General features: G+C 24.9%; 4 protein-coding genes and 1 long non-coding RNA gene across 10 annotated transcripts in view; 2 read left to right on the forward strand and 3 right to left on the reverse strand.

The window, feature by feature from the left end:
• The first annotated feature begins 415 nt into the window (after window positions 1-415).
• On the forward strand, window positions 416-4,308 carry LOC122498158. Of its 3 annotated transcripts, none has more exons than XR_006301201.1 (4): window positions 416-1,006; window positions 1,554-1,782; window positions 3,785-4,035; window positions 4,170-4,308. It is a non-coding gene; the product is annotated as an uncharacterized LOC122498158 (long non-coding RNA). The 3 variants fall into 3 exon arrangements; XR_006301203.1 differs by lacking the exon at window positions 416-1,006 and adding an exon at window positions 1,197-1,323; XR_006301202.1 differs by lacking the exons at window positions 416-1,006; window positions 1,554-1,782 and adding an exon at window positions 3,426-3,565.
• An 11-nt stretch (window positions 4,309-4,319) lies between these two features.
• Window positions 4,320-10,344, reverse strand: LOC122498157 (E3 ubiquitin-protein ligase TM129). The gene is made up of 6 exons (XM_043605768.1): window positions 9,963-10,344; window positions 8,706-8,955; window positions 8,153-8,342; window positions 7,694-7,888; window positions 4,937-5,082; window positions 4,320-4,820 (listed from the first exon to the last, which is right to left on the reverse strand). The coding sequence occupies exons 1-6, from the start codon at window positions 10,159-10,161 to the stop codon at window positions 4,697-4,699; spliced, it is 1,104 nt and encodes a 367-aa protein (XP_043461703.1). The 5' UTR covers window positions 10,162-10,344; the 3' UTR covers window positions 4,320-4,696.
• Window positions 10,345-11,795: 1,451 nt separating this feature from the next.
• LOC122498159 (mucin-4) lies at window positions 11,796-105,800 on the reverse strand. Of its 4 annotated transcripts, none has more exons than XM_043605771.1 (18): window positions 105,371-105,800; window positions 42,174-42,231; window positions 28,829-29,011; window positions 28,003-28,262; window positions 27,523-27,777; window positions 27,222-27,407; window positions 26,889-27,151; window positions 26,287-26,723; window positions 26,061-26,183; window positions 25,228-25,984; window positions 24,854-25,030; window positions 24,693-24,788; window positions 24,572-24,616; window positions 24,389-24,499; window positions 23,721-24,270; window positions 17,344-17,539; window positions 13,828-13,962; window positions 11,796-13,216 (listed from the first exon to the last, which is right to left on the reverse strand). In XM_043605771.1, the coding sequence occupies exons 1-18, from the start codon at window positions 105,377-105,379 to the stop codon at window positions 12,780-12,782; spliced, it is 4,278 nt and encodes a 1,425-aa protein (XP_043461706.1). In that variant the 5' UTR covers window positions 105,380-105,800; the 3' UTR covers window positions 11,796-12,779. The 4 variants fall into 4 exon arrangements, with proteins under 4 accessions (XP_043461706.1, XP_043461705.1, XP_043461704.1 ...); XM_043605770.1 differs by having other exon boundaries at window positions 42,174-42,234; XM_043605769.1 differs by lacking the exon at window positions 105,371-105,800 and adding an exon at window positions 51,134-51,540 and having other exon boundaries at window positions 42,174-42,234.
• Window positions 105,801-113,776: 7,976 nt separating this feature from the next.
• On the forward strand, window positions 113,777-118,644 carry LOC122498160. Its single transcript, XM_043605773.1, has 5 exons — window positions 113,777-113,964; window positions 114,200-114,291; window positions 114,368-114,403; window positions 117,453-117,669; window positions 117,791-118,644. The coding sequence occupies exons 2-5, from the start codon at window positions 114,244-114,246 to the stop codon at window positions 118,459-118,461; spliced, it is 972 nt and encodes a 323-aa protein (XP_043461708.1). The 5' UTR covers window positions 113,777-113,964; window positions 114,200-114,243; the 3' UTR covers window positions 118,462-118,644.
• A 5,571-nt stretch (window positions 118,645-124,215) lies between these two features.
• The window catches only part of LOC122498162 (uncharacterized protein DDB_G0288805-like), a 10,161-nt gene continuing 4,605 nt past the window's right edge, over window positions 124,216-129,771 (reverse strand). The window contains exons 2-3 of the mRNA XM_043605774.1: window positions 128,786-129,771; window positions 124,216-125,193 (exon numbers count right to left, since the gene is read on the reverse strand). The exon at window positions 128,786-129,771 is cut by the window's right edge and continues 53 nt beyond it. Of these exons, the coding sequence (XP_043461709.1) occupies window positions 124,766-125,193; window positions 128,786-129,771 (1,414 nt within the window). The 3' untranslated portion in view covers window positions 124,216-124,765. The remainder of the gene's footprint in view (window positions 125,194-128,785) is intronic.

Here is a 129,771-nt window from a genome sequence, read left to right on the forward strand (position 1 = left end):
GCTAGAACTTATCTTCTCTGGAGCGTTCTACAATAACACGCAGGCCTGCAAACTTAAACTTTTTTGCGACTAGGTGTTTCCGAAGGGAAATTTTGCGCTGAACACGAATTTACTTGACGTAAAAACAGCGTTTTTGGCACTTTTTGAAAAATTGTGATGGGACAAAATCCTGACGTGATAAAAACTTCGCTATTATCAGAAATTAAAGCTTAATTCGTGCCCTTTCAAATGAGACCTTAGCCGACTAATATGCTTCAACCCTTAAAGCAGGGGCATGAATTAAGCTTTAATTTCTGATAATAGCGATGTTTTTGTCACGTCAGGATTTTGTCCCATCACAATTTTTCAAAAAGTGCCAAAAACGCTGTTTTTAGGGGTTTCAACCCCATTTTTCTCAAAAACTTGACGTGATGGAGCATTTTGGACCCAGAATTCGTGTGCAGCGCAACATTTTGCCACTCAAGCAAAATGCCTTTCTTTTTAGCATTTTAAAATCGTCCGTATTCGGACTGTCATATTCCAAGATTGCCATGCATTCCAATACGAAAAATCCTCAATTCCGAGTTGGAACATAGCCTACTCGCAATGCGGAATCGCGGGCTCCCAATTTTCCTCTGCTTACAGGGTAGAAAAAAAATATTTTCTTTATTGGTGTTCAACAATAAAATTTTGAACCAATCTTTGCTGACATCTTACTGAATATGAAGATATTTGTAACTAACTTCCTTTTGTTATTTATATCTGCACTGAGACTGTGTTAAAAAAGTTGAATGGTTCATTGATTTTTTAACAGCGTCACCCTCACACTATAAGCTCTGACTTTCCCACCACTTTACTGTTCATTCATATATTTAATTCAAGATGGCCGCCACTAACTGATTCAAAGGAATTCTTGGAATTTACGCCAATATTTGTTACTATGGCTACTACATTCTTACACATGTCAAAAATATAAAAGTTTATTATTTTTTCTGAAAGAAAAATACAATGAATATACTACGAGATGGTGAGATATTGAATTTTATTTAGAAATATTAAATAAATAAAAAAGTACACATGCATGTACGTTGAAATGTTGAATGAAACTGGAGCTAAAAATATAATATAAATATAGAATTATTAAGAATCGATGATATTTATTTTTTAACTTTTATCATTTTTATTATTATTATGACGCATAAATGTCACGTAATTATGCGCATATTCAATGTTTTAAAAGTCAAGTTCAAGTATATAATGCAATTTTATATTTTAAACATTTTACTTTGATTTATACCACTATCCTTGCTAGTCCTATTAGTATAGTGAGAAGTCCCTAACAATGTGAGTTAAAAGTTTTAAAATATAATATTTTTATATTAATTAATAAAATAGTTGTTAAATTATTATTTACTATACATTTTTTAAAATCAAACAGTTAAACGAGAGTTCTATTTAATTCCAATCCAATTTCAATAATTTAATTTTACTGTAATTTTTAATAACAGTTTCATTAATTTTATATTTATGTAAGGTCAATATTAATCACTCTTATTTATTATATATTTGTATAGGTAAATTAGTAAAAAAGAATCAAGCAAAAATGAGACAAAAACCATTTGAGAAATCTACATGGATTGATATTAAAACCAACTTTAATGAAAGAGGTCTTGTTTAATAAAAAATCATTTTTGGAAAGCAGATTTTTCAAACTGTCAGTGAGTGTCGTTAATTGATTTGTGAAAGGAAACAAACAGAAATTTAATTTCCCGAAAACGAAGAAATAAATTCTTCAATTTGAAGGTAATAAAATATGAATACTATAATGAAATATAATTAAATGTTTAAGATTAAAATATTTTTTTTATATTGAGTGAAACCGTTTTATTTCGTCTAATGTATTTTTGATCTTTTTAAAAAACTTTAATTTTTGTGGAAGAATATTTTTGCCCCCGAGTAGATATTTTCCTGTACTAAGATAGAATTTTTTATTTTTGGACGACATATTGGATCCGCCATTTTGTATTTTCAAAAACAGACATCAGATTTGTAATCAGTGACCCCAATAAAACCCTGAGTAAACATTTCCATGACCTAAGATCGATTTTTTAAATTTTTTCGTCCGCCATATTGGATCCGACATTTTGTATTTTCAAAAACTGATGGGTATACGTCAGATTTAACAAATTCAAAATGGCGGACCCAAAATGGCGACAACAACAATTTTAAAATTAATCAGATTCGTTTGAAATTCGTTACTCGGGGGTTTTCGGGATCGCTAATTACGAATATGTCAGACTTTCAAATTCCAAAATGGCGGATCCAATATGGCGGACAATTTCAAGATTGATTCGATTTGATCGTAATTCATTTTTCGGGGCGGGGTTTTTTGGGTCGCTGAATTCGAATTTGATGTCCATTTTTTAAAATTCAAAATAGTGGACATATTTTCTAACCTCTTGGCTGTCGACGAGATTTCCACTGTTTGGGCCAAAAATTTGTTAAAAAAATGTGTAATAGATTTTTATGAAACTTGGTATCCCAAGGTTTCCAGGGTCGCTGATTACGAATCTGACATCAGTTTTTCGAAATTCAAAATGGCGGATCCAATATGTCGGATTACAAAATAAAAAATTAATTATAATGGCTTGAAAGTGCGAATATACTCAGGGGTTTTCAAGGTCGCTGATTACGAATCTGAAATCAGTTTTTTAAAATTCAAAATACTTGATCTACTATGGCGGACGACAAAATAAAAAATTAATTCGATCAATTTTGAAAAATTTTTCGCCATATTGAATCAGCTATTTTGAATTTTGAAAAACTTATTTCAGATTCGTAATCAGCGACCTTGAAAATCCCCGAGTATTCAGTTTCAAGTCGTCAATTTATTATTTTTTATTTTGTCGTCCGCCATATTGGATCCGCCATTTTTAATTTTTTAATTTTTATAATTTGACTTCAGACTCGTAATCAGCGACCCAAAAACCTCCAAAAGTCACGAATTTAAATTGAAAAGAACGTTTTTTTGAAAAGTTGGATATTTTTATTTAAGTTCTTTTTTAATCGATTCAAAAATGAAGAATAATGAAGAAATTCTGACTTTCTGTTGATTTACAGGGATCCAAAATTACTATAAAATATATGTTAATCTATTAGAATTCGAAGACAACTTTTTCATTTTTGTATGATTCTTTATAATCTCTGTAACCCCTTTATGAGAATACAAAAATTTGTATAACTGAAAATATATAAAAGTCTTTCATAATCTGTTTAATTAATACGTTTTATCAGAGATTACAAGTTTGAACTTTTTAAAAAAATCGAGAATTTCCTCTTTTTCCGTGGTGTATAAAAATTGTGTGTATTATCCAATCATAAAATACAGACTTTATGATAAGTGCATTAAATGATGAAGCACACCTAATGATAACAGCATTGTTCGCATGTAAGATCTTTTCATTGTTATCAGTTGATTAGTTTTTTACGATATGTGATTCTGAAGAGACCGGTATTCTTTTTTCATTTTCTTGAAAATAACTATTGATTTTTAATTCATTTTTCTGGAAAAATATATTTTGAAAACGTAAGTGGAGTTGAGGAAGAGTGTCAAATTTTTGTTCCTTGAAAATTCGTGAAGTGTATTTTATTTTTCTCCAAACAGTCGCGAAATTAACTAAGCTTAAGAAATTAAATACTATGCATTACTGGAAATGTTATTGTTCCGTTTATATATTAAATAAATAAAACAAATTTTACGTTTTTTGTAAATAAAGGAAATAAATAATTTTATTTCTATTTTCAGAATTTCAGCATGGCTGCGAAAAAATTTTTCGCCGAACTTTTTGGTAGTAAAAATCAAGTGCAAATTACCGCAGAAGTGAACGATGAGAAGCGCCGTTTTTCCATTTCGAATTCAGGACGTTTTCGTCAGAGAAACAAGCGTCGAAATGAATTACAAAAAGACACTTTCTCACCGCACAATCCGATTGCCATTGATTGTGGTAAAGAAGTGGAGAGAAATTTTCAACAAAGCGAGAATGTTTAAAGATTCAAGTAAGAAATTAACAGTTTAAAAAAAAACTATTTTTATACCTGAAGAAACTTTTTTCAAAATATTGACTATTTTAATTTTTTGTAAATAATTTGTAAATTTCCTCAAAAAATTTAATTTTACTTAATTATTTCAGTGAGATGCAGTAAAGGACAAGTTTTTTTTTTGATAATCGGTATACAATAATTGCGTGTAATATATATGGACAGTATAAAAGTTATTTATTTTCATTAAAATTCATTTTTATCAACAAATAAATATTTAATATAAATTATTTCTACACATATAAATTATGTAAATTTCTACATTTTTGAAATATTATTTTTCACAAATATTTACAGACCTAGAATGTAAGTTATACTCAAAATAAATTTAAGTATTTTATTTATTATATTAGTGAAACAGTCAACAAAGTGAAACAAAAGATATTTAAAATATTTAAAAATCTTTTATATTTATATTCTTTAAATTTTCACTTTTTAAATTATTAATATTGGAAATAAAATCACAATAAAATGGAGAACGATATTTTTATAAAAATGCCCTTATTAATTTTTTTATTAAAAAATATCTCTTTCAATGACTTTTTGCGGTGCGCTTTTTTTAAAAAACTGTTTTAAAATTTTAAAAAAATTTTTAAAAATGTTTGAAATCATACCTATTTTATGAATTACTTGTTCTAACTAAACACACGTCAAGAAGGCAGAATTTCGCTCGACACACTGGACATGTACATTTTGAGGATAACCACGTTTCTGTTGCATTTTCATTTTGTCTTGAAGCAAACCTATAAAGCGTACGAAAAGAAAACAATAAGAAAAATGAAACATTGAAGTAATCATAGTGATAATATTAAAAAATATATACAAAGTATTTTAAAAAATAAATTTTTTATATATTCACCATTTTGCCATGCATTCTATGCACCACATTGGTCGACAGTAACAAGTGACACACACGTCAGGACCAAATTCTTCACTAATATTACACGATTTATTGAGTTTTACATTTGAAGTTGTTTGCATACAACCAATGCATTGCTCCAATTCCTGTAAATTAAAATAATTAATTCATTAAAAATTATGATCTGATAGTTTTGAACATTCAAATAAACGAAATAATTTTTAATAAAAATTACTTTTTTATAAATTAGTGATTGGAATAAAAATAAAAATTTTTAATTTTACACAAAAATATAACCAGTCTGAGTCAAATAAGAAAAAATTTTACTTAAAACCATAAATGAAATTTTTTCATAACTATAAAACATGAAAATATCGATTACTCCGAGTCTTCGACTCGGAGTGATCAACATCTTCTTGTTTTACAATAAAATTTTAATTGACATTAATTTTTAAATCAATTTTTATTAGAAAATTCCACGAGAATTCTATTATTTAAATACAAAAATAAATCATTTATTAAATAATTGAATCCTTCTTAAAATTGAATTCTCATAAAGAACTTTATCAACAAAGTTTAAAATAAAATTGAAAAAGTAATTGAATAATTGAATTCCTTCGGCGAATTTTAATAAAATTTTTAAGAATAATTACATTTTTCGCAGAATTTGGTAAAAATTGTATTAAAAATAATTTAAATTTTGCAGAGGATTTTATTAAAATTTTTGCAAATAATTGAATTTCGGAGAAGAATATTATTATTTGAAAAGATAATTGAAATATTTACGAAAAATTTTTTAAAACTCAATTCTTTTTAGTGTTTTTAACTAAAATTTTTCTATAAATTCATTATTTTTAATAATTAAGTATGAATTTAAAAAAATCGACTAATTTCAAAAGTATTATAACTAACATTTTCCAAAAAACATAATTTTTAATTAAAAAGTATGAATAATTCAGATTTTCGAATATTTCAATTTGAAACCATTTCAAAATTCAATTATTTCTAAAAATTTACTCCAAAATGCTTTTAATATTCAATTATTATCTAAAATGTTAACTAAAATTCATTTTTTAATCAATTTTTATTAGAAAATTCAACGAGAACTTTAATACAATTTTTAAGAATAACTATTCTTAAAAATTTAATAAATAATTTAAAATATTTGAAATTCTGCGATGATATTTATTATTTATGAAAGTAACTGAATTGCTAAAAAGAATCTTAATAAAACTTTTTTAAATGATTAAATTCTTTGGAAATTTTTAATGAAATAGTAGATATTAAAAATCATTGAATTGAGGAAAATTATTTGGAAATAATTGAATTTCTGCGAAGAACTGAAAACATATGTTTTATTATTTATGAAAATAATTGAATCCCTGAAACAAATTTTATTATTTTTGACAATAATTGAATTATTATGAAGAAATTTATAAAAAAAATTGTAAAAGAATTGAATTCCTGTGAAATTTTTATTATTTATGAAAATAATTAAATGTTTGCGTAGAATTTTATTAAATTTTTTGTTTAAATAATTGAATTCTTTTGGAAAATTTTATGAAAATAGTCGGTTTTGAAAATCATTGAATTGAGAGAAATTTTTGAAAATAATTGGATTTCGGCAAAAAGTTTTGCTATTTATAAAGATAATTAAAATCATGTGAAGAATTTTTAAAAAAATTTTTGAAAATAATGGAATTTCTGCGAAGAATTTTATTGTTCTTGAAAATAATTGAATTTCTGCGAAGAATTTTATTATTTTCGAAAATAATTGAATCTTTGTGATGAATATTGTTATTTACAAAAATAATTGGATTTTGCAAAGATTTTGATTCAAATTCCAGAAAATAATTGAATTTCTGGGAAGAATTTTAATATTTATCAAGATAATTGAACTCTTTTCAAGAAATGCGTTAAAATTTTTTAAATAACATTAAAAAATTCAACTAATTTCAACAGTATTGAAATTAAAATTTTTCAAAAATATAAATTCTACAGAGTTATTAATTAAAAATATGAAAAATTAAGATTTTCCAAGGATTTAAATTTAAAAACCTTTTCAAAATTTAGTTATGTCTAAAAATTGCTATTATTTATAACTTCTCCAAACTTCAAATTTCTTTAAGAGCTTTTAACTAAAATTCTTCTAAAAATTAATTATTTTTTAGAATTAATTAAATATATATTAAAAAATTTAATTTATTTCAGAAGAATTTAAATTATTAAAATTTTGTAAAAGTTTTTAAGTTTTTATTTTAACTATTAGCAGATTGAAAACAGTGAAAAGTCTAAATAAAAACTAGCTTTATTTAGTGTCATAAATATAAAAAAAAGTATCCAAATAGTAGCAAATTGTAAAAAAGTAGTAAATAGTAGGTGAGTGCGAAGCTTAAAATAATAATTATATTATCTGTAAGAACAAATAAAAAAAAGCATACAAAAAAGACTGTAAATTCAAACTGTGGACTAAAAATAAATTAAAGAATAAGAAGATTATTATCTGTTAATAATTAATTAATTACTTAATTAATTTTTTTAATAGAGTCACAAAATTATTGTCAAAAAAAAATTAATTTGAAAAAGAAATGAATAAATTTCGTTTATTTGAATAGTCAGAACTTTAGGATCATCATAAAATAAATTTTAAAGTTAAGTAATATTCTTTCGAAACAATTTTGAATTTTTTCCAAATATTTACATAATTATGTACCTAAGTAAAAAAGTAATATTAATTTATATAAAAGAAATTTTTACCTGATTTGTTTCGTAGAAGGGATTCTTCGAAACTTCCTCTTTAAAAGTGTCGATAAACCTATCTAAAACTGTTCTGTGAAACGTAACATTTTCCAAAACAGTAATTGGCCTCAAGACTTTATCTTGCAAGTCCTTGAAGTCCAAAGCATTTAATCGTATATTGAAAGACTGAGCCCCATTTCTTGTCGGTTTTACCTATAAATTTTAATAATTAACTTCTCTTTTTGTGCTATAATTTAAATATACTTAAAGTTTTATAATTAAAATTTAATAATTACAACTTTAATAATTTCTTTTTTAAAGTAGTTAATTTTTTTAAAAATGTATAAAGAGAAAATATTTTCTCCTACTTGTTATTATTAGAATTAAATTGAAATTGTCGCAATTAAGTTCAAAGTGGTACAATAAAAATGCTTTAAATTTACAAATTAAAAGTTTGGAGAAAGTGGAAAATATTACCTCAATATTAACAAATTGTACTTCGCCTCTAGTCGTTGGTGACATAACGTGCGTATCACTTTTATTAACAATTAAAGCTGTATCACTTTGATGTGCAATTTGCAATTTATACGGCGAAATTTTTATAATCCAATTGTCAGTTGCGACAATTCGCGTAACACTATTTGTATCAATCACTATTTTGTCTATTCTGAAATAGAAAATTTTTACATCAATAGAAATTAAATTCGCACAATTTTTAATATAGTGTACAATATATTTTAATTAAATATATAATTAAATTTTAATATATACCTAATAATAAACAAATGTATATTTGCATTCTATTAATAATGAATTAATAAATTAATTAGAAATATAGAATTAATTAATAATTAATTCTATACAAATTATTATTTATAGAATATTCTATTCTATATAATATTGTATATTATTTTAAAAATTTACTTTATATTACACAATAATAGGTAATAGATAAACAACGTGTAAGTTAAGAGAATATTTACAATTTTGTAATAAGCTTTTTTATTAATATTAATATATAATTTAGTACCTTCTGTATTCGATGTTAATATCCGATGCGACAGACATCCAATTTGTATTATTATTGCAATAAACTGCTAGACATTCAGCAATTGGATGTGTAGACCAATTATTTTTCGACCAAACAATAACTTTAAATAGAGCGTAAATTGGACCTATTAAAGAGCATGCTGCTAACGTTGGCCAAAGAAGATTTTCTTTTCCAAGGAATATTTGCGCTACTTCCACATTTCCGAAAAGAACTAGTCCCAGTAGGTATCCTAGAAAAATTTTGACTCATTGGTTTTATAAATACGAAATTTTCAAATTATAATTTATTTAAAATTTTTAATATTTTATTTCAATTGTATTGAAAATATTTATCATTTTCTAATAGGAATTCCATAATTTATGAAACCAATTGAATTCTTTAGACGAATCTCATTAAAAATTGTTTTTAAATAAATGAATTCTTTTGGAAAATTTTATTGAAATAGTAGATATTGAAAGCAATTACTTTTTAATAAATTTTTGAAACTAATTAAAATTCTACTAAGATATTTCTCAAATTTTTTTTGAAAATTATAATAATAATAATAATAATAATAATAATAATAATAATAATAATAACACAATAATAATTTTATTAAAATTTTAGGAAATAATTAAATTTTTTAAAGAAATTTAATAAAAAGTCGATTGTATAAATAATTATTAAAGTCTACTAAACAAATTTTTTAACAATTTTTTTTTTAAATAATTGAATTTTTTTAAAGAAAGTTAATGCAAGTTTTAAGAATAATTGCAATTTTTGAGAAATTTAGTTAAAATTGTTTAAAAAATTATTGAAATCCTTTGATATGTTTTATTAGTTATGAAATTAATTGAATTTTTGCCACGAATTTTATTAAAATGTTTTAAAATAATTGAATTTTTGAGACCAATTTTATTAAAATTTTTTAAAATAACTGAATTCCTGATAAGAATTTTATTATTTATTAAAACTTTATACAACTTTTTTCTTAAGATGAATAAGAACTGCGAGAAAACTTATAAACAAAGTATATTAATTTTGTAAACAAAATGTTTTTTATCCCATTTCTAACATTTATTAATAATACTCAATAAAATTATAAAAAATAATACCATTCAAGTTGACAATAATATAGAATATAAGAAAAAGTATAGATAATTACAAAGTTTGTTGGCAGAATAAACATTATTTTTTCTCATAGGTGACATCAAAGTTTTAGACAAATTATATTTGAAAAATTATTATGATTCTTACCAAACGGTAGCATGGAATGAACAAATAACGTTGCTATGCTTCTTTTTATATGATATTGCACGAAAAATTCATTTTCATTGCCTAACCAACTGGAAAAAATATCCTTTATTGTTATTCCAGCTGATGAAAATTCAATTGGTGGATAAATAAAACACGCCGAGACTAGTAGATAAAATACCGTAAAAATATAAAAAGTCATGATCCAAATAAATGAGAAAAATAAAACTAATATTTCCAAACTGATTAATGTATATTACAAATAAAGAATGAAAATAATTGTTTAGTTTTAAAATATAAGAAACTAGGTTATGTTTGACAAAATATTAGAAACGTCAAAAAAACAAAGATTTGTTGATAAATCAGATCCCCCTTTCGCCCTCTTCTCAGGGCTGTGTAGTTGTAGAAACTTGTTTAATAAAGGTGCTTACACAACTTTTGAGTATGTCGAAAGATTATTATGCTCTGTTCATTTTGAGGTGATTGCTGCAGCAGCCTGTGAATTTGTGATGTTGACTTGATGTTGACTGTCACTTCTGGTACTTAACCTGACTTCGAAAAATATAAATCTCATATATATTATCAACTAATAATTGTTTAACAATAATTTCCTATTTTATTGTTTGGAAAACAAGTTTATTTACACAGTGTAAGTAGAAATATTATTTTCGAAGTAAGTTCTTGTGTTTTAATAGAGGTGGTTCAATGTAAACACAGAGTGTCTTCGAAATAAAACTAGTGTAACAGTAACAGGTTAGAAAAATAGTATATTGTGCAACAAGTACAGAAAGAAGCTGTTTTCCGACGAGTGCAAAGTTTGCTGTCCCGAGCGAAGCGAGGGCAGCAATTTGCACGAAGTTGGAAAATCTTCTTTCGTACGTGTTGCACACAGTACTTTGTGCAACACCTTTTGGTTTTGATAAAAAAAGCTGTTTGGAAACGCTAGTTGACGCCAACATACGTACTATTTAGCAGGGTTTGGAACGTATGTTACCGCACTTAATATTCGTGGTTTTTTACGCGTATATTACTGTAAAAAACAGGTATTCTACAAATAGAAAACAAATACCTATGTATATCACCAAAAAAAACCCAAAAGTTTAAGAACTTTGCCGCACTAGTGCAGCAAAGTAAGCACTTTGCCGCACTAGTGCAGCAAAATAACCACTTTGCCGCACTAGTGCAGCAAAGTAAGCTCTTTGCCGCACTAGTGCAGCAAAGTACTGTTTTGCGCATACTTTACAGGCATGCAAAGTATTACTTTCCTTACAGGTGTTGCACAAAATAAATTTTATTATTTAGTCATAATAATTTGTGTTTGTAACGTGTGTATTAGCTAAAGGAGTATTTCAGTTTTATTTTTATGCAAAAAGCTGATCAAAATTTGTAAAATTTAATTAGTACTAGGACTTTATAAAAAATCCGGTTGTTTCTAGGGTAAAATTTTATGAAATTCGGGTTCAATTTTCTGTACGAATTTCGGACGTTTTCTGAAAGGAATTACTCACGTAATAATTGCTGAAAATTTTTACTCTTAAATTATGACCACTTTTCCAAACGAATTTTGTACAATATTATTTGTTTTTGTAAATAATTTCTTTTAGAAATTCTACTAGGAATTCCTGGGAATTCCTATCGAATTTAGAGCGTAATTTTTCAAAATAATTTAATAGAAAAATTCAGTAAATCGTTTTGTGAAAAATTCGTCCGGAAAAGTGGTCGAAAATTTAAAAAAAAAAATGTTAGGCAAACAATTTAGGTGCACCAAGTTTGAATAAAATTTGAATAAAAAAAATAATTTTGACGTTAAAGGGTTAAAATAATGAGAATAACAAATTTTGTTCAAAAGTTTTATTAAATTTATAAAAATCTACTCTATAAATACAAAAGGCGAGTTCATTCGCTTGTTTTCATATTGCATTTAAAAATGATATAAAAATGTTTTTCGTACTAATATCTTTATACTTTGCAGCTACAAAATAATGACAAAACATGTTTCATGCACAATTTTTCATTTTAAATACATATATAGAAATATAAATTATTTCGCCTGCAATAAACCGCTTTCATTCTCAACTTAAATTATTTACACTGATTCTACAAAAAATATGTACACGCAAGAGAAAAATCTTCTTTTTCTATCCAATAATATCACCACTCAGCGGTTACAAATTAATTATATGGCTAGATGATTCGTTTCTTACTGACACAATGACCTTTCCAAGAGACCATTTTTCAAGAGAGTTCAACAATTTTCGTGTCTAATTTAAATAATGCCTACAACTTAAATTATAAATTCGACCGGAACATTATTTATTGTAAAAATTATGTTAGAATTATTTTTAAATTTGATTATAACCATAACATTCATTTTTTTGAAAAGTCATTTTTTCTCGATTCTTTCGTGTAATATGCAAAGGGAATTATTTTCAAGTACATGAAAAATTTTATATTTATTTTTCATTATCGATATAATTATTACAATAAGCTTTTAATTTAATTACAATAAGTCTTTTAATTTTTGAAAACAGTTGATTAATTTGATTTAAAACTTTCAAGAATAGATTTTTTTATAGTTCAAAAAGATTTATTTTATAAATTTTAGTTTGTTTATGCAAAGTTAAAATTTTTGAATTAGAAAAGTTGATCTAGTTGCTGTATTTTGTTAAGATAGTAAAATAAATAATCTGCGCTGATTGGGAACATCGAGAAAAGACAACGTTTCTTAATTAGTAAAATTTTAGAGATCTAATGAATTATTAAAATGAATTTTGATTTGTCAATCAATGAAATTATCTGCGATGAATAGAGGTATGTAAATTATTCTTGACAGCCAAGACCAGCGGACCAATTACAGATTCCACCGATTGGATCGAAAGAGAGTTTGTTCGGACAAGTGTATTCAGTTCCAACGACCTGCCCACTGACCATTCTTGCGCAAGTAATGAATTTTTTGCATGACGTTGGATGAGGGAAATTGCCCTGATCAAGACAATTGATGTGACCCCTGCTAGTGACGTAGAGCTTACCATTAAGCCTCGGCTTTCCCACAATTCTGATTTCCTCGTCCTCATAATAATCGTAATCAATTATCGCTGGACGTCGAGGTCGCTGTGTCAAATTCTGTGTGACAATTTTGTTGTAATACTTTTGACCCTGTCGGCGTCTTAAGGCCGGAATGTCAGTGGTTGCCAGAGTTCTTGGCAGTTCCGTCGTACTTATTTTTCGCCAATATGTTGCTCCACTTGGAGAATTACCTAATCGTAGAAACAACTTTTCAGAAACTTTTTTTGATGGGTTTGTTTTTTACAAAAACACTTAAAGTGTTTTAGAATATGTGCTGAATGAATAATTAATATTAATAATCATAAAAAAGCAATCGTGTTATTCGAGGTGAAAGACGACGTGCAGGCCAAGAAGTAAGACACTGGTGATAAGAAAAGATAAGGAGAGAGAGAGAGAGTGAGAAAGATGCGTTAAAGTATATTCTGAAAAGCAATCAAAAAAAGTACTGAATCAAAATGAAATTTATCAACTTTTCTTGAAAATTGCTCTACAGAACAATAGAATTAAAGGCACAATGATATAGTAGAAAATGGAACAATAAGACGAGCGTTACAAATTTTATGAAGACGGAGAAGAATCAAGAGCTAAGACATTGACGAGAGTTAGTGCGTGTATAGAACAAGTCTTTAAGAGCCAAACGATGAGAAGATTGAAGTAATTTCAGCTGAGAAGGAATCAGACGATCGAGATTAGACGTGAAAGAATACTTTTTAAAGAGTGAATCTTGGAAAGAACATTAGAAAGAGTTAAAGAGGAAGAAACGTTCAAATGATTATAAGGATCATTCTCGAGGATGCTGTACCAGACTCTGTTGTCGTTTCAAGATTCTCGAGCACTAACTCATGCGCTCTGTTGGCCTGATCGTCCATCTCAGCTCTCTGGTCTTCTAGCCTTGCTAAGTGTTCAAGATAAGCTGCCGCTGTATCGTCCGCAGAAGCTGTAACACAAATGTAAAATCGTTTGGTTTAGAGCGTAACAAAAAATTTAATTCAATGTTTATTATAACATTTCACAGTAAATCGTAGCAGGTATTAAAAAGTGTTGCAGATTAAATTAACACCAACAAAAGATTCAAATAATCAATTTTGGTGTTATTTTTTACAATTAATGAAATAGTTCATTAAATTTTTTATAACTATAAAACATGAAGATATCGATAACTCCGAGTTCGGAGTGATTCGACTCGGAGTGATCGATTTCTTCATATTTTATAATAATTAAAGATGACCAAGTAATAAAATCATTATTTTATATTATAAAAATATTATACTTCTTCAAAATTATTTTCATTATTTCAATTCAATTATTATTTTCAAAATTTTTTAACTAATTTTACTTCATATCTATTAATTCTAATAATTTTCGAAAAAGTTCTTTGGCAATTTTCAAATCCATTTCTTTACAATATTCAATTTCACGAAATTTCAATTATTCCTAAATTCTTTAATTAAATGCATATTCGAAAATAAAACCTTCAAATAATATAAAAGAAAATTCAATTAAACTTTTTCAAAAAAATTAATTTCAAAATTCAATTATTTCTAAAAATTCACGCTTTATTGCTTTTCATATTCAATTATAAACTAAAATTTTAACTGAAATTCATTTTTATCAACTGAAAATCAATTTTTATTAGAAAATTCTACTAGAATTTAATTATTTAAATGCAAAAGTAAATAATTTATTGAATAATTGAATGTTTCTCAAAATTCAAATCTCAAAGAATTTTATTAACAAATTTTTAAATAATTGAATTCTTTTGTCGTGGTTTATTAAAACTTGCATGAACATAATTACTTTTTTTCAAGGAATTTAATTATAATTGTATATGAAAAATAATTGAAATGCTGTGATGAGTTTTATTATTAGGAAAAATAATTATATCCTTAAAAAGAATTTTATTACTCTTGAAAATAATTGAATTTCTGCAATAATTTCTAACTTCTCTAAAAGTTAATTTTTTTTCTAGTGTTTTTAACTAAAATTCTTCAATAAATCCATTATTTTTAATAATTTTCTAAAAAGTTCTCTGGCAATTTTCAAATCAATTTGTTTACAATATTCAATTTTTCAAAATTTCAATTATTCGGAAATTCTGCAATATTAAATTTATATTAACAATGTTTTTTTATATTTAAAACTTTATTCCGCTTTTAATTATAAACAATAAGTGATTTATAGGTTTTGGTAATTTTTTCTTGTAAAAAACATTCTCAAGTAAATTTCTTTTTGATGTAGCAACAAATATTCATAAATTAAATATAATTTTTTTGCGGTTTGCAAACTTTTGAAAAACTATGTACAAAAGGGTTCGTCCAGAAGATTTGTTAAAAATAAAATTATATAAATCATTTATAAGTTGTTATATAAATATTTGGTGAAATTTACACTTTCATATGCCAATTGCCTCTTTTTTTATGATAGAATAATCATTTCAAAATATTAATATTAATATTAAATAAATTATGAAAAAAATACAAAATTTAAATTTTTTGTGAAAAAGAAAAATATTTATTAATTTTATAAATTTTGCTAAAATATATACTTTGTATACATAAATCAATTCGTTTTCTTGTCAGGAATGTAATTTTGAGAATAATTAATGAAAATATTAACAAATAAAAAAATTATTTCAAAAAATACAAAAAAAAAATTGTATAAAAAAAATTTTGTAGATATTTTCGAAAATGCAAAGCTTCCTCATGAGGAAGCAAAAAGAATCAATTCTACAGAATTGTTTGTCAAAAATATGAAAAATTAAGAATTTCAATGATTTTAATTTGAAACTTTTTCAAAAATTCAATTATTTCAAAAAATCCACGTTATAATACTTTTAATATTTAATTATAATCGAAAATTTTAACTGAAATTCATTTTTAAAACTATTTTTATTAGTAGTTTCTACGAGAATTCAATTATTTAAATGCAAAAATAAATAATTTATTAATTTCATGTTTCTTAAAATTAAAAAATTAATTTTTTTTTTCTGATGAGGATGCAGAATACTGCATCGAAAGGCGTCAAAATTTTGATGTAATTTAAATAAAGTTTAAAGCCATTAGGCCACAAGAAAGAAGGAAATCTTTACTTTATTAAAAAATTAAATTCTCATAAAAAAAGTTATCAACAAATTTTTTAAATCATTAAATTCTTTGGACGAATTTTAATAAAATTTTTAAGAATAATTACATTTTTCGAGGAATTCGATTAAAATTGCATTAAAAATAATTGAAATTTTGCAATGAGTTTTATTATTTATAAAAATAATTGAATTCCTAAAAGAATTTGATTATTTATAAAAATAATTGAATCCCTGTAAAAATGTTATTATTTATGAAAATAATTGAATTATTGCGAAGAAATGTATAAAAAAATTTGTAAATAATTGAATTCCTGTAGAAAATTTTATTATTTATGGAAATAATTGAATGTTTGCATAGAATTTTATTCAAATTTTTTTTTTAATAATGGAATTCTTTTGGAAAATTTTATTGAAATAGTAGATATTGAAAATCAATGAGTTTTAGAAAACTTTTGAAAATAATTGAAATTTTGACAAGAATTTGATTAAAATTTTGTAAAATAATTGAATATCAGAGAAGAATTTTATTTTTTATAAAGAAAATTGAAATTTTGACGAGAATTTTTAAAAATTTTTGAACATAATTGAATTTAGTGACTATGTCACTAAGTTAGTTAGTAAGTTAGTAACTAACTTATTAACTCACTATTCTCCCTAGAGAAACTAAATTCGTTGAATTTTGCCAAATCGTTGACTTTGGTTTTTTATTTTAAGTCAAATTTCATTCATAGTTAAAAATAACACCAAAATAGATATTATTTTAATCCTTTTTGGTGTTAATTTAATCCTAGAGGGATTAAACTGTTGCAGATTATTTTAATCCATTCTGGTGTTATTTTAACACCTCACGTTTTACTGTGATTACAAAATGGAATTATTTTCTTAATTTTATATAAATTGTGACGGAAAATTATTTTTCACGTTACGTTCCTTCTCAAAAGTCAGTCGAATATCTTTAAATTTAGAAGTCCTATATCTCATCTGAACCTGTGTAATGGCTTGCAACAATATTTGCTACTAAATCTTCCTTTAGATCTTATCAGTTTATTATTTCAAATTAGTTTCATTAAAATTAAATAATTTTTTAAAAATACATCCGCCATATTGGATTTTCAAAGTATGACGTATTGTGTAAAGTATTGTGTAAAAGTTATGAGAGAAAATATTTTTTGGTACGCAGGATGATATTCATGGTTAGTCAACATTTTCTACAACAGAAACAATTAAAATTATTACCATAATTTAATTGTGAAGGAAGAGTCACATCCTGAAGGTGAAGTGTCTGACGTGCAGGACTGGTAAATCGTCTTAACGTCGGATGAACGGAAGAAAGTGTCTGATGAGTTGTTGTTCTCACTCTACTTCGATTTGGCTCACGACTCAATGATCCTGCTCGTCGTAAACTATCTGACGATGTACGATAACTGTTAACCTGTTGATAAATGTGATAATTGTATGAAGATAACGTTATATGATGAAAAAAATAAGAAAATAAACTAAAGACACATCATTTGATAAAAATAGTGCAGCTAAAGCCAAATGACACAAACAAGATTAGAATGAAGAATGACTAGACTAAAAGTATTGCACAAAAAGCATGTTAAGTTTTTTGAAACTACAAAAAAGCGTACTACGAGGACTTCGTAGAAATGGTACGTCCTCGAAGAATCAGTGTGTTAATATAAAAAACGATCAGAGGCGTGTATAACAAAGATAGCAGCGAGTTTCTTGTTTATTTTTTTACGCTTGCTTCTTGCTTCCTTTTTTTTTGATTAGTAGTCAAGAGTTACGGAAGGAATGAGCTTTCATGTGACGGAATTCCTTGGTTTTTTTTTGTTTTGTTAGCTGCGTAGAAAGTAAAGGACGTCGAAGATTATAAAGACCTGGACGTCGCCACAGGTATTTTGTTAGCTTTCTTAGATATTCCCATCTTCCAAATAAAAAGAGGCCAACCTCCGATTTTTAATTGTAATTTTTAATTGCAGAACTGTGATATTTTTTTTAGGATCAGCCTTAAATTTTTGTTTTTTAATGTGAAGAGGCGGTGTTGGTTAGAGAAGGGGAGAGGTTTTCGTAAATTGCTTTTGGAAAACTGACCTCACTGCCAGCTTCCTCCGCATCTTCCACGATTTTCGGTTCTGGATTTAAAGATAACTTCTTGCCCTTCCTGTTAATGAATTCCTCGTCTTTTGACGCGTCGTGCGTTCGAGTTTTAGGTCTCTTCCTCACGACTGTTCTGATTCTTTTAGGTGCTATTTGATTCTGATGATCGCCTACTTTTGAGAAACTTTGCACGGTTGTCGTTGACGGAGTAGTTACAGTTGAGAATTTTTTAGCACCTCTGTGAACTACAATACGTTTCCTGATTATTGGAGGACCCGTAGAAGTGCTCGTTCCTCTACTTGTAGTTGTCTCAATGGTTAAAGGTTTCGAGTCGTCTTTATTTCTCGTTAAATTCGTTTCGGGAGTTTCTACTTTTATCTTAACTTCGCTCTTCTTTAAAATAGTTTCAGTTGTTTCATGTTTCGGTTGAATTCTTTTTCTTTTTTTTAAAACACGTCGACGTTCAGTGGCTTTTGGATTTTTCAAAATAATTCCCTCCGTATGTTTCTTATTGGTTTTTGGTGTCACTTCTCTTTGATGGTCAATCATGAAATCATGATTAGAATCAATTTCGCTACTTCTTGATATAGTAGGTGGATTTTTATTTTTCGTCGAAACCGTGGACGTTGAATACTGATCCTGATTATTCACAGTTGTTCCGTATTCTTTTCTATCTGTTACGCTATTTCTATTTTCTAATTGGAGTGTTTCATTATGATTTATACTTTCCTGGTCCGAGTCAACTTTATCTAATTGCGAATCAAGGATATTTACTGCTGTCGAGAAATCAGGTTCTTCCGTTATTCTATATTCATCTATTAAATGAAAGTTTCCGAATTCTGGATCTGTTTCGGATTCTGGATCCAATTCGGTTATTTTATAGTTTGTCATTTGGTCTGTGAAATTTTCAACTGTAGGCGATTCGGTAAAAGAACTAATTGTAGAATCGTAGGGAATTGCTGTTGGGTTTGGATTAGTTGCAGATTCAAGAAGTGAAGGAGTTTCAGAATTTAAAGCTGAAGGTTCCGAATTTACGGACAGATCAGATTTCTTCGAAGTCACATCTGTATCAGCAGAGTATTCCAAAGTGTCTGTATCATGTGTAGAAAAATTTTCTCTTATCTTTGTTAATCGAATTCTTTTCGAAGAGTTGAAATCTTCATGGTTGTCATGTTCCTTAGGGACTGGTTTTCTTTTGATAATTTTCGTCCTTAAATGTCGTCGGGGACTGGTAATACGATTAGTAGTAGTTGCTGGAGTACTATAGGTATCCTCAAATGCAGTAGCTATTGTTGCCAACACTTCTGTTGTGGTTTTCGATAAGTCATCATTTCTCTCCGACAGTTCTAAATTCTTACCAGGGAAATTGATATCATCTTGTTGATTTGTATCGTAATGTAAATAATCGTTATTTACGTTAGGTAACTCAGTGTTTGATTCTCTATTCTCCAAAAGGGAATCTTCATCGAAATTATCTTCATTAGTATTTACGGTTGTTGCGAGGAATGTTTGATCGTAATTCAAACCCTCTTCTCCTATGTCAGGAGATATTTTTTCAACAATTGAGAATTCCTCATTATTCAAATTTACTTCCTCTGTATTAGATGATACTTTTTCATTATTTTCTGCTATGGAAGGTATTGTTTCAACATTAGATACATTTTCTTCAACACTAGGAGACATTTCTTCCTCGTTATATTCCGTTATATTTGAATTCATTTCATCGGGACCGGAAGTTAGGTTTTCAAATGTGAAATGCGGCATTTGGTTATTGCTCGACTCGGTAGATTGTAACGTTTTATAATCGTCACGAGTTGTTAAGATTTCCTCCGTACTTTTTGTGAGAAAAAATCCGCGAGGGTATTCAGTAGATGTTAAATCCACAGGAATGATACTTCTAGAAGTAATTATGCTGGCTGTAGTATCTGTAGTTTCGAATTTAATTTTTCTTCTAACGGGTCTTGTTTGAGAATTGGGAGATACTGCAGCTTGAGAAGATTTGATTCGAATTCGTCTTCTTCGAGTTCTTTCGTTATTTGTTGGAAGACTTTTTTCATCATTGGAGAGAAGTGTTATGTTTTGAACATGGGACGAATTTTGGTTCCATTCACTGGGTTGCATTCCTCTATAAGTAGCAGCGGATCTGTCAAGTTCAATCAGCTTTTCGTTTCCGTTAATTTGCTTTTCACTTTCTAGAATTTCTTCCTTCGTAGTTACTAAAGATAAATCATTGGTCAGAAGATTAGTTTCACCTGCCTTCTCTTTCAACTCTGAATTATCATCTTTTTCAAAAATGTTCGGATCGATGACTCTGATCTTCAACACTGTGTGAAGAATCGTTTTGTTGAAATTCTTCTGAGGAACACGCAAAAGGAGAAGGTTATTTGGATTTTGAACCTTGTCGTCTAGAATTTGAATGGGGATGTCAACAACTTCTTCATCCTCTTCATGTTCTGGGTATTTGGAAAAGCCTCGAGTTGAAATTAACGGTATTGGTGGTAATGACAATTGGGTATTTTTGTCATCCCCGTAGATATCGGAGTTTATTTCACTATGGTGAGCGATAAGTTGCTTCAGAGTTGGTAGTTGGAAACTCTCTAAACTGGCCATCTGAAAATGAAAATGAGAGTACATTTTAATCTCCTCAATATCTTCCTTCAGTCTTCCTCTCATTTCAATCATTTTCTTTCGTACTTCTCTTCATTCGTTCGTTTCTTCACCCACTGTCTGCTAGGGGAAGAGTAATATGTAATAGATGATGTGGAAGCTTTAGTAGTGTGATGTGTCCGGTCGCTAGCTTCTACGTTACTATAGTTCTACTTTGGAAAATAATGGATGATGATGTCGATGGCATATGTATTATGGTACACTTTTTTGTTTCTTAGAGACTAGATGTATCGTTATTGGCGACTATCCCTGCTGGAAGAGATAAGATTGTTGAAAACTGACTCGATTTCAATAGTTGACGATTCACCGGATGATTCGGTGGTGAATTTACCTCCGTTTTTCAAGAAAGCACTTTCAATCGGCAATGTTGATTTCTCAACACTCGCTTCCGTCGAATCGGGTCTAATTTCGTTTTGAGATTCATTCTTCAGTTTGTCTTTGGATTTTCGTTTCACCGAGAATGAGGTAGGATCTGGGGTAGTTTGAAAGGGAACGAATGAAGTGGACGTCAATTGTGAATATTTACGTCGAATTAGAATCTTTTGGCGTTCGGTCGTAGCTGACTCAACTACAGAAGTGACTAATCTCGTGATTTGTGGTTTGGAGGATGGAGTCGTCGAGTAGATGTCAACAAAATTTTGCAATTCGCTCTCTTCCTTATTTTTTGATTTCGAACCTCCACGTTGGGATTGTTGCTTCCGGAGATAAGCGTCCGCTACGTAGTCGAATTTCTTAGCTGGAATTAACGTTTCTGTTACACTTTGTTCAGTTACGCTGATTCTTTTTGGGAAAAATCGATTCTTATACTGTGTTTCGTCGTTGTCAGCAGTGCTGTTTTCGTCAATTTGTACGCGCACTCTCGGTTTTCGATAGATCGATAACGTTGACCTTAGACTGCTTTCACGATCATCTGATTTTTGCTCTGGTGCTGCTTCCACTGTTCTGGAATTCTGACGATATTCCGGTCTGCGATAAACAGGTCCTACTTTTTCATCGCCTTCGAAATTCATCGGTTGGGTATGCAGCAGAAGAACGGGATCTTCAGTAGATGCTTTTGGAGAAAAAGTTCTAACGGTATTGAAACTTTTCCAAAAGTCATCAGTACCGACAAAGGAAGAATTTGTTAACGTCTTCTTTCCATTCTCATTGTCATTTTCTTCTAAATTAATTCTTTGCTCGACTTGGGTCTTCGAACTTGGACGACGTCTTATAAATAAATTTTTTCTTCGTTTTGCAAGTGCCTCTGGATCGGCTTCTGTTGAGATACTTGGATTCGAAGTAGTTGCAGTTGGGAAACGACGAGCATTCGTTATTGCAGACGTTGGACTTGGTGTTCTTCGAGAGTACTTATAACGAGAATTTGGTGACTCGGTTGTTTTCGCCGGAAGTGGACTGGTTACTTCAAAGAGTGCTGAAGTTTCTGGGAATCTAGAATTTTCATAAGTATTGTAATTAAACGTAGACTTGAAATCATGAAAAGTTGTAAAATCATCTGGAATAGTGAGAGTAGTCGGCACTGTTGATGTCTGGTATGTATCAAAATATGTTGTTCTAGAATGTAAATCATCAGGGTTTGTCGAATCGTATTTTGTCGTTTGATCAAGTAGTGTCGTTTTTCCTTCTGTTGAATCAGTATAAAAATCCTTAAAGAAAGAAGTAGAATCGAAAATTGTACTAACTGGTTCCGTTGTGTAAAATTCGTTTAAAGTTGAAGGATAATCAGTACTTGATGGATATACAGTTTTTTCAATGTTTGGCGTTGTTGACTTATTCAGTTCCCTGAGTTGATCCTGATTGGTTTGTTTTTCGGTAGACGATTTTCCTTCTTGTACAGGACGTAGACGACGAATGACTTTTCTGTGCTTGTTGGGAAAATTGTCGGCTTCATTTCCAGCTGTAGATGTTTCCACTCCAGTTCTTCTCCTCAACAATATGATTCGTCTTCTTGAGCTCGTGGACTCTGTTGTCGATGACCTTCCCGATAATTCATTAGGAGTTGTAAATTTTCTTAAGTTCCGGGTCCTGGTAGGTTCTGCACTAACAGACGGATGTGTGACAGTGATACCAATATCAGTGGAATAGTACGGATGTATCGAGTTCAGTCCAGTCCATCCCCGGCTTTCATTCTTCTCCTCAGTAGACTTTGAATACGTTCCGGTTGTTTTGGCAAAATTATAGGACGAAGAAGGGGAGAAAAAAGTTTCTTCCTCTAATCTTGACGTGGAAGTTGTTTCACTGAGATCTCGGAAAGAAGCTTGAGCAGTCGAATCTTCAAATCTTCTTGAACCTTGTCGCGTTCTCGATCTAGGATCAACGCTTTCTGAATCCTTAAAAATTCTTATGTTCGTAATCCTTGAGGAAGCTTCTTCGACACTTTTTCCAGGTCGTCGGGATTTTCTACTCTGATCCTTTGGGGATGTATCAGTCGATATTCTGATAATGGAACTATCGTCCAATTCGTTTCGAGATCCACGTCCAATATTTGATTTCGAAGTTGGTCGTCTTCCTCTTCTTGATGATTGATTTCTGTTAGTAGTTGGGCTTGAAGTTGAAGTTCTGGGTCTAGATTTGTTATTAGTTCCGTCTGTGGGAATTTTTTCTCTTGATTTAAATCTAGAATTAGTTTCATTTGCAGGAGTTGTAGATGTTGATCTACCTCTTGTAGGTCCTCGAGTTCTACTCCTGAATCTACTGACTGGTGTGGAGTTATCCTGAAATCCATTATCGTCCCTGATTCTTTCGGAGACGTGACTCGAAGATTCCGTCGTGACTCTTGATCTTGCGCGACCTCGTGTTTGGTTTGTGTTGGACGACCGTGCAAAGTTTCTGGACGGTTTACTCACCTTGGACCTTGAGGAAGACGATGGAGTCGTGGAGTCCAAACTTGATGAAGTCACACTTGATCGAGATCTACCGCGGGTGAATCCAAAGGGTCTCGGTTGGGAAACAGCGGCGAAGATTTCTTTCGTTGTAGACTCGATGGGAACTGTCGAAGGACTGGTGGAGGGCGAAGTTGCCAATAGAATTTCAGTTGCTGATTCTTCGACGAGTTTTACATTCGCTGAATTTACTGAAGAATAGGATGGGGAAGGTGTTTTTGTACTGAATATAGACTCGTCGTGATTAGTAACTGATTGAGTTGTTGGGTTTTCTGTGGTTGTAATTGTGGTTGAAATTGTTGTTAAAGGGGTCGTTGATTGTGAAGACGAGGATGAACTCTGTGAGAAAGTCATTGATACGGTGTAAGGGAATGCTGAACTTCCAGGAGAGGAAGTTGTGTCCTTGAATGTGTTTAAATTTGTTTGGGTTTCTTTCGAATTAAATGGAGTATCTTCGTTTTCAATCTTTTCTTGTTTCTCTGTTGTGCTTCTAAAACGTTGAATACTGATGTACCTAAAATTATAATTATTATTAGAAATAAGTCAAAGTTTAACTCTTTGAATGATAATTGAATTTTGAATTATTTTTTTTCAGAAATGTCAGTCAATTTTTGATGATTGATTATATAAACCTGGATTTTGCGGATTCGTCGACTTTTTTATTAGGGAAAATGGTTCTCTTCGCGGACTTCTCGGTCTCAGTTGGACTTTGGAATTCGTCAAAATTATCACTGGTAGAGTTTCTGTAACAATGATAATTAGAATATCATTAGAATTCCAAAGATATGGTTATGAATTATTTTGATTAATACTACCTTTGTGTTTTTAATTCCTTGTTGTCTGCAACATTCTTTTCGGTTCTGCAAAAAGTAATTCTTATTTAGTAATTTCTTAAGTTTGATGTTTGAAATAAATTAAAGAATTTCTATATTATACCTTGTACTTAAAACAGGGAAACGTTGTCGAGGACCGAGTTGATCGACATCAACCTCATCTTCCTTTACGTTAACATCGTTACTATCTCTGCTAGAACTAATTAAACAGAATTAGTTAATTATTCAGATTACTGCGATTAATGATTCACATAGATAACGAACCTTGCAGCGACAGGACGATTCCGTCTAATATTGACGTAACTCGGAGTGACTCGTGGCAAAAGTATTTGCTCCTCAGGAGGATTGCTAATGCTTCTCTCTTCTGATGAAGCGACATCTGCGTTGTCATTTTTTTCTTCTTGATCCTCGTTTTCATCGATTCTCTCAGATGGAGAAGACCTTAAAAAGACAAAATTTTAAGTCTAAAAAATAATGGTGTTACGGAGAAGAACACCCTAAAGTTTTGTTGCAATAGTAAATCGGTTTTACTTTAATTTAACTATTTTTTAAGTGACAATTTTTTCTGCAATCATTGTCAGTGTTAGTATTTATTATCTTCTAATTTAAAAATGAAAATAAAATATTTTTACTCTTACCTGGATCTTTCTATGGTTGTGTATTGAGGTTTGTTAGTCCTCCTGAGACTTTTAACTTCGGGAAGATCATCGAGTCCATCGAATTGCGCTCGACCAGGTCCATTTGTGTAACCGATTCGCGGCCTCTTGCTCCTTTCACTTTCATCACTCGCTTTATTCTCAAGTGGTTTCGAAGATGTTCCAAAGAATCTGGAATTAACTTTAGACGCTTGCCTATTTAGAACACGTTCGTACAAGCTACGACTTATGGTAGCCGGAGTAACTTGTCCACTTCCAATTGTAGTACCGGACTGTCCTCCGGCAGGTTTCTCCTGCAAGAGAAGCTGTTTCTCGAGTTGCTCAATTCCTCCGGCTTTTTTAATTAAGTCAATCAACTCCTTGATCACTCGTGGATCCTCTTCTTCTGCAATATCCAACGGCTTTTCTGGACTTTCTTCATGTTTGTGAATTGTCGTTGCTGCTGTTGTTGTTTTTACGGAGGGAGCGGTCGTAGAACTCGGTCTGTTTCTACTAATTGTTTTATAAAGAAGGGGTTTAGCTGTTGTTGTTACAACTTCTTCCTCTTCCTCCTCCTCATCATCTTCGTATTCGTATTCCTCTTCTGGCTCAGGTTTTTCCGTTGTCGTTCGACGAGTTGTTGATCTAGTCGTTGTTGTCGGTGCTTTTGTTGTTGTTAATTCACTTGTTGATTTTACTTTTGGGCAAACAACATTACGAGGGTAATCACAAGAGTCAGCACCTTTGTTGAAAACCAAACCTAGTAATCAAAGAGAACTTGATTATAACCCCTTGAAAAATCAATGGAGAGTTAATAATTTAAGAAAAATAGTTACCAGAGGGACAAGTAAATTGATGAGCAACAACTCCAAGACCACTGGGTCCACTGTCTAAGCACCAGAAATATTTCTTACAATCTCGTGGATGGGGGAAGAAACCTTCATCTTCGCACTTGAAATCTGAAAATTATTTACGCAATTAGATAATTTTCATCCACCAATCAATTTTTGTACCCATTAATTCTTTTGTGTTGTAAATTGATTATTTAAGGCTGAAACTCACCGCTTCCTGGATCTGGAGTTGTTGGTGGTTCCGGAGTAGTTAACTTATTATTAACAGATTCTTCGACCTTGGAATTTTCCGCCAATTTATTGTCTCGATTTTTTTGTTTCCTACGAGCTCTACTTTCTGCTGTTTGGATTCTAGGACGATTCTTGATGAGTCTTGCCCTCGTGGGTTTCTCGCTGGCTCTAACAAAATTTCTATCATCTTCTTCATCGTCATCCAAAATGTCTTCATCATCTTCGTCATTTTGCGAGGCTCGCGTGCTGGATCTACTTTTAAATTTTAGGGAACTAGTCCTTTTTCTAGAAGGAGCTTCAGTGGTACTCGTTCTTCGATTTGCAGATGAGTATTGCCTTCCCGATGAATTACTTTGGCTTGACTGAGTTCTTGTTGGCTTTCTGAGTGACGGCTTTTCTTTCGCTTCTTCCTGTTTGCTAAAGTTCGATAACAACTGTTCATTAATATCAATATAACTAATTTAATATCAGTCTATTAAATTATGAAAAGATAATTAAAATTTTGAATAACATTAAAATTAATCCTGTATTAAAGGGTAATTAATATATATTTAGTTACTAAGTGAAGGTAGAAATACTTACGAGCTGCCAGCGAGAAGAGCTTCTTTCGCAGCTTCAATTAGTGGATAAGGACGACCATGACATTTTCCTCGGAAGTCATCATTGTCAATGGACCAAAACATAATTCCTCCGAGTTTCTTCTCATTTACATATTGAGCTTTCACCCGAACAATATTTTCATCATCATAACCAACCCATTGATTTTCCTTAAAAGCATAGGGTCCCATAGCTTCCGGATTTGGTTGCACCACTTCCCATTCATCTTTTTGGACGTTTTCACAAATCTAATAATTATAAATTTTATTTATTGAAAACCTTTATTGCCGTTTGATAAAAAAGATCTAAAATACACACCTCATAATAGGCCAAATATCCCTTTTCCCTAGTGGCATCTCCTTCATTTCCGGGACCATCAGCCGGAGATCCAATATCCGTTGAATCTTCATTGAAAAGTGTGTACGATCTGCCGTAAGTAGGGATGCCGAGTACAATTTTCTCAGAACTGGCGCCTTGCTTAATGAGATGATTAATGGTAAATTCCTGCAAATTAAGAAGATACTTTTAATGATCCTTCGCACTTGTGTTTTCACGAGACTTTCACGCTTTCTTTTGAAATTAGCGGTACAAATTAGTTATGAATATTAAAATGACTTACGATCGTTAATTCTGTATCGTAATTGTACTCATTATCCTCCTCGAGAGGATAAAGGGGAGAATGATGATTAACAGCGGGCTCGAAGGCTGAATGATAATCGTATGATAAAAGATTTATAAAATCAAGATTGTCATTCAAACGCGGCACATCGTAACCTTTGTCTATGTATTCAATCCCAGCTGGCATCGCCATTGTAATTAATAATCTGGGACGTCCCGTCTTTAAAGATTCTCTCTCGAATTGTTCCCGAAGTTCCTTCATCGTAAAAGTTTTGTTTATTAGTAAAAGATATAATTAATAACTAATAAGAATTACAAATTGAATTAATTGCTTGAATAAGAAATCTTAATAAAAATTTTAATCTTTATAAAAAATGACGTAAAAAGAAGTAAAAAATTGACGTAAAATAATTTTTGTCTTAATGATTTAAATTTACGGCAGATTGTATATTAACGTAATTGAGGAAAGTGAAAAAAGCACCTCAACGAGAATCGCGTAGTTTTCTTTGTCTCGCGGTTTGCCACCATCTCTAAATGCAGGATATTCCCAGTCAAGATCAAGGCCATCAAAGTGATTTTGCCTCAAAAATTTCACACAGTTTTTCACAAATTCTTTCCTTCGGTGCGCGTCAGCGACCATTGGTGAAAACCTGCTGGATCCTTCATTCCAACCACCGATCGCCAGGAGCGTCTTCAGGTTCTTGTTGTACGTTTTGAGACCGGTGAACTTTGCGTAACCACCTTCGGGTTAAATGTGCAAATATAAAATGTCATATTAAACAAGAATTCTTCGTTTTCACAATATTATTGCATTTTACCATTTCATAGAAGGTTTCTTGCTCTAGGCAAGAATTAATTTCTTCTTTACCTTTTTCTTTAAAGATTTTATTAAATTTCAATATATGTCTTTAAATTTATTTTCTCTTGATGTGTGTAACTTTTACAAGAAAATAGTAATTTGAATTTAATATAACAATATAAATAAATTTAATATAAATTATTATAATTTATCATAAATTAGTTAGAAATTAATATAAATATTTTATTTAATTTACAATTAACCCTTTAAAAATGGTTTAAAACTCGTCCGCCATATTGGATCCACCATTTTTGTTTCTTTAAAACCAACACTGGATCATAGAATAGTTTAATGTATGCCGCAAAGGGTTAAAAATTTAAATACCAAAATGAAAATTATCACTTTAATTGGAAAAGAACATAAAAAGTAAAGAAGAAAGATAAATAAAGTTGCAAAAGAGAAAGCAAATAATCGTAAGAAATTAACTTAAAATTAATTTGTCAATTACCTTTTTCGATGTCCTGATATTTGTCAAAAGGTTTTAACGTATTATCCTTGGTAAATCCACCAAATGCATAAATTAAGTGAGTACAGAGATAAGGATTAATGTTTTGTGGTGAAAATTTTGCAGTCCCTGGCCTGTACACTGACCAATTTGTGTAATAACAAACGACCCTTTTTTCTGCGTTACCTGAAAGAATGAAATAAAAAATCCACATGAGAGTTTGAACAGTTTTAAGAAATTTTATTGAAAATGTTTTCTTTTAACTTAAATAGTTATGTTTTATTTGAAACATATTTAAAAACATTTTTTGAGAATAATTTTTTAACATTCTCTTTTATTACATTCTCAGTACATGAGAAGATAATTTTAATATCACTTTTACTTCAGTAGAAGGTATCTTTGAATATGTTGTAAGAGTAAATCTGTTTCAAGCAAATTTTTTCTAATATTAAAATAATGTAATAAACGCTGAAGGAAGGTAATAAAATTAGTGTCAGGAGAGTTATTTATAGACAACTCTTTAAATATATAAATTAGTGAAATTTCACTGATTCACATTGTATATTATATGCTAATTGGAATTAGTGTTAGGTCTCAGAAACAATAATCATATATGAGAAAACTGACTTTCGTACATGTTTATAATTCCGCTTGACGATGTATATATTAATTAATAAATGAAAGTAGCTTTTATAAAATGTTCGCACAAGAAGAATGTTTTTTATAATCGTCCTATATTGAATGTATACTATGTGTAAGATGTAATTATAAAAGTTGATAAAATTTAAAAAAGATCCAGAAAGCGATTTTATAACTACAAGAACGAACGGAATGTCCAGAATTTTAATAGGAAACATTATTTAATCAAGAGAAAAGTTATTTTCTGTAAAGGTTTTTATCTACAGAGTAGGTGCTCAAGGACAGCAATTTTTACTGTACGTCAATCAGGTAATTAAAAGGCAAAGTAATTTATATACAATTTATGTAAAATATAAATTAAATAATAAATGTTTAATAGGAATTTGTGGGATACAAGTGCTGTGAATAGGTTATAGGTCTCAGGCTGATAGAGCTTTTTAATTAATGTACTTTAAATATTTGATTAGCAGTTTCCCTTCAATTGTCATTATTCATATTTTTATTGTATTATTTTTAATGTTGAAATAAGTGATTCAAATTGAGATTTATACATCATTATTACATATTTATATCCTCTTCAACATAAAAATTAATTTTATTTTAAATTTACGTACTTTTGATTTATCCTACGGGGTAAAAGCCAGTTTTTTTGAAAAAAGGTTCGTGAAGTCCGTAATTTAATTAAAAAATGACGAAATTAAATTATTTTCAAAAATAACAAAATTTTTATCAGGAATTCAATTATTTTTAAAAATTACCATAAAATTATTCGCAAAAATTCTATTATTTTTCCAAACTATTAACAAAGTTCTTGAATTCAATTATTTTTCTAAATAACAAAATTCTTAGTAAGAATGCAATGATTTTTATAAAGAACAAAATTCTTAGTGGGAATTGAATTATTTACAATTTTTTTTTATAAAATTCTTCAAAGAAATTCAATTATTTTCAAAAATAACAAAATTTTTATGAGGATTTCAATTATTTTCAAAAATTTCATAAAATTCTTCGCAAAAATTCTATTTATTTTCCAAACTTTTAATAAACTTCTTGACAAGAATTTAATTATTTTTCTAAATTCTAAATAACAAAAATCTTAGTAAAAAATCAATGATTTTTATAAAAAAACAAAATTTTTAGTAGGAATTAGATTACCTATTTAAATTTTTTTTTACAAAATTTTTCGAAGAATTTCAATTATTTTTAAAAATAACAAAATTTTTGTCAGGAATTCAATTATTTTCAAAAATAACAAAATTTTTAGCAGGAATTCAATTATTTTCAAAAAGTTCATAAAATTCTTTACAGAAATTTAATTATTTTCAAAAATAAGAATTTAATTATTTTCAAACATTTCATAAAATTCTTGGCGAAATTTTAATTATTTTCAAAAATAACATAATTTTTATCAGAAATTCAATTATTTTTAAAAATTACCATAAAATTCTTCGCAAAAATTTTATTATTTTCCAAACTTTTAATAAAGTTCTTGACAAGAATTTAATTATTTTTCTCAATAACAAAATTCTTAGTAAGAATTCAATGATTTTGATAAAGAACAAAATTCTTAGTAGGAATTAAATTATTTAAATTTTTTTTTTACCAAATTCTTCGAAGAAATTCAATTATTTTCAAAAATAGGTATCAAAATTTTTAGCATGAATTTAATTATTTTTAAAAATTTCGTAAAATTCTCGTTAAAATTCTAATTATCTTTATATAAATAATAAAATTCTTTTCCGAAATTCAATTATTTTCAAAAATTTTAATCAAGTTCTTGGAAAAATTTCAATTATTTTCAAAAATAACAAAATTTTTATCAGGATTTCAATTATTTAAAAAAATTTCATTATATTCTTCACAGACATTTAATTATTTTCAAAAATAACAATATTTTTTAGCAGAAATTTAATTATTTTCAAAAATTTCAAATAAAGTTCTTGGAAAGAATTCAATTATCTTTTCATAAATAACAGAATTCTTCCCAAAAAATTAATTTTTTTTTAAAAATTACATTTTTAACAGGAATTCAATTATGTTTTTAAATTTTCATAAAATTCTTTACAGAAATTCAATAATTTTCAAAAATTTTAATAAACTTCTTTGAATTCTCGTAGAATTTTCTAAAAAAATTGATTTAAAAATGAATTTCAGTTAAAATTTGAGATAATAATTGAATAATATTAAAAGAATTGTAGCGTGAATTTTTAGCAATTATTGAATTTTATAAAAAGTTTGCAAATTAGAATTTTAAGAAAATTTTAATTTTTTGTACTGTTAACCAATAATTCTGTATAATTAATTTTTTTTTTTGAAAAAGTTTAATTGAATTTTTTATTTTCTACAATATATTTAATTGAAGAATTTCCGAATAATCGAAATTTCACGTAAAATTGTATTGTCGAGAAATGGATTTGAAAATTGTCAAAAAATTTTTTTTTTTTTTTAAATTATTAAAATTTAGAGAAGAATTTTGGTTAAAAATTGTAGAAAATAATAATTGAATTGAAATGTTGAAAATAATTTTGAAAAAGTTGCAGTAAAAATATTCTTATAATGTAAAGTAACGATTATATCACACGATTATTTTTAATTATTAGAAAACATGAATATATATTACTCCGAGTGGAAGATATAATATAAATATATAATATAATATAAAAAATTAATGTTTTAAAAATTATTTTAAAATATAATCGAATTTTTGAAGAATTCTAAAATTTATAACTATAAGTTTGCGGAAAATAATTGAAGTTTAGAAGAATTTATAATTGAAGTTATTTTAATAGGAAAAAAAAACATTTTTGATGAAAATCAGGAAAATGTCAGACTGTCAGAGAAATACAGAATGAAATTATTATGAATTTTGTGAATCGTCTAAAATAAGTTTTTCAGCAGCCAAATTTAATTTTTCGATAGTAGTTAATTTTTTATTACTTTTTTCTGTTTTAAAGCTATTTTTTGCTATCTTTTAAAAAAAAATTGTTGAGTACAAAGCCTGTAAAGATACTTTGCCAGAATCTTCTCTTGTTTTGTAAAATGAAAAAAAAATTATATAAAAAGTAAAACATTTGACAAAAATTAATTTTAGCCGTTGCCCATCCAGACATTTAACTGAACAGACTAATGGATGTTAATGATTTTGTTTTAAGAAATAATAGTATTCACTATTTTTAATTTTTTAATTTATTGCCTGAAGTTAGGTTACCCTTTCATTTTTGTCAGCGACAGAATCTATTATTTTTTAAATTTATTTTCAAATTATACTATTATAATAGAATTAGCTTTTTGTTGTTTATAGTAGTAGTAGCAGATTTCGCACACGACGCGTCATCGTAAATATGGCCTGGAGAAACTGTGCCTTGGAGAAATTGAAACACGATGATAAACTTTCATTCTTCCCTCGCGAAAAAATATCAAAACATTTTGATTCAATTAGAACCCTTTAAATTATACTATAAAATACATATTGGCTTCTAACTCACATGCACTCCGCAGATGTAGAACTAATAGGGATTACAAATTTGCCTATATAGAGGTCAGAGCGGCTCTATTATGTAATACGTCTTTTCCTTTTTGAATCTCAAACATCTTGCTTAATGATATATGCTAATTCATCAATGGAATGAATTAGAATCAACTTTTTAAAAGAATGAGTTTTAAAAAAGAATTTTTAAAAATTATGTAAGTGAAACAATTTATGAAACTAATGCTTTCGAAAGTATTTTTTTTTTTTAATTTTCTGTTCATTTTATAATAATAAATTTGGACATATATTTACAATTTACTTTCGCCGAACTATAACTATTCGCTGTTAGTTTCTCGATGTACGCTTTATATAAATGTCGTTTGACATGAATGTTAATTTTAACAGTCTGAACATGTGTCTAGTCTCAGACCATTCGCTGCCGCATTATAGCGTTGTAATTGAAACTCAAACACTGCAAAAAAAAGATGTTTTAAAAATGTTTCGCTTGAAGACGCTTATAAATGTTTTTTTTTCTTCAGAAAAGTGTTCTCGATACAGACGTAACTATAAGCGTTCGTCTCTAAAGCTGTTTTTACGTTAGACATTTGTTTTCAAAAATTGACCTCGGATTCGTAATTAGTGACTACGAAAACCCCTTATAGAAGTTATTTTTATGAACGTAGCTCGAATTTTTAACTTTTCATCCGACATATTGGATCCGCCTTTTTGTATTTTTAAAAACTGACATCGGATTCGTTATCAGTGACCCCAAAAACCCCTGAGTAGCAATTTTCATAAGCTTAGCTTGAATTTTTTAATTTTGTCCGCCATATTGGATCCGCCATTTTGTATTCTTAAAATGTGACATCGAATTCGTTATAAGCCGTATGGGAAACCCCCGAGTAGTTATTTTCATGAGATAAGCTCGAATTTTTTAATTTTGTCCGCCATATTGGATCCGCCATTTTGTATTTTTAAAATGTGACATCGAATTCGTTATAAACCATACGGGAAACCCCCTGAGTAGTTATTTTCATGAGATAAGCTCGAATTTTTTAATTTTGTCCGCCATATTGGATCCGCCATTTTGTATTTTCAAAAACTGACCTTGGAATCTAATGAAGGTTTAAAAATAACTTTAAATGTAAGGCATCTGTAAAATGTACTATACAGTGTTTGTAAATACAATAAGAAGTGGAATACAGGTTTCGATAATAAATCAATTTAAAAAAATAAATGGTATATCTAATGATGATCTTCTCAGTTTAGTTTTTTTTAACCTTTTTACAGAACCAGATTCACTATTAGCCAAGGTCATTGTTTTAATTATCATCATTATAGTTATGTCATTGTCAATCTTCCGTTGTTGAAAACATTCTACATATAAAGGATAATATACTATTTGATTATATTTAAAACGAGAGTTAAATATAAACAAAAAAAAAAAAACAGTTTCACTTTCCTTTTGTAGTAGGTGATCGAGTCACCTATATACTTGGACATTCTTGAATATATACATATATATTTGTAAGCTTTCACCTGTTAAAATCGTCATCTGTAAGGTCATGGTAAAAGGCATTATATTGAAACCCAATTTAAAGTTCATGCACCTGAGGATGCAGAGAATATTTCATCAGATGAGATTAGAATGTGTTTACGGAAATAATATTTATATTCATATATGTGTATATATATATACATTTCTCCTCGACTATAAAAGAAATTCTCATTCACTCTCAACATACAATTTCCATAAAATTTCTCTCTCTAAACTATACTGCGATATTTATAATGAAGATCTTGATTGGATCGGGATTTTTTTTTTTAATGAAAAATTTGACATTGTTATGAAAAACAAAGTATTCGAATATATATGTCTGTAAAATTTTATAAAATGAAAATGAAAGTATTGTAAAATTATTCTTTAGTAACTTTGAACTATTTAGATTATATGATCAAAATTTGGAACATTTTAGAAAATTTTATCGCAATTTGAAAATTGCAAGATTGTGATCAAAATTTGGAACATTTTACAGAATTCAATCCCTATTTGAAAATTACAAGAATCAGAAGTTTTAGAGTACAAGAAAAAATGTAAAAAAATATTTTCGTTTTGTGTATATTTTCATCAGAATTCTGTAGGAACATATAAAATACAGACAAGTTGGACTCTCTATGAGTATTTCGTATTCAGATTATGATGGTAAAGGAAAAATGAACGTAGTACAAAAAGTTTTTTTAGACTCCTATTAAGATATCACCAGTAAGTTTATTAAAATTGTTAATCATGCAAATAAAATAAAAAAAAAAAAATTCAATTTGATAAAATTAAATGAACGATTCCACTTGAAGTAATAAAGGTAAAAAAATAATTATATTTGGCATCATAGGCAAATCCTCAGAACTTTAAACTTATTAGTTTATTACTAACATGATTTTATTTAAATTTATACATTTTTGTAAGGCACATATGTAATTTCACTTAAAATAGGTCAATCTACACTGAGATAAAAAAATTGTGTCATATATTTAAAAAAGAAGTATGCCGCTTAGAAATGTTAAGTACCATCAATCTTATATATTAAGTTAAAAATGCACTGAAAATTCCAAAAATAAATTACTTATAAATCCAGACTTCAATTAAAGATTCAATCTTTATGATACTTATTCCTATTCTTACGTAGTTTAATATGTATATACATTGACTAATTTCAAGCAATAGTAATTAGGTACACTATTGAATTAATATTAATTATTATTAATAATTAATATTATTAACTATTAAATTACTATTAACCTAAGTTTCTTAAAGATGACCACTATCTTGTTTTCATGGTCTAGAATAATCTATAAAATATACCCACAAAAATCACGGTTTTCTGCATTTTTTGCATTTTTTCTTGTCAGTAAATATTCAAAATATCAAAAAAAATACTTTAATCAGAAGCTGTCGATTTCAATTAAATATATTTTTCATCCGCTTTTATCATTTTTTACAAAAAACTGATTTTTTTAAAACTAATTATTTTGCATTTTTTAAAAAATGTAAAAGAAACTACAAAGCGTCACGAAAAGGACCAAAATGACTAATTATTGGATTTATTATTAAATTAGAGTTGTATTCATTATTATAAATATAGGAAAAGCACACTTCAAATTCGTATTTTTCAACTTTCGTAATTCTTATATAACAAAAGCTTAAAATTATAAACTTTTATTAGATTTTGCCAAATTGGATGACTGTCATCACAATATTAGATTTACAATCTAAAATTATTGATTTCTGATAAAAAGTTCTATAATCAGCCACTCCGATTATTTTTAAATGACAAATTTCATAAAAATCTAATAATTTTTTCTCAAAATTTTATCCACCATATTTGATGTACCATATTGGATTCACTACGATAACGAACCTGACATCAATTTTTCAAAATTTAAAACAAAAGATCTAATATGACTGATTCTATCTAATATTGGCTAATGTCGCCGATTTTGAATTTGAAGTCAGAATTTAAAAATTCAAAATGGAAGATCCAATATGGCGAACGAGAATATTAAAAATCTAACGGATTTGCTTCAAATTTTGCTACTCGAGTATGTTTTGGTTTCCTAATTTTCAGTAAATTGTTGACTTCATATAAAATATTGTCTTAGGGAACGTTCATAAACTACGTAGAACGTCTAGGGGGAAGGGAGGGGGTCAAGCAATTGTCTACCATAAGAGGAAAAAATGGCGCTAATACATGTAATTTCGTCCACGTGGGGGGATGGGGGGGGGTTAAAATTTCCAAAAAATTTGTCTACGTAGTTTATGGAGGTTTCCTCAAGGGTTTTTATCGTTAAATTAATCAAATTGTTTTTTTAAAAAAATTTTCGCTAAACTGGATCCATTTCAAGGAAACGCTATTGATTAAAAATTTTTTTTTCCGTCATATTGGATCTGCCATTTTGAAATTTGACGAGTTAAAGAAAATCTAATTAAAGATTCGAATTCAGTGTAAACAAATACGTTAAAGTATACGTGGTCTTACTTTTCCGTGTTCAAATGTTGACTTAAAGTTTTCCTCAAAAATTGCATAGTCAGTTAATTCTAATCACATTTCACTATTTGTTACTTCGAAAACAGTAGGTTATGAAGTTTCAAAAAAAAATCTATAATGTTTTCTAAATTTGATCCGCCATATTATGAATCGGCCATTTTGAAAAATTTTAATTAAAATTTTAATTTTTAATGTAGATTTATAAATTCAGCGACATTAAGAACACTAAAATATCAAATTGCTTTTAATTTTAATGATGCGTTTAAAATTTGTATCTATTTAAAGAAATTTATTTACATTGAATAATTAACTATTGATAGAGGTAGTGTGTTTTAAAAATGAATCAAGAGTACGAATATGTGTAGTGGCATTAAATGTGCTTGCAAACATACTGAATTCAGATAAAAACTTTTAGAATAGAATTAAAAAAGATGAAAGTCAGAAAACTAACTGTAGACTGTAATATAGGGTTTTATTGTTATAAATCAAAGTTCCTCTTTGTCACTGACGATTGACCATGATAAGATCGAAATAACAAAGAAAAAAGCAATTTTTCTAATCCTCCTATTAGATTTCTTTTAGGGCGATACTAATTGTTATAGAAAAATTATACAACTAAAAGGCCATATTCTATTTTTACAACGACAATACTTCACTTAAAAAAAATTATTTTTACTTTTATTTCTTACAACCTATTCACGTTTTTAGGAAAATGTTAATAGTTTTAGATGCGAGATAGTTTCACATTTTACTTACGGAAACAATCGTAACTAAAATATTTTGACGCATAAGGAAAATTGTTTATTTTTTTACGCTAAAAGTTAAATATTCTGTTGTATAATAATAATAATAATATTCTGTTGTATAATAATAATAATTTTCTTTTAGAAGAATAATAAAATTTACACACCATTTTTTATTGTTTAATGTTTCATAAATATAATTCAATAATAAAATTCTTCATTTTTGTCCTGAAAATTGTCATCTTTTGATATTGTACTTTTTTGGCCCTTTTGGGACGACGAGAAAAGTTTTTTACCATCACCGTTTTTGGAAAAGAAATCATGTAAATTCAAATAAATAAACAAAAAACAACACTACAATAAAAATTTAAAACAGAAAAAAAAAATTTTTCATTTTTTAGCTAAATAAAAGCTTTTCAAAAAAAAATTAACCATTTATCTTTAAAATTAACCAAAGAATAAACCAAAGAAAGAATTAACCGAAAAAAATAAATAAAATAAAAAATGAAACATTGCGAAAATATCGGAAAACTAGAAAATTAAAATAAATTTTGTTTAGGAAAAAACTTGTGATCGATTTAAACATCAAGAACATCTTTTAATAATGATGATGTTCTTATTCATTATAATTTTCTCTTATGGTTATATTAGTATAACCAAAAGACATCTGGTGAGTGGAAATTTCTACTCTAAGGAAGGCGTGCCGTACTAAGAAAGGCCGTTACTCCTTAAAACGTCAGTAGTCCCAACTATATAATATGCATTTCTGACTTTGAATAAGCAGGCATTCATTAATATAAGCAAATCTCTTAAATCTGGCAGTGAAAGTCATTTGGAATGTTTTGTTTTCAAATTATCATTGCTCTTCACTGCAAATTATTGCAATCATCCTTAATTTAGTAAAATTATTAAATTAATATGAAATTTATTTTCATTCACATAAAGAAAAACCAAGTGAAACAATCTGCAGAAAGTCTAACGATATTCCATACAGACTTTCAATGGACTTTTACATTAAACAATAATTCAGCAGTAATTATTTAAAAAGGAATATTTAAAACAAACATTTCTTGAGAAAATTAAAATTTTAATTGTTTGTATCACACTTTTTAATTAAAAGGTAAATTTTTCTATAAATATCATCACAATTATGTTTATGGGTACGTTAAATTTAAAATATCATTTCTTAGTTCCAAAGGTTTTAACTATTGAAAATAATTGTATAATAAATGATTTAATAATTGAAATATACAATGTACACCTAGAAACCAAGTTTCATAAAAATCGAATAATTTTTTAAAAATTCGTCCGCCATATTGGAATCACAATTTTAAAAAACTAAGTTCAGATTCGTAATCAACGAGTCCGAGAATCCGTAGAAAACAATTTATACCAAAAACCGTTAATTTTTTTAAATATTGTGCGCCATATTGGATCCGACATTTTTAATTTTGAAAAACTGACCGCAGATTCGTAATCAGCGACCCTAAAAACCTTTTTATATCAATTTACACCGAAAACCGTTAATTTTTTTAACTTTCGTCCGCCATATTGAATCCGACAATTTTGAACTTTGAAAAAATAAGTTTAAATTCGTAATCTCTGTTCTCTTCAAATTTTTCTTTACTTTAATTAATATTTGTTGGAGTAAATTTCATAAATGAAAAATTATAACTTTCAAAATTATAAAAATAATTAAATATTTTATTACTTCTAAAATAGCAAAAATTTAATGGAAGACTTCGACAACATTTTTAACTATATCAAGAAAATGATTTAAATCTTCCACAAAATTAGTTTTACATTAATTTTTTTGAGAGAAAATCAACGATCAGAAAATAATCCACTTGTAATTTGATAGAAAATAAGTTTTTGTATTTACAAAATAATTGCCGAATGAAAAATATGATTTTTATTATTTTTAAAGCATTTAAAATTAAATAAAACATTGTCCTTAGGTTAGGAATATTAAAAAATACCATTGTTATTCAATTTTTTTAAATGGAAATTCACTTGTTTATTTTTCTAACTAATTTCAAATCATTTTTATCATAATTTCTTTGTATTTTATTCTTTTTATTTTAAAAAAATTATGATTTGAAATTAGTTAGAAAAATAAATAAGTGAATTTCCATATAAAAAATTGAATAAAATTTTTTTTTAACATTTTTAACCTAAAAACAATGTTTTCTTCAAAAATAAAAAAAATCATCTTTTTTGTTCGGCAATTTTTTTGTGAATACAAAATCTTATTTTCTACAAAATTACTGATAGATTTTAAAATCTATCAATTTTTAAGAAAAATAAAAATCCAAAAACTATATTTTCTGACCATTGATTTTCTCTCAAAAAATTAATGTAAAAATAATTTTATGGACGATTTAACCCGTTGCCTGTTAACGACCCAACGTTGGGTTGTGAACTTCTTAGTGCAAAATAAATGCAATTTTTTTATGTAAATTATAAAATAAATTCTTTTATATCAAAAAAATTGTTTTTTTGAATTTAATTTGACCTTCGTTTTTAAAAATTCAAGGATCCTAAATGTCGGCCATAATTTTTAAAAATTCATTTGGATTTTTGTCAATTTCAGTATTGAGGGGTTTTTTTGGTCGTTGAATTCAAATTTTATATTCATTTTTAAAAATTAAAAATGGCGGATCCAAAATGGCGGAAATTTTTTTTTAAAGAATCCGCACAAAATATAAATCCGTTATCCAACATTTTTAATAGATATTTAAATTTTTGTACGTTAAAATTAGAATCGTCGATCCCAAAAACCTTTATATATACTAATTTTTATAAATATCCTGCTTGAAATTTGAAAAATTTTGGCCGCCATATTGGATCCGCTATTTTGAATTTTTTTTGAGGTCATATTTAAATTCAGCTACCCCAAAAATCCTTTTATACTAATGTTTATAAATATCCTGTTTAAAATTGAAAAATTTTGTCCGCCATATTGGATCCACCATTTTGAATTACTTTTTTGACGTCATATTCGAATTTAGCGACCGCAAAAACACTTGTATACTAAGTTTCATAAAAATTCATCTATCAGATTTTGCTGGACATTTTGTGTCAATCATATGAATATTTTTCCAAACAGCGAAGGGGATAAGTAATTTTTTTGACAAATGTTGTTGAAGTCTCCCCTTAAAGATCGTAATATTCATAATAATTTTATACTAATAACTAAATTACGCAAAAAATAGTTTAAACACTTGTAATGATTATCAAAATGTTAGATCAGTTTTTATTTTCATCATGTAGTTAAAATTTTTTTCATCGGTAACGAAATGATAGTTATTACTATTCGCAGTACCCATCGATTTGTTTAAAAGCTTTATGAAGTAGGTTCGTGTAATTATTACTAAGTATTATTAATTATAATAAGGTATTAATTAAATATTACAAAATTTTCTTGTTTTATATACAATAATACAATGAAAGATTAATTAAAAAAAATTAAATTAATTGCATCCTCATCTTATAACAAACAAATCCGATATTCTCTGCGGTATCGGTAGTTACATGAATCATCATAATTTCAACGATGAGTTATAAAGTATACAATTTATTATTATAACCATACATTGAATTGTGACGTTTAAACTTAAAATAGAACACATGGAAAATAAATAACTTTCAAACAGTTTATCAGAATGCAGTCTCATTGTTAATGATTCCGGCACGATACAAGTTCAATCAATTTTGTTTATTGTTTTTTTTTTCTTAATGAGTGCCTTAAAGAAATTGAGATTATTTGGTACGTGAATCATCAATTTTTCGATATATCTGGGTATTAAATTATTAATTGTTTGAAAAATGAAAACTGTCTCTCTTATAACTTTTTTTCTTCCACACACATTTGTAAATTACGGTTCTTTCATATAGCGCATTTTCTCACAGAGGATATTTCATAATAGGTATATACGGTCAGAATGAATTTCATACAGCGTGCTTCCGTGCTAGAAAGTTAATTTGAAAACACTGCGGAAATTTTTTTTTATTACAGGATTTCGATTTTTTCGAATCCTTCTGATAAAACAGTAGTTTCTTCAAACGTATTAGTTTGAATTTTTTTGGTCTGAATGGGAGATCAGTCAATTTTACAAATTTTGTTATAAGAGATTGTACCATCCTCTTTAGGCTTTTAATTAGGATTTAGTAAATTAATCACTAGTCAAAACTCAAAAGTCAACAAATTAACAACATACAAATTATTGTATGTCATTCAAACGGTATAAAAAATTAACAAAAACACCGTTTTTTTACTCTAGAATTCCATATGTCTTAGACGGTAATATCAAGAAATGAAAAGGACCGTGTCGATAAATTTGTAATAGGAAAGAAACTTGGTAAAAATTTTATAGAAATGTTTTTTCAGAGTATATGTTATGTCAGCGAACGAATATAGTCGAGAGGTAATTAACATTGAAAATAAAGCTCACCATTTTGTACGAATGCAAGAACGAGTCCCAGCCATAAAACCAGAGTAAGAGACCGCACCTTCTGAAAAAAGAATCGTGACTCGCATTAGTGAATTGCGTGAAGTGCGGGCATATGTGATTAAGGAACGCACGAATACGTATATATATATAAAATTTTAGCGACGCCTTGATCCCGTTATACGAGTCATTCAGGAAACAAGACTCTGATATTGCGACTTTTAACTTCCTGCATGACAATCGAACCTTTCACATAATTACAATTATTTAATTTTCGAAAGCAGAGCAATAATCGTATAGCGTATCGTTTTAATACGATTGCTTCAAAAAAGTAGTTCATTTTTGTCTCATCACTTTTTTCAGAATTTTTCATTTTTAGAAAGAAACCAAAACTGCTTAAGTTACAACCATTTGGCAGAGGTTTTTTTACACATGTCTCACAATGTTTACAACGGATGTTTTTTTCTCAAATCAAATAAAATTAATAACCGTGAAAATTTCCGTATGGTGCGACAAAATGTTTCCCAATTAACAAAAAATATTTTATGAGATTGAAATTTTGCGAACATTCGTTTCTTTAAAAACCAAAAAAAAAAAAGTGGAACAGTTTCACTAAGCAATATAAGTTTTCTGTCTAATTTTAATAAATGATAGGATAGAGATAATAGCAGTATAATCTCATTAGCCAATGATGCAATATGTGAAAGAAAGGATTTGGAATTAAGATTCAATCAAAAAAAAAAAGAGATTTATAAAAACAGATTTAGGAAGATGTTAGAAATTTATTCAGTGAATGAGAGAGTAGTTCGTGTTCTCATTCAATTAATTGTGACATGTGTATTGTTGTACGAAGCCCTCAAGCCTTGAAAGTCGTCATGGCACAAACACTTTTATTCTCCTTTCTCTCCAAGCATCTAATGATTAATGTATGTAATACCTCTGTATTCAAACAGGAGGAGCTGTCAAGAAACGTGATATCCTTGTTAATACTTGTCCAATGTAGTCGATCCCTAGAATTTGATATCATCTTCACCGGATGAAAAAAAGAATACAAAAAAAATGAATTCTTTCGATAATACTGAATACAAAAAAAAATTTTTTTTCAATTGAATTCTTGTCATATTCTATTGAGTATTCAGAAAATATTACTTATAATAAAGCATAATAACTTAAATGTATAATAGTCACCATATTCACTTATAACCAGGTTACATTTTATCTATTCAGATTTTATTATCTAATATGTAGTATTATACTATTTTGTTTACTGCATGCTTCACAGTGCCCCTATAAAAAGTATTTTAGGGGAAATAGAGGACTGAAAATTTAAAAAACAGGGGACTTTTAGGGGACCATAAAAATTCCATAATTTCCAGGTCAAATTTTTAGGAAATTCCAGTGGAATTTTAAATTTAATTTCCACGTCATATAATATATATTTTATATCTTAAAATTCCTAATTGAATTTTTATTGAAAAGAAAAAATGGAAAACAGAAAAAATTTAGAAACTTTTAAAAATTCCAGGCCTTTTCCGCATGATTTGCCTGATTTCCAGAAACCTTTTAAAAATCCCATACCATTTCCATGATTTCCAGATTCTGTAGGAACCCTGGAAAACATCAATGGTTTTATTTGAAATAAATATTTAATCATTATTATTTTTCCGTAGGAATTAAAATTTTTTAAAACATTTAAATTCAAACCTTTTTGAAATATTCAACAACTTATAATAATTAAAGATGACCGACTGACAAAATCATTATTTTATTCTTATAAAAATATTGTTATTGTAATTTCTTCAAAATTATTTCTATCATTTCAATTCAATTAACATTTTCTAGAATTTTCAAACTAAAATTCTACTTTAAATCAATAACATCAATTATTATTCAATTAAACTTTTTCAACAAAAAAATTAATTCTATAGAATTGTAGTTAAAAGTACGAAAAATAATAATTTAATTCTAATCAATTATTTAAATACAAAAATAAGTAATATTGAATGTTTCTTAAAATTTAATTTTTACGAAGAATTTGTATTAACAACTTTTGAAAATATTTCATTTCTTTTAGGGAATTTAATTAAAATTTTAATGAAATTTATTATATTAAAGAATTTTATAACAATTTTTGAAAATAATTAAAAACTTTTTGAAGAATTTTATTAAATTTTTTAAAAAATAATTGAATTCCTAAGAAGAATTTAAATAATAATTTTTGAAAACAATAGAATTCATGAGAAGAATTTTATTAAAATTTTTGAAAATAATTGACTTCTTGAGAAGAATTTTTAAAAAGTTTTTTACAATAATTTAATTCTTGAGAAGAATTTCCCTATCTATTTATGAAGAAAATTTAATTCTTGACGAGAATTTTTAAGAAATTTTGAAAATAATTTAATTTCTCCAAAGTATTTTATTACTTTTCAAAAGAATTGAATTCTTGAGAAGAATTTGGATATTTATCAAAATAATTGAATTTTGGAAAAGAATTCTATTGAAATTCCTTAGAATAATTGATTTTATGGGAAGAATTTATGCGATTTTGTTGTTTATCAAGATAATTGAATTCTTTTGCAAAATTACTTAAAATTTTTTGAAAATAATTGACTTTCTGCGACGAATTAAATGTTATTTATGAAAATATTTGAATTATTGCAACGAATTTTCTTGTTTTATTGAATCATTGAATGTTTCTTAAAATTGAATTCTTTCCTCAAGTTTTAATCAAATTTTTAATAATAATTGCATTTTTCAAGGAATTTATTTAAAATTGTATTAAAAATATTTGAAATTCTGCGATGATTCAATTAAAAATAATTGAATTCGTAAATGAAATTTTATTGTTTATAAAAATAATTGAATCTTTTCGTAGAATTGTATCAACAAGTTTTTTCTATAATTAAATCTGTTGATAAATTTTATGAAAATAGTAAATATTTAAATGCATTGAATTGCGAAAAACTTTTAAAAATAATTGAAAAGTTGCAAAGAATTTTATTTGAATTTTTGAAAATAATTGAATTTTTGTCGAAAAATTTTTCTATTTATAAAAATAATTGAATTCTTGACGAGATATTCATTAAAATTTATAAAAATAATTAAATTCGTGCAAAGTATTTTATTAATTTTTGTTTAAATAATTGAAATTTTGCCAAGAGTTTAATTAAAATTTTTGACAATAATTGGATTCTTGAGAAGAATTTTGATATTTATCAAAATAATTGAATTTTGGAAAATAATTTTATTAAAATTCTTCAGAATAATTGATTTTATGGGATGAATTTGTGCGATTTTGTTGTTTATCAAAATAATTGAATTCTTTTGCAAAATTACTTAAAAATTTTTTAAAATAATTGATTTTCTGCGACAAATTAATCGTTATTTATGAAAATATTTGAATTATTGCAACGAATTTTATTGTTTTATTGAATAATTGAATGTTTCTTAAAATTGAATTCTTTCCTCAAGTTTTAATAAAATTTTTAATAATAATTGCATTTTTCAAGGAATTTATTTAAAATTGTATTAAAAATATTTGAAATTCTATGATAAAAATAATTGAATTCGTAAATGAAATTTTATTGTTTATAAAAATAATTGAATCTTTTCGTAGAATTGTATCAACAAGTTTTTTCTATAATTAAATCTGTTGATAAATTTTATGAAAATAGTAAATATTTAAATGCATTGAATTGCGAAAAACTTTTAAAAATAATTGAAATGTTGCAAAGAATTTTATTTAAATCTTTGAAAATAATTGAATTTTTGGCGAAAAATTTTGCTATTTATAAAAATAATTGAATTCTTGACGAGATATACATTAAAATTTATAAAAATAATTGAATTCGTGCAAAGTATTCTATTAAATTTTGTTTAAATAATTGAAATTTTGCCAGGAATTTAATTAAAATTTTTGACAATAATTGAATTCTTGAGAAGAATTTTGATATTTATCAAAATAATTGAAGTTTGGAAAAGAATTTCATTTGAAAATTCCTAAAATTAATTGATGTTATGGGGAGAATTTTGTTGGTTATCAAGGTAATTGAATTTTTTTGCAGAATTACTTAAAAATTATTGAATATAATTGATTTCCAGCGACGAAAAAAATAGGGGGAATTTAAGGGAAATTTTCAAAATAGGGTACGTTTAGGGGCCAAAATTGAAAAAAGGGGACTTTTAAGGAAATAGGGGACAGATTGTGAAGCCTGTTACTGTTTCCCTTTAACAATGACTGTTCCACATTTCTTTTTCGTTTGAAACTTTTAAATTTCAATCCTCAATGTCATTTTTAGAGAGGAGTTTCTTTTCTATAAACTTGATACATATTTTTTGTGTTTTAAATAAGTGAATAGGGGGTCATTTGGAGTAATTGCAAACAAAACTCCTTATTTTCACCAATAACATAATTTTTAAAATTTCTAAGTGCAATATTTTAGGGTTTTTTTCAACTTGTAACGTCACCCTTCCAGAATAATGTTATGGGTTAGTAGAAAATATAGGTGACCTTGGTTCACAGAAATCGTTTATTTTCAATTAGCCGCGTGAATTTTTATATTTTTTGTAATTTCAACGCTTTCGAAGGGGTATAACCTAACTTCAGATAATAAATTTAAAAAAGTGAATACTATTATATCTATAATAATAAAATCATTATCCGCCATTAATCTGATAATTTACAGGCCTAGTAAAGTATGGACATCGGCTAGAATCAATTGTCGTGAAAATACTTTTCTATCAAATTATATAATTAAATACTGACTACTTTAACTCAAGAAGAATATATTTAGTTTTAGTCACGTTTTAGTTTTACATTTAGTTTCGAAACAGTTCAAATGACAAAAAATTATAACAATTATATGTTTCAAGGTTTAAGAAATTTATATAATATACAGTGATTGTGTTGTGATTTTTCTCATAAACTTGAGTTTTATATTTCAACTTTTCAGGGGGTTTTTTTTTTTCTATTTGAAATTGAAAGAAATTAAACATTTTCTAAAATGATTTTATTTGACTCATTATTTATCTAAAAGTTCTGGCATTTCAATTGCTGCAAAAAACTTTTCTTTATCCTTTATTCTAAAATTTACTGTTATTACCCTTCAACCAAATATTCTCGAACGAAGGGAGTAGAATTACGTCAGAATTGCGTTCTTAGTGCAAGATGGAAAATTGTATTTGAGATCTGTTGTAGAACTTGTTCGAGGTACACACTTAATGGTGTTATAGAAACAAATATGAGTTTCACTGAATGATAGATTCTTTCATATGTGTCTGGTATGGCCATATATAAAAGCGAATGCAGTCATTACGATTACGCTCTGGAATAGAATATAAGTTATACGCTCTCAATATCTACCACTGCTACTAATACTACTACGAATAACCTGCTGCCACAGTAAATTGGGTAGTGTAAATGTTACAGACCTCGATTATTCGGTAATCGTAATTCCACCTAGAGAACCCAGAGTTGTTCTTGCTATTTTCCGTTATTGCCGGTTTTGTAGTTACGTGTCTAGTAAATCCAAAAGATTATTGCATTATTAAGCAACATTTTAATACGGTGATGCATTCTCGTGACATTAGAGAACCTCTATTTCAAAATCAACTTTTATGATTTGCAAAATTAATATAAACCCATATTATATACGTGTGTGTTTTTATGGGTCAAGACTTATATGGAGCATTTCATGGGAAAGGAAAGCGTATATGTGCGGGTATCTTGCATTTTTCCTATATTTTCACAATTTTGTCTTTGAATTTATAATAAAGAAAATATTGCAGTCTTCTACTGTTAGGAACTTAAAGATGAAATTTTCTTAATAAAAATATTTTTCATTTGTGAAAGCAAATGGAAAACACGTGTTACGAAAACAAATAGAAAGTAATATTTATTTATTTAAAACGACAGTTTTTCTGATGTTCAAAATTTGTTATTTACTTTGTATTATAAATTTAAATTATAAATTTTAATTTTTAACGGTGAAAATTGTGAAAACGTTTTAAACTTTCATCAACAGGTCGGTACATTTTATGGTTATACATCAAAAAGTGTTAAAAGTCTAACGGTACGGATTTTTTAAAATATCCTATGGATGTCCTAGGGATATTCAGAAATTTTATCATTAAGATGTCAGCAGCGCATTTATGCTGCGGACAACACTCAAACATTCTAGGAATAACCTAATTTTCACAGACCAATAGTTAGGCTTAGGATATCCATACGATATTCTAAATATCCGGATGCTACCAGGAAAGACATGAAATCAAAAAATTTTAATTAGCTTACAATCTTAATAATTTTTAATTTACTTATTCCAATTAATTCCAAAATCCTCTGTAATTCCCTTAACTTTTATTGATAGTTCGAATACCCGCACAAATTCACCAGAATTAAACGAGAAATTAATTCTTTTCCTTTGTAAAATGGTAATTGCAAACCATTAGCAAAATATATTTCTAAAAAGTTTTATTGCATTAAGTTTTTGAATTTTATTCATTAGTCTATAACAAGATTCCAAAAACCTGGAAAAAAAAATTTTATCTGCTTTCGAAAAATATAAAAAATAAATTTTTTTTTACATTTCTTCTTGTTTATTTATAACAATTGAAAAAGTATGTACGAGACTACTGAAAATTGTCCTGGTGTTTATTTTGGTGTTTATTGTCTAGGTGAATTCTGTAAAAAGTTGGCAAATAACAACAATAATTTGTTTAAAAAAATAAAAAATTCATTGTAACATCAAAATATATTGTATTTGTTGACATAAAAAAATTTTATACCGTAAAACTTTGACGATTTTATTTTTATTTTTTTGCAATGTACAAAAAAATTGTAATTGTACATTGCAAAAAAATAAAAATAAAATCGTCAAAGTTTTACGGTATAACATTTTTTTATGTCAACAAATACAATATATTTTGATGTTACAATGAATTTTTTTATTTTTTTAAACAAATTATTGTTGTTATTTGCCAAATTTTTACAGAATGTACCTAGACGATTGCAGTTTTTTTCTAATTTTGCAATTCACTAAACTGTATGGTTACAGATAAAGAGTAAAAATTGAACTATTGTTTTTAAATAATTTTTAAACAAATTATTATTATTTACCAACTTTTTACAGAATGTACCTAAACAGTTGCAGTTTTTTCTTAATTTTGGAATTTACTAAACCTTATATTATTACAGATTAAAAAAAAAAAAAAAAAAAAAAAAAAAAAAAAAAAATTTTAAATTTAAAAAAAATGGTAAAAATTGAATTATTATTTAAACAATTTTTAAACAAATTATTGTTGCTATTTACCAAATTTTTACAGAATGCGTCTAGAAAGTTGCAGTTTTTTTTCCTAATTTTGCATTTTACTAAACCTTATAAATGATTTATTTGTTAAAAACACATTATTAATTTTATTTATTTATTTATTCGCAAACGGGCTTACAATTTAAAAATGCCCTTTTGTGCATTTCTGTTTGCTTAAAAATTGTTTAAATAATAATTCAAATTTTTATTCTTTATCTGTAATCATATAGAGTTTAGTAAATTGCAAAATTAGGAAAAAATTGCAACTTTCTAGGTATGCTTTCAGTAAAAAGTTAGTGAATAACAACAATCATTTGTTTAAATAATTTTTTAATAATGCATTTTTTAAAAAATGTAAATTTTAAGATTGTTTCCATGAAAATGTTTTACTTTATTTTTCGTCATTTTCAAGAGTGTTCAATGTTTAACCATTTTTTGACATTAATTTAACATCAATTTGACGTTAATTTAACGATAATGTTTTCTGCTACTTTATTAATTTTTTGAAAATAAATTTACAATAAATTTTTCATTTTTAAATTTTTATTTTAAAGATTTTTCATTAAAATTTAAAACTTTTGAGAATTTAATTATTTTTGAAATTTGCAATTATAAAATTTTTTAGAAATTTCAATTTTCAAAAATTGTTATAAAATAATTTAACCGAGACCTGTAAAATATGAATGATAGTTAAAGTCATTACTTTTTGGTTTAAAAACAACCCTACAAATCACACTTTTATTTTTACGAAAAGTTGATATTTTTAATTTTAAGTAAAAATTGTTTGTTCTGTAACGAATATTAGAATATAATATATTAGGTAATAATTTATCCACTTTTCTATTACATTTTATCATTAAATTAAGAAATTTTGACTTTTTATCAAATTGACGTCAATTTAATGTCAATTTTATGAAATACTTTAATCGAGACCTGTATAGAGTGAATAATAGTAATTATACTTTTTAGTTGGAAAATTTAATAAATTATTATACAAAAAATTTTTCATTTTGACGAAGTTTTAACATTTTTAATTTTAAGCAAACATTTTGCGTATTCTAACTAATATTAGAGTATTCTACACTTTGAATTGAAACTAACTTAAGATAGTCTTTCTATATGCTTTTGTTTTTTTGTTTTTCTTTAAAAATATCGTTTGACAGATCGAAAAAAATTTTTGTTAAATAAATATTTAATCAATATGAATTAAGAATTTAAAAAATTTCAAATTCAAATCTTTTTAAATTCAATGATTTATAATAATTAAAAGATGACCGAGTGATAAAACCATTGTTTTATATTATAAGAATATTAATACAGTAACTTTTTCAAAATTATTTTCATCATTTCAAATCAATTATTATTTTCTACAATTTTTAATTATTTTTTTATGAAAATAATTGAATTCCTTAAAAAAATTATTATTATTTATAAAAATAATTGAATAATTGCGAAGGAATTTATAAAAAATTTGTAAATAATTAAATTCCTGGGGAATTTTCATTATTTATGAAAATAATTAAATGTGTGCGTATACTAGGTATTTTTGGGAATTTGAAATTGATTTGAAAATAATTGAAATTTGGGGAAGAATTTTGTTATTTTGTGACATAGAGATTAACTGATGAATCGAATTAATATATTTAAATATTCAACCCGAAACATTTGCATCGAATCCCGTCCAAGAACACACTCTGCTACTCGCAACTCCACAGCTTCCGCAAAACACAAAATCTCATCGGGGAATTCTTCCAAGACGATGCCGTGATGCAAACCGGTCAACTGAACAACGAACAACCAACGAATTATTCAAACTCGACCGTTGAGACGCTACCAATTTTCTCTACTCTTTGGCACTCTCCTCCGGTCCACAATGAACACAAAACACATTAAAACACAGAATTAACAAACAATAACTATTTATTAATAAAACTCGAAATAATTAACAACTACAAAATTAATAAATCATATTTTCAACTATAACTCTCGACTCTGACACTCGTCAAAACCACGTCACGACTTCTCGGAAACCCGCAAGTAAGTGTCGAACCATCTGATTGTCCCCAAAGGCTTTTCCGCTATATCGAAAACGTTTCCTTGTTTTTCCTTCGCAATTTTCGGAAGAACCCTTCTTCTTATCCCCACGGAACGGCACCTGAAAGAAACCTGGAAAGGGTCGCTGACCATGTGACGTACGCTGACAGTTAATCATGCGCAAAATCATTTAAATTCTGATTTCACGAAAACCACAGCTCCTCACACGCTGACACGAAAGGAATATACAAGAGACTTGACAACAACGAGACAGACCTCTGATAAGAAAGAGACAAACAAACGATTCTCTTAACTCTGAAAATACTTTTCCTACACATTGCAAATTAGGCCGAGTAAGTAACGAAACACTTCGTTACAATTTATAAAGATAATTGGGATTTTGATGAGAATTTTTTTTTTTTTAATTTGAAAGATAATTGAATTTTATAAGAAGGATTTTATGGCTCTTGAAAATTATTGAATTTCTGCAATTATTTGTAATTTTTCCAAAATTTGATTTTTTTAGTGTTTTCAAGAAAAATTTAAATTGCAAATTTTCAAATTCTATTTTTAAAATTGCTAATTTTATCCTTAAAAGTTAGCAGCGCGAATTGTTGCTATTTACAAAAATTATTCATAAATACAATTCACATTAATTTTAAGAAAAACAAAATTGAAAATGGAAATGCGAATATATATTCACACAAAACAAAGTTGTGTTGCTCCATTCAAATTCTAATTAGAAAAAAATAATAAAATTTCAAAAATTTATGTATCGTATTAGTACATTTTATAAGTATAAAATTTATGTATAAAAAGAAAAGTCCATAAAAACAAAGATTTCTAAAAATTTACTCCTATTCGTCTATAGGAGCAAATGAATTAAATAAACTTGCGTCATTTTTTAGTATATTTATTGTAATTCCTCCATTGGCAATTAGAAAATAAGAAAATAGAAAAATAAAAAAGCAAACACGTGTGTAATTATCCAAATTATATTATTGAAACTATTTTATATAATACTCCAAGTTATCTGGGAATTAAAAGATTTGAAAAGTTTTTCTCGCTTGACCCCTGATCCAGATATAAAAAGAACAATTTATGACATATACATACATTATAAGATGCATTTTATACATATATGTACACATATATATATCTATAACTATAGTAAAAGATTTAAATTGGAAAGTTTTAGTCACACTTGATCGCAATTCAAATATTATTAAGATTTGACCTGCTTTTACCCAAATACTTTTGAGATATAATTATATTTCTAACAATATAAATTTCCAGTTGAGTATTTAATATTTCAAAGCTAGAAGTAGTGCACCATGAGGAAAACAATTATATGAAGCAATGACAGAGCAACTTTCCTGCAATTTTTGGAAATTACAATTATTTAATAATTGGTGGAAAAAGTTTATAATTACTCTTATTCTAAAGAAAACGTTTTACCAACAGAACTAAGTGTATAGAAAATATGTTTGAGAATTTTTTTTTATTTTTATATTAAAAGATTCTTAATACAGACTTCGCACACGATAATTAATTTTAAAAATGTAGCAAAAAGTAGTTTTCAAACTAAAAAAAAGTAGTTAAAAAGTAGTAAAAAAGTAGTTGTCGAAGAATTAAACTTGACGACCAAAAAAACTGGTTTTAGACACTTTACAAAACTGACAAAAATTCCATTCCATCTTTTTTTATTTTCCTGAATTTTTCCCAATTTTCATCAAAAATATAAACTTCTTTCTTATCCTGTTAATAAATTGAATTCGTGTAACGAATTTTATTATTCATGAAACAATTTTAATATGTATAAAAATAATTTAATTCTTGAAAAGAATTTTCTAAAATATTCAAATAATTCATTTCTCTTGACTAATTTTATGAAAATTCTAATTTAAATAATTGAATTTCAGAGAAATTTTTATTATTCATGACAAAAATTGGATTTTTACGAAAATTTTAAAAAAAAAATTTTAAATAATTAAATTCTATTTGGACATTTTATGAAAATAGATATTTAAAATCATTGAATTGCGATAAGTTTTCAAAAATAATTAAATTTTACAAAGAATTCTATTCAAATTTTTGAGAATAATTGAATGTCTGTGTAGCATTTTATTAAATTTTTTTTTGAAAATAATTGAATTCCTAAAAAGCATTTTTTTTGTATGAAAATAATATAATTGAATTCTTGCGAACGATTTTATTTGAATTTCTTTAAATAATTGAATTTCTAAGAAGAAATTTCTTACTTTTTAAAATAATTGAATTTTCAAGAAGAAATTTCTTACTTTTAAAAATAATTGAATTCTTGTGATGAATATTGTTATTTATGAAAATAATTGAATTATGCAAAAAATTTTATTAAAATGCCTCAAAATAATTGAATTTTCAGGAATAATTTTGTTATTTATTGACATACTTGAATTTTTTTGAAAAATCATTAATGTAAATAATTGAATCACTGGCAGGTTTTTTTTATTAAAATCTAAAAGAATAATAATTTAATTATTTAAAAAAAAAAAATTGTACCTATTTAAAATAATTGATTTCCTTCGAACAATTTTATTAAAATATTAGAAAATAATTGAATTCCTGTTAAAAATTTAAATATTTTTGTAAATAATTGAATTCTTCCAAAGAATTTAAAAAAAAACTTTTTTTTTAAATAATTGATATTTTTGAAGAATGGAAATTAAATTTTTAAGAATATTACATTTTTTTTAGCAATTCCTGCAAAATTGTATTAAAAATAATTGAAATCCTGCGATGAATTATTTTATTTATGGTAAATAAATAAATAAATAAATAAATAAATGAATTTTATTATTTATGAAAATAATTGAATAGTTGCAAAGAATTTTATTCAAATTTTCAAAATAATTGAACTCCTGAAAAGAATTTTATTATATGTGAAAATAATTGAATTTTGCAAAGAATTCTATTAAAATGCCTGAAAATAATTGAAATAATATAATTAATGAAATAATGAAATCCTGCGATGAATTTTATTATTTATGAAAATAATTGAATACATAGTTGCAAAGAGTTTTATTCAAATTTTCAAAAATAATTGAATTCCTGAGAAGAATTTTTCTTATTTATATGAAAATAATTGAATTTTGCAAAGAATTATTTTATTACAATGCCCGAAAATAATTGAAATTTCGGAAATACTTTTGTTATTTATCTACATAATTCAATTCTCTCGGAGAATTATTTACGTAAATAATTGAATTCTTGGGAAGAATTTAAAAAAAAACATTTTTTTTAAATAATTGATTTTTTCAATGAACTGATATTTTGGAAAGTAATTTTTGAGCGATTCCTATAAAATTGTATTACAAATAATTGAAATCCTGTGATAAATTTTATTATTTATGAAAATAATTGAATTCTTGCCAAAGATTTTATTAGAATTTTTTTAAATAATTGAATTCCTGAGAAGATTAAAATTTTATTATTTATAAAAATAATTGAATTATTGCGAAAAATTTTATTAAAATATTTAAAAATAATTGAATTTCTGTGAAAAATTTTGTTACTTTTTGAAAATATAATTAAATTCTTCATTAGAATTTTATAAACATTGTTTTAAATAATTAATGTTTTTGAAATTTAATAAATTTTAAGTGAAAATTTTATTTTAAATTATTGAAATCTCATGGAAAACTTTATGTGTGAAAATAATTGAATTTTTTGATTAATTTATAATAGTATTAAAAATAATTGAAATGCTTCGATGATTTTTATTATTTATGAACATAATTATTGAATTCTTGCTTAGAGAATTTTATATATATATATTTTTTTAAATTATTCGATGAATAATGTTAATATTAGTAAAAGTAAATTGAATTATAGCGAAAATTGTATAAAAATTTTGTTAAATAATTGATTTTTTCGAAATTTTTTTGAAAATGTTATTCTAAATTAATTGTAATTTTTGGGAAAATTTTATTATTTTTATGAAAATAATTGAATTTCGGATGAATTTTATGAATTTTTTTTCTAAATAATTGAATTCTTTTACGAAATTTTATGAAAATACTAGATTTTGAAAATAATTGAATGTCGAATTTTTTTTGAAAATAATTGAATCGTTTTAAAGAATCCGATTATAATTTTTGAGAATATTTTTTTTGATTTCTAGTATTAGCGAATTTAAAGTAGTGGAAATTCCTAAAAAAAAAACAGAAATAGTAGCATTTAGTGGAAATATTGAGGAATTTCGTATCAGATAAATTCGGCAAACAAATACGGATTTGCATAGTCAACTGCATTTGCATGTTTTATCAAAATACTTTCTATACTTGTGTGCGGAATACTTTTCTCTATAGTAGGCAGCAGGATTATAATTTTATAAGCAGAGTTCATAATATAAATTAAAAGTGCGAGTCTCCTGGAGTGTAAAAATGCCGGGTGCGAAAAGAAAATGTGAAATTTTTTTAAAAAGTGAAATGTAACATGCACGACTGGATTAACCATATGTCAGCGTGCTTAGCATTCAGAACACTGACTCATATCAGTCATGCCTGTCACATTTCACTTTTTGCACTTTGGAATAAAATTTCACATTTCTTTCTACGCACCCGACATTTTTGTACATATTTTAGGGAACCCCCATATACACTTTGTAATTTCTGTTCAATTTCAAAATTGTTTTTTGTTTTTATTTTACGAAGCGTAGGAAGAGTTTTGCAAAGGATAAGCAATGGCTAAATTTTAAAAAGTTAAGATAAAGGAATTTTTGTAGTTTAATGTATGTAATGTCAAATTTCGATTCTATGGAATATTTACCATAAAAATTGTTTTAAGATATTTTTTCAAATAATTTTAAATATAAAGTAAAATTTTATAAGGGTATCCCAAATTTTTATCGAACGGAATTATTTTATCAGTTCACTAAAATGACAACTACATGCATTTCGTTAAATGATAGTTGGGCTTAATGACAGTAGAAAATATATTTATGACCCTCATAAAAAATCTAGAAATTGATACTTTACAACATGAAAATTATAATATTGTGCCATAAACTTAAAGAAAAATGAAACGATAATTTTTTAAAAATTACACTAAAGAATACATAAAAATTTTTTTTAAAGAGAATTTTATGAAGTGGGCATAAACTTTTTCCACATTTATATGTTTATTATATTCTTAAACTGAAGAAATAGTTTTTTTTTTTCTCTCAATAATTAATGGAAAAATTCCCCGCAAAACTCAAGGTGAAGTTATATTTAATTACTATGATTATTAAAACTTATTGTAAATTCCAAAACGAATACAATACGTAAATCTGCGGGAAATTATTAAATTCTCAATACATAATCTATGTATAGACAAAAATTACATAATTATTTTTGCATCATTTAATGCTATTTAATTATTGCATAATATTTGACTATTTTACTGCAGAGTTATAGAGGAGAGTATGTGCAATTTAATTGCATACGTGAGAGATATTGATTCTGAAAAGTTCCTGCTTTTCTTAACCATTGTACTGCGAGTGCCGCTTTAGACAATTCATCAGCGACTCAGCGTGTTTCACTTTCTGGTATTTTTCAGATATTGTGTTGGTGATAATAAAGTCAATGGTCTCTCGGGGAAATGATCTTTTTATTATTGAAATTCTTTTTTTCAACGCATTTTCGTTTTTATAACTTGTAATCATTTTGAAGGAGAGCAAAGAATGTAATTTTCAATCTCTCGAGCTTTATCTTATGGGTATATACAGTCGAAAATTAATTGTTTCATAAAGTTCTATACTTATTGCCTATATTTAGTGCAGTGCACAAAAATTGTTACAGTGCTACTTCCGTGCCAGATAAGAAAGTCTATAACTGGATATTTATTTTTTTCGTAACCAGGAAGAACAATTTGTTCTAATTCTTTCTAATTCTTTTTAATAATTTTTTAACTTTTAAAAATAGAAAATATTGTCGCCATCCTTAAAATTATAGGGCGGGTCCAATCTTCTCAAAAAAAAAACAATTTCGAAGTTGGGTTTGTCAATTTTTCTGAAATTTGGTGTAAATGTAGTGTTGTGTAAGAGAAGAAAGGGGGAGACAAATTTTTCAAAAATTTTCAAAATTTTGGGTTTTACCGGGCATTAAAGTTTAAAGTAATTTTTTTCAAAAATGCATAACTCTGAGACTTTTCTATCGATTTTGTTTACATTTACATATATGACTAATAATTGTTATACCAACAATTTTAATACAATAAAAAACAAAAAAAAAAAATTCAAAATTTGCCCCAAAAAAGTGAAATCAACATTTTTTTTTATTTTTATTGCATTAAAATTGTTGGTATAACAGTTAATAGTCACATAAATATAAAAAATATCGATGGAAAGGTTTAAGTTATGCATTTTTGAAAAGAAAATTACTTTAAACTTTACTGCCCGGTAAAATAAAAAATTTAAAAAATTTTTGAAGAACTTTTGTCTCTCTTTTTTTTCTTACACAACACTACATTTACACAAAATTTGAGAAAAATTGTCAGACCCAATGCCAACATTGATTTTTTGACTAAATTTTCAAAATTTTGGGTTTTACCGGGTATTACAGTTTAAAGTAATTTTTTTCAAAAATGCATAAATCTGAGACTTTTCAATCGATTTTATTTACATTTATATGACTAATAATTTTTATACCAAAAAGTTTAATACAATAAAGAAAAAAATTTCAAAATTTGCCCCCAAAAAAAGCCAAAAAAAATAGTTACAAAAAATCGAAGGGGTCCTTTTGCCCGAAAAAATGAAATCAACATATTTTTTTTTACTTTTTTTGGTGCCAAATTTTGAATTTTTTTTTTTATTTTTACTGAATTAAAATTGTTGGTATAACAGTTACTAGTCACATAAATATAAAGAATATCGATGAAAAGGTGTCAGTTATGCATTTTTGAAAAAAAATTACTTTAAACTTTAATGCCCGGTAAAATGAAAAGTTAAAAAAATTTTTGAAAATCTTTTGTCCCTCTTTTTTCTCTTACACAACACAACATTTACGCCAAATTTCAGAAAAATTGCCAGACCCAATGCCAACATTGATTTTTTTGAGAAAAATTTCAAAATTTTGGATTTTACGGGGTATTAAATTTTAAAGTAATTTTTTTTCAAAAATGCATAACTCTGAGACTTTTTAATTGATTTTGTTTATATTTGTGTGACTAATAATTGTTATACCAATAATTTTAATGCAATAAAAAACAAATAAAAATTTCAAAAAATTTTCAAAATTTTGGGTTTTTCCGGGCATTCAACTTTAAAGTAAATTTTTTAAAAATACATATATCTGACACTTTTTAATCGATTTTATATATATTTATGTGACTAATAATTGTTATCCAACAATTTTAATGCAATAAAAAAAAAAAAAATTTTCTAAATTTGCCCCAAAAGAAGTCAAAAATAATTTGATTTCATTTTCTCGGGCAAAAGCACCCCTTCGAGTTTTCGTAACTATGATATGCCCGAAAAAGTGAAATCAAAATATTTTTCGGGTTTTTTTGGGCCAAATTTTGAAAATTTTGTTTTTTATTGCATTAAAATTGTTGGTATAACAATTATTAGTCACATAAATATAAACAAAATCGATTAAAAAGTCTAAGATTTATGTATTTTTAAAAAATTTACTTTAAACTTGAATGCCCGGAAAAACCCAAAATTTTGAAAATTTTTTGAAATAATTTGACCCAGGGGAGATTGAGGTATTGTTAGACACTTTGTTCTAGCTCAATACTTATCTTAGTAGAAAAATTTTTTTAAAAATTAAATTAATTAATTAATTAGAAAATTTTTTTTTTAAATTTTGAAATTTTATTAGTAATTAGCGACTTCAAAAACCCTAGGGCTACAAATTTGAGTGTATTTTTCTAGGTTTTCTTGGTTCTTACTTACGTAACCACAGAGAGGGAAAGAGAAAAAGAAACCTTCACCAAAGAGCGTCAAACTCACCTGTAACATAAACATAAAAATTTCTAGGTTAGATTATTCTACACTTCTAAAAATAACATTAAAATGTAATGATAAATGTAAAAATCATTTTGTGTCAAATTGATGCCAAGTTAAAGATCATTTTACTAGAGGTTTAGAATTAAAATAACTATTTTATCAAATTTGGTAAATAAAAAGAAATTCGAGATGGGAGTCAATAATTTTTCTTGGACCAATTTTTAGAAATCCCTTGATTTATTAATTATTGATAAATTAATGTAATTATAATAATTCACATCCAGTACAACGTCTCATCGTACTGAGAACCCATTATTTATGATGTATACAAAAATGAAAAATAACAAAATCATTAACCAGTCAATTTAAATGTCTGGCAAAGTATGGACAATGTTTAGAATCAATTATACCGAAATTTTTCACCTTTTCATCAAATTTTATACATTTTTCGAACTATGCGAATTATGGAGTACGGCTCAAATATATTTTTGGGACAATTTTCATTTTTTTTTATGCAATTGCTAAAATTAATTTTTTGTCCTACCTGCACGAAAAGTATGTCATTTCGGGCACTTAAAGTGGGCGCAAAGTAACTGATTCTCGCCCGGGGCCGGGGAAGCGGGCGCAAAAGTTATTTTACGCCCGCTGACGTCACACAAGCGGGCGCAAAAGTACTTTTACGCCCGCTTGCTGTTTTTTTGCGCCCGCTTCGCTCGTGCCCTCAATGCCATACTTTTCATGCAGTTAGGACAAAAAATTATGTTCGCAACATGGGCGCAAAGGTGATTACGACTTTGGCGAGATTTCGGGACCTCGGGTACACTTTCGCACCCTCGGCTTCGCCTCGGGCGCGAAAATGTCCCCTCGGTCCCTTCATCTCGCCATCGTCGCAATCACCTATTTTGCACCCTTGATACGATAATAACTATTTATAAAATTTTTCGTTTATTTTAACGAATTGTTTTTTGGCAATGACTAGAATGAAATTTTGTAGAATTTTCTATCATTTAATTTATTTTTTTTATATTTTTGTATGGGAAAAGCTTAGCGAAGAATGAAGTACTGCTGAAATATATTTTTGGGCCAATTTTCATTTTTTTTTTTTTTTTTTTTTTTCATAACGGAAAAATTGTTTCTAGCCGTTTTTTGAAAGTATAATTTTAGTTTCCTGTTTCAATTTCAAGAAACTCAATGAAAAAATCATTGACCAATTGAAATGCGCATTAATTATTTGAAGTAGTAGTAAATAAATGAAGAAAAAATAATGAAATACTTGTGCAAAACCCATAAAATAATTTGGAAAGTAGGAAAAGTATTTTAAAAAGTGTCCATTTTTTTTTAATTATAAAATGTTACATGAAACACCCGTTTTTCATTCTCAAGTATTTTTCTGATTTTTTTTTGTCTGCGTATAAATAATTGTTTAATACGAGTATAATTACTGTATATATGATTTTACTTTCATTGCTCGTTCACAGTTATAATAAGTTAGATTCGATTTTTTTTTCAAGTAGGTGTCGTCTTCCTCTGTCGTGGAATTCGAGGTCGATTCATTAAAGGCTTGGGGCTGTAATTACGGCAGCATCGTAGCGAAGACGTAACGACGTTACGTTACATTCGCATAGTAGAGGCCGAAACATTTGCGAGAAAGTAGTTTCGTCGTTGCGTTCTTTCTTCGTTGCTTTCTCTTAACACACACACTTGTTAATTGCATAACCAGGAGTGGCTCTCTGTATGTCACGGCCCCTCTTTACTCTCTTCCATTATGTTCTCTTTTTGTGCACGTTTTCATTCGTGTGGCATTTCGATTATTTCAAATGATATTACTTTATGTTTTCTTCTTAGCATCTTTATTTTGAAAAAAAATTCCTCCCATCATCACATCTTTGTGAATTGTTCATTTCATCATGTCCAGGAAGTTAACACCGCAAATATCGAAATTCGAAACAATGAAATTTTTATAGATTTGTCCTCTATTGTGCTAACATTTAAAAGTAACGTTTATAAGGCTCAAACCGCAAATTGTTCGAATTCCAAATTTTTTTTTCAAATTTTGTTTCAATTTCAACACCTCTGTTGCGACTGATCGCTGATTACCAATCAGAAGTCAGATTTAAAAAAAATTCAAAATGGCGGATCTAATATGGCGGACATCGGAATAAAAAATTTAATGGATTTTAATAGATCATTGTGTCTATTAGGAGTTTTTGGTTTTTTTTTTTCGCGAATTAGGAATCTGAAGTCAGTTTTTAAAAATTCAAAATGAAATTGTTCAAAACGATTCAATTATTTTCAAAAAATTTTCGAAATTCAATTATTTCCAATATCTAGTATTTTCATAAAATCTAGCAAAAGAATTCAATTATTTAAAAAAAATTGATAACATTCCTCTAAAATTCAATTATAGGTATTTTCATAAATAATCAAATTTCCATAGGAATATAATTGATTTAGAATAACATTTTCAAAAAAATTTCGAAAAAATCAATTATTTAACAAAATTTTTATACAATTCTTCACAAAAATTCAATTACTTTCACTAATAATAATAACATTCTTCATGTAAATTTAATTTTTAAAAAAAAATTTTTAATAAAATTCTTAGTAAAAATTAAATTATTTTCATAAATAATAAAAAATGTTGAAGAATTTCAATTATTTTTAATACCATTTTAAATTAAATGATCGAAAAATTCAATTATTTCCACAAATAAAGTTTTTCACAAGAATTCAATTATTTAAAATAAAATTTTCATATAATATTTATTATATTTCGAAAAAATTAATTATTTAAAACACTGCTTATAAAATTCCTATGAAGAATTCAATTATTTTCCAAAATAACAAAATTATTCACAGAAATTCAATTCTTTTTAAATATTTTAATAAATTTTTTCGCAATAATTCAATTATTTTTATGAATAATAAAATTCTTCTCAGCAATTCAATTATTTTTGAAAATTTTAATAAAATTTTTTGCAACAATTCAATTATTTTCATAATTAATGAAATACATCAAAGAATTTCAATTATTTTTTATATTATTTTAAATTCATTAATCGAACAATTTAATTGCTTTCACAAATAACAAAATTTTTCACAGACATTCAATCATTTTGTGTCATTTTAATAAAATTGTTTGCAAAATTAAATTATTTTCATAAATAATAAAATATTCTCAGGAATTCAATTATTTTTGAAAATTTTAAAGAAATTCTTAGCAACTATTCAATTATTTCCATAAATAATAAAATTCATCGCAGGATTTCAATTATTTTAAATACAATTCGAATTAAATTTTTTTGAAATAATTCAATTATTCTTTTTGATTATAATAAAATTCTTCCTAAGAACTCAAGTATTTACATAAATAATTTTCCGAAAGAATTCAATTATGTAGATAAATATCAAAATTATTCCCGAAAATTCAATTATTCTTTTAAGATTCTAATAAAATTCTCTGCAAAATTCAATTATTTTCATAAATAACAATATTCATCACGAGAATTCAATTATTTTTAAAAGTAAATTTATTTTTTCTTGTAAATTCAATTATTTTAAAAATTCTTATAAAATCGTTCGCGAGAATTCAATTATTTTCATAAATAATAAAATGTTTTCAGGAATTCCATTATTTTCAAAAAAAATTTAATAAAATGCCACATAGACATTCAATTATTCTTAAAAATTTTAATTGAATTCTTTGTAAAATTAATTTATTTTTAAAAACTTTGCGCAATTCATTGATTTTCAATAATCTAATACTATTTTCATAAAAATTTTACATTATTTCTAAAAATCTTCGTAAGAATTCAATTCTTTTCATGAATAATAAAAATTTCTCAAGAATTCAATTATTTAAATTAGAATTTTCATAAAATTAGTCGAAGGAAATCAATTATTTAAAAATTTTTTATAAAATTCTTTGCAAGAATTTCATTATTTTTATAAATATTTAAATTCTTTCATGAATAATAAAATTCGTTGCAGGAATTGAATTTATTAGCAGGATAAGAAAGAAGTAAATATTTTTGATGAAAATTAGGAAAAAGTCAGGAAAATAAAATAAAAAATGGAATTTTTTGTCAGTTTTGTGAAGTGTCAAAAACGAATTTTTTTGGGCGTCAAGTTTAATTTTTCATTAGCTACTTTTTTACTACTTTTTTTATTTTGAAAACTACTTTTTGATACTTTTTTAAAATTAATTATCGAGTGCGAAGTCTGTATAGTTGTTACCAAACTTCTGCACATACTTCAAAAGATAAAACTATTTGTTAAAAAATGAAAATTATCACAAAAGTTGATTTCAATTGTTATCCATACTCTGAGAAAAAAACAAATTTTTTAAAAACGCTAAAATATTTTGCAAAAATTCATTCTATTCTTTACCAATACTTTGCCAGATTCTTTTCATAGACATGAAAAAGTACAAAACTTAATAGAAAAGTAAAAAATTTTGGAAATATTTATTCTAATCACTGACCATACTTTGTCAGGCTCTTTTTTTTTAAAATGTTTACTGCACAATGTCATTTCACTGAACTGTTATTTAACAATTTTGTCATTTAACCGATAACTGTTATTCAACCGAATAGACATTAAAGTTCAGGTCAAATGACAGTTGCGGATGAAATGACATTTGGGAAATATTCATATGCGCTTCATTATATATCATTTAAATTATAAAGATTTCTTTTCCATGCTAATTTTTTTTTTAATGAAGAAATTTTTATGGATCGATATAAAAATAAATGTTACATAATTTCTCGATTTCATGTCTACAATATTATTCTATAGCAATTATAGATTTTAAGAGTTATTCTATTATTTATTTTGCATCCCATTTACATATATTCTTTTAATGCAAATTGTAAATAATTTATATTATTCTTTGCATATAGACTGAGAAATTCTCACCGTTGCTTCGTAACAATCTTCACGTCACAGTGGGAATAAGTATAGACTTTTTAGTAGCTACAAAATGTTTCAATCAACCATTGACAAGGTGTAATTAATTTCTTCCTAAGATAAATTAACATTCTAATTCGTACTTATTGTTTTCCATTTCATTTCGTGGTAGAAATTCAGTAGAAGTTAATTTTCTTTGCGAATTGTAATCATTCTCTGGTCAATATTTTTTCTTTATTTTTCCTGTATTTTTTCTGTATTATTATTATTATTATTATTCAAACTGAAATATTGAATAATTAAATTTCACGAAAATGGTAAATTTATTTTCAATATTAACGACGAGAAATTGAATTTAGATGTAATATTTTAATAATATGTTTACGATTACCTATTTTCTCTGACACTAAAAAAGAAGGTGATATGGCCCATAAAAATAATTCTTAAATATTACTTTTTTAATAGTATAATTTTCAGAGTAAGCATTCATTATTTTTAGTAAAGACCATTTTTCGAAGACAGTAAAAAAAATGCATTGGCGTTTCTAAGACTCAAGAAAAGGATTCCAGAAATGAAAGTAATTTTCTATGGCAATAAAATGTTGCAATTGCTCTGTCCGTTAAAACCTGGTTATTTACAATTTATTGTAGCAAGGTACAAAAATTTCAAGTACAACCAGTGTTCTAATGTTTCTACTACAGTTTTTAAATACTTGAAATTAAGAATGTGTGTTTAAAGGACGGGAAGTTTATGCTTTTTATTAATACGATTTATGCTCTAAAAATTGTTGCTGCTATTTTAGAATTATCAGTAGGCGGAGAATTACTGATCATTGCTTTGTTTTGAACGATGTAATTTATATCAGGGAAAAGTCAGGCATTTTTATTAAAAGTTCTGGAAAAAATTTAATTTTTAGAATTCTTAAGAAAATTCTGAATTTTTGTGTCTTTTTTTGTTTGACTCATTAACTTTGAAATTACTACGAATTCTAATACAAACTTTCAATTTTTTCTATATTTCTGTCAATAATTTCTTTTTCAATAACTTAATTCTTGAAGAACTATAATAAAATTATTACTTATAAATTATTTAATGAATAATTTTACTTCAATATTTCAAAATTAATTCAATTTTAAGAGTTGCGTTTACAATTTTAATAAATAGATGATCTTCAAAAGGTTTTAATTTGAAATTTTAGCAGATTTCAATTTGAAGTGAATTTAATTAAAAATTTTAAATAACTCAGATTTTTGAAAAATTTTAATAATTCAAATTATTCTGAAATCAATTGAATTTTTTAATAAATATCTATTTAATTATTAAAAATAATAAATTTATAGAAGAATTTTAGTTAAAAACACTAACAAAATTAAATTTCAGAGATAAGTTATACAAATAATTGCAGAAATTCAATTATTCTCAAAAGTTATAAAATTCTTCGTAGAAATTTAATTATATTCAAAATTTTTTTTAAATTCTTATGAAAATTTCAATTATCTTTATAAATAATAAAAGTCTTCTCCAAAATTCAATTATTATCAAAAATTTTAATAAAATTCTTGGAAAATTTTCAATTATTTTCATAAATAATAAAAATTTCATAGGAATTCAATTATTTACAAACATTTTATATAAATTTCTTCGAAATAATTTAATTATTTTCATAAATAATAACATTTTTTACAGGAATTCAATTATTTACAAATGTTTTATAAATTTCTTCATATGAATTCAATTATTTTCATAAATAATAAAATTCTTTGTAGAAATTCAATTATATTTTCATAAATAATAAAACTCATCGCAGAATTTCAATTATTTTTAATGCAATTTTAATCGAATTTTTCGAAAAATTTAATTATTCGTTAAAAATTTTATTAAAGTAGGTCGAAAGAATTCAAGTATTTAAAAATTTGTTGATAAAATTCTTTATCAGAATTCAATTTTTAAAAACATTCAATTATTCCATAAATTATTTTTTTTGTATTTGAATTCTTGAATTCTCGTTGAATTTTCCAAAAAAAATTGTTTTAAAAATGAATTTCAGTTAAAATTTTAGATAACAATTGAATATTAATAACATAGCGTTAATTTTTAGAAATAATTGAATTTTGATAAGGTTTCAAATTAATATCATTGAAAATCTGAACTTTTCATACTTTTAATTAACAATTCTGTAGAATTAATTTTTAAAAAATTCAATTTTTTAAAAAAATATTTGAAGCAATTAATTTCCGAACAAAAAAAATGAATAACAATGGAATTTTTAAACATTTTCAACCTAAAATAATATTTTTGAAAAGAAAAATGCATCAAAAATCGTAAAAATCAATTTCTTTAAAAAAAAAAAAATTTCATTTTTTAAAAAATTTTTTGAAGTCATTAATTTCCAAACAAAAAGAATGAATAAAAATAGAATTTTTAAATATTTTCAACGGAAAAACAATATTTTTGAAAAGAAAAATGCATCAAAAATCGTAAAAATCAATTTCTTTGAAAAAAAAAAAATTCCATTTTTTAAAAAATTTTTTGAAGTCATTAATTTCCAAACAAAAAAGAATGAATAACAGTAGAATTTTTAAACATAATTTCAACCTAAAAACAATATTTTTAAAAAGGAAAATGTTTGAAAAATCATAAAAATTAATTTTTTTATTCGGCAATTTTTTTGTGGAAACAAAACCATATGTTCTATAAAATTATGAAATTACGGGTGGATTTTAAAATTTATCAATTTTTAAGAATGAATTTTTAGTACAATTATTACCTAGACATCAAGTAATTTTGCCCCAAACTTGCTGTTAACAATGCTCAAGTTAATTTTCAATAATTCAAAATGGCGGATTCAATATGGCGGCCTTTTTTTAAAAATTACTCAAATTTACATAAAACTTGTTTTTCAGGGATTTTCGGGGTCGCTAATTACGAATCTGCAGTCAGATTTAAAAAATTCAAAATTGTGACCCGAAAACCCCCGAATAACAAGTTTCAAGCGAATTTGAGCAGATTTGAAAAAAAATGTCCACCATTTTGAATTTTGAAAATTTTTGAAAATCTGTCTTTAGATTCGTAATCAGCGACCCAGAAAACCCCTGAGTAAGAAGTTTTAATCGAATTTGAGGAAATTTTGAAAAATTAGATTTCGCTATTTTATAAATATTTTACGTTGGTATTGTTTATAATAATTATAATCGTATACTACGTAATTTATTATTTTTTTAAGTGTAGCAGCGGCTATTCGGAATAGAAAGAAATTTACCGCAAATTAATTGGTTGACTTTTATAGGAATAGCATACATTTTTCTAAGTGGGACAACATATGTCCCGGAGGTACGAAAGGGTTAAAAAATATTTTTTAAATATTTTTTTAAATATTTCCACACAGCACCGAAAATTTCCTAAAAATTTATCAAAGATTTACTTGTAAAATAATAATAATGATTCTAAATTTACTTGTAAACTGCGTAGTATTTACTTGCAAAGTTTAGTGGAAATTTTGTAAAGATTTAAATGTCCCACTTCAATAAATGCTTAGCGTGAAACTTTCCTGAAAATTTAAAAAGAAATTTCGCCTAAATCTATATAAAATGTATCTAAATGTATTTATCTTCAATAAATGTTTATCGTCAAATTTTCCTAAAAATTTAGCTTGAAACTTTCCTGAACATTTAAATTAAATTTTCGTCTTCTCTCTTATAAGCAAAAATGTAGCGCAAAACTTTCCTAAAATTTTTTAAAAATTTCGCCTAAATCTATATAGCGAAAATTTAAAAAAAAATTTAGGAAAGTTTTGCGCTACATTTTTGCTTATAAGAGAGAAGACGAAAATTTAATTTAAATGTTCAGGAAAGTTTAAAACTAAATTTTTAGGAAAATTTGACGATAAACATTTATTGAAGTGGGACATTTAAATCTTTACACAATTTTCCCTAAACTTTGCAAGTGAATTTTTCCAAGTTCGCAAGTAAACCTTTAATAATTTTTCAGGAAAGTTTCGGCGCTGTTGTGGGTTATTTAAATATTTTTAAAAAAAGTTCTGCGGATTTCTTCATACATTCATTTTCTAATATTTGATTACAGTATAAAACAAATGTTTCATTTTGAAAGAATTTTTTCCAAAACTTTCTATGTATAGACGTGGGTGCGCAATTTTATTTTTCGATTATTATTTAAAATAATTTGCCAGCCGCAAAATAATATTTAAGCCACAAAGAACTTTCATTTTTGCATTATATGTGTTTTGCCCCTCTTTATCCTTGTTATTCTCTCATAGCCTTAGTCTTTAGTCACCGCAACGGGACTTTATTCCAAGTTGTATATATATACAATGCAACTATAAGGCGATATGTTGCTATCTATATATACATTGCACCGATTTACGATAATAACAGTTTCTTTCTTGAGCATAATGGTGAGCCTGAGAGTGATAGAGTGAGAGGTAAATATAGAGCGTTGTTCCAATGGCAAAAGCGGCAAAAGAACGCATGTATGAAGATTGCGTTTCCGGTAAACAGAGACTGTGGCAATATTCTGTTAAATTTTTATATTCTAATGGAAACTAAAGGCCGAGACAATTAGCCTCTTTTACCCACCCGCAGCCACCGCCACCGCCGCGCCATGCAATTTTCTTTCGAAATTGTTCGAAATGAAAACAACTGCTAATGACAAAAATTCTTTATTCAAAAGGCAATTAACGACTGATTGTGCTCCACAAATATAAGTATCAGCTAATATATCATTTTTAGATTCCATTTTTTTTTTTTTTTTACTAAATCACTATTACTTTCTTCGAAATTTGAAAGTGAAGTCGTTGATCTTTTATCTGTCCGGTAACACAATTATCTGATTTCTGGTAAAAATGTTTAATAGAAATTAATAGAAAACCATGCCTTCTATCCTAATAATAGATAGCAGATAAGATTACTATAAGTTTTAGAAACAAAATTTCACTGTTCGTTTCTATCCTCTGCAGGCTTCTGTTAGATTTCTCTTTAGGATAAAATTGGATAAAATTGAAAAAGATAAGAAATTTTTTACTAACCCCTATTTTCAAAGTTCAATGAAAAATGGTTTCAATTCATTCTGAAATGAATTCTGAAATGAATTCTGAATAGCTCCATATAACTGTAATAAGGGCCATTACATAACATGGCATTATAGAATTATTATTGTAACAGTTATGGAATTGTTTTCACTTCTTTTCTGTGTTGTACCTACTTTTATTGGAAAACTAGAAATTTAATTTTTAATTTATTTTTTTTAAATTTTTTTTTTTAATTTTTTTAATTTTTTTAATTTAACATAAATTTTTTTAACATTTAATTTAATTTAATTTTTTTAATTTTTTTTTCTTTTAATTTTATAACTCAAGTTATATTTACACGAAGGATTTGTTTTATTCGTAAATTCTTAAAATCCAAAAGAAGCATCTGACATAGGAATACAGAATTTTATTTTAATTACTGCTATAAGAGAACTTATATTCTAATATTTCTAATAGAAGTTGTCAGGTGGAATTATTAGCACAAATTCTAAAAACGTTTTTAAATCGCGAATTCTTTTCAGCACTTGTTGTAAGTAATACAATTTTTCTTCCAAGACGAAATTATAGGCAAATTAGTTACAAGTCAATAAATTTTATAGTTGACCCAGTATAAGAAACGAGGAATTAAAAAGAATTGAAAAATTTTTAATTCTTATTAATATTTATAGAGAAGTATGGGTAAAAGATGGTAAACTATGGGCGAAGAATGGCGAAATATGGCACTAAGTATGACAAAGTATATGATAGTAGCAAAAAGTAGCTTTCAAACTAAAAAAGTAGTAAAAAAAAGTAGCTAACGAAAAATTGAACTTAACTTTTTCCCAATTTTCATCAGAAATATTTACTTTTTTTTATTCTGCTAATAAATTGAATTACTGCAACAAATTTTATTATTTATGAAAGAATTTTAATATTTAGAAAAATATGAATTTTATAAACAATTTTTAAATAATTGATTTCAATATTTATTATATTATTTTTATTTTATTTTTATTTATTTATTTTATTTATTTATTTTACTTATTTTCAAGATTTATTTCAAGATATTGATTAAATAATTGATTTCAATAATTGATTTCAATAATTTTATGCAAATTCTAATTTAAATAATTGAATTCTGTTTGGAAATTTTATGAAAATAAGTAGATATTGAAAATCGTTGAATTGCGAAAAGTTTTTAAAAATAATTAAATTTTATAAAGAATTCTAATAGAATTTTTGAGAATAATTGAATGCCTGTGTGGCATTTTATTAAATTTTTTTTGAAAATAATTGAATTTCCAAGAAAAAATATATTACTTTTAAAAATAATTGAATTCTTGTGATGAATATTGTTATTTATGAAAATAATTAAATTTTGCAAAGTATTTTATTAAAATGCCTCAAAATAATTGAATTTTAAGGGAATAATTTTGTTATTTATCGGCATAATTGAATTTTTCGAAGAATTAATTATTTAAATGATTGAATTCTTAGAAAGAATTTTATTAAAATCTAAAAGAATAACTGAATTATTTCAAAAAAATTTAATTAAAATTGTATTTAAAATAATTGATGTCTTTCGAACAATTTTATTAAAACATTTGAAAATAATTGAATTCTTCCAAAGAATTTAAAAAAAACATTTTCTTGAATAATTGATTTTTTGAGGAATTGAAATCAAATTTTTAAGAGTAATTACATTTTTGAGCAATTCCTGTAAAATTGTATTAAAAATAATTAAAATCCTGCGATGAATTTTATTATTTATGAAAATAATTAAATAGTTGCTAAGAATTTTTTAAAAATTTTCCAAAATAAGTGAATACTTGAGAAGAATTTTATTATTTATGAAAATAATTGAATTATTGAGAAAAATTTTAATAAAATGTTTTAAAAATAATTGAATTTCAGTGACAAAATTTGTTATTTTTAAAAATATACTTGAATTCCTTTATAAGAAATATTGTTATTTATGTGAAAACAATTGAATTTTGTAAAGAATTTTACTAAAATGCCTGAAAATAATTAAATTTACGGGAATAATTTTAATATTTATCAACATAATTGAATTCTTTCCAAGAATTATTTATTATTTATGTAAATAATTAAGTTCTTGGGAAGAATTTTATTAAAATCTAAAAGAATAATTGCAATATTTCAAAAAAATTTAATTAAAATTGTATTTAAAATAATTGAATTCTTCCAAAGAATTTAAATAAAACATTTTTTTGAATAATTGATTTTTTCGAGGAATTGAATTTTGGAAAGGAATTTTTGAGAAATTCTTGTAAAATTGTTTCGCAAAAGTAATTGAAATCCTGCGATTAATTTTATTATTTATGAAATTAATTGAACACTTGCTAAAGATTTTATTAAAATTTCCAAAAATTATTGAATTTCAGAGAAGAATTTTATTATTTATGAAATTTATTGAACTGTTGCGAGAAAATTTTATTAAAATGTTTAAAAATAATTGAATTTCTGTGAAAAGTTTTGTTATTTTTGAAAATAATTGAATTCTTGCTTAGAATTTTATCAAAAATATTTTTAAATAATTGAATTCCCATGAAAAATGTTATTATTAGTGAAAGTAATTGAATTATTGTGAAGAATTGTATAAAAATTTTGTTAAATAATTGATTTTTTCGAAAGTTTTTTGAAAATGCAATTTTAAATTAATTGAATTCCTGTGAAAATTTTATTATTTTTGAAAATAATTGAATTTCGGATGAATTTTATGAATTTTTTAAAAATAATAATTGAATTCTTTTGCAAAATTTTATGAAAATAGTAGATATTGAAAATAATTGAATTTGGAATATTTTTTGAAAATAATTTAATCGTTTTGAAGAATTTGATTAATATTTTTTGAGAATAGTTTTTTAATTTCTAGTATGAGTAGCGAATTTAAAGTAGTGGAAATTCTCAAAAAAAGCAGTTAAGTAGCTTTTAGTGGCTGAAATCTAAAAAAGTACCCAAATAGTAGCATAACGTAAAAAAAAGTAGTAAACAGTAGGTTTAAGTAGATGAGTGCAAAGCCTGCAATAAATTATTATTATTTAAATACCGCTGTAAAATTAAAACTCCAATTTCTGTCTTCATTCATTTTCTAAATTTTCTAAATTGCATTATTGTCGTATATTATTGCAAATTCAATACCAAAAAAATATAAAAAGTAACGTTTTTTTAAAAATTTGATTTTTTAAAATGTTAATAACTTTGGACATTATGTCCAAAAAATGGCCATAGAAATGGGTCAAAAGAAGCGTCTCAAAAAGCACTACAAACCTACAGGAAAGGAAAAGCAATTAAATGTCAACTTACTAACAAAAAACCAAAAAGGAACTTTTTTCAAAATTTTCATTTTTTAAAATGTTATAAACTTTGTCCAATATGTCCAAAAATGGTCAATAATGAGTAAAAAGAAGTCTCAAAGAGCACTACAAACTTAAAGGTTTATCGTTAATGGAAAATTTTACTATTTATAATCAATTAATTAACTTTATTTTTGAATAAAGAAGCTGAATATTTGGTAAAACATTTATAAATCTCTTTTATTGTTTTAATTCTTTTTTACATATTTATCCTCTCTCACTTTAAAAATCAAAGACGTCAGAGAAAACTTCGTTTTTATTTTCTTTATTATAAGGACTATTATTAGGACCTTAAAGATTTGATTTTTTCCTTATTCCAAATCGGATGCAAGTTTCTTTTTTCTTATTTTTCTTCTTTTGCAAAGACCGGCTTAAAAGCAAAATCTTTGTTGATATTTTTTTTCACTTTTTCGAAACAGCTTTTGAATTCCTTGAAAATTTGCAGTTTCATGTTTTGACTTTCATTTCAACCACTTTTTTTTTTTGTTCCCATATCTTCTTTAAATTCTTCTTAAACTCGTTTGGATAGTTTCTTTTATTTTACGGACACTTCCTTTATGGTCTTTTATTCTTTTCCTTTTTTGCGTCAAAAAAAAGCCGCGCAGGTATATGGGAAAAAAGTTTGGAAAACAAAAATTAAAAAGACAAATAAATAATTGAGTTGGTTCGAGGACAATCGAGTTGACCTTTTATTCAAATTGCTTCAAGGCAATCTACTGTTATTTTATATATAGGTACAATATGAAATATTAATTTCTCGTCTCTTCGTTTTAAATTATGTTTTGTTAAAAACTTGCTATTGTAAAATTAATTCTTTTTAATTTTGCAAAACTGTATAACTACTCTTTTCGTTTTTATAAAACTGAAATTTTTTTTAAAACCTAGATTTTAGTGTTAAATTAAAATAAAAATTTTCAATTATTGATTCTAAAATACTAACGTATGTTTACTTTCCTCTTGGAATGAAATAAATTTGATTTTTTTTTGCTTTTTCGAAACTTGTCTACAAAAATTTATTTTAAACATTTAGTTAAAATTTCACCAATAGTTTCACTATTTCAACACACAAAACCGTAATCTCTTCTCGAGACGCGTCTTACTTGGCAATTGGAATTTTCATTTTTAAGTCAAGATTGAATAATTGAAATTCCTTCACTTCCTCATTGACCAATAAAATGTTAATATTCCGGGAATCATAAGAAGAAAAAAATGGATCTATGATATTTCTACGATGATTCACATTTCAACATAATTATAATCATGAATGTGACTTAGGAAATATATTGTTCCTAGTGAAGTATTTTATTAAAAAATTATAAATCATTTTTTTGTTATATAGTATTCAAATTATTTATTCATCTTCTTTGGCATAATTCATCATTATTATTATCTTAATTTTTCAATTAAAAGAATAAATTAAATCTTAATTAATTTGAAATTTTATGATGAAAAAACGGTATAATCTACTAATTAACTAATTAGTGAAGTAATCCATTATACTTGTATCATTAATGAATATTTTTATTAAAGATTTGTGTATTTAGTTTTGAATTAATAAACAGCACGTGCTTCTCACATTTATTACTTAGTTTTTTTCTAAAGAAGTTGTAGATTTTAATTTTGAAAAATTTTTTCTGAATTATAGTAAAATTATTTTATTCTTCTTCATTTTGACAAAAATTATTTATTATATTCAAAATTTGTTTATTTTATTTATTCGTCTTCAAACTTTTAGAAATATTTTTAAAAAAAACTCTTTCAGGCTTCGTACTCATTTACTAATAACCATTTAACATTAATTTCATTTGACATTAAATTCATTTGACATAAATATCATTTGATATAAAATTCATTTGACATTAAATTCATTTGACATAAATATCATTTGATATAAAATCCATTTGACATAAATATCATTTGATATAAAATTCATTTGACATTAAATTCATTTAACATAAAATGAATTAAAAAAAATTAAATTCATTTAACATAAATGTCATATGTCATAAAATTCATAAAATCCTTTAAAAAAATAAAATTCATTTAACATAAATGTCAAATGACATAAAATTCATTTATCATATAATATTTTAAAATAATTTATTATCACTTTCATGTAATAAAATTCTTTAAAATAAATTTCATTTGGCATAAAAGTCATTTAACATAATTTTCATTTGACATGAATATTTAAAAAATAATTCATTTGACATACAAGTGATTTAACATAATTTTCATTTGACATAAACATTTGTCAAAAAATTACTTAATACAAATTTTATTTGACATTAAATTCATTTGATATAAAATTCATTGGACATAAAATTATTTTAAAATATATAATAATATCAGCGCGAATTTGAACAGTCACTAAACAGATATTATCAAGAAAATTGTGAATAGACAATTTTAAAACTCACGCCTCTTTTTTTTATGTCAAATCATCTTTATGTTAAATAAAATTTACATCAGGTGAGTTTATGTTCAATTAAATTTATTGTTAAATGTATTTTATGTCAAATAAAATTTATATCAATGGAATTTTTATGTTAAATGATGACATTTAATGTCATGTGAAATTTTTGTCAAATAAAATTATGATGTTAAATGAATTTTATGTCAAATATAACTGTTATGACTATTATCATGAATATTCATGCGTCCCAAAGATTTACTGTTTTTTTTAATTGTTACGGATATAAAAATTTTTTAAACTGGAAATTTTCACAATGTATCTTATTTTTGCGTAGTCTTTTAATCTGCATCTTTTCTTTTCTTTTATAGAGTATTTTAAGGCACATCGTTTAACTTATTAGCAAATATTCCGTTGCAATTCTATTCTGCGTAAAAAAAGTTTTAAAAATTAAGAATTTTAGCTTCATCTAAAAGGAAAATGACCTAAATAAATATAATACGAATGTCAATGACTATTCTAAAGTCAGATTATCAAAATTCCGAATGGTGGACATTTTTTTTCAAATCTGCTCAAATTCGCTTGAAACTTGCTATTCTGGGGTTTGCGTGGTCACCATTTTGAATTTTTAAAATCTGTCATCTGATTCGTAATCAGCGACCCCGAAAACCCCCGAGTTACAAGTTTTATATAAATTTGATCAATTTAAAAAAAAAATGTCCACCATATTGGATCCGCCATTTTGAATTTTCAAATTTTTGAAAATCTGACTTCAGATTCGAAATCAGAGACTCCAAAAACCCCTGAGTAACAAGTTTTAACAAATTCCACTCGCTGAGTTTCTCAGGGACACGAAAGGAAAAAAAATTATAAAATCCATTAAGATTTGTAGGCTGTAGACTATTTTTGAACCTCATTTTTTTATTATAAAAAAATTTTATAAGCTGCTTTTCAAAATTTATAGTGCTGAGTGTTTTGAAAAAAAATTATTAAAATCCAAGATTTTTAGGTTGTAGACTATTTTGAACCACGTTTTCTTATTTTTTTCTTGTGGCACGAAAACTTTATTTTGACCAACACTGTTAAGGAGTTAAAAATATTTTCTGATAGTTTTTGTTATTAACTAAAAGGTGCAAAGTCTTCTTTGAAAAAAATCACTTAAGTTGAACTAAAATTATAAGAAAAAGTGGATATGAAATTTATGTGAAATATCAAGTGTGATCTAAACATAGTATAATTAGGGTTAGTGGATAGTGAATCACTAATTACATCGAAATTATGACAGTATAGAGTATACAACTGTGTTCTCGTATATAATGTTGTGAAATCATCCTGGAAATTGCAAATGAACGATTTTCCAAACGAGAGAGAGAAACTTAATTAAAAATGTATATAATCGCAGTTAATTCGAAAGGAAAAATGAATATTTATCTTTTTTTTTTGTCGCAGAAACCAACTATTAATATGTACTTCATAAGATGGATATAGTATTTTACATGCGGAGAAATAAATGTAAGCCGAAAGGAAACTAAATCATGTACAACTGTGTACACATTAAATAAGAAACTATTTTATTGTTCGTTGAAAACAAAAAAAAAAAAAATTCATTAAAGTAGAAGATTATTTTACTATGATACTTTCAAGCATCATAGTAAAATAATCTATTCTACTTTAATGAATTTTTACTCAAGGATGATAATAAATAGGTATAAACCGATTAAAAAGTTCTCTCCAATCGTGCGAAAGACCAATAACAATTTTTTTTTTCATATTATTATTTCCTCAATTTTTTTTTCACCTTTCTCCCTCTATATTTTCTCTATTTTACTGGATATCTTGAGAATGATACCTTACAATTAGCGGTTCGCGATTTCTCATTTTCCCGAGAAAAATAAACGCGCCCATCCCTCGTACTGACGCAATTTATCGTTAGTGTCCGATCGTTACCTTTATATTTACAACGTATTTCCTTCGCGAGAGCATTAAATAACGCGACAGGAAGATTAATTAACGGAATAAAGCCAGCAGCACGTAAGGATATTTCCTCGCAAGGCTCGCAAAAGTCACCGTTCGGATTCCATATCGAAAGTAAAAGTATCTCAAATCCGGTACAGTCCTCAGATCGAATCCGTCCACGAAATATAAACATTCGATCAACTCTCACGACTGTGCCATAAATATTTGGCTCCTGGGTATATTATAATATGTGTCTTGAAATCCTTAATGGAACGAACCAACAAGAAGAGAAAAAAAAAATGAACAACATTTGATTTCAATCAAAGCATGGGAAATATCAAAAGGTCATGTGGAATTTGTTGACTTACTTTTTGAAGAAAGCATAATATTTCTTTTTTATACTTCAAAATATTAACATTTTTCTCAAACTTAATTCTCATATTTTATGCCTCTGCCTCTCATTTATTATATTAAAGTCTGGAAGATCGTTAAATTATAAATAAACTGTTTACGACCGAAAAATATTGAGTATTATATACACTTTTGCGATATGTATATTTTAATTAAAAGCCAAGTCTTCTGTTTAACTTTCTATATAACTGCGCGACATGATTTACATTTTCAGAAGTTATTATAAACTCTTTTCAGTTTCTCATTTTTAAATTGCTGAACTCGTGAATTTCTATATTGTTTTGTTTTTCACTTCGAATTTCTTAATTTTAGGTACATTAGCTACTTAGTTTTTTTTGCTTTTTTTCATACTAATTATCTGTAATGATAATCATGGGTATTTCATTCTTTTAAGCATTCTCTCCACACCTCTAGTCATAATTATTTGCGTAAGTTTTTTGTTTAATGGTAATGGTTTTTACAATTCATAATGTGGTTATATCATGTGTTTGTGTTTACTTTTTTTTATAGAAGTATTGTGAAAATGTGAAAATATCAGTTAATGATTAAAATTTATATATTTGAATTAATGTTTGTATATAATTAATAAAGTAAATATTTGTTATAATGAAAATTGTTATACGTTAGAAAATCTTTGCTTATGATCATTTACCTTTCACTGTACAATAAATTTTTTATTCTTATTACTTGAAAAATAATATAAACTAAAATTAGAACAAATTAGAAATTTTGGGTTGTTCGTTTCGCTTGGAATGACCCATTTATCGATAGATGGGTCATTCTAAGCGAAACGAACAACCCAAAATTTCTAATTCAAAAATCTCTTTTCATGCTCTTTTCCCTGATTTCCAGACAAAATTTTGACTTTTTCCCTGACCCAAAAAAATATTCTAATTATTGGACACTCAAAAAAATGTTCTATTACATTTATTTATGAATTTCTTTTGTAAATTTATTCGAAAACATCAATAACTTCTTTTTTAAATAAATATCTATTTAATCATTATTATTTTTCTATAAGAATTAAGATTCTCAAATATAAACCCTATATGAAATTCAATAATAATTTATGATAAATTTAAGATAACAGAGTTATAAAATCATTATTTTATATCATAAGAATATTGTAACTATAGATTCAAATTTTCAAAGATTTTAATTCTGAACCCATTTTAAAATTCAATTATTTCTAAAAATTCACGCTATAATGCTCTTAATATTCAAATATTATACCTAATTTAAAATTTTAAATAAAATTCATTATTTAATCAATTTTTATTAGAAAATTTTTTGAGAATTCAATTATTTAAATACAAAAATAAATGATTCATTAAATAATTGAATATTTCTTAAAATTAAATTTTTATGAAGAATTTTATCAACAAATTTTAAAAATAATTGAATTGTTTCGAGGAATTTAAAAAAAATTTAAGAATAAATGCAATTTTTTATCAATTTATATCAAATTATATACAAAATAATTGAAATTCTGCCATAAGCTTTTGTTATTTATGCAAATAATTGAATTCTTGCAGCGAATTTTATTAAAAAAATTTTTCAAAGAATTGAATTTCTGTGAAATGAATTGAATTGAATTTAAATTAAATTAAATTGAATTGAATTGAATTGAATGAATTGAATTGAATTGAATTGAATTGAATTGAATTGAATTGAATTGAATTGAATTGAATTGAATTGAATTGAATTGAATTAAATTGAATTCCTTTATTTGTGAAAATAATTGAATTTCAGAGAAAAATATTATTATTTATGAACATAATTAATTTCTTGTGAAGAATTTTATTCAAATTTTTTTAAATAATAATTGAATTTCTCAGAATTTTTAAAAACTTTTTCAAAAAAAAATAATTTTCATTAAAAAATTGAAAATAATTGAAATCTGTCGAAGAATTTTATTCAATTTTTCTTTTAATAATTGAATTCCTGTGAAAAAGTGTATTTTTGAAAAGAATTGAATATTCTTGGAAAGAATAAGAATTTTATTAAAATTTCTTAAATAATTGAATTGCTTCGAAGAATTTTATTTTTTACGAAAAGAATTAAATTTTTTCGAAGATTTTTACAAATAATTTTGTCGATTGTTATATTTTTGAAAAATAATTATATTCTATGATCAATTTTATTATAATTTTTGAAATTTATAAAATATTTTATCAAAATTTTTTTAAATAATTGAATTCTTTTGGAACATGTTATTAAAATAGTAGATATTAAAAATAATTGAAATAATTTCTAAGTAATAATTTTATGATTTAGTGCTTGAAGAATTAAGTTATTTGAAATTAAATTATTGTCAGAAATAGAAAAAATTGAAGGTTTTGTATTACAATTATTCTTGACAATTTCATAGTTTATGAGACAAACAAAAAAGACTCTAAAAGTCAGAGTTTTCTTTAAATTTAAATTAAATAACTTTTAAACCATATATCAAGATGACATTCTGTCCTTTGACACATATATAATCTATGCATGCTTTAAACTATTTTTTAAGATATTTTCGAAAATTTTTTAAATGGTCCAGAAAGTCTATGAACATAAGCACAAAACTTTGGTTTTCAATTTTTTCAAAGAAAATTTTTACTACTTTAAAATTAAAAATAATTTTTTAAATATATTACATCCGTCTAGTATATAAAAAATTTTTTTTTAAGACATACAGAAAAATAAAGTTGTTTGTAAATTATACCATAGGTAAACACTGTCTAAATGGCATTTTAAGCAACAATAGGACTGAAAAGGCTGACATTTGTTGATTTTTGTAGCATAAGTGTAAGTGAAGGTCGAGGCAGGGTTTAAGTTACCGTAAGATATTCAGAATCTTAAGGACTTGCTATATTGCATAAACCTCCAACATTAAAAATAGACAAAAAAAAAATTTTTTTTTTTATTGTATTGATAATATTACTATATTGTTGTGTTGATTTTGTTGAACTAATAACAAAATTTTATCTAAAAGTATTTTTGAAAATTTGATTGATATAATATGTAGAAATTTTAACCTTAGCAGTTTGATAAACTCATTAAAAATTTAATTTAATTTTCTATTTAATTACTTAAAATTTTTTATAAATAGATAAATCGAGATAAATAACAAGTAATAGACAAAAAAATTTTAAAAATAGCAACTCTTAAAACTAATTTTTTTAAAATACTTTATTTATTGTTTTAACATTTAAAAAAAGGGCATATGCCTTAATTATGCATCTATAAATAATGCCAATTATGCTATATTTCTGCTCTTAAAAACGTTTTTTTTTTTTTGCTTTTATCATGCTTTGTATTTGGAAAATTTGTTCTTTTACTTAATATTTATAAAAATATACTAAACATTAAAAATTAATTCATAGTTTGTAACTTCTTTTGCCCTCTTTACAGTATCTCTAAATTTAGATAACAAATTGAATTCATTTTTACGAATTGTCATTTATGCGAACTGTCATTTTTTCGAATTGTCATTTTTACGAAATGACAATTCGCAACAGTGACATTTCGTAAAAATGACAATTCGAAAAAATATCAGTTCGCATAAATGACAATTCGCAAAAATAACAATTCGAAAAAATGACTTTTTGCAAAAGTGACAATTCGTAATAATGTCGATTCGCAAAAATGACATTTCGTTAAAATAATAACAGTTCGGACAAATGCAATTCGTTAAAATGACATTTCGGTCAAATTGTTACTTAGTAGAGTAGGATTCAATATTTTCGAAACTATAATATATGCTTAATCAAAAAACCCACGATAACTGCTTTGTCTGAAATACCTGCACTTGATGTGACCTTCACCTTCTGTGGCGACGGACAGTTCCTGATTAGAAGACATCCGACTTTACTTTTTTCTAAATTGCTATCGTGCGGCTACTATGAGTCATTTAAAAGAAAGAAATACTTTTCCCACTTTCAAGACCACAATTATTATAAAAAAAAATTTGCCTCAATGTTCTCAGTCATAACCGATGCTTTGTAATGCATAAAAAATTAATATGCAACGTCTACAATTGCAGACATACCATGATTCACATTAACACTATATTTTATTGTTGTTTGTATTTTTTTAATTTTCAGAATTTCCCCTTTCTTGTAACATTGACCATTGTAGCCAAAATAAAAATATATTTATTACGATGTTATTTTGTTTGGATTTGTAATTTTAGTGAGATCTAAAAATATATATTTATTTATAATTATCATTTATCAAATATCGGTAAAAAAAATTAAGACGATTAAGAAGAAAAGTGATGAGGACTTAAACAGTAAGTTTCTCATTGGATTTATAACTATGACTTTCTCTCAATATATGCGAGAAGAAAAATCCGTATTTATCACTTTCTTTGGGCTCTTGCTTCAATGAGAGAATAGAAAACCAAACGCGGTAATTGTTGAAAATGATTCGTTAAATTCTCACTAATTATGGATTTGGACATTGTACAAATTTGTTCTTTGTTTCTCTTGATTAAAAACTCTATTGATTGTTTTCTTTCACTACGCAATTTTCTCAAGTTGTAAAGAGCAGTTAACTCTCGTAAAATAAGAATTAAGAAAGTTCAAAATACTCTCGATATCTGTATATAAGAGTTTTTTGTCAAACGTTCAAATTTTTGCTTTCATTGTTCCCAGAAAGATATAATAACTCGAAACACAAATTGAAAAAATTTATTGCATTTTGTATGAAATAAAAGTTCTTTACTTCTTTTTATTTAAAATTCATTTTTTTTCTTTGAAAATAAAGATGACAGATGGATTTTAAGAAAAGAAAAATAATTTTTTTAACGGAAATGCAATTTTTGAATGAAAGTTTTGACTTTTTTGAGTTACAATAACTAAATGCCAAAAATTTTTATGAATTAAAAATGTGAAGTGGAAAGAATGTGAAATAAATTGAAAATTAAAATGGAAGTTCAATTTGTATTCGCTACGAGTGTAGAATATTATTCAGTGTTGCTAAAGCATTTAGAATTTATGGAATTTCATTTGTATTTTTTATTTTACTGTGAATATAATTAATCACGCTTTTTACGATTTATTTCTTTCAGAAAGCTACTGCAGAATACTGCAGCAGCTCTCAAGGTGTTAAACACTTTTAATGATATTCAATTATTTGTAACTAATTTTAAAAATAATAATACAACCGGAAATATGTTTGAATGCCTTTTTCTACTTTTAGTTTTACATTCATAAGAAGAAATATAAATAAGTAAGTATACTAGTATACTCTTAAGTATACTAAGGAAACTACATTCCTAGAAGTATTTTTGATCATTACATTACGGAAAAACATAGGTCAAAGTATGGACAACGGTTAGAATTTATTTTTCCGAAATTTCTTATACATTTCTATCGAATTTTATACATTTTCCAAACTATGGGAAGAGTTGGGAAAAGTATGGACAACGGGTAGAATTAATTTTTCGGAAATATTTTGCTTTTCTATTAAATTTTATACATTTTTCGAACTGTGGGAAAAGTTTCAAACTATATGAGCAAAGTTCGGTTCATTTTCCAAAAATTAAAAGAAATTTGTTACAAAGACTAAAAAAATTTTCAAAAAATGATAATAGCCATTTGCTATTCTTTGCAAGATTTTGCCCATACTTTAAATAATGAAAAAAATTTGTTTAAAATTGCACAAAAAATAATACTAACCGTTGCCAAAACTTTGCTAAACTTCGAAAGATAAAAACAAATTTTTTAAAAAAGCTGCAAGAATTTTGTAAAATTCTATTGCCAATTTTTTTGAAAAATTTTAATTTCAATTCTATTGAAATTAGTTTCATTTTTAAAAATTCTAACGAAATTCTGTTTTAAATTAGTTTCAATTTTAAAAATTTTAACGCAATTCTTTGAAAGAATTAAACTGTCTTAATATCAAAATTTTTTTCAGAAATTCAATTATTTTTAAAAATTAAAAAAAAAAATTTTCGTCAACATTTCAATTATCTTTATAAATTGTAAAATTCTTCGACGAAATTCAATTATATTTAGGAATTTTTATAAAATTCATTACAAAATTCGATTATTTTCATAAATAACAATATTCATCACAAAAGAATTTAATTATTTTCAAAATTAATAAAATCCTTTGTAGAAATTCAATTATTTTCAAAAAATCTAAAAAAAAATTGTCGTCAACATTTCAATTATCTTTATAAATGAATATAGCAAAAGTCTACGAAAAAAATTCAATTATTTTCAGAAATTTTAATAAAATTTATTGCAAAATTCAATTATTTTGATAAATTATAGTATTTATCACAAGAATTCAATTATTTCGAAAATTAATAAAAAAATTTGAAAAAAATTTTTTTTTTTTTTTTATTACAAGAATTAATAAAATTCATGTCAAAATTACATTTATTTTCAAAAATTTTTCTTAATTCAATAATTTTCAATATTTTACTATTTTAATAAAATTTCCCAAAAAAATTCAATTATTAAACAAAAATTTTGATAAAATTCTACATGAATATTCAATTATTTTTCAAAAAAAAAATTTTTCGAAAAAAATCAATTGTTTCAAACTTTTTTTAATAAAATTCTTCTCAAGAATTCAATTATTTTCATAAATAATAAAACTCATCGCAGAATTTCAATTATTTTTAATACAATTTTAATCGAATTTCTTGGAAAATGTAATTATTCTCAAAAATTTTATTAAAAATTTTATTCGTCGAAGGAATTCATTTATTTTTAAATATTTGTTTATAAGAATTAAATTTTAAAAAACATTCAATTATTCAATAAATTATCTATGTTTTGTATTTGAATAATTGAATTCTCGTAGAATTTTCTAATAAAAATTTATTTTCATTTCATAAAAATGAATTTCAGTTAAAATTTTAAACAATTATTGACTATTAAAATCATTATAGTCTGACTTTTTTAGAAATAATTGAATTTTGAAAAGGTTTCAAATTAAAATCTTTGAAAATCTGAAGTTTTTATACTTTTAATTAAAAATTCTATGGAACTAATTTTCTTCAAAAAGCTTAATCGTAATTTTCAAAAATTATTATAAAAATAATTGACTTTAAAGAATTTTATCTAAAAATTGTAGAAAATAATAATAATTGATATTTTTGAAAATGGTAAAATGATAATTAATGATTAATTAATTATTAATATGAATTAATCATTAATAAATCATTAATAATTTAATCAATAATTAATAATTAATAATTAATAATTAATAATTAATAATTAATTATGAAATATTTATTTAAAAATGAAGTTTTAAATTTTTTTTAAATTTTTTGAATAATTTTACAATTAAGGAAATTTGTAAATAATAGAACATTTTTTTTGAGTATCTAATTATTTTTAGAGTGAATCGGAGAATATTCTTTAGGGCCAGGGAAAAAGTTAAATGTCGGGTAATCAGGGAGTCAGGGAAAAACAAAATTTAATTTTTGTGTCAATCCTGATCTTTTGCCAGATTCTTCCCATAGTTCGAAAAATGTATATTTCATAAAAAAAGTAAAAATTTTCGGAAAAATTGATTCTAGCTGTTGCCCATGTGCTGGACTCTTCTCATGCTTCGTGAAATGAAAAAAAATTTAAATAAAAACTAAAATATTTCACAAAAGTTTTAATTCTAACCGTTGCCCATACTTTGCCTATGATTGTAGGTCAAAAGTTTAAATAAAATTTGTGTAAAAATTTAAATGTCCCACTTCAATAAATGTTTATCGTCAAACTTTCCTCAAAATTTTACGTTAAACATTTATTGAAGTGGGACATCTTTACACAATTTTTAATAAACTTTGCAAGTAAATACTTCGAAGTTTGCAAGTAAATCTTTAATTAATTTTTAGGAAAGTTTCGGTGCTGTGTGGGTCTAAAAAGTACAAAAATTTTTTAAAATATTTGTACAGGAGCCATCCTGAAAAAAGGGAAAAAAGTTATGTTGTATAAAAGATTTTTGTAAAAATGGAATCGGATTTTTTATACCTTCAGATAAATTATTGGTTCGACGACGCTTTTGAAGAACGAAACTTTTGGTTTTTTGGAAAAAAGAAGTTTTAGAACTTTCGAACGAAACTTTTGGTTTTTTGGAAAAAAGAAGTTTTAGAACTTTTGGTCTTTTGAAATTAAAATCTTTGGAACTTCTGTTTTTAGAACTTTTGTCCTCGAACCTTTGCATATACATAACCATGATTGAACCAATGATTTTGTTATTAGAAACTATAGTATTCACTTTTTTACTTTATTGTCTGAAGTTAGGTCACGACATAAAAAACATTGAAATGAAAAAAAAAGTGTGAAAGTGAAGATTTTCGAATGGTATAGGTATCATATTTCCGGTGTCATTTTAAAATTTAGAAATAGAGTTAAAGTGATACTTGTTTAACTACAAAGGAAAGTTAATATTTTTTTGAAAATCTATTACAAACTACGAGGAAATCTCTTTGTGTCTTATTTTAAACATTATATAGCGAGACGTCACGTGTCAACTTTCAGTTTCATGAAGTATGCACGGGACCACCATAAAGAGATTCCCAGACGTTCATAAACCTTCCACATAAGTGGAATAAGTGATGTCCATTGACAAGAGGTGAATTTCGCTCATGGTTCATACGTATAAATAAGCGTATAATAACCATAATGCCTGCAAGAGACGTTTTCACAATACGTTTTTCACAAAATGTAAGGTGACATGTATGTGAAATATCTCCCGATTTAGTGATAAATATTATTTTCTTGCGAACAACAACAACAACAAAAAAGTGGAAATGTTTTGCAACTGGTTGTCGTCTTTTTGTAACTTATCCCAACTTATCCTTTTTTTTCCTCCATTTGTGGAGAGAGTGGACCCAACAGTCAACAAGAGTCAACCAAGAGTGATGATGAGATACAGCAGAGGAGTCAAGCTTAAAGATTCACCCCTCGTATATAGGCACTCAACTTGTTTTGGTATAAACTGAATCTATTAAGTATACCTCCGATTCGGCAGAGTAGAACGGATTTGCACTTTTAGCGCAACTTGCTGTGCGTTGTGCTTTCTTTGCAATCCGACAATCCATATTCTACTTTTAATGCCGTTACGAGTCTTATAGCTTATAGCAAAGAAGGAGCGAGTGTGGCAACCGGTTGCAAAACTGCTACCGAGAGGTCGTAATAACAATCCTCGCGTCCACTTCCCATAGGTCCTTCTCGAACTCTCGGACAACAACCGATTTTAAATGGCAAAGTCCCACAAAGAGATTTCAGTATCGAGAAACTTTGATTATCGATTATTTCATATTATTCAAAGATGGATTGTAAAAGGGCACTTTCATTTCTTGTTATATACAAGTTGGCAATGGAGACTCATATACATTACTTTTTTTATGGTTCATTACATTCCACATGTTACATGTTTTACATTACATTTTACATTGTATTACTCTTTATTTTACATACATGATCATTTTCTTTGGATTATATTCCCAGTTTACATAACATTTAAAATTAAAATCGACTAGGAATTCTTTTTTTTCTACTTTCCATTTGACCTTTCAATTCTCATTTGACCTTTATACAATTGATATTACCATTGACTTGCAAACAATAATGGTTACAAGAAAAGGTAATTTCGAATAATGACGTGTATATGGTTTCAGTTATATTTATTTTCAAATAATTTTGAATAATGGTTGTTTTAAGTCATTAATTTATATATATATATCAAAGAATGCCTTTGATTATCAGGAGCATTGTTGCTTGACAGAACCATGGTCATCATCAAACGGAACCGTTATATTTCCCATCAATATTCATTGGGATCATTAGATAATATAAAATATTAGCCGTTGTCAAAAATTTGACAGTTTTCTGCCATATACTTCGAAAGATAAAAACTATTTGTTAAAAAAATGAAAATTGGCCCGAAAATTTACTTCGCCAAATCTTTCCTATACTTAAAACAACAAATTTAAAAAAAAAAATAAAAAAATTTTCGGAAAAAATCATTTTAGCCGTTGTCCATACTTTGCAAGACTCTTCCCATAGTTTGAAAAATGTATAAAATTTGATAAAGAAGTTAAAAATTTTAGAAAAATACCTACTATTTATACTACTTTTTTTTACTTTATTCTACTATTTGGGTACTTTTTTTAGATATCAGCCACCAGGAATTCAATTAATTTAGAATTGCATTTACACAAAAATTTCGAAAAAACCAATTATTTAACAAAATTTTTTATACAATTCTTCACAATAATTCAATTATGTACTTTCACTAATGATAACATTTTTCATGGAAATTCAATTTTTTAAAAAATTTCTAGATAAAATTCCAAGCAAGAATTCAATTACGTTCATAAATAATAAAACTCATCGGAGAATTTCAATTATTTTTAATACTATTTTAAATTAATTAATCGGAAAATTCAATTATTTTCAAAAATAAAGTTTTCCACAGGAATTCAATTATTAAAATAATTTTTATAAAATTCTTATGATGAATTCAATTATTTTCCAATATAACAAAAATTTTCACTGAAATTCAATTCTTTTTAAATATTTTAATATTTTTCGCAATAATTCAATTATTTTTATGAATAATAAAATTCTTCTCAGCAATTCAATTATTTTTGAAAATTTTAAAGAAATTCTTAGCAACTAATTGAATTATTTTCATAAATAATAAAGTTCATCGCTGAATTTCAATTATTTTTAATACAATTTTACAGGAATTGCTAAAAAAATGTAATATTCTTAAAAATTTAATTTCGATTCCTCGAAAAAATCAATTATTTAAAAAAATGTTTTTTTTTCAATTCTTATGAGAATTCATATAGAATTCAATTCTATTTTCAAAAATAACAAATTTTTTCACAGAAATTCAATTCTTTGTAAACATTTTAATAAATTAATTCGCAATAATTCAATTATTTTCATAAATAATAAAGTTCATCGCTGGATTTCAATTATTTTTAATACAATTTTACAGGAATTGCTAAAAAAATGTAATATTCTTAAAAATTTAATTTCGATTCCTCGAAAAAATCAATTATTTAAAAAAATGTTTTTTTTTCAATTCTTATGAGAATTCATATAGAATTCAATTCTATTTTCAAAAATAACAAATTTTTTCACAGAAATTCAATTCTTTGTAAACATTTTAATAAATTAATTCGCAATAATTCAATTATTTTCATAAATAATAAAGTTCATCGCTGGATTTCAATTATTTTTAATACAATTTTACAGGAATTGCTAAAAAAATGTAATATTCTTAAAAATTTAATTTCGATTCCTCGAAATATCAATTATTTATAAAAATGTTTTTTTAAATTCTTTGTAAGAATTCAATTATTTCCAAAAATATTAGAATTTTTCATAGGAATTCAATTATTATCAAATATTTTCATAAAATTGTTCGAAAGAAATAAATTATTTTAAATGCAATTTTAATTAAATTTTTTTGAAATAATTCAATTATTCTTTTAGATTTTAATAAAATTCTTCCTGAGAATTCAATTGTTGACATAAATAATTCTTCGAAAGAATTCAATTATTAAAGATAAATAACAAAATTATTCTCGTAAATTCCATTATTTTGAGGGATTTTAATAAAATTCTTTGCAAAATTCAATTATTTTCTTAAATAACAATAGGTACTCATTACAAGAATTCAATTATTTTAAAATTATTTTTGAAAATTCTAATAAAAGTTCTTCGCAATAATTCAATTATTTTCATAAATAATAAAATTCTTGTCAGGAATTCAATTATTTTTGGAAATTTTAATAAAATTCTTTGCAACTATTCAATTATTTTCATAAATAATAAAATTTATCGCCAGATTTCGATTATTTTTAATACAATTTGAATTAAATTTTTTTGAAATAATTCAATTATTCTTTTTGATTTTAATAAAATAATTCTTCCTAAGAATTTAACTATTTACATAAATAATTCTTTGAAAGAATTTAATTATGTCGATAAATAACAAAATTATTCCCGTAAATTCAATTATTTTGAGACATTTTAATAAAATTCTTTTTGCAAAATTCAATTATTTTCATAAATAACAACATTCATCACAAGAATTCAATTATTTTTAAAAGTAATAAATTTCTTCTTGCAAATTCAATTATTTTGAAAAATTCTAATAGAATCGTTCGCAATAATTCAATTATTTTCATGAATAATAAAATGCTTTTTCAGAATTCAATTATTTTCAAAAAAATTTAATAAAGTGCGATACAGACATTCAATTATTATCATAAATTTTAATAGGATTCTTTGTAAAATTGAATTATTTTTAAAAACTTTTCGCAATTCAATGATTTTCAATATCTACTCTTTTCATAAAATTTCTAAACAGAATTCAGTAAGTTAAAAATTTTTTTATAAAAATCTTCATAAGAATTCAATTCTTTTCATGAATGTTAAAAATTTCTTAAGAATTCAATTATTTAAATTAGAATTTGCATAAAATTAGTCGAAAAAAATCAATTATTTAAAATTTTTTCATAAAATTCTTCGCAAAACTTAAATTATTTTTCTAAATATTTAAATTCTTTGATGAATAATAAAATTCGTTGCAGGAATTAAATTTAGTAGCAGGATAAGAAAGAAGTAAATATTTTTTATGAAAATTAGGAAAAAGTCAGGAAAATAAAATATAAAATGGAATTTTTTTTGTCAGTTTTTTAAAGTGTCTAAAATGACTTTTTTTGGTCAAGTTTAATTTTTTGATAGCTACTTTCTTTAATACCTATTTTTAATTTGAAAGCTACTTTTTGCTACTTTTTTAAAATTTATTATCCAGTTCCAATACAAAGTCTGCAATATATTAATTTTTTTAAAAATATCGAAAAAATTCACAAAAATTAATTTTAGCAATTGCGTTCTTTGCCAGACTCTTTCCATAGTTCGAAAAATGTATAAAATTATCCTAGTCATTGTCCATATACTTAGTTACGCTTTTACCATATAGTTCGGAAGATGTATAATGGTATTTTCTTCAAATACTGAAAATTATTGAATAAAATACAATTTAATTGACTCAAATAAATATTATTTGTTTCAAGGAAATATTTATTTGATAATAAATCATTATTTAGATTTGTTTGTTACTGTTATTTGAATAAAATAAATTTTTTTCTATTATATGAACCAAATTAAAATTCCAAGATTTCCATGACTTGAATATAGAAACCCTGCAATACAAAACGATTGATCGTAATTTAAAATCAAGAATTTTAATACAATCCTCATGGAAAGTGGGACATTTTCTAATATCATAATGTCTCAGGCTCAGTAAAATGAAAAGTCATCAGAAACCGTCTTTCTGAATAAAATTGCGTGAGTATTGCTTTAATATATTAATTAAAATTGCGATGTACGTATATATCGAATTGCCGTCTCGTTTCTGGTAGAAAAGAGGCTTTTTTCAAGAAGCTATATATACGTAGAAAGTAATGATGCAAATAAATATAGTAATTTGACGATGAATTAATATGAATATTCGCAATGTCGAGAACCCATTTGCCTTTCATTTACAGATTAAAATATTCGCACATTCTACAATATTAAATAAATGTATAAATTTCAATGGTTTTTTTTTTTTTTTTGTATTAAAAAACGATTTCTTAAGTCAATAAAGTTTATAATCCATAAATTTTCAATATCTTTTCGAACACACTTAATAATTCCAGCACTATAAATCTCCCTACAGTTGCAATTTCATAAAGAGACAAGTCCCACTACAGCTCAACAGGCTGCCCTTCTTTTTTATGTACTATGGCAATGGTTCGTCGTTGCTTTACAAATCGCAGCTATGCAAGTCCAACATGAATAATTAGATCTTTTTAATCGACAGCATGTGCAATGAAGCAAAAGGAGGTGAAGTCGGAGATTTACTTATTTCTTCTGCAATCGACGCTATAATAATGTTAACTGTAATCGTAATATGCAATGTAGTTTTATAGTTGCAGTGGAAATTATTTCAAACCCACATATTTAGTAGTGTTGATTATTAAAAAATGGAATAAAGTAAAAAGTAGCCAATAGAAATTATTTTGAATCGAATAAAAGGTTTGAAAAATTTCAATTTCACTGTCCCTAACATAGTAGATTCAAGGTGGACTATATATAACCAATTTTATATGAAGGTACCTACATCACTTTTTTAAAAATATATATGATTTCCGTCAATAGGTATATAAAAGTGGTTCAAATGTTTGATTTTTCTATTATTGATGAAAACCAAAATACAAAGTGTCTTACGTTAAATTATGTGTTTATGCTGAGTTAGTTTTTTTAAAAGAAAGTAAAAATATTTTTTTTATTTTCGGGAAAAGTCAGGGATTTTTATGAAAAGTACTGGAAAAAATTAAATTTTTAGAATTCATAAGAAAATTCTAAATTTTTGGTGTCTTTTTTGTTTTCTCCGTAAACTATGAAACTACCACTAATTAAAATACAAAAACCATCAAAAAATTTTTTTCTTAACAAGAATCAATTTTTTAATATTATTTAATTATTTCAAAACTTTTAACGCAATTATCTTTGATAAATAACAAAATTCTTCACAGAAATTCAATTATTTTTAGTAATTTCAATAAAATTCTTTGAAAATTCAATTATTTTCATAAATAATCAATTTTGAACCATCACAAGAATTCAATTACTTTCAAAAGTAATAAAATTCTTCGAAAAAATTCAATTATTTTTAAAAATTTTAACGAATATCTAGTCAAGAAATTAATTATCTTAACAAATAGCAAAATTTTACGCCGAAAATTCAAATAAAATTCTTTGAAAAATTTCCATTATTTTCAAAAGTTTTTCGCAATTCTATAATTTTCAATATTTACTATTTCCATAAAATTTATCAAAAGATTTAATTATTGAAAATAATGTTTAATACAATCCTACGAAAATATTCAATTATTTTCATAAATAAAGAAATTTCATTTATGAATTCAATTATTTTCATCGCAGAATTTCAAATATTTTCAATATTTAGTATTTTCATAAAATTTCGCAAAAGAATTCCATTATTTAAAAAGAAAATGATAAAATTCATCGAAAATTCAATTATTTTCCTAAATAATAAAATTTTCACAGGAATTCAATTAATTTAAAATAGTATTTTCAAAAAATTTTCGAAAAAATCAATTATTTTCAAAAAATTATATGTAATTATGTTAAAGAATTCAATTAGCTTAATCGCCAACAAAATTCTCCCCATAAAATCAATTATTTTAAGGATGAAATTCTTTTCCAAAATTCAATTACTTTGATAAATATCAAAACTTTTCTCAAGAATTCAATAATTGTCAAAAATTTTAATTAAATTCTTGGCAAAATATCAAATTCAAAAATTTAAATAAAATTCTTTGCAACATTTCAATTATTTTTAAAAGATTTTCGCAATTCGATGTTTTTAAATATTTACTATTTTCATAAAATTTATCAACAAATTTAATTATGAAAAAAACTTGTTGATTCAAAACTTCAAAAAGATTCAATTATTTTCATAAATAATAAAATTTCATTTACGAATTTAATTATTTTCATCGCAGAATTTCAAATATTTTTAATAAAATTTTAAATAAATTCCTTGAAAAATGCAATTATTATTAAAAAATTTTTTAAAACTTTACAAAAAGAATTCAATTTTAAGAAACATTCAATTATTCAAAAAAAAAAAAATAAAATTCTTGCAATAATTCAAATATTTTCATAAATAACAATATTCATCACAAGAATTCAATTATTTTCAAAAGTAATAAAAATCTTCGAAGAAATTCAATTATTTTTAAAAAATTTAACGAATATTTTGTCAAGAATTCAATTATCCTTACAAATAGAAAAATTTTTACGCCAAAAATTTAAATAAAATTCTTTGCAAAATTTCAATTATTTTCAAAAGTTTTTCGCATTTTTATAATTTTCAATATTTACTATTTTCATAAAATTTATCAAAAGATTTTATTATTGAAAAATTTTTTTGATACAATCCTACGAAAACATTAAATTATTTTCATAAATAATGAAATTTCATTTATGAATTCAATTATTATTTTCATCACAGAATTTCAAATATTTTCAATATTTAGTATTTTCATAAAATTTCGCAAAAGAATTCAATTATTTAAAAAGAAATTGATAAAATTCATCGAAAATTCAATTATTTTCCTAAATAATAAAATTTCCACAGGATTTGAATTAGTTAAAAATATTTTTGTCAAAATTTTTTCGAAAAAATCAATTATTTTCAAAAATTTTTATGTAATTATCCAAAAGAAGTCAATTAGATTGATGAACAACAAAATTCTTCCCATAAAATCAATTATTCCAAGGAATTTAAAAAAAAAAAATTTTCCAAAACTCAATTATTTTGATAAATATCGAAACTCAACACAAGAATTCAATTCTTTCGAAAAGTAATAAAATACTTTGCAGAAATTAAATTATTTTCAAAAATTCTCATCAAGAATTAAATTATCTTTATAAATAGATAGGGAAATTCTTCTCAAAAATTAAATTATTGTCAAAATTTTTTAAAAATTCTTCTCAAGAAGTCAATTATTTTCAAAAATTTTAATAAAATTCTTCTCATGAATTCAATTGTTTTCAAAAATTATTATTTAAATTCTTCTCAGAAATTCAATTATTTTTAAAAAATTTAATAAAATTCTTCAAAAAGTTTTCAATTATTTTCAAAAGTTGTTATAAAATTCTTTAATATAATAAATTTCATTAAAATTTTAATTAAATTCCTTAAAAGAAATTAAATATTTTCAAATGTTGTTAATACAATTCTTCATAAAAATTAAATTTTAAGAGACATTCAATATTATTTATTTTTGTATTTAAATAATTGATTTCTCGTAGAATTAAATTTTTATTTTTCGTACTTTTAACTAACAATTATGTAGAATTAATTTTTTTTGAAAAAGTTTAATTGAATAATAATTGATGTTATTGATTTAAAGTAGAATTTCAGTTAAAAATTCTAGAAAATGTTAATTGAATTGAAATGATACAATTAATTTTGTAATAATAAAATAATGATTTTGTCAGTTTTATAATAATATTCTTATGAGTTGTTCAATTTGAATAGGTATGAATTTGAAATTTTCGAACATCTTAATTCGAATGAAAAAAAAATGATGAAATATTTATTTGAAATAAAACTATTGATGTTTTCGAATAATTTGACTTTTGAAGAAATTTGTAAATAAATTTAATAAAAAATTTTGTTGAGTATCTAATAATTTTTAGAGTGAATTAGAATATTCTTTAGGGTCAGGGAAAAAGTCAAAGTTCTGTCTAGAAATCAGGAAAAAGTCAGGGAAAGATAAAGTTAAATTTTTGTGACAATCCTGATAATTCTGTTGCACCAAAACTGTGACTAATTTATAAATTCAATCTCAGATTCTTCCCAAATACGACTTCAAATTTGCAATGTTCACTTTATAGCCACTTAATTAGCACACGTTTCGACTTTTCGAGTATATATGAAATCTTGAATTTTAAATATTCATCATATTATATATTAATATATATATCTTTAGAAAGTAAAGTTAAATATCTAAGATGTGTGTCTTATATGTCACCTTGATAGATATTGAGTGCGGTTACATGATATTAAAGGTTGTACTTATTATGAGAAGCGAAGAGCGAACATAAGTTACCGGAGTGGGGGTAATGAAAGTGAGAGAGAAACTTAAGTCTTTCTCTATATCACTATTGTCACTATTGTCCCCATTCCAGCGCTTACGTCCCGCTTCTCATATAAGTTATGACAACCTTTTAGCCCTATAATTTGAAATTTATATTTTGAATTTATTTAAAATATTAAAATATAGATAGACGTAGGTACTATTACTGTAAATCAAGTTAATACCTTTTTCAAAAAAAAAAATATTTAAGTACGCATATATACGATCATGAATGAAAGGGCGGTATTCATAGTCCCGACTTAAGCAAGGACTTAAGCTTTGCTTGATCAAGTCGGTCTTATTCGAATGAGTCGAGCTTAAGACCGTATGTATTCATAGTCAAAAATAAGCAATTGCTTGGTAAAGGAAATGCAGCTTAAGAACTTCTTGACCAAGCAAATGCTTAAGATGATCTTATTGAGCGTTCGGCTTTTTCCGTCAATATTCTCTTGTATCTACCAATAAGCGATAGTAGATAGCTTATATTTATTAGAAAAAATGACGCTAATGCACATAAAATATCTGATAAGGAAGAGGAGGGGGGGGTCAAAAAAACTGAAAAATATGCATATTTTAATATTTTTAGGATAAAAGTTATAAAGTAAAAGGATACAAGAAATGACTACCAGAATGATGAAAATTGAAATATTCTTATTCCTCACGAAATATTATATTTAGATTCTAAATTTTTCTGTATTAAAAAATAGAAAAAATTATTTTAACTATTATTATATTGTTTCTAAAAAAAATTATTGAGTCAGAATCAGTGAAATTTTACAAAAAATAAGGAGTATTTTTATAATCGAAATGAAAAAAAGCATTTTTATTTGGCCATTGTCTCTAACAAACAAACGACAGAAAAAATTTTGTTTAAAAAAAGTTATTGTAAAATGAATTTTTTTGCAACTTTTTATAAAAAAATCTTATTTTTCCTAAAACAATGAACCAAGAGTGCATATAAAAGGGGTAAAACAATTAACTTTCATTTGGAACTACAAAATTTTTAAAAATAGTATTTTTTAATAATTATTTAATATTAACAGTTTTATTTCCTCATAGGGTGTCGATTTTCTTAGAATCAATTATTTTTACAAATTTTCAAGTATAGCGTATATAAATATTTCAACATGGGGAACAAATTCTCCGGATGTATGTGTGTGGATGCATATCGAAATGTTTTTTCAACATTTCGATGAAAAAAAATACTTTTTATTTCTCGTGAAAATTTTATAAATTTTGAACCTTTTTTCTAAATTATTAAATTTTAATTATTATTAAATTGTTTTTAACAAAAAATCTTTTCATTTTTATTATAAATATTTATAAAAAGACAATAAGTAATTGCTTAAGTCATGTAAAACGTTGACTTAAAATCATAACCTCAATTCGTTCAAATAAGTTCACCGCAAGAAGACTAGAGACAGGAGGGATAACTCGGGTAGTGGGGATGGCTTGGTAGATGAGGACAATGGGGGAAGTAGTAATATAGAAATGTAGTTAGTGCAGAAACGCAAAATAGGTTACTGCGCAAGTAGTGGAAAAAGATGAGAGAGAATAGCAGACGTCAAAACATAGAAATGTCATATATTATATTATGAAGAGGTTATTTTAACGATTATGATTCTTTGACTTTGAAATTCATCGTCATAATAAGGTAGTAAACTGAAAGAAATTTGATAAATTGCAATCCCAAACTAATGTCGAAAAAATATTAGAAATTATTAATAATTGTATTGATAAAAGTTGGATGTTTATTTCATAACCTCAAAAAAACCTTGGTTTGTATTCATATTATATTGATAGAAGGTGGACGTTTATTTCATAACTTTAAAAAATAACCTTGGAAAATTAGTTGTAATACGTAGTAGGTAATTAAAAACAACTTAAATTGTTTTCATAAAAACTTTGCGGTAAACACAATATCACACAATGACAATGTGCAGCACGTGGAAAAAGATTTCTTTTAGCGCGTGTTTGAATCTGAATCGTTTGAATAATCAGCGTGCGCAGAAACCTAATTTTGGTCTATTGCACAAACTACATTTTCAACTATCCGCCTCCATTGCCCTCACATTTTCTGCCACCGCTCTCTACAGGAATACATCGAAGTTACTCCTCCTGTCTCTAGTCTTCTTGGTTCACCGGCAATGTCAAATAAGATCATCTTATTTGACTATGAATACTTGTCATTCTTAAGATGGGACTATGCATCTCAAAATCGAAGCATTTACTTTGTCAAGCATATGCTTAAGTTGCGGCTTAAGGCAATGCTTATTGCACGACTATGAATCTAGGTGGCAGCTTAAGTCGCTGCTTAAGAAATAAGTATCGACTATGAATACCGCCCAAAATTTCCCTTTTTCTGAATGCTTATCAGTTAATGTTCATGTCCGTGTGGTAATGTTTCAACAAAGAAAATGCCGCATGCTGGAAAAATTTTGTATAAACTTTAAACTGTTCTAATAAGGGATCACGGAAATTTGGAAAAATTTTAACCCCTCCCCCCCTACGTCACATTTTTTTACATAGAAATTGGTAATTTTTACACAGGGCGTCACAAAACTGTAGATCCCCCCCCACCCCTTCTTTTACTATTATAATGCATTACAATTATTAAACTAATGCCTTTTTTTTATAAAAGAGGAACCGTCATGTCACTGACAATGAGACACCCACCGCAACCTACATAATTGGAAATTTAAAATACTCGACTTATATTTATATTACATACGAATAAGAGTCTCATAGCGCGACACATCTTTCTGGAAGCTTCTCAGGAATATTAATGAGGTTCAGCGATGAAATCTCTTAGAAAGTTTGTAATGTTCGCCGCCTCAAGGGAAGCTTCAACTGGAATTTCGAGGGCAAGTTCCATGATTGAACATTTACTTCACAAACAAGTACATTAAATTTAAAATAAATTTTTCCAACAATGTACGCACTGTCAACCGAGATAAATGTTTTTAACTCTACCAAAATTAACAATAAAAAAATTTTGATATTTCAACAATGGTTTTGTTGTCGACATAATTTTGAAGGTTTTCCTTGGTTTAACATAAAAAATAAATTTTTTTAGCAAAGTTATAGTATCAGAAAGTTGAAAAATATTCAGGAAATGAAACGGACATGGTCTCTAAGTTGTATCTTAAAACAAACCTGAAGTTCATGGACACTATATTATTTTTTGTGTAAAGACTGATTCAGGAAACTTTTAAGATAATACATTTACAACTTCTTGAAGAAGTACACATGCTTAGATTGTTTAACAAGAGATTTATTTTTCTATGTAAAGAAACTTAAAGTTAACATTACTTTTTTTTGTAAAAAAAAGTGTAAAACTGCACCTAAGATTCATCCATCCGTGAATTATAAATTGAGCGTGAGAAAAGTGTAAAATATTCGCAAATCGTGAAAGGTTAAAGCTCTATGCGCAACTTTTCAGCCCTTCGAAGGTAACATGTCTGGAAGTGAATAATGATTAGTTTCCAAGTGTGTTATATTCATTGAAGTGTTTCCGATAATGGAGTAGGGAAACTTATTCACCCAGATACCACACTAATTAGTGCATATAATGCAATTGCTTCTTTAAGTTGAATGAAAATATTTCTTTCCAGTTTACTTTACACACACAAACACAAGAATAAGAAATTGTCAATCTATTTTCGAAAAATTATAAATTTATTAATTCCAAACTTATGGCTGTTAATTTTTTATATATGTGGGCGATCAAAATGGAATTTTTATGACATGCATAAAAATCTTCATTATCACACCATATTTCTTGTCCTTTCAACGCTTTTGAAGGGGTATAACCTATCTTCAGACAATAAATTAAAAAATGATTGTTATTATTATTTCTAGTAACGAAATCATTAACATTTAATCTGTCAATTTAAATATATGGCAAAAAGTAGCTATCAAAAAATTAAACTTAATGACCAAAAAAACTTGTTTTAGACACTTCACAAAACTGACAAAAATTCTGACTTTTTACAAATATATTCATCAAAAATATTTACTTCTTTCTTAACCTACTAATAAATTGAACTCCTCCAACGGATTTAATTATTCATGAAAGAATTTCAATATTTATAAAAATAATTTAATTTATTGCGAAGAATTTTATAAAAATTTTCAAATAATTTATTTATTTCAACAAATTTTATGCAAATTTTAATTTAAATAATTGAATTCCTGAGACATTTTTATTATTCATGAAAAGAATTGAATTCTTTACAAGGATTTTTACAAAAAATTTTTTAAATAACTGAATTCGGTTTGAAAATTTTATGAAAATAATAAAAATATTAAAAACCTTTGAATTAAAAAAAGTTTTTAAAAATAAATAAATTTTACAAAGAATTGTATTAAATTTTTTTAAAATCATTGAATGTCTGTGTGGCATTTTATTAAATTTGTTTTGAAAATAATTGAATTCTTGCGAACGATTTTATTAGAATTTTTAAAAATACCTAATTGAATTTCAATGAAAAAATTTATTACTTTTAAAAATAATTGAATTTATGCAATGAATATTGTTATTTATGAAAATAATTGAATTTTACAAAGAATTTTATTAAAATGCCTCAAAATAATTGAATTTACGGAAATAATTTTGTTATTTATCAACATAATTGAATTCTTCGAAGAATTATTTATGTAAATAATTGAATTCTTAGAAAGAATTTTATTAAAATCTAAAAGAATAATTGAATTATTTCAAAAAAATTAAATTAAAATTGTGTTTAAAATAATTGATTTCTTTCGAATGATTTTATTAAAATATTTGAAAATAATTGAATTTCTGTTAAAAATTTTAATATTTTTGTAAATAATTGAATTCATCCAAACAATTAAAAAATATATTTTTTTAAATAATTGATTTTTTTCGAGGAAATGAAATGAAATTTTTTAACAATAATTAAATTTTTTGAGCAATTTCTGTAAAATTTTATTAAAAATAATTGAAATCCTACAATCAATTTTATTATTTTGAAAAATAATTGAATAGTTGCTAAGAATTTTATTAAAATTTTCAAAAATAATTGAATTCCTGAAAAGAATTTTATTATTGTTATTAAAATAATTGAATTATTGCGAAAAATTTGAATAAAATGTTTAAAAATAATTGAATTTCTGTGAAAAATTTTGTTTAATTTTGAAAATATAATTGAATTCTTCATAAGAATTTTATAAACATTGTTTTAAATAATTAATTTTTTCGAAATATAGTAAATATTATGAATATTTTATTTTAAATAATTGAATTCTTGAGATAAACTTTATTTATGAAAATAATTGAATTTTTCAATTAATTAATTTACAGTATTAAAAATAATTGAAATTCTTTGATGAGTTTTATTAATTATGAAAATAATTGAATTCTTGCTTAGAATTTTATTAAAATTTTTTTTTAGAAATTGAATTTGCATGAAAAATGTTATTATTAGTAAAATTAATTGAATTATTGTGAAGAATTGTATAAAAATTTTGTTAATTAATTGATTTTTTCAAAATTTGTTTGAAAATGATATTCTAAATTAATTGAATTCATGTGTAAATTTTATTATTTATGAAAATAATTGAATTTTGGATGAATTTTATCAATTTTTTTTAATTAATTAAATAAATAATAATAATAATTATAATAATAATTATTATAATAATAATAATTCTTTTGAGAAAATTTTATAAAAATAGTAGACATTGAAAATAATTGAATTTCGAATATTTTTTGAAAATATAATTGAATCGTTTTAAAGAATTTGAGACTATAATTTTTTAGAAGATTTTTCATTTCTAGTATTAGCGATGAATTAAATGTAGTGGAAATTCTAAAAAACAGAAACAAATTGTAGCTTTTAATTTTCTTTCAAACTTTGAAAATAGAAAAAGCTTTATAAATTGAAATATTATTTGCAAAATTCAAGTAGGACTTAGAAAATTCTAAAGATGAAAGTTATTAAAATTTTTCAAAGTTAAATTCATTTTATTGACAAGTTCTCACAAACTTTGCTTCTCTAAAGTAGTAACGGCAGTAACCTATTCGATCAATTAAATATCAAGCACAATTATTCAAAGTATGCCATTTTCACTTAAAAATAAGAAAATTTAGGCCACGCAATCTCGATTTTTTTCAAGCACTCCTATTAAATTATTCCATTTGTTTGATAGTATTGGAGCATTGAAGCCAACTGTTTTGAAAGTTCCGAATTTTGAATTTTAACGAGAAATCACAAAAAGAAATTGAATTTTTTTCGAATACCTAAATTTAAACTTTCAGTTTTTTCGGTAGAACAAAAAAAATTATATTTTAAATTCAATCACTCATTAATATATATAATATTTCTGGTATTTCTTAAACTGATACTTATATTTTTGATATACTTATAACATACTTTTTTATAAGAGAATGCTTTATAATTTATGTAATAAAAAATTGTACGATTCCACTTCACTTTTTACTGAATTTTTTTTTTAAAAAGGGTCCTATACTTAAATAAAATAAAAAATTAGCATAGGTAGATATTATAAGAAGTAAAAGTCGTTTTGAAAAGTAAAAGTAGTTCCGAAAAAGAGTGAAACAGGAGTTAAACCACTCTTACTATCAGCATCCAACAGTGTCATAAATATAAAAAACGAGAAGATTCCATAATGGTATAAAATAAATATAAAGTAAATTTTTGCCTCTTATAATGGACTTATAATTGGTTTAAAGTATTTCGTAAATGTTTTGCTATATATTTATTATTTTACTATAAGTAGAATAATAACTTTAGATTAATCCCTCATTTATTTTATAGAAATTTAAAATTGAAGGTATACCTTCAATTTTAAATTTCTATAAAATAAATAAGCGTTAGCTTTTTTAAAAGTAACAGTAGTAATATTTCTAATATAAAAAATAACTGTACGCTGATAATGTTTCTCCAAAATTTATTTAATTGTTACAAAAAGAAATGTAAACATTTCTTTTTTTTCATTTTAATTTAATAATTAACATATTTTACTGCAGAAAATTTGTTCTAATAAACCAATTCCCTAGGAATCAATAATCGAAACAGTAAATAAGCATATAAATCAAATATTTGATTTAGTTAGAAATTAGACTTTTGAAATGAAGCTTCTAATTCCTGGTATATATTATGTTAATTCATTTAGTTTAAATAATTAATCATTTAAATATTATCTCAACGAAAAGAGAATTATGTAAATACGTTTAAATACGTTTGCATAAATTTTCTATTAGGTAACATTGGGAGAAATTGACATCTCTTCATACTTCGGAATAAATAATCAAACACGTTTTTAAATAATATTAATATTTTACTATTGGATTATTTTTTTACAGTTAATTGAAAGTACAATAATGTTTAATTAGTAATAAATATTTTTCTAGAAATTTCTTTTGATAATTTAGCAGAGTTAACTTTTGGTATGAAGTCTGAAATTAAATATTAATTGACATTAACAGATACCGGTGTTGGGTCAGTACCAGAAATTCTACTTTTATTACTGACGACAACTTATACGTGACTTAAAAAATTATAATATATCTAGTTTTTCATTACGAAGGTCCAGTTATTTATTTTTTTTTATTTTATAATTTATTTATTTTTATTTTTTTTTATTTTTTTTTTTAATTAATAATCTGTCTTTAAACTTATACAGTAAAAATAATTTAGCGCAGGCCTCGGATCAATTTTAAGGCCCAAAAAAGTCGAAAAAGTAGTTTATTTTAATTTTGTATTGTCATAAAAATTTGATATTTTATTCTCTTACTTTTTAATAAAATTTGATAAATTTTTCAATTACTGTTAGAAAATTTTTGAAATTAATATATTATTCTCTGAAATTCATTTATCTTTTCAAAATTTTAATTAAAAACTTTTGAAGAACCTCAAATTTTTTCAGAATTTCTAAATTCAATTACAATCGAAATTTTAGTAATTTTGTTAAATAATAATGTTTAACACTTATTTATTTTTTCACAAGAAATAAAATTATTAAAAATTTTCAATTTCAAACTTTTTTAAATTTAATTATTTCAAAAAATATCTATACCCAACTTTTATAAAATTCAATTATTATTTTTTAGAGATTTTGACTTAAATTTTTCTCTAAATCAATTAAATTTAATTAAAAAGGTCGTTCAGAACTCAATTAATTAAGTCCAACAAGAATTGTTTTCAATTAGTTCTAGAATATTGTAAGAATATTACAAAATTGAATTAGAAAACAATTATTTTAAGGATTGTTTATTGTAGATAATAAAATTAAAAAAATCGAGTTGCATTTCGACAGGTTTCACTGAATTTAATTATTTTCTAGAATTTTTACTAAAATTTTTTCGAAATTAACTATTTTTAATAAATTTGAGAAAGTTCTTTAAGAACTAAATTATTCAAAAGGATTCAAGTAATTTAAAAAAATTTGAATTGAAAGTTTTAAAAAAAAACCAAGTTCTTTCTTTTTATAAATTCTTTAAATTTAGAAAAAAATGTATTCAAAATTCATTTTTGAAAAAAAATTCAAACATTTCTATTTGAAATATTTTGAAATTGAACTATTTCTAATAATTTTTTCTGTAACTTTTTCAATAATAAATTATTTTCTAAATTTTTTACTGAAGATCTTCTCTGAATCAATTATTATTTTTAATAAATTTTAGAACCTTATTTGAGAATTTAATTATTTATATGCAAAAATTGATTTTTTTAAATAAAAATTGCAACTGTAACTTCTCTTGTATTTTTCTTTTTTGTTTTGAAAGTGAAAAACAAATTTAATGAAAATTTAAGATTTTTAATATTTTTTACAAAACACCGAAAAGCATGTAAATTTTTGTAGAATTTCTAAAAATTTGGTATGTTTTACTACTTTGGATAAAAATTTCCTAACTTTCTTGATTTCTCTGACCTATGATAACTTTTTGTTACTTTCGAAACTCGTAAAAATATTTTCAAAAAAGTCCAACACAAAAATAAATTTTGAAAAATATTTTAAACTAAATTTAAAAAATTTTAGTGGTTTTTATGGTGTAAATTGTTGAAAATGTTGTTTGTTTATTATTTATTTATTTTGTGTTGTTCTTATTTATCTAATTATTATTAACAATGAATTAAGTCTATTTTTTATTTATTTAATTTTTTATTTTAATTTTTTATCTATATATATTAAAATTTTTTTTCTATTTATTCTTAATTTTATTTTCATTTTTATTTTCTTTACTATAATTTTTATTTAATTTTTAATTTTATTGTACAAAAATTAAAAGACTTTAGAGGAAAATTTTTATTTCGTTACATTTCATATTTTGAAAATTTTAAAATAAGTTTTTTTTACCAAAAAAAATGGAATTTTATTGCCAATATTTAGAAGAAAATTTGAAAAAGTCGTATTTTGTTTAAATATATAAGTTGAAAAAAGATATTTTTTGAAAATTGTCGAAAAAAATCGAATCTGAGGCCTGATTTAGTTATGTATCCAGTTCACCAGACGCTCGTGTGAGCGTCAATATTACCTCTTTACCCCACATTCTCAATTACCCCATATGACCTTTCTAAAATATGCTGCAGCCAATGTGTGTCACTTTAAACAATTACCAATTGTCCCAAAAGAAAAGGTTTTTTTTAATATTAATTCATTTGTTTATTTCTAAGTTATATTCACAGTAAAAAATAATTTTTACTTTCAGTCCGCACTTTTGACTAAAACCGTTTGCATTAAAACCCATTTTGATTGAATTTTAGCCTTGAGAGAATGTTTTTAAATTCTAAAATTGCAATAATCTAGTTTTAGGCTCAAAAATAGTTTATTTATTTATTTAATTAATTTATTTAATCTTCTTACTTTAATGTAGTTCATAATTTTCCTAAACGATTTCAAACTTTGGTAAAAATATAATTTTAACATATTTACCGCACACCAAAAATTTAAACCATTCGTTTTTTGGTGTGCGGTAAATATATTACATTTTTGCTATCTTCTACAATATACATAATTCTCTTTAAAAAAAAAGAAAAAAAAAGAAATCCAAAAGGAAATAAGCAGAATTTAGGAAAGGTGTGTAATAAGTAAAGAGAAAATACAAGCATAACTGGGTGCTCTTACCCAATCCATCTTGTCTGCAAGATCAACACTGTCGTGCTCTAATAAAGAGCCGGATGATTATATCCTGTAGGTCGTCACAAATTTCAAGGACGTTGCATCTTCAACGACAATGTCGTGTACCCCACGAGATTTAAGAAACTTGTTTTTCAAAAAAATTTGTTATAACTCAAAAACAAATGTCAATCCTCAACGAAAATTGATGATGGCAAAAAAAGAACAAGAAAAAGAAATGGAGTTTTATCAGAAAAAAAAATAATCACAATTGCACAAATCTTGACCGCGTTCACTGAAACGAGAGGAGCGTCCAACTGGCGCGAAAACAAGACGATATCCCTTTCGCATTCACTGACGAGAGATACTCTTTGGTGCAGAGCCACTGTTACTTTCTTGGGTCGCCGTAACCGCCACCTCCATCACCTCCGTTGAGGCCCCTCCAACTATATAGATATTTCAGAGTTGATGGAAGGAGTTATTGAGAGTCTAGGGACCGTTTCCCATTCCTATATGCTCGATAGAAAATAGAATATATAGATATAGATGTAGGAAAAAGATATAGTGTGTACTCAGTCTACTCTGGCGGGGGTGGTGAAAGGAAGACATTTCTTCCCTTTTCCATATATAAACTTCATCATCCCGTACCTCGTTCTCTCTGTATAAGCAAGTTTTCTTTAATTCTTCATTCCTTTCTTGAATATATATTTGTGTATTTGTATGTGTGTGTTTTCAACACTTTTGTGGTAATCACTTTTACAACCCACGTACGTGGATCATATGTCATGTCTTCCGCAGGAATGCAGTTGCAGGTGTCTGAGGCGCCGCTCAAATATAATTTTTGAGGATTTCGAATCGACGTAACCTTGGACGTATATTTTTAGCGCATATATACGCGAATTTTTTAAAAAAATACTAAACTGAAAATTAATATGCTAGGATTTATCACAGTTGAACAAGTGTTGTTGTTCTTTTTTAAATCTGTTTCTAAATGTTAAATAATGAACAGCAACAAAAATACAATCGAAAGTCTTCATTTTCACACCGCATATTTTCTTGTTATTTTAACGCTTTTTAAGGGGTAACCCAACTTCAGACAATAAATTAAAAAAAGTGAATACTATTATTTCTTATAAAAAAATCATTAATCATTATAATCTGTCAATTTAAATGTTCGGCAAAGTAGGGGCAACGGTTGGCATTAATTTTTATGTAATGTTTTAGCTTTTGTACAAATAGCTACTGTGTTTATAAGCACAGAGTTCTTCAGGATTAAAAATCATATAAATTTGTTACAAACACTTGAATATTTAATAAAATATAAGCATTTTAATGAAAATTTACGAATGCTTCAGTAGTGGGACACTTTTTTCAATAGTCGGACATCAGTCAAACGTTTTTGATTTATAAAGTAAAAAAGATAATTTTTTAATTATTTCCTGTTGGAAAATTTAATTAAAGCTTATTAGAAGTTAATATAATATTTAAATCCTAGTTATAATATTTATAATTAATTATTTATCTACAAAACTTTGTGCTACTTATTGCGCTACTCGAAAATGGTTTGCATCTATAATCGGGCACTATGATTTTTAAAATAATGAATAAAATATTTCCTGTTTAATTATTTTGGAAAATAACACTATTTTCCTAAAATATAAACTTTACACATTCGTTCAGAGTATTCTTTAAAGTAATTATTACAATGCACTATTATTTATTTGACAAAAAACACGAAAGTGCCCGACTATACCTGCACTTACCATACTATGACAGAAATTTTATTTCAAATTAAAACCAAGTCATCGATTATACTAACAACTAACTAACAAAGAAACTATAATTAACTTAGTTACATTTTTTGTAAATAATTGAAATCCTGTGAAGAATTTTATTATTTAGGAAAATAATTGAAATCTTGCCAAGAGTTTAAAATGTATTAAAAATAATTGAAATCCCATGAAAAATTTTATTACTTCTAAGAATAATTAAATTCTTGTAAAGGATTTTATTAAAATTTTTGTAAATAATATTTTTTTTTTTGAAAAATTTTATAAAAATTTAAATTATTATAAAACATGAAGATATTAATCACTTCGAGTCAAAGACTCGGAGTGATCTATATCTTCCTGTTTTCTAATAATATTTTTAAAAGCTATTGAATTTTAAAAAGGCTTGAATTTGAAATTTTTCGAAAATGTTAATTTCTATAGAATAATAATAAATTAATATTTATTTAAAAAGAAATTTAAGTATTGATGCTTTCGAATAATTTTAACAATTAAAGAAATTCGTAAATGAATCCAATAGAATATATTTTATCCTTTTTTTTAGAGTTGATCAGAATATTCTTTAGGGTCAGGGAGAAAGTCAAAATTTTTTCTGGAAATCAGGGAAAAGGAAAATTAATTTTTTGTGGCAACCCTGTATATTGACACTTTAACTGAAAATAATTATTTTATATTTACCTTGGATTCATCAGGTGTTGTGAATTCTTCTGGAATCTAAAAATTCAAATAGTAAATTAGCAAAAAATTTTTGGCTTCATATTATGTATATATAAAGTATAAATCAATTAATTTACCTTTGTAGTTGATGTATTTTTTTGCTCAGAAGTGTGAACTTTTTTCATCACTTCCAACACGGAGAGAAGGGCGTAGTAGATTCTACTGACATGGCAGTTAAATCTACTAAACAGAATCGTTAGGTTTGGACTGACGGTACAGACAGTGCCATCTACTGCACTGTTTAGTAAGATAGTAAGATACACTGAGCAAACAGTATATTCTACTAAACAGAGAGGTGTCGTAGTGTATTATACTAAACATACAGTTGGCGCCACTAACCGGTGCACTAAATGATTTACTAAACGCGTTCTGTCACATTTACTGCAACTCTTCTCTCCGTGAAAAGTCTTTCTACGAAACTGATATTTTCTAGTGAAACTGAAAATTAAATTTCATCAAAAATAAATAGGGGCCTAGAAAATTAATTGTTAAAAGTAAATGACTGAGAATGTTAGTATACAATACAATAAAAAGAAATTTAGTTTTTTCTTTTTATTAAACTTAAAAGACAAATTATTAATTTAATAAAAAAATTGATAACATGTATAGTTAAATTTTAGTTTTTATGTAAATTTAAGAAACTGAAAAACGACTATCCAAAAAATAATTCTTACCACCGCCAGGAAATAAAAATGAAAATTCTTTAGCTCCTAATTCAATTTTTGAATTGCTTGAATTACTTTCATTACAATTATTAGAGCTTTCTGCATAAATTACTCTATTATTATGCTCTTTAATTTTAACATCATTATCATCTTCATCATCATCTTTATCATCTTTATCATCTTTATCATCTTCATCATCTTTATCATCTTCATCACCATTATCATTATCATCATTTTCATCATCATTATCATCTTTATGATCATTATCATCATTATCATTTTCATCATCATCATCGTCTTCATCATCATTATCATTTTTATCATCATTATCATCTTCATCATTATCGTCTTCATCATCATCGTAATCAACGTCATTGCGATTAAAACCATCACTATTATGCTCTGCGCAATAATTTTCATCATTCAAATCAGACTATTCCCATAGTTCGGAAAATGTATCAAATTTAATAGAAAAGTAAAAGATTTCGGAAAAGTTGTTTTTAGCTGTTGCCCATACTTTGACACTCTTATCTCATAATTAATTCTTTATCTGAACTTTAATGTCAAGCATGTAGAGAGATTCTTTGATTGATAAATTCTCGTCATAGTCGAGCATCTCGTGAAAATACAAATGAAAACAATTGAATTTTATAGTTTTATCTTTTCACGCTGTGATGACTCCAGAAGCTAACAATTTTCAACACCAACAGTTATTTCAACTAGAGATGAACATAAAGGAAATAGATTTTAATTTTTTTGTTTCTCTTTCATAAAATAATTATATGGGTGATTCTTCTCACTCAGTGGTAATATTTAGTTCGAGGAAGTACGCTTTTTTGCAATTAAAATTTATAAAATTTTAACTTTTTTAAGAAAAACAAAATATGGTAAAAATCGTAATTATTTTAAGAATATGAATATAATATTCAAAATTCGGAAATTTGAAAATTAAAAAATTTTATATTTTTACCAAAAAGGAAATTAGCTCAGGTAAATATACTTATTGAAGGATTATATTCGAGTGCTCAGTATAATGTAGCCATAAAAGAAAATTGTAAGTTTGTGTTTTCTTAAATCTACAATTGTATATTTCTCACTTTAATCTCTATTGTTCAAAAAAGTCCTTTCTCGCTCCCGGTGAAAAACCATAAAAGTGAAGGCATTCATAAAAATGAGACTAGGTATCTAAAACTTATAAGCTTGGTGCTACTGAGTTATATACGTATATAAATGTACACAAAATATAGTTTTGGGATTTCCAAATTTTGCACCCAAAAATTTGTTATAGTAAAAACACAACTACCACAATTGCTAAAACCCATTTTCCAGTCAGTTTTTCGTCAACTACGGCTAAGTTAGTACCTGTACTCATTTTCTGAAAGTGTTCAACCAAATTAACTCAAACAATATTTATATAATAATTATGGCGAAAAAGAAGAATTTTGTGCTTGTGTGGTGGGTGAAAAGCAAGTTTGCGTCTATCATGAAAACCTCAAATCTTCCAAAGTATGACACTAAGAGGAAAGTCAATGATGAATTAACATTGGAGTGGGTGGACCAATATAATAAGAAAACAAAAGAACTGGCAAGGATTATAATGTTTGGAGGTAAGTGACATTTATTTTATATAATGTAACCAGCATTATGTACGAACATGATAAAGCGCGCGTACACATTCTAAATCATCATCATTATAATGTATAATCATATACATATTATTATAATCATATACACAGTAAAACGTGAGGTGTTAAAATAACACCAGAATGGATTAAAATAATATGCGACAGTTTAATCCCTCTAGGATTAAATTAACACCAGAAAGGATTAAAATAATCTATTTTGGTGTTATTTTTAACTATGAATGAAATTTTACTTTAAATAAAACACCAAAGTCAACGATTTGTAAAATTCAACGAATTTAGCTTCTCCAGGGAGAATAGTAAGTTAGTAAGTTAGTTACTAACTTACAACTAACTTAGTAACATAGTTACTAAATTAAATTGTGTTTAAAAATTTAAAAAAATTCTCGTCAAAATTTCAATTCTCTTTATAAATAGTAAAATTGTTCTCTGTTATTCAATTATTTTACAAAATTTTAATCAAATTCTTGTCAAAATTTCAATCTTATTTTCAAAAGTTTTCCAAAATTTAATGATTTTCAATACCTTCCAGTTCAATAAAATTTTCCAAAAGAATTCCATTATTAAAAAAAATTTGAGTAAACTTCTACGCAAATATTCAATTATTTTCATAAATAATAAAAAATTTTACAGGAATTCAATTATTTACAAATTTTTTTATAAATTTCTTCGCAATAATTCAATTATTTTCATAAATAATAACATTTTTACAGGGATTCAATTATTTTTATAAATAATAAAATTCTTTTAGGAATTCAATTATTTTTATAAATAATAAAACTCATTGCAAAATTTCAATTATTTTTAATTCAATTTTAATCGAATTCCTCGAAAAATGTAATTATTCTTAAAAATTTTATTAAAATTTGTTCAAAGAATTTAATGAATTAAAAAATTTGTTGATAACATTTTTTATGAAACTTTAATTTCAAGAAACATGAAATTAATAAATTATTTATTTTTCTATTTAAATAATTGAATTCTCGTAGAATTTACTAATAAAAATGGTTTTAAAAATAAATTTCAGTGAAAATTTTAGATTATAATTTAATATTAAAAGCATTTATAACGTGAATTTTTAGAAATAATTGAATTTTCAAAAAGTTGCAAATTAAAATCATTGAAATTCTTAATTTTTCAAATTTTTGACAAACTATTCTGTAGAATTAATTCTTTTTAAAAGTTTAATAGGATTTTTATTGAAATTATTTCAAGTTTTTATTTTTTAATATAAATTTAATATTGCAGAATTTCCGAATAATTGAAATTTTGAAAAATTGAATATTGTAAACGAATGAATTTGAAAATTGTCAAAGAATTTTTTTAAAAATTATTAAAAATAATGGATTTATTGAAGAATTTTAGTTAAAAACGCTAGAAAAAAATTTAATTTTAGAGAAGTTAGAAATTATTGCAGAAATTCAATTATTTTCATATTTTCCTGAATAATAAAACTCGTCATAGAATTTCAATTATTTTTAATACAATTTCAATAGAATTTCTCGAAAAATGTATGATTATTCTTAAAATTTTTATATAAATTCGTCAAAAAAATTCAATTATTTAAAAATTTGTTAATAAAATTCATTATGAGAATTTAAATTTTGAGAAACACTCAATTACTTAATATAAATTATTTATTTTTGTATTTAAGTATAATAAAATTCTCGTAGAATTTCCTTATAAAAATTGATTTAAAAATGAATTTCAGTTAAAATTTTAAATAATTTACTTAAAATTGTATTAAAAATAATTGAATTCCTATGAAGAATTTTATTATTTAGGAAAATTATTGAATTCTTGCAACGAATTTTTATAAATTTTGTTTACATAATTGGAATCCCGTGTAGAATATTATATTTTTATGAAAAAAAAAATGAAAAAAATTCTTCTTAAGAATTCAATTATATTTTTACTAATAATAAAACTCATCGCAGCGTTTCAATTATTTTTCACGCAATTGTAATTGAATTCCTTGAAAAAAAGTAATTATTTTCATGCAAGTATTAATAAACCACGACAAAAGAATTCAATTATTTAAAAATTTGTTAATAAAATTCTTTATGAGAATTGAATTTTGAGAAACATTCAATTATTCAATAAATTATTTACTTTTGCATTTAAATAATTAAATTCTCTTAGAATTTTCTAATAAAAATTGATTTTCATTTCATAAAAATGAATTTCAGTTAAAATTTTAGATTATAATTAAATATTAAAAGCAATAAAGCGTAAATTTTTAGAAATAATTGAATTTTGAAATTAATTTTTTTGAAAAAGTTTAATTGAATTTTTTTATATTATTTGAAGTTTTTATTTTCTAATATTTATTTAATTGAAGAATTTACGAATAATTAAAATTTCGTAAAATTGAATATTGCAAACAAATGGATTTGAAAATTGCCAAAGAACTTTTTCGAAAATTATTAAAAATAATTGATATAAAGTAAAATTGTAGTTAAAAAATTTTTGAAAATAATAATTGAATTGAAATAATGAAAATAATTTTGAAGAAGTATAATATTCTTATAATATAAAATAATAATTTTATTCCTTGGTCATCTTTAACTATTATAAAATATGAAGAAATCGATGACTCTAAGTCGAAGACTCGGAGTTATTGATATCTTCATATTTTATAGTTATAAAAAAATTAATGAACTATTTCATTCATTGTAAAAAATAACACCAAAATTAATTATTTTAATCAATTTTGGTGTTTAATCTCAAAAATTAAAATTCCAATAAAAATTATATATTATACTGTAGATACAACATCCAAACTAGAATCAAAAGTTGCGTGATAATTGAACTTATATTCCATAGATCTACTGCTAAAACAGATCAATAGTTTTAATATAAATCTTTTTCAGAAACTGTACATGAACTGTCGACAATTCCTGTTATTATTAATGAGAATCTTTGTGATAAAAATACAAAAACATTCGAAAAAGAAGCCAAAGATGAAAAGAAACGTTTTTTTAAACTACAAAACATGCCTCAGAAATCTCAACAGAACTCTCGCGAGCAACTTCATCAGGAAATGAGAAACTCAAATTCAATTCATAATTTAGAAATGAGAACGAGTACCAAAGGAGTTGACCATTCGTTTGAATCGATAAAAAGGAAACCAGCTGTTGGGCAAATTCAAACTAAAAAAACTACTTTAATGAAACACCCTTTCATTAATTCTTTTAATTTATCTTCTCAGACAACAAATTCAAAAAGTTTAAATAAAGATTATAAAACTATTTGCGCCCCAAAAATTTTAGCTACTGGCACACCAAACTCTTCAATGCGTTATATTTATGATGATAACATTGATACTGAAGAAATGAATGATGAAAATTATTGCGCAGAGCATAATAGTGATGGTTTTAATCGCAATGACGTTGATTACGATGATGATGAAGACGATGAAGATGATAATGATGATAAAAATGATAATGATGATGACGATAATGATGATGATGAAAATGATAATGATGATAATGATGATAAAAGTGATAATGATGATGAAGACGATGACGATGATGAAGATGATAATGATGATAAAGATGATAATGATGATAATGATGATAATGATGATAATGATGATAATGATGATAAAGATGATAAAGATGATAATGATAATGATGATGATGAAGATGATAATGATGATGAAATTAAAGAGCATAATAATAGAGTAATTTATGCTGAAAGCACTAATAATTGTAATGAAAATAATTCAAGCAATTCAAAAATTGAATTAGGAGCTAAAGAATTTTCATTTTTATTTCCTAGCGGTGGTAAGAATTATTTTTTTGATAGTCGTTTTTCAGTTTCTTAAATTTACATGAAAACTAAAATTTAACTATACATGTTATCAATTTTTTTATTAAATTAATAATTTGTCTTTTAAGTTTAATAAAAAGAAAAAATAAATTTCTTTTTATCGTATTGTATACTCACATTCTCAGTCATTTATTTTTAACAATTAATTTTCTAGGCCTCTATTTATTTTTGATGAAATTTAATTTTCAGTTTCACTAGAAAATATCAGTTTCGTAGAAAGACTTTTGGAAGTGATGAAAAAAGTTCACACTTCTGAGCAAAAAAATACATCAACTACGAAGGTAAATTAATTGATTTATATTTTATATACATAATGAAGCCAAAAATTCTTTGCTAATTTACTATTTGAATTTTTAGATTCCAGAAGAATTCACAACACCTGATGAATCCAAGGTAAATATAAAAAAATTATTTTCAGTTAAAGTGTCAATATACAGGGTTGCCACAAAAAATTAATTTTCCTTTTCCCTGATTTCCAGCAAAAAATTTTGACTTTTTCCCTGACCCTAAAGAATATTCTGATCAACTCTAAAAAAAAGGATAAAATATATATTCTATTGGATTCATTTACGAATTTCTTTAATTGTTAAAATTATTCGAAAGCATCAATACTTAAATTTCTTTTTAAATAAATATTAATTTATTATTATTCTATAGAAATTAACATTTTCGAAAAATTTCAAATTCAAGCCTTCTTGAAATTCAATAGCTTTTAAAAATATTATTAGAAAACAGGAAGATATAGATCACTCCGAGTCTTCGACTCAGAGCAATCCATATCTTCATGTTTTCTAATAATTTAAATTATTATAAAATTTTTCAAAAAAAAAATTAAATTATTTACAAAAATTTTAATAAAATCCTTTACAAGAATTCAATTATTCTTAGAAGTAGTAAAATTTTTCATAGGATTTCAATTATTTTTAATACAATTTTAAACTCTTGGCAAGATTTCAATTATTTTCCTTAATAATAAAATTCTTCACAGAATTTCAATTATTTACAAAAAATTTAATAAAATTCGTTGTAAGAATTCAATTATTTTTATAAATATATAATATTCTACACTGGATTTCAATTATTTAAAAAAAAATTTATAAAAAATCGTTGCAAGAACTCAATTATTTTCAAAATCTACTATTTTAATAAAATTTCTCAAAATAATTCAATTATTTAAGAAAAATCTAATAAGATACGTTGAAAGAATTCAATTATTTTCCTAAATAGTAAAATTCTCTAAAGGATTTCAATTATTTACAAAAAAATATAACAAACTTCGTTGTAAGAATTCAATTATTTTCATAAATATAGGTATAATATTCTACACTGGATTTCAATTATTTAAAAAAAAATTTATAAAAAATCGTTGCAAGAACTCAATTATTTTCAAAATCTACTATTTTAATAAAATTTCTCAAAATAATTCAATTATTTAAAAAAAACGTAATAAAATATGTTACAAGAATTCAATTATTTTTCTAAATAATAAAATTCTTTAAAGGATTTCAATTATTTAAAAAAAAATTTATAAAAATTCGTTGCAAAAATTCAATTATTTTCAATATTTACTATTTTAATAAAATTTCTCAAAATAATGCAATTATTTAAGAAAAATGTAATAAAATTGTTGCAAGAATTCAATTATTTCCAAAATCTACTATTTTAATAAAATTTCTCAAAATAATTCAATTATTTTAAGAAAATGTAATAAAATACGTTACAAGAATTCAATTATTTTCCTAAATAATAAAATTCTTCACAGGATTTCAATTATTTACAAAAAAAATATACCAAAATTCTTTGTAAGAATTCAATTATTTTCATAAATATATAATATTCTACACGGGATTCCAATTATTTAAAAAAAAAATTTTTTAAATTCGTTGCAAGAATTCAATTATTTTCCTAAATAATAAAATTCTTCATAGGAATTCAATTATTTTTAATACAATTTTAAGTAAATTATCTAAAATTTTAACTGAAATTCATTTTTATTCAATTTATATAAGAAAATTCTACGAGAATTTTATTACATATACTTAAATGCAAAAATAAATATGTAATTTATATTAAGTAATTGAATGTTTCTCAAAATTTAAATTCTCATAAAGAATTTTATCAACAAATTTTTAAATAATTATTGAATTTTTTTGACGAATTTTCATAAAATTTTTAAGAATAATTATACATTTTTCGAGAAATTCTATTGAAATTGTATTAAAAATAATTGAAATTCTATGACGAGTTTTATTATTCATGAAAATAATTGAATCCTTAAGGGCATTTGAACCATTATGACGTCACAATTTTAAAACTCATGCTTTGCACACATTGTGACGTCATAATGGTTCAAATATGCCCTTAAGAAGAATTTTATTACTCTTGAAAATAATTGAATTTCTGCAATAATTTGTAACTTCTCTAAAATTAAATTTTATTCTAGTGTTTTTAACTAAAATTCTTCAATAAATCCATAATTTTTAATAATTTTTAAAAAAGTTCTCTGACAATTTTCAAATTCATTCGTTTAGAATTCAATTTTACAAAATTTCAATTATTCGGGAATTCTGCAATTAAATATTTATTGAAAAATAAAAACTTGAAATAATTTAAATAAAAATCCTATTAAATTTTAAAAAAGAATTACAGAATTAAAAAAAAATATGAAAAATATGAAATATAAAAAATATGAAAAATTAAGAATTTCAATGATTTTAATTTGAAACTTTTTCAAAATTTAATTATTTCTAAAAATCCAAGTTATAATGCTTTTAAAATTTAATTATAATCTAAAATTTTAACTGAAATTCATTTTTAAAACCATTTTTATTAGTAAATTCTACGAGAATTCAATTATTTAAATACAAAAATAAATAATTTTTATTAAGTAATTGAATGTTTCTCAAAATTTAAATTCTCTTAAAGAATTTTATCAAAAATTTTTTAAATCATTAAATTCTTTGGACGAATTTTAATAAAATTTTTAAGAATAATTCCTAAAAGAATTTTATTATTTATATAAACAATATTGAATTTCTGTAAAAAAAAGTTATTATTTATGAATATAATTGAATTATTGCGAAGAAATTTATAAAAAAAATTTGTAAATAATTGAATTCCTGTAAAAAATTTGATTATTTATGGAAATAATTGAATCTTGGAGAAGAATTTTATTAATGTTGAAGATAATTGGACGAAAGTTTTTACAAATTTTTAAAAATAATTGAATTTTAGCGAAGATTTTTATTACTTTTGAAAATAATTGAATTTCTGCAATCATGTGTAACTTTTCTAAAATTCAATTTTTTCCAGTACTTTAATAAAAATCCCTGACTTTTTTCCCTTTTTCCTGATCAATTCTACTTTCCCTGACTTTTCCCTGACATGTAGCAACCCTGATTTATTGTATTGAATACTTTACTAAACAATGTACATTTTGTAGGTTGAAATAATCAAAGGGTCAGGCGTTTACATCGAAAGATCAACTAAAGCTTATATTGAGGCTACATCCTACACTAATGGAAAATTTGATTGGAAAAAACTAGTACGCTTAACACTTTTAGCAATTTACGGATCAGAAATATCAAAATATAGTGCACTTGGAAAGAGGGCTAATGGTCGGCCACCTATTAATTACCAATTATTTCACACAACTTTTGGTAAGTTTCTAGTAATTACCTAACAAAAGGTTAACAGTCAGTTATGGTTGTTGGGTAATATCTCTTTATTTAATTAATTTCATACGTATACTTAAATTAATCAATTAAATTTATCATTTAGAATGGGCAAGACGTTTGTCATCAAATGACGGTGTATTGCTGACAAAATCCGATTATATCGGTGTCATAAATAGAGTTGCTTCCAACAAAAGACAACACGTAAGACAAAGCGAGCAGAGTATAAAAAAAGTGAAATTAAGTGAGGAACGACTTCTAAAAACAAATACTTTTCAACAACATCAATTTCAATCTGGTCGATCTGGTCCGCAATCTCAACAAGAAAATCAACCTTACTTTCAAGATCAATTTGATTCTAAACCTCAAAAACGACATCAATCTCAACCTTCATCGGATTCTCAACTCCGAATCCGACCACTATCTCAACTTCAATATAATCCTACATCTGAAAATGAAAATCAATTTAAACCTCGTTCGCAATCTCAACATGATTCTATTAATCCTCAAAACCTACATCACATGAAATCTAAATCCTATCCTCAGGTTCAAACTCAATTTCATCCTAAGCCTCAACTACAACTTGGCGTGCAATCTAAATATCAAGAACAGATTGATAATCATTCAATACCTTCTACATCACCTAAATATTTACATTATTCTCATAATTCTAATCTGCATTCACAAAATTTTCAAAATCTTAGATCAACAAGCGCTACTGATGAATACGATTCATATCATTTCATGGCCCATCCTTTCCTCTGTCACCAAAAATAACCGATCCATCTTATTCACGTAAAGACTTTAATCATTAATCTATCCATAAAATTCTCAACTTTTTGAAGTTGAAAAAAAGTTTTTTTTTTATTTTTTTAACATCATTTATTATTTAATGATTCATTTGTCAAAAACAAAACCACGCCGACTAAAATTATTGCAAAAATTAAACTTTACTACCAATAAAACTCCGAAAACTGACAAAAAATTCATTCTATATTTTATTTTCCTGACATTTTTCTAATTTTCATAAAAAAATATTTACTTCTTTCTTATCCTGCTAATAAATTTAATTCCTGCAAAGAATTTAAATATTTATAAAAATAATTTAATTTTTGCGAAGAATTTTATAAAAAATTTTTAAATAATTGATTTCCTTCGACTTATTTTATATGCAAATTTTTTATTTAAATGATTGAATTCCTAAGAAATTTTTATTATTTATGAAAAAAATTGAATCCTTACGAAAAATTTTGTACAACAAATTTTTTAAATAATTGAATTCCGTTTGGAAATTTTATGAAAATAGTAAATATTGAAAATCATTTAAATGCGAAAAGTTGTTTAAAATAAATTAAATTTTACAAAGAATTATATTAAAATTTTTGAGAATAATTGAATGTCTGTGTAGCATTTTATTAAATTTTTTTAAAAATAATTGAATTCGTAAAAAGCATTTTATTATTTATGAAAATAATTGAATTCTTCCGAACGATTTTATTAGAATTTTTAAAAATAATTGAATTTTGCAGAGAATTTTATTAAAATCTAAAAGAATAATTGAAGTATTTCATGAAAATTTAATTAAAATTGTATTTAAAGATTTATTTTTATTGATTTCTTTCGAACAATGTTATTAAAATATTTGAAAATAATTGAATTTCTGTGAAAAATTCTAATATTTTTGTAAATAATTGAATTCTTTTAAAGAATTTGAAAAAAACATATTTTTAAATAATTGATTTTTTTGAGGAATTGAAACAAATTTTTATGAATAATTACATGTTTTGAGCAATTCCTGAAAAGTTATATTGAAAATAATTGCATTTCTAAAAAGCATTTTCTTATTTCTGAAAATAATTGAATTCTTTCAAACGATTTTATTAGAATTTTTAAAAATAATTGAAATTTTAAGTAGAAATTTATTACATTTAAAAATAATTAAATTCTTGTGATGAATATTGTTATTTATGAAAATAATTGAATTTTGCAGAGAATTTTTTCAAAATGTTTCAAAATGATTGAATTTCCGGGAATAATTTTGTTATTTATCGACATAATTGAATTCTTCCGAAGAATTATATAGGTATGTAAATAATAATTGAATTCTTGGGAAGAATTTTATTGAAACCTGAAAGAATAATTGAATTATTTCAAAAAAAAAAATTAATTTAAATTGTAGTTAAAATACTTGATTTCTTTCTAACCATTTTATTAAAATATTTAAAAATAATTGAATTCCTGTGAAAAATTCTAATAGTTTTGTAAATAATTGAATTTTTCCAAAAAATTAAAAAAAAACATTTTTTGAAATAATTGATTTTTTTGAGGAATTGAAATTAAATTTTTAATAATATTACATTTTTAAGCAATTCCTGTGAAATTGTATTAAGAATAATTAAAATCCTGCGATGAATTTTGTTATTTATAAAAATAATTGAATAGTTGCAAAGAATGTTATTAAAATTTTCAAAAATAATTGAATTCCTGAGAAGAATTTTATTATTTATGAAAATAATTGAATTATTGCGGAAAATTCTATTAAAATGTTTAAAAAGAATTGAATTTCTCTGAAAAGTTTTGTTATTTTTAAAAATAATTGAATTCTTCATAAGAATTTTATATAAAGATTGTTTTAAATAATTAATGTTTTCGAAACATAATAAATATTATGAAAATTTTATTTTAAATAATTATTGAATTCTTGTAGAAAACTTTATTTGTAAAATTAATTGAATTTTTCGATTAATTAATTTAAAATAGTATTAAAAGTAATTGAAATTCTCCGATGAGTTTTATTATTTATAAAAATAATTGAATTCTTGCTTAGAATTTTTTCAAAATTTTTTTTTAAAAATTGAATTTCCATGAAAAATGCTTAGAACATAAATTTTTTTATGTGTTCGTGTTATATTAAATAGATAAACTAAACAATTATCTACATATCAAAAAAATAATTAAAATTAAGAACATCATCTATATTAGACAGAATTAGAAATAGGAAATATTTTAACGACTAGAACGAAGAGAAATAGAGAGTAATGATGATTAGGCAAATAATATTGATTAAGGGAATATAAAAATAAGAAATTATATTGAATGTAAGGAAAAGAATTAATATTAATTAAAATTATTATTCTTAAAATTTTCCCATACATTAAAATTATTAAAACTTTTCACTAAATGAAAGTGTAAAATTGTTGGGAACTGACATTCGCATTCTTCAAACTCTCATAATAATTATTAAAATTGCCATAAAACGAAAGTAGGATTCTTTAAAACTATTATCAGTTTGAAGCTACAATTTATATATTGGTAACTATACGTTTATAATCTATCGTGTCATTGTTTAAAACTATTAATCAATCGCAAGCAAGCACTCAATATTAATTTAACCAATTGATTTATTTGAAAAAATATTTAATTAACATACAAATTAGGTATACGAATATTCCTCATTTTTCATCAGAATTTGACTGAACTGGAATTTTATTTGTTACGTTTAAATATAGTTTTGTTTATTCAGATAAAAATTTGGTTCATATTGCTTATAAATACATATTCTGAAAAATAAAAAAATAAAAAAAAAAATAATAAATAAAAAAAAAATACCAAAAATTTGTAAAAGAAATTAATTTACATATTAATAATTAAAAAAACAGAAGGGATTTGAAAGGTAAACTATCTATTTCCATTTTGTTATAATCATAAAAATATTTTTTGACCTTTAGAGGTGTAGGCATTCAGCCATAAAGGAAAGTTATAAAATAATTATTATTCTTCATGCAGAACCTAATAACCTTCTGTGATAATATTCAATTTCTCAGAACTTCTTTTTTAAACACTGATTCTATACCTATTTTTTAAATGTGACTTTTTTCATTACTACTATTTCACTATAAAGAAATTTGTTTACATTTCTTCTCATAAATTTTGCATAATTTCAATTAAATTTCAAAAAAAGAATTATGTTAATGCAATTTTACTACAACATTAAATAAAAATAAAATGAACACTAATTAATTTTAATGTATTTTTCAAATCGAATATTAAAATCTAGAAATGAGTTTAACATCCTTTTCTTTCAGCGAATTAAATAAATAACGTGCTGATGTTAAAAGTAATTATGAACCAAAAGTGTGGAATATAAGATGTCGTAAGTCACATATATGTACATATATGCTGTATACAGTATATTGGTGTGAACTTTATTAGTAAAAGACTATAGAATAAGTAGGAAAATTACATATATCAGAATATAAAAATTATTAACGATCAACACGTGTTGATATTTCCGTAGGTATATACCATTAGTGGAAACATTATTTCAAGGGTGAGTCCACGTCAGAAATATCACAATCCTGCAAAAGCGGTTCGTATAGATTTTAATTCAATTCGGTTAAATAAAATAGTATACTATGAGAGAAATTAGTATAAGGAAAAGGAATGTTTAAAACATAATAAATATACTCCTACAATTTAAATTTTTTAAAATTTTTTCTTACTTTAAATGTTGATGCTACATTTTTTTCATTATTTTATATCTCGAGCAGATTTCAACCGATTTTGATGAATCAAGCATCAATTTTTTTTTAGAAAATTAAAGAGAACATAATAAAATCAGTGATCACTGTAAAAAGAAGGCATTTTATTTTAAGATACTATATTGTAGTCACTTCTAAGTTGTTTCGAAAAAGTTATCAAAAACATGGAAGATGGAAAAATAAGATGTTTTAAATATCTTAAAAGTGGACTACAATGTATTTTAAGATATTTCTTTTTGCAGTGAAGTAAAGTATCTTCTTGACATTATGATTTTTCTTCAGATCAGCAATGATTTTTTTTTTCATGAACAGGTGAACTGCGTTTGTGTTATGTTCCAAATTTTCAGAAATGATTGCATAACTGTTCCATTCGCTTTTGTCATCTTTCTTTTAATAAATTACAGCGGGATGAATTGTTATCTGTTTGTTGTTCTAATATTCACTTTGAACTGCTTTTTGAATAACGGCCTGATGATTCTGAGCAAAATCGAACAATATATCATAAACTAACCTTCTTCAAGATTTTGTTTGCTTTCTTTAAGAAATTTGCTTTGACGTTTGGCGGATCAAGTAAATGTTCAAAAAGTTCTTCTAAATATTTCTCAGCAGACACACTGATGGTTTCAAGCGATGTACGATCTGTTGACATTCATTTATTGTAAGTAATAATTTTTTTCGATAAAATGAGTCTCGAAAATTTTGCATTCATTTTCAATTACAGATTTTACTCCAGGACAAGATTTACACAGTCCTAAAAAGCAAGAATTGTTCTTCCACATCATTCTGATACGTATTTGGTTCCATAAATTTAAAAACGTTTTTTAAAAGTGCACCATGCGTCACTTTCATTTCATTAATTTTTTTCTATAGTCCAGTTGTTGTTCGCAGATCTGAATTGACTTTAATCGATGAAAGATGTAAAATTGACGCAAAATCTCATTTAATTTTAAGATGCTTTCTTCTCTATTAGCTCGATCTTCTATATCATATAAATCATTTTCAATTGCCTCATCAAATTCCTCATTTATGTGCGGTTTCATTTTCAACGGATTAAATAAGCAATTCGAAAACATTGTAAAGTATATTTTATTACAAAACGATGCGTCATCAACTGGAAAAATATATTTTTATCAAATTTCTAACCTAAAAATAATACTAATGAAATTTGACCGTGAAAAAATATTGATGATCCTTTTCCTGGACCAGGTAATATAGAAAACTAATTGTATAAGTTTCAGTGATGATGAAAAGTCAAAAAAAAATTGTTTCCAGAAATAAAAACTGAAGTATTGACTCTCCATAGTTATCAGAAGTTTTCGTGAAGTTGAAATTGAGAAATTTGTCATTGACATTCTGCTTTGCGAACACAAATGCCTAGAATTTCTGAATAATAGTGGAGAAAATAATTGTATGTTTATTCACTTTCTAATCACACCCACCATTCTGTGAAAACGTTTATAACAACAGGGAATTATATTTTGATTCTCCATAACATTAATACTACTCATTTTGGCAAATTTAATGTTAGCATTTCAAGGGAAAACTTTTTAAATTACAGAAAATTCCGCTTTTAAATATTTTCATATTAAACATATCTTTACAATGATAATATACCAACGGAAAATATGTAAACGCAATTTTGTCACGCTTTTAATATTCTATAAACATTTAATACCTTTTCTCAAATTCAATTAATAAAGTATTTTTAAATTAAATTTTTATTATTGCTTAAAAAAGTTTTTTTTAATTAAAAAGAATTTTTCCTTTTGTTCTATTAAAAATTAAAATGTCGCCTATTCTTGATAATCTCCAGAAGTTTTAAATTTTCTTAATATTTTTTACTTCTGGATATTAATATTGTTAACGTGAATAAAATTTTTACAAACAGAATATGCTTCGTCAAAAATGAAATTTCTCTTGATAAGTAAATTCTGTAAATTTAAATTTTCATGAATAAATTTCTCGCGTAATAAAATAAAACTCAAAAACGTTTCACGAATAAATTTATTTTTATTAACATTCTTTTGTGACTAATGCAAGTTTTTTATAAATATAATTATCAGTTTTCAATTTGTCATTTGATTTGCTGCATTATTTTACTTTTTTTGATCAAAAAGAAATTCTTCCAAATAAATAATATTTCTGACGAAATCGTTTTATATAATAATCAAATCTTTAACGTCCAAGTAATTTAATAACATATGTTCAAATATTTAATAATATAAATTATTGTACGTAGAAATAAAATAATTACAAAATTTTACAAAAATATTTTATGCTTATAAAGAAACACACAGTTAAGTTTAACATTTTAAATATTAAATCTTCCCTTTTAAAACTTTTTTTTTCAATTCCAATTCACAGAATACTTTAGTAAAACTAATTATTTTCATTTTCCAAAATTATCAAAAGGCATGCATGCAAAAATATAATTCTCTTTTTTTTGTTAAAAAAAACGTAAGAAAATATTGTCGAGAGAGAAAAATATGGGAAATCTAAATCACAATTTAGAATTCAATTGGGAAAATTAGGGAAAAATTTTATTTCTCCGTTTGAGTGCATTGGTGTGCTCTGGAGGGAAGAGGAATGATGGTATTTAGTCTTCCGACAGAAAGAGAGCCTTGTTGAAACCGTTGTGTTTCGGAAGAAATTCCTTTGGGCGATGTGACTTGAATTTTCCTCATTCGAGCTATTGGAGGTCTAGCTCTTACTTTATATTTATACCATCCACGTTGGCGTTTTGCAATTGGACTTCTGTCTTCGTTGGGTAAAGTGGGATTGGGAATTATTGTAGAATGCGATACTGCATCTCTGGGTCGTTTACTTGTAAGATTATTTACACTTTGATCAGAACTCGGTGGTGAATTCGTCGATGATGATAATGACAATGTTTCTGATGTTGATTCCGCTAAAGATGAATTTGATTTTTCAATTGTGGATTCACTTGATTCTTGTAATATACTCCCTCCTGGAATATGAAATAAAATTTTAGAAGATGAAAAAATTTAAAAATTTAAAAACAAAATTTTATTAATTTAAAAAAAAAATAAAAAAAAAAATTTTATAAATAAATAAATCTATTTATGGATATATTATAAACTCAAAATCTATTTAATTGACATTATTAACATTAACATTTATTACATTTTTCCAATATTTTAATATAATTAATTATTCTAATATAAATGATGAAAAATAAGTACTTTTTGTATTTTTTTCGTTTTTGGAGTATTTTATTTTTCGATTGGCTTTGAAGCAAATTCAATGTGATTCGCTTGAAACTTATGTTATTCGGTAGTTTTTAAGTTTGCTGTTTACGAATCTAACGTTCATTAAAGAAAATTGATTAAAAATTAAAGTTAACTTCAATTTTGAATTATTTGACGACTGAGTGATAAAATCATCATTATTAAACATCAGCGGTCCAAAAAAACGAAGAAAAAACATGTTTCAAACGAATCTGATTGAAATTTAATTTTTCGCTTCCGGCACATTGAATCCGCCATTTTGAATTTTTAAAAAACTAAAGTTGGATTTGTAATCAGCGGCAATTTCACGAAAAAAATAATTTTAACAAACGCCATATTGGATCCGCCATTTTAAATGTTGAAAAACTAATATTATAATTATAATCAACGATATTAAAAAGCCCGAAATAAAAATTTTTAGTCGAACCTAACTAATTATGAAAAATTTTACTTTTTAAAAATTTTACTTTTACTTTGAAACATTTTGCAGATAAGACTATTAGTTATTGCAGACTATATAATTATTGTTTTTATATATCAATAAAATATTTATTAATTTTCAAAAATTTACCATTTTTTTGTTTGATAAACGGAAACAAAATTTCACAAAATTGATGCATGGAAGTTCGTTATTTGTTAATTTAAAATATATAAATGTTAAAACTTAAGTAAATGGTTCACTATTTACCGCTTTAAAGGGTTAAATTATAAAGTTTTTAAAAATTAAAGGACAATTTATTTATCAGTAAAGTACATATTGAAAATGATGTAAGTACTCATTTATGAACATATAGATATATAATTACATAAAAGTTTACAAAAGTCCAATACCAATAACAAATTTTCATAATTTACTGTTAAGTGCAATAATAATTAAGTAATGCCTTGACAAATTCATCAAATTAATATTTTAAAAAATTATAATTTTGACTTATTTATAATTTTTTCAATTTAAAAAATTGCTAATTTTGTTTTAGTTTCATATAGCACGTAAACCTAACATGACTTTCTTTGACACTTAAAATCGTTGCAGCTGAAAGTTTACCCTGACAAAATTCTTTTTACAAAAAAATATAAAATTTTACGGAATATGAATAAAATTTATGAATTTTAATAATTTCTCAAATTTACAATTATGACTCTAGCTAAATTCAATTATTTTCTACAATTTTCAATTAAACTTCATCTCGAAATTAATTATTTTATATAATTTTCCGAAAGTTCTTCAAGAATTAAATATATAAATACAAATAACTCAATTTTTTATAATAATTGTAACTGTCCATGTTTTTTTTTAATATAGTAAAGAAATTCTTACAATTCATTTTTTAAAATATTTTAAAAAAAATTTTTGAATTAGATAATACTTTTTTAATAATTAAGGCTCCGGATCTTAAAAGGACACTTGCAGCATTGATTTTAAATATAGTAAAAGTGCCCTTCAAAAAAATTAATTTTTATAAATTTTTATCTACTTTGTTCTAAGATAATTAAATCTTAAAAAATTACGATAAAACAATTCTAAGAATTAGTTTTTAAAAATATATTAATGAAATTTTTCAAAATTAGCTGAATTTCTTAAAAGAATAAATAAAAGAATTAAAAATTTTAAACAAGATTTTTTTCTTCAAAATGTTGAAAATAATTCTAAAATGTTATTATTTCTTGTAATATGTATTTTAATTTCCGGAAATATGTAATTGAAAATACTGAAAATATATTGAATGTTAAAAAATTAGAAGCTAATTTCCATTAATTTTCATTTTTCAATTTACTTTTAAAGATTTTTCATTAACATTTTTGATAATTCAATTTTTTTTCAAAATTTTCAATTAAAATTCTTCAAAAGTTGATTTTCAAAAAGTTATGAAAAAATACTTGAAAAAAACCAATTATTTCTAATTAAATTTTACAAAATTTCAATTATTCTAGAAGATTTTTGTTATAGATATATATTTGCAAAATTTAATTATCTTAAAAAATGATTCAAAAATAATTTTCGAAAGATTTGTTTATAGTTGCACTTTGTTTTACTAAAAATTGTGATATTTTGTTGCAATATTTGGAAGAAGAATAAAAAAAAGTCGTAATTTTTGAAAATAAGTCAAAAAAAATTCTTAACTTTTGTAATTTTCCTGACAAAAAATTTTTTTTCCTGGCATTTCCCTGACTTTACTGACATGAGGCCAAAATAAGTTTGATGTTTTTTCCTAAAAAATAATTGATATTTTATAAAAATATTTTAAATTGAACTACCTATTTTGTCACTTTCTTCAAAAAATGTTATCTCTTAAAACTATTTGATTACAGAAAAAGTTTTCTAAAGCGTGGATAAAAAATTTACCACTTTGTAGGTCTCTTTATTATTAAAAACTTAGAAATACGCAATAGTTTTATTATTATTACTATTTTCTTTTTGATTTGTAATTTAAAAAAGGTCAATGAATATAAAAATGGTGTTTCTTGATTTCGTTAACAAAATTTTTTTTGCAAATTTTTCTTCTATTGCAGAATTTATTATTTCAACGTCTTACTCTGCTTGCTGCTATTTTTCGAAAAATGCTTTTGTTTAATTTTTTATTTTTTTTTTAAATTGTACAACTTTCTGACTTTCAATATTTTACCTAGAATTTTAAATAAAAAAATTTTCTACTATTAATATTTTACATTACAAGACAAAAATGTTTAGAAAAAAGTAAAAAAATTTTTATAATTTGAAGGAGTAAAGGCATCAGAAACCTTCAAAATTTACTTATATGTAATACTAAAATATTTAAATTACCTAAATATTAGTTTATTTCAAAATACAATTCACATTTTCCCAAAAAATACTTTACTTTATTTAAACTATTTGCGTTTACTATTATTTCGTTATTTTACTCTACACATAAGTACTTGGTTAGTTATTGAACATTCTTCAAATATTATTTTTAATAAAAATAACGTAAACTTACTATATAAAGTTTGATATGCGTGCATTTTTCAATACTTAAAAAAAAGTATACCTAATAATGTTAGAATTTTTAAAATATACCTCATAATTGTCATGTTTTTAAATTTCAATTTGTAAGTAAAAAAAATTAGATGAATAAAAATTCTACGAATTAAAAGATGCCAAAATTCAAATTTTCAACGATAAAATTCCCTTCGTAATTAGTCCCTTTGTAATAATACCTTTATAATAATCCCTTTATAATTTATAAAATTTATGAGTATTCCACAATATTCTGATATTATATTAAATTCTCTGGTAGGAATATTTCTTTTTATAATCGTGAGCTCCACAACAAATTAAGTAGAAAAACCATCTACCTGGTAATTTTTTTAAAGCATTTCTCACGACTCTTGCCATTGCCGAAAGAATTCCATCGGATTTTGAAGATTCCTCATTTTCATAGGTGGTATTTTCTTTCTCGTTACTTGAGGCAGAATCATTTTGCGTTGAGAAACATTCGGTACTCGCGATGGAGAAATAACTGTTGACTGAGGTTGTGGATTTTCTTCTGAGTTGAGAATTAGTCACTGAATATTTTTCTTCCTGAGATGACGATTGACTTGATATTGAATTGTAAACAGTGCTCATCGATGATGATTCCTCTAATTTTTTCAGTTCCGAATCAATTAGAGGCACTAGATCTGTTCTTGAAAATCGTGACGCATTATTCACGACGACCATCATGACAATTTGAGAAGATTCGGCTTGTTGAGAGATTTTCGAACTTCCTTTCGATGAATCAGAATGATCATTTTCTTTATTCTCATCGTCGCTCGTTTCGTTCGGTTGAGAATAAACATTTGATTCGTTAAAAAAATTGACATTTTCTTTTAAATAGACGTTTTTCATTGAATACATTTTCTTTTGTAAACTATTTGCATTTACAACGCCTTCCAATCGATTGTCATTATTGTCATTTAAGTGAACATTCCTGATCATTAGGGAAATATTTTCCGAAGCGCTATTACTTTCCGACGGTCCTCTATTTTCCTCTGTATAAATACTGCTCTCCTCTAGGAAGATTTTATTTTCCTTTTCGAAATTTATTCTATTGTCGCGATTGTCACTGTCGTCGAATGTTGATTCAACGTGATTGACTGATATTTCTTTGTCGTCGTCGTCGAGGAATTTTTGTGATATTTCGGAGAGACTTTCCTGAGCTTCGAAGAATTCCTCGTACTCGGCCATTTCGATTTCCTGGGAGAATCGGTCGGAAAATCGGACTGTTTTCTTTAATTGTTTTACTTCCTTTTTTATTCGACTTCGAGGTTCCGAAAACTCTTCAACCTTCGATAGTGAAGAC

Source organism: Leptopilina heterotoma, unplaced genomic scaffold (genome assembly GCF_015476425.1).
Source record: "Leptopilina heterotoma isolate Lh14 unplaced genomic scaffold, ASM1547642v1 Lhet_142, whole genome shotgun sequence".
Lineage (NCBI taxonomy): Eukaryota > Metazoa > Arthropoda > Insecta > Hymenoptera > Figitidae > Leptopilina > Leptopilina heterotoma.

Excerpts from the sequence above, each read along its gene's own strand:
- LOC122498157 (XM_043605768.1), bottom strand. The coding sequence starts at position 10,161 with ATGACTTTTTATATTTTTACGGTATTTTATCTACTAGTCTCGGCGTGT. Across the intron at positions 8,343-8,705 it reads ATTAACATCGAATACAGAAG|AATAGACAAAATAGTGATTG; the intron begins GTACTAAATTAT and ends TTTCTATTTCAG. Across the intron at positions 4,821-4,936 it reads ATAGAATGCATGGCAAAATG|GTTTGCTTCAAGACAAAATG; the intron begins GTGAATATATAA and ends TACGCTTTATAG.
- LOC122498159 (XM_043605769.1), bottom strand. Across the intron at positions 24,617-24,692 it reads TTCCCTGTTTTAAGTACAAG|AACCGAAAAGAATGTTGCAG; the intron begins GTATAATATAGA and ends TACTTTTTGCAG. Across the intron at positions 13,217-13,827 it reads TGAAACGACAACAGAGTCTG|GTAATTCTCCAAGTGGAGCA; the intron begins GTACAGCATCCT and ends TTCTACGATTAG.
- LOC122498160 (XM_043605773.1), top strand. The coding sequence starts at position 114,244 with ATGAAAAAAGTTCACACTTCTGAGCAAAAAAATACATCAACTACGAAG. Across the intron at positions 114,292-114,367 it reads AAAATACATCAACTACGAAG|ATTCCAGAAGAATTCACAAC; the intron begins GTAAATTAATTG and ends TTGAATTTTTAG. Across the intron at positions 117,670-117,790 it reads ATTATTTCACACAACTTTTG|AATGGGCAAGACGTTTGTCA; the intron begins GTAAGTTTCTAG and ends TTTATCATTTAG.